The following is a 144179-nucleotide window of genomic DNA, read 5'->3' as shown; positions in this document are numbered from 1 at the left end:
CTTTCCTTGCTTGTTGGTCCATGACCTGGGGCAATGTTTTTAGGCTCTCTTGCCTTCTCATCTATAAAATGAAAATAATATCAGTGCTATGTCAGGGGATTGTTGTGAAGGTTGCAAAATAAATAAGATATCGTTGGTAAAGTTTCTAGTTCATTGTATCCTCAAAATAAGCCATTTGTAATGTTTATGTCAGATAAAGGGAAACAGACACAGGGCATGAATAACACAAAAAGAGACCAAAATGGGTAAATTAAAATACAGTTCACAAAGTAATCGAAGGATGGGAAGTAAAGCAACAATGAGAAACATTTTCTCCTCTTCAGCTCCCCACCTGTTAATTGTCTAATCCAAACACCTGGACATTAAAATTGATGACTGCCTCAAATATGGGACAAATTGGGCATTAAAAATAAATGACAATAAAGGATTATGACCTAGTAAATACAATAAGAATTTGTAAGTCTACATAAATAAGATAATGTTCAAGTAATTTAGAAAGAAGGAGTGTATTTTTTTTCTTTACAGAGGAAGTCAACTAGTAGTAAATGTAGAAGGAATGGAAGAATTAGAAAACCACCATTTTGTAGCTATATTACTAGTAATTCTTTTAGGCAAAAATCATTACCTCTATTAGGAGAATATTTGAGGAGTAACAGGATGTTATGTAGTTGCAAAGTTTCTCTCCATTAGATACTTAGCTAATTACAAAAGGTGAAATAGTAACTGTAGTATTTACTGGAGAAACCTGGTAGCTATAACCTCAACCTAGTGATCACAGGTAGTATCTCCCATAGTGGGGTTCTCACAGCACGCAGCTCCTGACCTGGTACACAGAGGGCTCAGCATCCCTTCCAGAGGATCCTGCCCAGAGTCTGTCCTCTGGACCTGATCCTCAAGAATCATAACAGCTCTTCTACAAAACAACTGACCTGTACTTTTTAAAACCATGAAGGCCACGAAATGCAAAAACTCCAACTGTCAGAGCTTCAAGGGAAATAGAGAATGAAATATAATGCATGATCTTGAATTTTTTTTTTTTTTTTTTGCTATAGGGGACATTATTGGAACATTTGGGGAAATATGAATAGGTCTCCTGTAGGTTATATAATAGCATTATCATTGTGATGGAGCTGAGGTCTTCCAGAAAACTGAGGCAGTGTGAAGACCCCCCTCTTCAAATCCCGATTCTTATGATCAAGCTAGAAAGATTTCAGACATGTTGCTCAGTGTAACAGGAATAAGTTTATTGAAGGGATAGGAAAAGGGGAAAGGGACACTCTCAAGGGGAGAATGGGTCCTCTCAAAAGAGGAACTATGTGCCTCTCCTGCACTCCAGTTTTATTGGGGATCCCAGGGAGGTTTCCAGAGAGTCCTGCCCAGGTCCACACCTTGACTTTTGACTATCTTCACTTTTGACTGTCAGCAGGGTAACATCAGACTTTCAAGTCCCCACTGTCATGGCAACTCTAGGTCACCTTGGCCCATGATGACAGATTCTAAATGGATTCTTAACCATAAATTCTTTGAGATCTTATCCTTATCTCCCAGAGTTTCAAGATCTGATCACAAAAGTCTCCTGCTTTAGCATAACCTGGCTTCCTCTTATCAACATTATTTGGGGGCCTGCATTTCCCCTGCAGTGAACAGCTAGTTAACTGAGGACTAGAACATATCCTGTCCACTTAGGCTGGGTATGGCGGCAGGTACATTACTTCTCGGAAAAGAAAGCATGTGGGGGTCAGCACTGTTGGCCTATTTTATAGAATTATTGTCTTTACCTCATGTTCCCACCATTCACATCTCTCTGTCCCCTAACATCATAATGTTGATTTCTGATGTAAATAATGGTACCGGGTTTTAAAAGAGAATTTCGTTTGGGGGAAAAAAAGACACACTGAAGAATTTAGGCATAACAAGGCAACTGTAATGGAAAGAGGATAGGAATGAAAGGAGAGAGGAGAAAGAGCAGGAAAGGAGCTGGGCATGGTGGTGCACACCTGCAGTCTCAGAGATTTGATAGGCTGAGGCAGGAGGAGGGCAACTTTGAGCCCAGCTTCGGCAACTTAGGAAGATCCTGTCTCAAAAAAAAAATTAAAATTAAAATTAAAAGGACTGATGATGTAGCTCAGTGGTTAAGCATCCCTGGGTTCAATCTGCAGTCCCACCCCTACACCCTCCAGAAAAAAAAAAAAGAAAGAAAGCAGGAATGGAGAGAGGAAAAAAGCAGAGGACAAGACCAGGGAAGAGAGAGAGAGAATATTAGCATTTGAAATCCTGGTAAAGAGTGTACAAAAATTCATTGTATTATTCTTGCAATTTTTCTATCGGCTAAATATCTTGACAGTACGGCCACTTCTCTTTTTTGTCTCCATTGCCACTATCCTAATACAAACCACCCCTCTTGCCTGGACCACAACCACAAATAACCACAACAAAGCAAATGGCCAGATCTTAGAAAATCTACTTTTCCAGTATTGTTTTAAATCAACACAGTATTTAAGGCCTAGTCTATCATTAAGAAAAAGAAAAGTAAAATGTTAAAAGAAATGCAATGGGAATGGCAACACAAATGAAATAGTGACTTTTCACAGATCTGTCTACCTCTACATAGATGACCCTGAAGAACATACAGACTATCACAACTAACTATACCACACAAGACCAACATGCAAAAATCAATCCCTCTACGACAGCCAACTAGGATATGTATTTTTAAAGATAACATGATAGCGATAAAATTACAGGGTTCTGCTGGGCATGGTAGCACATGATTGTAAGCCTAGTGACTTGAGAGACTGAGGCAGGAAGATGATAAGTTCAAGGTTAGCCTCAGCAACGTAGGGACACCTTGTCTCAAAATTTAAAAATTAAAAATGACTGAGGATATAGCCTAGTGGTAAGGTCTCCCTGGGTTCAATCCCCAGTATCAAAAAATAAAGTAAAATAAAAAGTACAGCTTTCCTAGAAGCAAATCTATCTTTTAAAAACATAAAACATGTACAGATTAAAATAATAAAAACTTATAAAAATATAAAACATATCTAAATAAATTGAAAAGATATATAATATCAATGGGTGGTGTAGAGAATCTACAAATTACCTACATGAAATTTATTTATCATGTGCTCTTTTTTTTGCTAAAATTTCAAAATTTGGGAAGAGAAGAGAATGAATATGTTTTGTATATGAATGAATATGTTTTTCTTGCAGATATTCATAAATTTTGACAAAGTTTTGACTACTAAGAGGCAAAGAGATGTCTGAGATAGTTTCTATTTTGTTGTTATTTTATTTCTTTGTTTTGCTTTCTGAATGAGGCATCACATTCCATCTTCCTTTCTCTTGGTAGAAATCAGCTGCAGCTATCTTATGACAAAGATGCAATAAGATAAGGATGGAAATAAACATGTACCAAGAGAAGTCCAGGACACTGATGAGCAACAGCATAAAGTCACAGCAGCAGCCCTGGACTTTCTACCTCCAGAATCTTGTTATGGGTAATTTAAACCCTTATTGTTTGCACTATTATAAGTCAGGTTTCTCTTGGTTTAATCTAAAATATTGCTAAATGTTATAAATAAGAACACTCGATATTTCAAAGAGGGCAATTCTCCCCCAAAGTAATTCATTAATTCAAGTAGACAGGGGTGGTGATCTTGATCTGGCCAAAAATATTGCTGCTCTTTGTGGGGTTGTATGAAATGACAAACAGGAAGCCACCACATCCTGTTCTGGGCTCTCTTAGGCTTTGGGGGTCCAACCCAGACACCTAGAGGTTGCATGCTTTATTCACTATATACCCCCTCCTTCCACCCCAGTCCCTCCCAAGGCTCCCTTTGCATGTGTGTAGACTGCAGGGACAGCCCATCCTCACACTCAGGCACTTCTTCCACCTACCCACTTGTTTGAGGTGGAGCAGGATGCTGGGGACTCACTAGAGCTGGCTCTGCTTCAGAGTTGGGTATCCAATATCAGTGTGCTTAGGGTGGGGAGCAAGGGAAAGAGGTGTAGAAGAAAAGACTCTTATCTACTTCCAGGTGATAAAAAAGGCTGACCTTTCTAAGAAAGGGCTCCCAATTTGGGTCACTTGTGAGGGGCTTCTGATAAGTGACTCAGCAGGTCCCTTTTCCCCACCCCCTGCTGTGATCACACACCACACAAGTATGAGCAAGTCCTGCCAGGGCCTGGGCCCTGCCTTCTGTCTCCCTTCCTAATGCAGAAGTTCCATGTTCCGGGCACCACACTGTTGTCCTCAGCCTGCTTCTTCTGCCACATAATTCCTGGAAGCCCCAGGAGATTCCCCATAAGTGCTCCCAAGTAAGTCTACAGCGCACCTTGCAGACTTATGTCCTCAAGAGAGAGGACATTTATGACCAATGTGTAGGCATTTAAGAGGCTTATAGCTGCAAAGCCAAAGTCTGAGTATATGGTCCCTGGGGGAACTGAATGTCGGACTCCTCAAAGCCTCAAGGATAGATTGACTATTTTGGTGACTTTAGCATGGTCCTGAGTCTTCCTTGCTTAGAAACCTGAGACAAGGGAACATAAAAATTTCTAGTTTCCAGTCATAGTTGCCATGGTATAATGCTCTTAGACATGCAGAACGAGCTAGACGTGCCTGAGAAGCTGCATTGAAGCCCCTCAGCACTGTCTGTGGTGACACCACGGAGCCGTCACCTCCTCTCATGTCCTGGGTTGGTCACAGGCCACAGAGACCCCAGAGGATGCTGTTTTCTTTGAAGTTCTCACAGCACCCACCTCACTGTGTTCACAAGCCTGGTTAGTGTGACACCTCCCCTTTTCCTGGGAGTAAACCTGATATTCCAGCAGCCAAGCCATTCTATTTGTGCTTTGGTATCTCTTAGAAATTCTCAGTGAAAAGAAAGCATTCTTTCTTTTTTCTCTCTGCCCATGTCCTCTCTTCCATGTGGGGCAGAAAGTGTATGGTCCTTGTCCCTCTCTCCCTTTTTTGACCTGAGACTGTTTATCCACTTTGAAGCTTCTTTCAGCAAAAGGGGTGTCTCCAGTCCTCTCCTGGTTTCTAGAGAAGGAAGACACCCTGCTGGCTGGGCCCAGGTGTGTCACCTCTTTGGGCCTCTAGCTTTAACAGCATGGAGGTGGACTCCGGCTGCTTCTCCTTCCCTTTCCCCCTGGGAAACCCCAGTTCCTCTAAACCTTTCCTTCAGGGCTCTCTGCAGCCTCCACGCTTCCCCCTCCCTTCAGCCATCTCAGGAGTTTGGTAAAGCACCATTGTACTCAGTGGGGACACATCAGAGTACAATCAAGAAGCAGAAATGGGGGCAGGTTTCAGAAGGTTTAAAGCAGATGTATTAATGAAATCATGAAAATGCAAATAAGTCTAAATGATGCCAAATAAGTGATACATAATGACACATCCACACAATGAAAAATTAGGCAATTGTTATAATTGTGGATGTAGGAAGGCTGGCCTGCATCAGAGTCACTCAGAGGCTTGTTAAAAACACCCATTTCTGGGCATGGATCCCAATTCCTGGAGTCCAAGCTCCAGGAGTAAGGCTGGCATCTTTATTTGAACAGGTTCCTCCAGTGAACTTAACACACATTAAAGTTTAAGAACGTACAGCTATGGAAGTGTAGTTCATTTTGAAGAAAAATGATCTTGATACTTTGTTAGGTGAAAATAGTTAAGTTATAAAAAAGGATTTATAACACAATTCTATTTTTAAATAGTTTGCCTAAATAGATGATAGATCAATAAATACTGAAGAGATACATGCCAAAATATTAACAATGGTTACTCTTGAGTTTACAGAAGAGTTTTACTTTATTCATTTTTCTTGTTTGCTTATTGTAATTTCTAAAATCCCAATGTAAGTATACATTTCAAAATAAGCATATATTTCATGTGTGCTTAGGAAAACAACAAACTGGGTTTTTTTTACAAAAAGAAGTTTATGAGATAAATGATACAGAGTTTTTTATTTACTCATACTCTCAATTTAAAAAAAATAAACTTAAGGCAGCTTATAAAAATTTCATACTACATAGCATAAAATTTTAAAATGAAGAATTAGAAATAAAAAGGAAATACAGGTAAGAATATAATATGAAGCTGGCAGTAATGTTAGTATGCAAGAGTATATTACTCTAAACTTTAGTATTGTTTCTAAAGCGATCTATAAATTGGGCTCTTCCTGATGTCATATTATAGCTAGGCAGACTGGAAGATGGGGAGAGGAAGGAGTGACTCAGACCACGGTGGAGTGTAATGCCCTTAACCAAGACAAAAGATTCCCTCAAGCCTTGGTTAATTTTCTTTATAATTGCCCACTCAAAAGGAGAGTACAAGAAAACAACTACAGAGGAGAAAGTTCCTGGTTTTGCAACTGCTTGGCCCTCAGTTAAATGACTGTCCCATGTGGTAGGCTCATAGTCTGAAAGTCAACCCATGTTTTCACACCAAGTCAGGGACTTGATGGTAAAATGAGGAAAGCAGTTGAATGAACTCTTCTTCTGAGAAGATTTGCAAATGGCCAACAAGCATCTGAAAAAAACATTCAACGTCGTTAGTCAGTAAGGAAACTCAAATCAAAACCACAATGAAATGCCATTTCACAACCACTGTACCTAAATTTTTTAAAAAAGGAAATATCATGTGTTGGCAAGAGTGGAAGAAATTAGAACCCAGGCACGTTGCTATGGAAGGTCAAATGCACAGTGTCTTGTGTAAAATGATGTAACTGCCTCAGAAGACAGTTTCACAGTTGTTCAACAAGTTAAACAGAATTTCCATAGGACCCAGCAATTCTACTCCTAGTGCATTATCCAATGAATGTAAAACAGGCATTCAAACATATTTGTATATAAAATGTTCATAGCAGCCCCATACATAATAGCCCCAAAAAGATTTTAAAAAATAGTATGTCCACGCAATGGAATGTTATACAGCCATAAAAAGAGAGGAAGAACTGATTTATGCTTCAATGTGGATGAACCTTTAATACATTTTCCTGGGTTAAAGAAGCCAGACTCAAAGATTACATATTGCATGATTCCATTTATTTTAAACATCCATAAATGAGCGTGGTGACATGTACCTGTAATCCCAGCCACTAAGGATAAAAATAGAGACAGAAAGCCACTTGTGTTTTTCAGGAGAGCTGGTGTCAGTAGGACAGTGGGGTGGGGAGGATTTGAAATAGAGTGAGATTGCTTCCCAGGTAAAGAGTGTTCCTTTCAGTATGATGACAATGTCTTGCAATTAGAAAGACGAGAAGGTTCCAAAATGTCATGAACGTACTAAATGCCACTCAATTGTGCACTTTCGATGATTAACGGCTAATTTTCTGACACATGAATTTTACTTCAATTAAAAAAAAAAAAGTCAGAGACTTCCAGGCACTTATGCCTTTTTTCTATGCTTTGCTTTTTTTTTTCTTTTTCTCTTTTTTCCCTTTCTCTCTCTTGTTTTTGTTTGTTTGCTTGTTTGTTTTGTTTTGTTTGTTTGTTTGTACTTGAACCAGGGATGCTCTACCACTGAGCTATATCCCCACATCCCTAGCCAGTTTTATTTTTTTATTTTGGCACAGTGTTTTGCTAAGTTGTTGAGGGTTGACCTTGAATTTCTGATCCTCCTCAGCCTCCTCAGCCTCCTTAGTGGCTGGGATTACAGGTACATGTCACCACCCTCATTTATGCATAGTTTGTAAAAGTGAAATCTGAGAATACAGAGGTTTTCCAGAAGAGTCTTCTTTTCCAGAAGATTATGTTTGGAAAAGGAATGAAAATAATTTATCTTTGTGTCCTTGAATTTTATATGACCATGGAGTATCCAAAGAGTATCAGGCTGGTGGTAGAAGTTTAATGTACCTTTGTAGATTTGGGTTCTTCTCAAAGCTCCTTAGCATAAATAGAGTGGAATATAGGTCCTGGTAGAGAAACCCTATCACTGAACCTGGCAGTCTTCTCAACAGAGTGAGCTTTACTTTCATTTTTTTTTCCCTCTCTTTTCCTTGGTACCAGGAATTGAACCCAGGGACACTCAATCACTGAGCCACATCCCCAGCCCTTTTTGTATTTTATTTTGAGACAGGGTCTCACTGAGTTGCTTAGGGCCTCACTAAGTTGATGAGGCTAGCCTCAAATTTGTGTTCCTCCTACCTCAGCCTCTCGAGTCCAGCACTGCACCCAGCACATCCATCCCGGCACGTTCATCATTTCTAACGAAAGTGGAGTTTGTAATGGAAATATCTCACCTATGGTTTGCACATTACCAAAAACCACTCACAGACACGTCCCCATCAGCTTTCATCTCTCTGTGCCTGATGAAGTGTGAAGAAGGGGCCTCCCTTACCTTTCCCAGAATTTCATTCATGAGGTTTGTGTGGGCTTACGGGAGAGAAAATGTGACGGGACGTGTCACAAGAAGAGAAGTGATGCTGTGGCTGAAATAAACCCAGGTCATGCCCTTCTCTAACTTTTTTCTAATGTTTGACTTAAAATGTTGAGGCACAATTAATATTTAAAGTGTCTTTTAAAAATTTTTATTGTTAGTGTGTTATAATTATACATTATAGTGGGGTTCATTTGGACATATTCACAAATGCATATAATAGTTTTCTCCATTTCGGTCCCCGGTACTACTTCTTTCCCTCTCCTTCTTCCCCAATCTCCTTCCCCTCTACTGGTCTGCTTTCTATTTCTTTGTTTAATTGATGCATTATAGTTATACATAAAATTGAAAGCTTTGTGGTATATTCATACATGCACCTGGTATAATTTGGCCAACTTCATTCCCCAGTTCTTCCCCTGTCCTCCTCCTCCCTCTCTTGGTCCCCCACTTCTACGCTACTATAATCTCCCTACTATTTTCACATGATCGCCTTTCTTTCTTTCTTTTTCCTCTTTAGCTTCTGCATATCGTAGAAAGCATTCAACCCTTGACTTTCTGAGTCTGCCTTATTTCACTTAGCATGATATTCTCCAGTCCCCTCTACTTAGCAGCAAACAACATAATTCCATTCTTCTTTATGACTGAGTGGAATTCCATAGTATGTATGAACCACATTTTCTTTATCCATTTTTCTATTGATGGGCACCTGGGCTGGTTCCATAACTTGGCTATTGTGAATGGTGCTGCTATAAACATTAATATGCACATTTCACTACAGTATGCTAATTTTAGTTCTTTTGGGTAAATACAGATGAGTGATATAGCTTGGTCATAGGTGGTTCCATTTCTAGTCTTTTGAGGAATCTCCATACTGCTTTCCAAAGTGGTTGTACCAATTTGCAGTCCCGCCAGCAATGTATAAGTGTACCTTTTTGCCTCACAACCTCTTCAGCAATTATCATTATTTGTATTCTTGATGATTGCCAGCTACAGTGAGATTAAAAAAAAACTCACTATAGTTTTGATTTGCAATTTGCCTCGTTGCTAAGGATATTGAACATTTTTTCCCATTTTTCTTGGCCATTTGAATTTGTACTTTTGAGAAATGTTTCTCATCTTTTACCTAATTATTGGTTTATTATTGGTATTTTTGGTGTTAAGTTTTTTAAATTCTTTATATATTCTGGAGAATCCCCTATCAGAGCAGTTGCTGACAAAGAATTTCTCCCATTCTGTAGGCTCTCTTTATGCTCTTAATTGTTTTCTTTGCTGTGTAGAAGCTTTTTAATTTAATGCTATCTTATCTATTGATTCTTGGTTTTATTTATTGAGCTTTAGAAGTCCTATTAAGGAAGTTGGTGCCTGCACCAATGTGTTAGAGTGTTACCCTATGTTTTCTTCAAGCAGTTTCACAGTTTCTGGTCTAATTCCTAGGTGTTTGATCTGCATTGAGTGGTCTTTGTGCAGGGTGAGAAGTAGGGGTCTAATTTCATTCCAGTACATGTGGATTTTCAGTTTTCCCAACACCATTTTTTAAAAAAGCATATCTCTTCTCCAATGTATGCTTTTGGCAGCTTTGTTGAGGATCAGATGATTGTATTTATGTGGGTTTGTCTCTTTGTCTTCTAATCTATTCCATTGGTATCCATTTCTATTTTTACGCCAATATCATGCTGTTTTTGTTACTCAAGCTCTGTAATGTATTTGAAGTCAGGTATTGTGATGCCTCCAAACTCACTATTGTTGCTCAGGATTGCTTTGGTTATTCTGGGTCTTTTATTCTTCCAGATAAATCTTAAGACTATTTTTTTTTTTAGTTCTGTGAAGAATGTCATTGGTGTTTCAATGGGGATTGAATTGAATCTGTAGATTTGGTAATACGGCCATTTTGACAACATTTATTCTATCTATTCATGAGCAGGGTAGCTCTTTCCATCTTCTAATGTCTTCTTCAATTTCTTTCCTTAGTATTTTATAGTTTTCATTGTAGAGATCTTTCACTTCCTTAATTAGATTTATTTATAAATATCTCTGAGGTTATTGTGAATGGGGTAGTTTTCTTGATTTCTATCTCAGTAGATTCATTATTGAGTTATAAGATAGGGATTGATTTTTGTATGTTGCTACTTTGCATTATTTAATTATTAAAATGGCATTTAAAAAAGAAAATATGGCAAAATTTTATAAAAGTTTAGTCTGAATGAGGGGTGTATGGGTATTTTCTGTACTATTTTCTCGGTGATTTATATGTTGAAATAGTTATTAAAATTTTAATAGAATCTTAAACACTATGGCAATTTAGATTCCACATAAGTTTTGTTCCAAGAACTAAGCTAGGAAGTTTCACAGACAACCTAGTGTCTATACGTTGGAAAAGTTTGGAGGCTGCTTCTTATTCCAAATAGTAGCCTAAGCCTTACATTACAATAAATAATGCTATAGAGGAGGAAGATGGTTACCAATTATTCCATGGGTAAAAAAGAAGTCAAGATAAAATTTGACATAGATAATAATATTGTAAATAATCTCATAAGAGAAATAGAAAATTGGAGACAGATAGTGCTCTCCTTCAAAAAATAAAAGGATTAAGGGCAACACAAGAGTTGTCCAAACATTTCTGAATAGCTGGCATTTGGAAGGGAAATTATAGGATACAAATCTGCAAAATAGGTCAACTATACTTGTTTGGCTCACAATGAAGATAGAAAGCTCAACAGCACCTGCCCAGGTGAGACTGCATCACAGGTAGCCTACAGTCACTTCTGCAAAGTCATCTAGGAGAGGTATCCACTGTGTGCCAGGAGCTGGGATAAAGTCTCTCATCTAATCATTTTTACAGTCCTGCTACCAACATTGTTAATATTCAGAAAGAGCTCATGGAGTTTAAATAACCTGCCTTAAGTCACAAGTTAAAAAATAGTCACACTAGTACTTGATTTGATACGTAAACTTATTGCTTGCTTGGCAATAGAACATGTTGTTTCAGGGCATAGATTACTCTAAAATTCATATCTTTTAATTTTGTTTATGGTTTCTTTTAGTGTGCATATTTTTCTCACTAGGAAAATGTAGTAATATTTTCTTTTATGGTCTGTGCTTTTTTTAACTTGTTAAGGAAACACCACTCACTCTAAAGTCATAAAGATATTCTATACTTTCTTTTAAACTTGTAAAGAATCATTTTTTTACATTCAGGTTCCTAACTTTTTAATTTATATTTGGTGATGGTATGAAACAAGGATATAATTTAATTTTCCCCACATGAATAACAAATTATCCTGCACCATCAATCAGAATCCACCTTTTTTCCACTTGTTTCCTCATGCTTTATCATCTATGAAGTCTGTAGATGAGGAATTGATTTCTGAATTTTCTGTATTCTCTTTCACCAGTTTTTTAAAAAATCCTATATAAATATTACATTGTTTTAATAACTAAATATTGATATTTGCCAAAATATACCTTATCTAAATTCTTCTCCAGTTTCTTCTTGGTTATTCTAGATATTTTGGTTTTCAACTTAAATTTTAAAAAACCTGAAGTTCCTTGAAAAACTCTATTGGGCTTTTGATGAGAATGATATAACATTGTATTTATATAAAACATAGCTACACACTCAAAATTATTGACATACACACATAAAGTTTTAAACTCAGAATTTGAAATATAGTGCATCTCTTATTTTCTATAAATTGGTGAAATTTTGACTCCAGCATGCCATGCATTTGAACTGGTGTATGATTAGCCTTTTGTGTGTGGAGGGGGGAAGAAGGGGTGCTAGGGATTGAACCCAGCAGTGCTTTAAAACTGAGCTACTTCTCTAGTCTTTTTTTTTTTTTTTTTTGGTGAGACGGGGTCTTACTAAGTTGTCCAGGCTGGCCTCAAACTTGCAATCCTCATATTACAAGTATGCACACCCACAACCAACTTGGTTAGCTATTCTTGAGATCTGTTTTACTCTAGGGTCAAGTCATAGTTTCAAAGTCTAAACAACAAGGCAGAGGAGCTAGCATGAGCTGTCCCTGGTCACATGCCATCGGACCAGGAGGCTTATTGCTAATACACCTGCTCTCTCTGCGCAGGGTCTCCTCCCATCCTCTGGCTCTCTGCCACCTTCATGCTCACTAGGACAACAGGAATCTCAATGAAGACTAAGAGCCCCAATCCCAGTGCCCCATTTTTCTTCCATTCCCATGAAAGCTAGTTATCTTATCTGTCTCTCCCTCCAAGGAATATGACAGTCTCAGAGGTCTCAGGATGCATAGCCTTCCCCCTATCTCCAAGCAAAGGAAATCTTCTTCTAGGCTGAGGAAAGTCCATTCCCACCTCTTGATTCTTTAGGTCACATTCCTCCCCACTCCTCAAACTCTAACTTCCGTTTCCCATTCCCCATAGACATTCTCAAGTTGTCAGGCCCAGAACCCAGGCTTAATTTTTCAACCCCTAATAAAGAATGGTGGAGGAGAAACAATTCCTTTTTATCTTTCTAGGTCAGGAGAAAGGAGGAAGAAAAATAAACTATTTTAAGTTTTCATATTTAACAAGTCTTGGTGGTAAGGGTCCCAGAAGGTTGTACTCTGATTGTCATTATTTCACAGTGGAGGAATAAGGCACAGCCAGGTTAAGTAGATTTGCCAGGGTGGATCCGGGATTCACACCTGGCAGTCTGGCTGCCATGTGCGCACTTCACCACCACAGAGCATCCTTATCCAAGTTGAATTGTCTACAATTGTGTCACATGCAAAGGAGTCTGGGAGGGTGTGAATATTTATCTGGGCATATTTCTACTCTAAGAAGAATTAGGGTTCTTTAATAAGGAAAAGGAGAAAATGGATACTGGGCATTAATGTCAGCCAGAAATAACACCCCCATTTAAAAAAAATCAGAATACTAAACCTTATAGCCTTCTCCATAAACAGGAAATCTTTACAGATGTTTGGAAGGACATTCATAAACTTATCTTGTAAGGTAGTCACACATGAACACTGTAATGAAAACGTGTGCTTCAGATTTGCAACTAAATATAAAGAGACTTAGTGGAACTTGGGGCTGTAAAAGACATTTTGATGTGGTTGCTCAGTTACCAGGAAGGAGACTCCTGCAGCCAGACCTGTGGTAGTGCACAGGAAGAAATCTGCCCACCCCACCCCACCAAGTCCTCAGGTGGTAGCAGCTGAAGAGTTAGTGGAGAAAACCACAAGTCTGTCATTTTTCTTCTTAACTGGGGTTTTCTAAATATCTATGGTCTTCCGATGTCTCCCAGCCAGTGATGGGAAACCTGTTCTGGGACCATGAGGAGGTTTGAGGAGGTGGGGCTGAGATTTCTGTGCAGTACTTGCCTGGGCAAAGCTGACTGTGAGCTCACTGACCGAGGAGGGAACACACTTCTCTAGAAACTCAGGCAGCAGGGCCAAGCAGGCCCAGGCCTTCGTGACCCTCAGACCCTAACACCTCAGACTCTCTCCTTCATTTCCTGACCTGATGCTTCTCTTTACTGATGCAGCCTGGTCACTACCAGGATCAGAGTGAGCTATAAAACCTTTTTTATCTGAGACTTTCCCCTCTCAATTGAACTCCAAAAGAGGCTCAAGGGTACTCCCAATGGAAGAAAATCACTTAAGATGACTCTTGCCCTCACCTCCCCCAAGAAGTGTAGGAGATCTTACTTTGTCCTGGCTGTCAGGGGAGCTTTAAAAACACCAGGGAGATACTCACCAGGTGCATAGTGCAGAGAATGCTCAGGAGGGTTGGAATTCAGCAAGATACACGGGTTATATTAAGTTTTCACTAAAGGAACTTTGTCTTGGATAAGGATGCATTACAGTCGGACTGCCCAAGTGTGAATCCTGGCAAAGCTATTTCCCCTGGCTATGCCTTGTTCCTCCACTGTAAAATGGTGACAATAAGAGTATACCTCTTGGGACCCTTACAGGATTAAATGAATTAATATAAAGTACTTAATATCATAGATGATACAGAACAGGGACTAGGTAAATATTGCGTGTTCCTTATCATCCCATTCCTACTGCAGGGAGCTCACAGTAGCTCACTGGTTTGCTGGACCCGTCCTGGCTTCTCTGGGAAGGGAAAGCTGGGCTGGACCTTAAAGAGGAGGGAGATCCTGTTTGCTTCAGAAGGTGTCGCTCCCAATCAAACAACCACAGCTCTCCTTTACACACTCCCACACACAAGATTTCAATTTAGGTGCAAGAGGAAATTCAGGATGAGAGGAAAGGAGAGAATGAAAAAGAGAAAATCCCAGTGAAGCAGAGTAAGGAACACAAGAGAAAAACTGAAAAGAGAGGAATTTTTTAATTCTTCAAGATCATATTCCAGGCAAGGTGGTTGTGGTTTTGTTTTGTTTTTTATTCTCCTTTTTCTCTATCTTACTATACCTGAAAGATATCAAGTTTCTTTCGGGTAGATTATTTCCAATTAATGCTGTATTCATGTTTTATTACTGCATAACAAATTACCAGAAACTTAGCTGCTTAAAATAGCAAAAATGTTTCATAGTTCTGTAGGTTAGAGGCCTGGGAGAGCTCAGCCAGGCTCAAGGGCCAAATCAAGGTGTCGCCAGGCTCTCCTCAGGAGCTCTGGGGAAGCATCACTTTCCAAGCTCAATCAAGTCATACAGGATTCAATTCCTTGAGTTGTAGGACTAGGGCCTGTTTTCTAGCTGCCACTAGTAGGGGGCAGTGCTCAGCTTTTGGAGGCTGCCCTCTGTCCTTGTCACCTGGAACCCTGGTCTTTACCTCGCAGTGTTACCTCAAGTTCTTCTCAACCCTGGAACCTCTATGACTTTTTTTTTCCTGCAATTAGATGGAGAAAGATGTCTCTTGCTCTCCAAGGGTTCCTAGGGCTTCACCCACTGGGACGACTTCCCTTTTGCTGTAGAATGTGACATAATCATGGAAGTACATCTCATCATGTTCACAGGTTTCATCCATGCTCAAAGAGAAGGGGATTATAGGGTTAATGGGATTCAGCCTATCACAAATGCTATAAACCACAAATGCCACAAACTCCAGGAGTGACAATGACAAAGCTGATGAAACAAGGGAGAGAAATGGGGAGACGGGTTCTTTGGGGTCATGTAAGGTGTGGAGTTTGGAATACCTGCCTCTCCAGACATTAGACCTTCTCTGGTCAGTTTCAAAAGCATCTCAAGACTCAGACACTCAGGAAACATGGACACTAATCCAGTCAGAAGGCAGAGAGGCCTTGGCAGAACCAGAGCAGGATCTGAACAGGAGGTCCTGTGAGCAGGCCATGCTCAAGCCATGACCTGGGAGTCTGGGAGACCAGATCTTGGGGATCATGAGACATCAGGGACAGGTCAGGACACTTGATGATCCCTGTAAGAAAGGAAATATTTTCGTCTCCATGAGCTCCTCCAAGAAATTTGAAAACTGGTTCAGCCTAGATTAGTGGGAGGCAGAGAAGAAGGACTTAATGAGGGAAGAGGCTGAGCTAGTGATCTGGGACCCTGTTAAGTGAGCATAAAGCTAAGACCTGGTCCCGAGCTGGAGGGATCCATGAAGTCCGCTCTCCTTCAGTAGAGAGCCAAACTAAGAGACACCAGGACCTAGACACCTGAGTGAGTGCTCATTCACATTGTACACTTGAGTTTTTTTGTTTTTATTAGACCAAAATTGACAACATATTTCGGCAAAGTACCTTGTTCTAACTCAGTCAGTATATTGTGATTGTTTTCTGATAAAAGAACGTAAAGGATCTTGAGAAACAAATGACTTTTCTACTGTGTGTCATGGTCTAACATGTTGGCCATGTTAAATAGTTATTATTTATTCTTTTGCTTTTTATTCTTCTAGGCATAAACACTTTTCTGGATTCTGATTAATTTGAAGAACTAATAAAAATGTCAAAATCTGAAATACAGTTTATGTACTTTTTTTTCTTCACTAGTTCGTACCTCCACCATGGGTTTCTGATCTCTCTGCAAACAGACAGATCTGCCCATCCCTCAGTTCAGAGATTAAGTTGCTTAGGTTTCCCCTGCCACTGTCTGTGCCCTGACTGACCTGGTGTAGTAGTCTTTGCAAGACTAGGGGACTAGGGTTGTGCCCTTTAGTGCTGCACCTGAGTACCCTGCTGAGTACCCTGTTTTTAGTGAAATGGTCCTAAGACTTTCTATTTCCTGGAAGCTCATAAATTCTCAGCCTTGGAGGCAAAGACCCCCAAAACAGACTAAACTTCTACTATCTGGAGCATAGGCTTGGGGTTCAGGAACAAAAGGTTAAACTACACAACTCCTGCCTTAAAGTGTTTGTAATCTGAAGGAGATGTACCGTCTGCTACCAAATTTTGACAATGCTGCCTGATAAATTGTGTAATAAAAGGTAATAATGACACAAGACTATAGAGAAAACTGTCTCTAAACTTTCAGGGGGAGAGAAGGGGGGAGGTTCTAGAGGTGGTAGCTTTTGAGTAGAGACCTGACCAAAGAAAGAAAAACAGGCTCAAGGCATCCTGAGTGCATCAAACAGCACATGGAATTGCAGCTTGAGGAATCTAAACAGCATTTTCCAGTAACTTCAAGTGGCCTTACATTGTTCTAATATCAAGTGGAAAAGTTAGTGATAGGATCAGACTTCGCACATAGAAGTCATCTCACCCCCACCCACCCACATTTTGCATTATAAGCAGCTTCATTTTTGTCTGAAGGGAATTTTGAAGTTATTAAATAGCCTTTTTTTAAAAAAAAAGATACATGTACTCAGACTTTAAAATGAAAATCTCAGGCTGTGAAGGATAGCTAGATGGTTGAGAATACCAGAGGCAAGGAAGCCCACAAGGAGAGTCCAGTTATGACTTGCTGAGTGTCCGCTCCAACACTGCAGCTGTCAAAAGAGGCAGGCTGGGACATTCTGAGCCATCCTTGGGAGAAAAGATGAGCCAGGTTTAGTAATGGATTTGATGTGGGTAGTGAGGAAGGGTGGCAGGATGGATGGTAGTGCTACTCTCCAAGTGAAGGAAAAAGGAGAGATGATCAGATTCATGGACAAAAAACGATAAGCTCTGTTTCTACACTTCGAATTTTAAATGCCTCTGAGATATCTTCATTTAAAAGCTCAGTGACCAGTATGATATCTGGGCCCCAGTAGAGAATTTTTTAGGAGCTGTAAATTTGGAAACCATCTAACTCCCTAGACTTCCCGGAAAGTGATGGGGCCCTTCCAGGCAAAATGTCTGAGAAGAAACCTAAGGAAAGAAGACAGTAAATAAATGATGACATTGTCCCTAATAGAAATGCCACAAAGTCCCCAAATGCCCACAAACTCCTGTACACTTGGGGACCCTGTGAAACAGAATCCTGGAAGGAGGAAGAATAGCTACCAAGACCAGCCAGAGGAGCTGACCTCTCCAGGAGGGCTGTGTAGGGCAGGGGCAGCTCTGCAGGGCAGGTGTCTGCCATGCAAGGTGGAAGGAGAGGGAACTCTTGCTTCTCTCTCCCTGTTCCTATAGGTTCTGACATCTTGCTGCTCCTTGGTACATTTTCTTCCCCTGCTGTCCTTATTGTCAGAAGCCAATGGTGGAAGAAAATCAAGAGCTTTGGTTCCCAGCTAGTGCAGTGGCTTAGGTTCAGAAACCAAGTGGGAAGATTGGACTCCCAATTAAACTATGAGTTCAACCAGTAGAATGCTGTTGAGACAAGAAAGGGTGCAGAAGTGACCCAGATTTTCTTTCTTTGTTCTTCAAGTTTTTAAAAGTGGTTTATCCTATATTAGCCCTTGGAAACCTTATTTTCACCCAATGTTTTTAATTAATTGCACTTTTAAAAGAAATATGTTCACATTGTGAAAGTTTCCAAAGCATTGAAACATAAAAATCCTTCCCGCACCTCTGATTTGTAGTCATCCTGTTTCCAACCCTGGGAGAAACAAATCCATAATGTATTTTTATTCCTGTCCACACAAGTAAGTATAGTTCATTCATTTTAACTGATGCACAATGTCTCCATGCATGAAAATAACTTAGTACCCATTCTTAGGACATTTATTTTGTTTCCATTTTGCTAATAAAAATATTACAAAGAGCATTCTCTCTCTGTCACATGTGCAAGCATTTCTCCAGCATGTATCTTTATTTTTTTAAGTTTTTAAAAAGTAGCTTTATTGAAATATAACTCACATGCTATATAATTCATTTAAAGTATATAATACAGTGGTTTTTAGTTATCAATTTGAGAATTTTTTTAACTTTTTTATTTTTAAAAAAATAAGTGACAGCAGAATGCATTACAATTCTTACTGCACATATTCAGCATAATTCTTCATATCTCTGGTTGTATATAAAGTATGTTGATACCAATACATGTAATTTGGATAATGATATCTATCATATTCCACCATCCTTGTTAATCCCCTGCCCCCTCCCTTTCCCTCCTACCCCTCTGCTCTATCTAGAGTTCATCTATTCCTCTCATGTTCCTCCTCCCTACCCCGCTATAAGTCAGCCTCCTTATATCAGAGAAAACATTTGGGCATTTGGTTTGGGGAGATTGGCTAACTTCGCTTAGCATTATCTTCTCTAACTATATCCATTTACCTGCAAATGTCATGATTTTATTCTCTTTTATTGCTGAGTAATATTCCATTGTGCATATATGCTACATTTGTTTTTTATCCATTCATCTACTGAAGCGCATACAGGTTGGCTCCACAGTTTAGCTACTGTAAATTGTGCTGCTATAAACATTGATGTGGCTGTGTCCTGTAGTATGCTGTTTTTAAGTCTTTGGGGTATAGACCAAGGAGAGGGATAGCTGGATCAAATGGTGGTTCCATTCCCAGATTTCCAAGGAATCTCCATACTGCTTTCCATATTGGCTGCACCAATTTCCAGCATGTGTTTTTTTTTATTTAGATACAACCATTTTATTGTTCTCTGACTGCTGCCTTCATCTTTTTTCTTAATTTTTTATTTGTTTTAATTAGTTATACATGACAGTAGAATGCACTTATATACTTTGATATATCATACATAGATGGGATATATATATTGTAGAATCACATTGGTCATACAGTCACATACATACATAAAGTAATAATGTCTGTTTCATTCTATTATCTTTCTTATCCCCACATCCCCTGCCTTTCCCTCCTTTCACTTCCCTCTACGTAATCTAAGGTAACATTATTTTTTTTGCATTATAATTCTTAATACACATATATACCACAATTTTTTTATCTCTATTTGTATATAACGTATGTTGATGCCCAATTCAAGTCTTCATACATGTACTTTGTATATGATGTCCATCACACTCCACCATCTTTGCTAATCCCCTGCCCTTTCCCTTTCCAGCATGTAATTTTAAAGTGGAATCCCTGGCTTACAGAGGACATACTCACTTGTCTCCAATACTATTTGATTGCTTTACAAAATTATTATTTTAATGCCTCAGCAACCAGTTTAGTATTATAAAACGTAATAATTTTTGTTGCTATAAGAGGTATGTAATGGTAAGGTACAGCAGTTATTACTACCACTTCCCTGTTGGGTATAGACCATCATTTTTTCAAATATTTATTATCCATTTGCATTTGTTCTTCCAGGAAATGTTTGTCATAGACCTTGCTCATTTACATTTGAGTTGATTGTTTCCCTTAATGATTTATTTAATTTTGCTTTATATATTCCAATAGATACATCATATTCCATGAGGTAGGTCATTAAATACCTTGTCTCCCAATGCAAAATTTCTTTTGCTCTTAATGATGTCATTGGTTGAACAGAAAATTTAAATTTTCAAAGACTCCAGTTTATCCATTTCTGCCTATTGCCTTTGATTCACATATTTGATGAAAATAGGAGTTAATTTTGGCATAATTCCTCATTATTTTTTAAAATACTTGGGCACTACAGAACATCTGATGTGTGAGCCTCAAGATAATTACTTGAACAGATCAGAGAACACTTCATTTTCAACTGTCTGTTTGTATGACTGGCAAATATTAATTGCTTGGGAAGGTCTTTTCTGACCCCTATTAAAAGGTCAGATTAAGCTGCTATATTCTCTTGTAATTTTTTTCCCTTGGACTTGCCACCATTTATAATCATATACAAATGCCCTGTTCCTCAAGATAAGAAACAAAAATTTGTTAGTGCTCACCACTTGATTCCCAGTGCCTTTTAAAGTACCACTAAGAAATTAATATATTCTTTTTGAATGAAAGAATTGCCCAGAGTTGTACATTCCATCTCCATCTGTGTTATACAAAAGTGTTTCCCTGGGGACTGATTCTCCAATGTTGCTGCAATTTGGCTTCCCCCAGATCAGCTCATACAATGGAAAGTTTTAAAATTCACAAGAAATAGTATCTCTATCTGTGATCTAAGACCCACAGTGATCTTCTATTTCTGAGGTTCCAGCTGTGGCTACAATGACTGTAAATAGCCAACGGTTCTTTCAACAGAGTGAACCCTAGAAGGGTGATTTATAGTTAGAGCAGTTAATTGCAAGTTTGTGGTTATTGACTAATCACCATGAATTCTCAGCCTCAACTCATCCCCCAGTATTTCGCATTTTTTCTATGACACATTTTCAAGGAATTACTTTATGTCTTATTAAACTTAGAAACCAAGAGGGGTGTCAATGCTTATTATTATGACAAATTCAGACCATGTTGGAATGTTTACTATCCACCTGGAAGTCACAGCCTAGGTGATCTTCCTGCACAGACCCCACCCACTATGCTCCCATCATCTGCCTGTTACAGGTTTCCGAGTGAACATCATCTGTGCCCTCCTCCCTTCAGTCTGGCCAGAGTCCATTTTGGAAGCAAGATGACATTGAAATGAAATATCAGGCCTGTGGTATTCAGTCGTTTTATATAATGAAGGAAAAGTCAGGTGAATATCACATAGAAAAGAAGTATTTGGTGGAATTCCTAAAAATAAAAATTAACTTTCATATGAAAAGGTAACATTGAGAATACATAATTTTAGAATGCCATGTTCCTTAATAGGAAACCTACTGGTAAAAGGTCGAGACATGCCCAAATGGGGTCGAACATCACACAGGTTAAAAGTAACTTAAAAAGACAAAGGGGGAGAAATCAAATAATCTACAGAGAGACAGAATACGTGAAAGATGATGTTTTTGTTGCATGACTGAGAAAAAATGCTAAAATACACTTTGTAGACAATGAATTATTTCTGAAAGATCATTCCAAGCCTGATTCCCTGGGGATCCTGAGAAGGTTCTAGAAAATTTCTCTTTTCTATTACTCATTCTTCAACCATCTTTAGATTATCTAAGTAACTTACAAACTATCATTTCACTTCTCACACCTCTCCTCAATATCACAGCTTTTCTATTCTGCCTCATTTCCCATCATCCCATTGTTCCAACAGAGAAGCTCAACATGTACATCACTTCAAGGCTGTCACTGAGCACACTATAGTGCCCATTCAGTTATTCTTTGACTATGGAGGACTGAGTGCCAACTCTTCCTTTGTTATTGAAGCATTTTCCAGATCAGGCATCTAATTTTCTTGGGGAGCTGTTTTGCCTGCAGAAGACACAGAACATACTTCCTTCTCTCAGTGGGGCTGACAATCTCCAAATCGTCTAAGGTTGCAATGCTGGCTTCACTCGGCCAATAGAAAGTACATAGGGGAAATTCCTGCTCAGTCCCCCAGAAAATCATTATAAGAGATAACAAGAAAATGTCCTCCATTATAATCTTGGTTCAACAGGAATGAGCCATATCCAAAGACTACTAGAAAAAGATACTATAAGGAGAAATGTTTTAATGGAAGGACATCCAGGGGCTTTATCTTGTTTGTAATTTTGAGCTTTAACTTTACTTGAGATAAAGGATGAAATGCCCCAAATTGCACTTTCCCACTCTGTCCTAACTAAGCTCCTATAGAAAGCAGAGCCTGAAGCAGATGAGGTGATAACAGTTCACTCAGGAGATGAAAACCTGGAGCAGTGTCAGTGAGGAAAAAAGAGTTGAGCCAAGACAAGACACATTAGGACGTGATATGTCCTGTTACCCCAGCTGGCCACCACTTCTAAGAAAAGCTGAGAGACATGGTGTTTCTCAGCGAGCTTGGTTGCTCAGCACCAGGACTTCAGAAAAATCGCAAGAAGTGTCACAGGAAGAGACTAGCATTCAATGTCTGAAACAAAAAATCAAACTGATTGCTTACTATGCAAAGGAGAGCTGTGCTTGTAAAGAACAATGCCTCTGAATCAAGCAAGAGCTCATCTTTTCTAGGATTTGGGAAACATGAAATCCAGAGATTAGCAGGCTTCAGAAGTGAGGCTGCTTGGGGATTGGCTGAGTTTTAGCCATGGAAGCACCAGCAAGGGGGTGAGACTGCAGCTGGTTGGCTTAACAAAGACTTTGCCATTCAGGAAGCCAAGTTTCAGGCCTTATAGTGCACAGCTTTACTCAAACCTCAACCTGGAGAGGCAACAGAGTATAGATGGGGCATCATCTGAGGAAGAAAGGAAGGAGAAAGAGAGAGGGTGAGGAGGAGGAGAATGAGAGGAGAAAGAAAAGGAATGTGGGAGAGGGAAGAAGAAAAAAATAAGCCAAGGGATAAGAGAGCACACAGATAGTTTAGTCGTGGGAAGAAGGCCTTATCATTAAGGTAGTGGGGGACTTAGAGAGCCGGGCCCTGGGTGATGAGGACTAAGACACAGCCCTTCCTGGAGAGAGGATCAGGAAGGGGTGAGCCACAGGGGATAATATCCTGCAAACACCAGGAATCTCTGTTCTTCCTTCTGTTTTTCTTCAAAAATGAACAGCACACTTGAGCCCACACTTGCCCCCATAAACTTCTGATTCTGATTGCCCATAACACAGAGAAGATGCCAAAGGCTTTTCACTGCCCAGCTCAGTGAGAGACCATCACAAGGACTCCTCTCACATGGAACTGACCTCACTGGTCTCACTATATAGCAGAAATTTGCAGGAGTGCCTTATGGAGGAAAGAGTGAGTGAGCATGGCCTCGGTAACCTGATAATCTCCCATCGACAAGATAGCCCCGGGAACTCATCAGAGCTGACCATTGGGTCCAGGAAACTGGGATTAGGGAACTGGGGAAAAGAGACCCTGCAAACTCTCCCCATCTGTGCCCCAGAGCTGCTCTTGGATCTGCTCTTTGCATTTCCCTCTCTGGTATCCACAGTCTTCACTGAAAGGATCTCACTCAAGGAAGAGAGCTGGCAGGAGAGTCCCAGCATCTCTGACTGAAAAGCAGCCTGGACAGAAGGGCTGTCTTATGCCCTAGTGGGAGAGATGGGAACTTTGGACTAGATGAGGGATTGATTAGGCTTCTGTAGGTTTTACAGGTAGTATTAATTAGCATAATGAAATTTTCATTTTGGTCTGCTAAGTTACTTTTGTTATCATGAGTGGATATTGACATTTATCAAATGTTTTTATGTTTATTGAAATGATTTTATGATTTTCTCTTAAGTCAGTGTGTATAACAACCCACATTAATTGATCTAAGGTTAAATGAGTTCTGCAGTCCTGGAGTAACCTAACTGGCCCATGATTCATTAACCTTTTTATATATTGTTGGACTAATTTTGAAAGCTGATGCTTTGTGTGGGAGTTTTATGTCTATGAGTCATCAGTGAGGCTGACCTGTAAATCTCCTTTCCTGTTCTGTTTTTTTTTTTTTGTACCCTGTTTATGCCAGCTTTATAACATAGGATGGATTAGTGCACTTTCTCTTTCATTTTTCTAGAAGAGTTTGTAGAATGTTCTAAGTTTTTCTTCTTTGAACTTCAGCAGAAATTAAGAGTAAAGTCATCCAGGTTGGTTCTTCATGTGGAAAATGTTTTGACTGTTGATGCAATTTCTTTGATTTTCTAGTATTACTCAAGTTGGCAGATTCTCTTTGAATCAGTGATAGGCAGTGATATTTCTGTATTGTCTAAAACTTTAAATTTTAAATAATATTTTTACTTCTTTTTTAAAACTCTGTAATATTTATAAAAATATTCCCTTTTTAATTTCTGATATTAAATATCTGTGCCTTCTCTTTTTTTCCCTAGATTAATTTCTCTAGAGGTTTGTCAACTTTATTAGTTTTTCAAATAGTTAATCTTTGCTTTATTAAATCTCTCTGTTGTATGTTTTCTTGTTATTTCATCAAACTCTGCTGCCTCTTATTCCTTCTTCCTACTTCATCTCACTAATGAATTTCTATTTTCTTAACAAATAATTGGCACAATAATTTCAGTTTTTGTGGTATATGATTTTTAAGAATAAAATTTTCTAGACCTATTTTAGTTATATTCCACAATTTTTACTAAGTATTGTTCTTATTATTATTCCATGAAAAACATTAAATATTTTTATAAATTTTATTTTGATTTACAGGTATTTCTTCTTTTCTAATATAATAAAGATTTTTCTAGTATTCAATTTATTGATTTATAGCTTACTTATATTGTGTCCAGGAAACATTTTAAAGATTTCATATTTGGAATTTCTCAAGATCTACTTTGTGGCCCAGCATATGATCAATTCTGGCAAATATTTTTGTGTGCACATTCACAAAATACACATCCTGTAGTGGGTAGGTGCAGAGGTCTAGAGCTGCTAGGTCTAGTGTGTTAAATGTTCTATTCACATCATCTTTACTATGTGAATTCCTGAGATGATTGGGGATTTATGTATCTCCTTGCAGTTCTTTCAATTTTTGTTTTATGTTTTCTGGCCATGTGATTAGATGCATTAAAATTTTAAATTGTTATGTCTTCCTGATAAATTGCACTGTTCATCCTTGGAGAATGACCCTACCCATCTTTATAAATGTCTTTGTCTTGCTGTCCACTCAGGCTCTAGCTTCCTGTTGAGGAAGAAAGGAATCATCTCCAGCAGGACTGAAAAGCACTACTTTTGTGATTAATCAGCAAACAAATAGATATTGAATGTCCACTGAATGCTGGAGTTTCAAAAGGGAGGACAGTAGGTGCTTTCTATGCCTTCATGAAACGTGAAGTCATAGGGCTTTTATCAGAAAGTCTTGTTCCTTGTCAGACTGGTCTGAGTCTATATGGAAAATCCACACAAGTGGCTGCCTTCTTGTTTAAGAATAACATAAATCTGTTTTAAGATTTGCAGTTTTTACACGTGTAATAACATGAGCCTAGAATCATAGAGTGTGGGATTGGAAATTATATTGGAGGCTCCAGTTTGGTACTCAGTGGAGCCCTTCCCCCAGTGTGGGAGTAATGCTGGGAGGAAAACATACCAGGAGTGCCATCTCTTTATTGTTTACATCTAGAGTACCCTGTGGGGTATAGAGTTCAGTACAAACTCTGACATGGATGAGATACCCAATATCCTTCTTTAAATGATACCAGATTCAAGGAGGCTCCATGAGGAAACAGAAAAACTGATGGACATCATGGCCTACTGTTACAGCCCTACTTTCCAAGCCCAAAGTGACTCTTTAAAGTCAGCCACCTCTTAACTTGGAAGCCACACTTGTAGTATGAGACTCTATTGACACTGGGTCCCCCAGTTCCTAGACCAGTCTAGTCAGGCATGACCAGCAGTCATTTCCTACCAGTCTTGATGCCAATCTAGATTGCTGCTTTGAAGTTAAGTCTAGTTACAGTTGTGGACAAATATCCCCTGACCAAAACACACACATCACCAGTATCAAACTCATTTTTACATGAGGGGGGTATATCTTCTTCTAGGTTCCTATAACTCATCACATCTTGTGGCCCACAAAGACCTCTGTAGCAGAATATCTTAATGATCTTGGCCACCCTCATAATGAGGCGAGAGAAGTTGACTTCAGACACTCTAATTGAGAGCTGAAATTATTTCTGAGATGAAAACGTACCAAGATTATGCTTAGAAAGGGAAGATGAAGAAATACAAACAAATAAAATCATACATGGACTATGCACACAGACACACACACAAATATATATGTATGTATGTAATAATATATAAAGCTATGTGTATTTTAAAATGTGTGGAAATACATACATAAAGCTATAAATACAGAATGAAGTAAAAGAGAGTTAAAGAAGCACAAAGAGGTATAGATATAAATATAGAAGGAATTATTTCAAAGAGCTACCTTGACACACACATAATCCACATGAGGAAAGGAATCTATAGTTAAAAACATTTAACTATATAACATTTAAAAACTTATATTGTAGCCTGTAATGCCTTTTGATAGATGAGGATCATGAATCCCAGAAAGGCAACTGAGCCACATAGCTGAAGAGGAGCCAGGGTTCCTAACCCAGGTCAGGTCTTTTCCAGGTGAGAGACAGACTCAAAGGTAAAAGAGGTCCAACAAGTGATCTTATCCCCCCATTAGTGACAACTTCCCAGTCCAATAAGGTGCTCTTCAGCCTCTGTCTTCCCTGGAGGGAAAGCACTTAGGCTCACCAGAGCAGCCACTCCCCAGGGAAGACTCATTATAAGATCACTTTCCTTTGCTGAGCTGAAATCTGCCCGCTGTGGCTTCCACTATTTCTCAGAGTGGTAGAGAGAGAAGTTTTCGATGTGGCAAGCTGTGCATGTACACTTTCTGAAACAGTGTGACCTTTCTGAGTCTGTTTCATCTTTAAATGTGATAAAAGATAACTCCCATGCATAATGTGAAGAATTCAGTAAGGTAACATATAAATCTCTTTAGGCATGCTTCAAGACATGGTAAGGTATGAACTAATATTAATGTGCTCTGCCTTCTCTCTTCCTCAATTTCCTTTTCATTATATTCTTGTTTAAAACAACAAATTCTGCTATTAAATGACATCCTTAACTATTTCAGGATAGCTATGGTGTACCCGTTACCTCAGTTCATCTTTTCCCTACATGAGTCAGCGAGGAGTTAATTTCACAGTAAAGACCCTTTCTTCTGGGACACTTAGCAGAGCCCTGTCTGGAAATCCTCTTGGGATAAGACTTTCCTTCCTTTTATAATCTGTTACAACCACTATGGAGACAAGAGGGAAAAACATGATTTCTCTGTTGCTATAAGGACTGGGGCAAAGGTGAGATTTTTGGAGAGAAAGAAGCTAATCCAAAGGACATGGACTGATACTTATCCTGGTGATTCTGTCCCCATTTTGTTCTCAAGAGTTAGTGAGTGCCATTTATGACCAGTGTGTAGGCATTTAAGATGTTCATAGCTGCAAAGCCAAAGTCTTAGCATATAGCTCCAGGGGGAATTGGATATCTGACTCCTCTAAGCCTCAAGGATAGATTCAATACTTTGGTGATTTTAGCATGGTCCTGAGTCTCCCATGCTTAGAAACCTGAGACAAGAGAACATAAAAATGTCTAGTTTCCAGTCATAGTTGGAAGTTCTCATAAATGAGCATAAGGAATGCAGTTGGAATGTTGGAGTTGGTTCCTCAGTAAGTCACCCTGCCACTGTACCATGGTATAATGCTCTCGGAGGTGCAGAGGTTTCTGCAATACCTGATTTCTCATAAGGAAGACCTTGAAGGATCACCTGCAATGGTCCAGATATTCTACTCTGTTCATGTGTTTCTTGTATTGTTCCAGAGATATTGGTCTTAGGCAGAAAAAACTAAATACAACCAAGATGAGATTAGTTGATAGAAAGGGGATGTGACATGGGATTATTGGGCATGAATTAGATAAAGAGAAAGAATAATCAGTTTTGCAATCACATATGGGAGGTTCTGGTAAATGATTCAGCAGCATTCCTCTGACTTACCCCAAACCAGACTATTTGCCACATCCTATGCAGACATGGTAAGAACATACACAGCATGAGAGCCTGAGAAAGATGATAACAGAAAGAATCCAACACTCTAGAAAGTTAAAATATTACCTTTAGGTCCCGTGGAAACAGGAAGCTTTGGGGGAAGGAAGTGGCCTTAGTGGCACAGTTGCTAAAGTAACCACATTACAATATCCACAACGTCCAGTTATCAACAAAAAAATTACCAAAAAACCCCAAATAAATAGTAAAGTATAATCCAATTACAAAAAGAGAAAACTACATAAAACAGATGAGTGATCCTCAATAAGGTTAATAGTTGATTTTTTCATCAGAAACCATGGAAACCAAAAAGAAGTGAGAGGATATATTCAAAGTGCAGAAAGAAAAAAAAAAACCTTTGAGGTCAGATTTCTATATCTGGAAAAACTGCCATTCAAAATTGAGGGATAAATGAAGATATCCACAGATTAGAGGGGAAAAAGGTAGGGTACCAGCCTCCAAGAAATGCTGAAGGGAGTCCTTTAGGCTGAACAAAAGGACACTAGGTATTAACTTGAAGTCAAATGTCAAGTGAAAAAAATAAGGATCTCCGGTAAAGTCAACTACATAGGTAAATATGAAAATATTGTATTTTTGAATGTAGATCCTCTTTTGGATCCTACATGATTTTTAAAAAATGCATAAAACAGTGTTAATTTGCACACAATATATTAGGATGTAATATATGATAATAACGAAGAGGGAGATGGATCTGGATAGGAGCAGAGTTAATGTTTGCTGTTGAAGACAAAGTTTATTAATTCAAACAAAATCAATATAAATTTAGGATATTAACTGTACTCCCTATAGTAACCATTAAGAAAGTAACTTAAAAATATACTCAGAAAAGAAAATAAATGGTTCAAAATAGTACATTAGAAAAAGAAAAACACAAAAGTCAGAAATATTGGATAGATTGAAGAGCAAAAAATATATGACAAAAAAACACATAGCAAAACAGCAGAAAAAGTTTCTAATTATCAATAATCACTTCAGTGTGATTGACTAAACTCACCAATTCAAAGGCAGGGATTAGAAAAATGGATTAAAACTATGACCTAACTATATGCTGCTTTTGAGACTTACCTTAGATCCTACTATATAAAAAGGGTGAGAATGAAAGAACATGAAAAGATATTCCATGCAAATAGTAATCTAAAGAGAGCTAAAGTGGCTATTTAACATCAGACAAAATAGACTGTAAAATAAATCATATTAAAAGACACAAAGAACATTGCATATTGAATAAAAGCCAATACCTCAAGAAGACAATATATATGTAACCTTCACAGACTTATATGCTCCAAACATCAGTTCTCCAGAAAGATGAAGCAAACATTGGCAGAGTTGAAGGGAGAAATTGACAGTTATATAAAAATTTTTGGGAACTTCCATACCTCTCTGACAGCAACAGAATGCACATTTCTCTCAAGTGCATATGAATCATTCTCCAGAATACACAATATGCTGTGCCACAAACCAATTTTTAGTGTGTTCAAAAAAGATTGAAATAATTCAAATTCTTTTCTCTAGTCACAATAAAAGAAAGCTAGAAATCAATAACAGAAGGGAAATAAAAGTTCACAAACTTAAGAAATTGAAATACCCACATAAGTAATCAATGGGTCAAAGAAGAAATCACAAGACAAACTAGACAATTTATTGAGATAAAAGGAAATATAACAGAATGGATGGGATACAGAAAAATCAGTGCTCCGAGGGAAATATATAACTGGAAACATGTACATAAAAAAGGAAAGATCTCAAGTCAACACCACAACTTTGTACTCTTGAAAGAATTAACAAAAGATCAAATAACTCAACCCAGCCACAGGAAGAAAATTATGAACATTAGAAAGAAATCAGCAAAATGGAAAGAAATAAAACCACAGGTGGTTTCTTTCAAAAGATAACAAAATTGACAAACTTTTAGCTATATCAACTCAGAACAAAATGATTCATATTACTAAAGGCAGAAATGAAAGTAGAGACATTCTACCCATGAAGAAAAGGTTACAAAAGAACATTTGTACCCAGCAAAATTGGATAATCTATATGAAATGGACAAACACCTAGAAATCCAGAAATTGTCACAACTGACTCAAGAAAAATGAGAAAACTGACCTATAACCAGTAAAGAGTTTGAGTCAGTAATCAAAAAATCTCCTAATAAAGAAAACCTCAGGACCAGAGAGCTTTACTGGCAAATAATAACAAACATTTACATAAGATTAACACAAAATTCTTCTCTCAAAAAAAACGGAAGAGGAGGTAAACTTCCTGACATTCAGAGGCAAACACCAGGATACTAAAGTGAAAATGTCCAAAGAAAAGAAAATTATACACCAATATTCTTTATGAATATACATACAAAAATCCTAACAAAATTATAGTAAATCAAAGCTGACTGCACAATAAGAGGATTTTACCTCAATGACTAAGTGAGATTTATTCCAGGAATGCAATGGGTAGTTCAACATAAGGAAACAATCAAGGTGATATACTATATTGATAGTATAGAGAGGCAAGGCCATACAGTCAACTCAATAGATACAGAAAAAAAACATTAGAAAAAATTCAAAACTCCTTCATGATTTACAAAATTCAGCAAGCTAGGGAAAGGAGAAATTCCTTAACATCATAAAGGATGTTTATCAAAAACCAAAAGCTACCATCATACACAGTGTTGGAAGACTAAAAACTTCCCTCTAGCTTTAGGAACAAGATAACAATGTCCACTTTCACTGCATATCCACTGTTATTCAACATTGTACAAGATTTCCTATACAAGCAAGTAGGCAAGACAATGATTTTAAAAAGACATTTACCTTGGAAGAAAAAAGTAAAACTATTTTTATTTGCAGATGGTTACTGTATTATAAAGAATATATAGAATATCCAAACAAAAAACAGACATAGTTTAGTAAATGAATTCAGCAATTTGCAAGATACAAGATTAGTTGTGTTTCTGTATACCAGCAATGTGTATGACAGAAAAGAAAATTAAGAAAAAATTCCATTTAAGAGAATATCCAAAAGAATAAAATATCTAAAACTAAATTTCACAAAGGAAATGGAAAAATTGTGCACTGAAAACTACAATGCATAGATGAAATAAAGTACAGAAGGCCTAATTAAATGGAAAGACATTCCATGTTAATAGATTAGAATTAATAGATTATTGGTAATAGATTATTGGTAAATGGCAGTGCTCCTCAGATTCAATATACCATCTATCAAAATTCCAGTGGCTTTTGCTTCTGAAATCAAAAAGATAATGCAATGGAATTGCAAGAATCCCCAAAAAGCAAAAACAGTATTGAAAAAGAAAAAAGTTAAAGGACTTCCAATTCTCAAAACTTACTATAAGTTATAATAATCAAAATATGGTGGTACTGGTATAAAGAGACACATGGGCCAATGAAATGGAATTGAGGTTCAGAAATAATCCAACATTTATAGCCAATTGATCTTTAATAAAAGTGGTCAAAGAAGTTTTCACCATTCAGTGAAGAAAGAATAATATCTTCAATAAATGGAACTGGGACAATGGGACAACCACAGGCAAAAAAATATGATGAACCTCCATCTCACTCCATGCTTCATAATTAACTCAGAATAGATCAACAGACTATGTAATAGTTAAAAACATAAAACTCTTAGAAGAAATCCTCAGGGAAATCTTCATGCCCTTCTGATTTGACAATGGATTCTTGGGTCTGACACCAACAGAACAAACAAACCATGAAATAAATATGTTGGACTTCACAAAAATCTTGTGTATTAAATGACAGCGTTGAGAAAATGAAAAGTCAACCAGCAGAAAGGGAAAAAATGCTTTAAAATCACAGAAAAATCAGGATGGTTGCATATTCCATCTATACAAGAAGAAACACTAGTGTGTTATTCCTACCCTGGGAAATAGCCTTGAATAATTAGGAAAAATAACACCTGGAAGTAATAAAATCATTTACAGCACTTTCAAGAATAAAGACTTTTAAAAGAGTTTGGTATCCATGACATATGAAGAACTCAGATAACTCAACAATGAAACACCAAACAATGTAATTTTTTAAATGGGCATAGGGCTTGAGTTAACATCTTTCCAAAGAAGATATGCAAATGAACACTCAAAAAGGGGCACAACATTATTAGTCATGAAGGAAATGCAAATCAAAACCAAAGTGTCACCCCACTTCACACCACTACAAAAAGTATAATAACAATAACAAAAAAAGTAAGTGATGGCAACCAAGTGGAGAAATAGGTACCCTCATACATTGTGGGTTGGAATGTAAAATGGTGCAGCTACTGTGGATAATGCTTTGGATCCTCAAGAATTTCAACACTGGATTACCATATGACCCAGAAATTCCATTCCTAGTTATGTATCCAAGAGAAAGAAAGAATATCATATTGGGCAACAGAAATTTGTAAACAAATGTTTATTGCTGAATTAACCATAACAGCCAAAATGTAGAAATAATACGAATGCTCCTCAAGAGATGAGTGAATAGATTGTGGTGTAACACAGTTGTCATAGGACAGAATGAATACCAATACATGCTATGGCTTGGATGGATCTCAGAATACTTATCTAAGTGAAAGAAGCCAGGCCCAACAGATACATACATGATTTCAATTCTATGAAATATCCAGAATATGCAAATCTTTAGAGACTGAAAAAGTAGTGGTTGCCAGGGGCGGTATGTGTAATGGTAGTGTAAAGGGGAAAATGGAGTTACTGACAGGCTACATAGTGTCCTGGGGTGATGAAAAACTTGGAATTAAAGAGAGGTTGTACTTGCACATTTTGAATTCATGAAATGCCACTGAAATTGTACACTTTGAAGTAATTAATTGTGTATTTTGTGAATTCCACCTCAATATTTATTTATTTTTCTGCAGTATGGCAAATCAAAGCCAGGGCTTCACACGTACTGAACTACACCTCTAGTCCAACTTCCATGTCTTTATAAATAGGCCATATCCATGCTTATCATGATCTCTTTTTAATTTAAAAAATGCAGATATTATATGACAAAAAGTGTTAGATCATGTAAGACATTAAAAGTAATTACCATGCATGGCGAAAAATCAGGTAATTTTAATTCTTTTTGCTCAAACTGTTTTTTAAATTGTACAACTTTAAGAATTAAATGCATATTAATTTTTAATAACTAGGAAAAAGATACTATGGAAATATTAACTGATTTTTTTTGTCAGTATTAGGTATTAAACTCAGGGCCCTGCATTTGCATAGATTCTACCCTTGAGCTACATCTCTAACTCTGTTTATTTTGAGACAGAGTCTCACTAAGTTGCACAGGCTGTCCTCCATACTTGTAACCTTCCTGCCTCAACCTCCTGTGTAGAAGGGACTAATAGATTTTTTTTAAGCAAAAAGACAGTGTTTACACTGTAGGGTTGAGAATAAAAGGAAATTGCATTACATGTACAGAATTGCCCCAAGTATTTAGAACACACTGCTTTAGTTTAAACATCTGTCTGTGGGAGACAGAAAAAATATGTGTTACTTTTCCTTTCTACTTTCTTTTTTTAAATATTTACTTTTTAGTTATAGGTGGACACAATATATTTATTTTATTTTTATGTGGTGCTAAGGATCGAAACCAGTATCTCACACATGGTAAGCTAGTGTTCAAACTCTGAGCCACAACCCAGGCCCTTCCTTTCTACTTCCTAAATTTTCTTGATGACCCATAATAACCTACAATCAGAAAGGTAATTTATTTTTAAAATTTTACTGTTGGACCCATTAATGTTTTTTATAATTTTTTAGTTGTTCATGGAACTTCATTTATTTTACTTATTTATTTGCGGTGCTGAGAATCCAACACAGTGCCTCCACATGTTACCACTGAGTCACAACCCCAACCCCATTAAGTTTTTTTTTTAAGTAGAGCTTTAATAAATGTAGATAGTTGGCTATTGACAAGGAGGATGTAGAATAATTTATGTTGAAACATATGTTCCTCCTAGAAAGATTGTAAAATACAGAAAAAACAAAGATGGAAATCCAACTATTTCTGGATGTAGTTGACATTAGAACAACATGGATTTCAATTGGAGAAGTCTGCATATATGTGGACTATGGTAGGAAGGTGGATTTGTGAAAATCTGGAAAACAAAAAAAGGAAACTCATAGCCTAGAATATTGAAAAAAATTAAGAAAGGGTATGTGATAAATGCATAAAAATGTACATAATAGTCTCTTTTAGCATTTGCTACCATTCAATATGCATGAATCTATTATAAATAAAGGTTAAAATTTATCAAAACTCACACACACAAACTCGGATCATACACGATGCCACTCAGTGGAGGGAAAGGTAAAAAGAGAAAGTGAAGAGGCTGCATTAAATCTTACTGCATGAATGAACTGCAACACATCCTCATCCACTGCAGTAATTTCATAGCCACCTCCTGTTGCTGTTGCAGTGAGCTCCCATGTTGTAATTCTTTAAAAGCCCCTGTGATGCTGATCATCTCCAGGTGAGCTCCACACTTTCAAAGGTGGACCATATTTAGTTGTTCTTGTAAAAGACCTGAGCATGGGCTCAGCTAGAAGCAATCCTTGACTTCCAGTGGAGTATGAACGTCAGCATTACCAGTGTCTATTGTGAGCCTTCTGTCAAGAGCGTGCCTCTCTGACCAAACATAGGGAAAATTAAAAGGACGATCATTGTCCTTTGGCTGCCCGGTTTGCTTTCTCATTTCACATGGTATTAGTGACCTGACTAGCCTTTAGGACATCAGCCGTCTCCCATCCTTAGTTCAAGTGGTTTGGGTGGGACCTACCTTAGTCGACACTAAGAAGTAGGAGTGACTTGGCTCAAGTCAATCAAAGGATTCAACTCCTGGAGCCTCAGCAACTTGTTAATTTAGGCCAGTGAATGTTCAATGTGAAGATTTTGCTTAAAACATTAAGACGAGAGGTGGGCTCTATCACACTGAGTTTTGGTAATTAAATGAGTGATGTATAAATCGCCCTGGGAAGAAGGCATGATGATGAACGGTTTGCCAGGTAGGATTAGAGGATGGGAGACTTGCCTTGTTACTGTATATATATCACTCTACCTTAGCCCTCCCCAAACCATGCCCTGCTCATCTTCTGGATCATCTTCCAGAAGGTCAGGGAAAGGAGACACATCTCCAGCATGCTTGGTCCTAGCATAGAGATGGAGGCACATCTGCTAAATTCATGTCTGCTACAGAAATTACCCTAATGAGCTTAGCAGCAGGGAATGGAGACCATGGATGGTTGTATCACTGGGAACCTAGCTTCCACTACCACATCCTACAGTCTCCACCTTATGCTCTTGGGTTTCAGTTCTGAGCTGGAACAGGTGGTGCACTCTGAGTCATCAGCACCAGGTACTGATGTGGTCACAGCCTGATTCTCACACAACCACTCAGAAGATGTCATCAGGCCAGGCAGTGGGGGTAGGGAGCTCTCATAGAAAGCCTTCTATAATGAAGCACCTTAAAAACAGAAACACAAGATCTCAGAGCCCACTCCACCTTCTTCTGCCCCTGGGGACTAAAAGACAACAAGGAGGTAGCTCCACAAGCCCTTCTAGGAAGATGCATTTGTGCCTGCTCCTGTTGGCCTTCTTTCTGCCTCCCAAGGCACAGGCAGGTGAGTGACTATCCCCTCTCTCAGAGGTCCAACCCTGACCCACAGCTGGCAGAGAATTCCTGTCTCTTCTGCACACCCCCGATCCATCCTTCTACCCAGAGCCTTCTAAATCCCAGTATCAGCCCCACTGCAGAACCCCAAGGGAGACACTGGGTAAGCTAGCAATAGGAACAAAGTGGGCAGAAATCTGTTTGGAAGAAGAGCCAGTGGATGTAGACCTCTGCCTAGACCCCATTCTGGTCATCTGGAATGTGGGGCTTCGCTACAGGTGCACCCCAGAGGGTGGAAGGAAGGAAATGTTCAATTCACCTGGAAAGAGGCAAAGTGGGTCTGGCACCTGTGTCTGGGGTGACACAAATGCACCTCTTGCTAACTGCTTCAGAGAACTCTAGAGCCTAGGTGACCCCAGAAATGGTGGAAGCACTCTCCCCGGAATATTTCCTTTACTTAGTTCCAAGCCACTCCATCACTTTCGCCACCTCTGTTTCTCTTCCCAGACCTCTGGTGACTCTCCTGTTTTCTAGTAGGAGCCACTGTGGCAGACACTAACTTCTCTGCTTTCCAGAACCCCAGCAGCACTGCCCTACCAACCCTCACCCAGAGACAAACTGGAGCCATTCCTTGTGTATCCCATGGACTACACGTCAGGCCTAGGAAATAGGACAGAACAACATCTAGAGTGAACTGAAGTCCTGGCCAGTTGCAAGCAGCCACTGTCCTAGGCATCACAGCACTCAGGAGGGCCTCAGAAATTTCTGGAAGCAGAAAGTTCCTCTGGGATTTGATTGTCTCTGGAAATGTATGCTCAACTCCACCTATGAAAGGAAGAAAAACTCATAGACCAACACCTGCTTTCCTTCCCTTTTTCAGAAGAGGAAATTGAGGCCCCCTTCTTCAGCCCCTGCCCAGACTCAGATCATCCAAGGTTCCCAAATGCCACACAGTTCTGGAGGCATGGAACAGATGCCCACCAGCTGGGTTCAGTGGGTGCAAACAAATAGGGTGACTTTTCCTTCAGGGGAGATCATCGGGGGACATGAATCCAAGCCCCACTCCCGCCCCTATATGGCCTATCTTCAGTATGTTGTTGAACATAAACTGTATAATTGTGGTGGCTTCCTGATACGAGAAGACTTTGTGCTGACGGCCGCTCACTGCTTAGGAAGGTGAGAACCAGATAATAGCCCAGATCCTCCTGCAAACATTACATAGAGACCTCTGCCTCCTTCTCAGTAGACAAATGGACACCTGGGAGAATACGTGCAAGAGATGCCTTTAGGGGTGAAAAAGAAAGAGGATGGGCCAAGTCCTATGGAGAGCAAGGCAGGTGACTCTGGAGGCACTACTGAGTAAGAAAAACCAGAGTGTCCAAGCCTGCCATATCAAGAGCTAGGAGCCTGCTTTGCATGACAATGCAAACTAAAATAATTTGCATGTGTTTTCCTGGGCATGATTTACTCCTGAGAACATATGGTACAGATACCTATGGCTTGAGAAATCTCCTCAACTGCTAAGAAGCAGAGGGCACTGTCACTCGGCCCAAGGCCTCTTGTCCTCTCTGTTCCCCCCTCAGCTACGGCTCTACCCTGGTCTGCTGTAGCCTGCTCTTCACAGCTCCTAGATGTATTCTTTATGACTCCACATCACCCATGACCACTGCACTCTCTATGCAGGCCAATGAACGTCACCCTGGGGGCACACAACATTAAGAAGCAGGAGAAGACCCAGCAGGTCATCCCAGTGAAAAGAACCATCCCCCACCCAGACTATGATGATCAATACTACTACAATGACATCATGTTATTGCAGGTATGTCCCCCTCCCAGCTGCCTCTGTCCTCCCTAGTACAGGTGCTACCCTCCCACCATGACCCTGCCCTTTTACTGACTTGCACCCTGGCCATCATGGTGTCCAGGCCCAGAGGCCCTTATCTGAACTGAACTCTTTCTTCTCCCCAATAGCTAGAGAAAAAAGCCAAGTTAAACGCAGCTGTGCAGCCTATCAAGCTGCCCAGGGGCAAGGACAAGGTGAAGCCTGGGAAGGTGTGTCTTGTGGCTGGCTGGGGGAGAGTGGCCCCAAATGGCAAATGCTCCAACACACTGCAGGAGGTAAAGCTGAAAGTACAGAAGCACCAGGTGTGCGAGCGCGATGAATTCTTAAAAGAGTCCTACAAGAGTAGCATCCAGATATGTGCGGGAGATCCAAAGGAAAACAAAGATTCCTTAAAGGTAAGACTGAGTGTCTCTCTTGGCTCTGAGGAGAGGGGTGTTTGGGAGAAGATCTGGGGCATGGAGACCAGGCAGCATGAGCCTCCTTCACCCAGTTGGCTGTGATTTCTCCCTGGAAAGAGAAGAAGGGTGCAGCTGGGAGTACCTAGGGCCTGCACTGAATGATGCCTGCCTGGAAAGCTGAGCTTGCAATGCTCCACACTGCCTCAGCTCACAGGCATTAGAGACCTGTGCACCTATGTGTGCAGTTGCTCTCACTAAGTGGCTTATCAGTGCTGGCACCCACCCTGGTCTCTCGGCTCATCCTCCATGCTGGTGTCTGTGCCACTCACCTGCTTCCAAAACCTTGAACAATGCAACAGTGGACCCTCACACTTTCATAGGGAGACGGTCCCAGAACCTGGGGAGCAGGACAGAGGCTGACCCCAGGAAGGAGGTGAAGTAATAACAATGTCCACAGTCAGAACATATCAGCTGAGAGCCCTCAGAGTCCTGCAAAGTCCTCTGAACGCAGACCCTACATTTCGCCCTTGTCTGAGAGGTAGTCTGAGATGGCAGGGAGGATCCAACCAGGAGGATATAGGCTCAGTCCTCCCTCTTCTCTCTTCACAGGGGGACTCTGGAGGCCCTCTTGTGTGTAACCATGTGGCCCAAGGAATTGTCTCTTATGGAAATGAAAATGGGACACCTCCAGGCGTCTACACCAAAGTCTCCAGATTTCTAGCGTGGATAAAGGAAACCATGAAAAGACACCAACTGCAGGAGACAAACTAAGGCACCTATGGGACTAATCTTCTCTCCAGAAACTGAGTCTAGAATCACCCTGGAGGAGGTGCCCAGAACTGAATAAATGTCTCTTAGCCATGTGGGAAGGCTGGTTTCTTCTTTATTCACTGGCCTTCATTCACAGGGTCTGTGTGCCAGGCAGCCAATGACACAGTTCTCCTATTTGCTGCTTTTCCCTCATCTTTCTCCCTCAACACCTGCCTAAACCCCACACAAAGCTGGGACCCAGCTCCTTCCCACCTACTCCAGTATTTCCGGGGCTTGCCTTTCTTCCAGTGTTGGAGCTGGGCACCACCAGGAGAAATTTTGGATGGCTCTTGTCCTGGGTCTCATGGTGAGTTTTCTACCTCCTTCCTTGTATGAGGGGACAGAAAGGAAGGGGAGAGCACCATGGGTCCTGGAGGCCAGGTAGGCACAACTGAGGTCACTGCTCAAGGACATGGTCCTACCCCCTGGGCACAGGAAGGGCCCTTCTAAACAGGATATTTCTCTTCCCCAGGTTTATCCTTAAGAGGGACAGTCCTTAAATAGCCCCTCATTCTCACATGGAATTACATCCCTTCCCTGCCCTCCTCTGAGTTCAGGGTCCACCTTGACCTCCAACTTCATGGCTGCACATTCTTCTCCATCCCTGCTCATATTCTATCAACTCCTCTCCAGACCACACTGATCTGGGCTGCTTCCTTACTCAAATCCCTCCACCTAGGACTCCCAGATCCCCGTGGGGTTCCATCAGGCCTTTCCCATGGGGTGCCAGCCCAGCTCATGCCCTGGCAGAGAGGGGACATCATAAGAACCAGGGCAGTGCTGGCATCGTGCAGGGTCCATGGAGGACTGGCTGGCAGGATCTCTCTACAGAACACTTGGTCCTTCTTTCACTTGGGCACAGCTAAAGCAACCCCTCACTTTCAGATTGGTGTTCTCCCATGTGCTCAGGGTCCACTGGCCACCTGATCACTCACCAGCCTAAGCCTCTTTCAGCCTGTCCTCTTGGTCACTGCCAGCTGTAGCCTGAGACTCCCTGCTAGTCTTCTAGGCTATATCAGTTGTATAAGTTCCATAAAAGAGTGCCTTTCTGCAGAAGGACTGTGAAACACAGCTTTTTCCAGCAATCACACTCATTGAGCACTTCATAATGGCCAGAACTTGGGAACATACCGTTAACACAGAAACAGACCTAAGTGGAATGGACAGTGTTGGAGACTTTCCAAATTGTCCTGCTCCATCTGTAATGACAGATTCCAGGGACCCCAACAGACCTCCAGGAGCTGAATCTGATGCAATCACACAAGAGTCTTTATTGCAAGCTCGAGCCTGGACTCACAACCGTTTCCAATGAAGCGGTCCCAGGGAATGAGTCCCAGTCTTTGTTCAGTGAGATTTTATAGGTTTTTGGGGATACTCTATGTGTCACAACGTCACACAGAAAATCACTGCATACTGTGGGAAAATCAAACAACAACTCTTAACATTGATTAGCACATTCACTGACGGGAACAAGTTGGGTAGGGGTGATTGGTTAAGTACAAGAGGGGGATTCCTTTGAACTGATTGGTTTAAGCCACAAGGGGTGTATTTGCTAAACTACATGGTTTCCTAACATGTTATCAGCCACCATAAACTACTAGGGGGTCATCTTGTATCCAGGTATTTTCCCTGTCCCATGCTGATTGGAGATTGCTAGGGGGTTGCTATGGATCCTCACCTAGCCTAACTGAGTCAGGGACACCTGGACCTGCAGATCTCTCCTATTATTTACAGACAAACAACTCAGAAGGGTGGGTATATGCTTAGGAGTGCTCTGTGGGTTTTTCCAAGGACAAGGGTCACATCCCCTTCCTTGGACAGGCTTTGAGATAGAAGCTGTTTTTAAAAATGGAGTCACATCAGTTTCTCACATCCTCCCTATCAGTCCATAAGGTATAGACCTATGGGAGAAATACATTAGAATTCAGAATTTATATCTTAGTTTTATTTCTAGTTACAGGCAATATGAATACAATATTGCGTGATGCTCTAGGACAAAGACTATGAAATTTGGAAGTGGCTTTCATCATTTAGTTTGTGGATGTGAAGCTGCTGAACTATTCACCAGAGCATCCTTCTTAGGAGAGAGGGCAACAAATAGGGAAGAAGATTACCAGGGCAACCTTACTTTATTTGTTTTCAAAGTAGCAGATATAAACGCCAGTGTACAGATTCACACTGAAGGAGACACACACATGCAGTTGGACTGCTCAGAAACATAATCCCCATCATTACTGTACCCCTGCCATACAGAACAACATGAATCAGGGAGGATCCTGGGGCCTGGGAAAATGGAAATATGGCTCTAATATTCAGGCCATCATGGTTACTGCTCCCATCCATGTCCCCAGTGCCACCTGGGAGTCTCTTTGGTGGGAAGTTCCTATCTTGGAGATCACAGATAGTGTGTAACTTTTGTTAAATAAAGGTATGCCTATGTGGGGCTAACCCCGCACTCTGGATCAGGGTCTGTCCATTCATAATGGGCACTGGAAGTTTAGCACAAGTTCTAGCTCTAGATGAATGCCCCCTTGTACCAAATACATATACCACTTTATACTCCTTTGTGACATGAAGTAAAATCTACCCCTTCAATTATGTAACTCTCAAAGGTATGCCCTTTTCCATTCCTTTGTGTACAAATCATGCTGCCACACAATCATAATGATCTTCTATAAGGAAAAAGCAATGGATGTCACACAGCTTCACATTTGGGGCTGAAAGAAATTCCTGCATCTAAGACATGCTAGGAACAGGCTTCTGCATTAGGAAAAAAAGAAGAAGAAGAATATACAGAAAGAAAGTCAAACAAAAAAATAGTATTTAAAAAAGTGACTTGGTCATTTGCCTACATATTCAATTTAGGAGTTACATCTCCTTTGAGGAAAAGGTTCTGTAGTTTAAAGTAACTTTAAAAACCATTGTTGTAGGCCTTTATCCTCCTCAGGAAGAGGAAGAAGAAAGAAATGTCCAGGAAAGGATAATCACTGACCAAAGGTGTTCACACCAAGCCCAGGTCCCCCCATCACCATGCTAGTAAGGGGCCTTAAGTGTCTCTAACACTCAGCCTAGGGTGGCTTCCCAGCATCTCTAAGCATGAGATGAGCTGCTTTCTGCTCAGAAACCTCCCTAGAGAGAAAGTCTCTGTGCCCTCATGCAGTTGCTCAGTGACAGGATTTCACAGCACCTTCCTCTAGTAGTAGAAACCACCCAGAGGCACAAGTGGGTGGATTCAAATGTCAATTGAAAATCTATCTGGTAAAGTTAACTACATAGATAAATACTAAAGCTAGTATGGTTGTATATTTGGTCTCTAGATCCTCTTTTTCTCCTATATGATTTAAAGAAAAATGCATAAAATAATGTTAATTGGCACACAGTATATTAGGACATAATTTGTGATGTTAACAAAGAGTGGTATGGATCTGGATAGGAGCAGAGTTAAGGTGTGTTGTTGAAGGTACATTGGTATTAATTCAAACAACATTAGTATACCTGTAGGATATTCACTACTATAAAATGTAGGCGATTACATTTTATAGTTATCATTAAGAAAGTAACTTAAAAATATACTCAGAAAAGTAAACAAATCATTCAAATTCTACATTAGAAAAAAATCCACCATAAAAGACAGCAATATTGGATGAATTGAGGAGCAAAAAATATATGACATAAAAAACACACAGCAAACTGGCAGAAAAAAACAGTTTCTCATTATCAATAATCACTTCAGTGTAAATGGACTAAACTCACCAATTCAAAATCAGGGATTGGAAAAAGGGATTAAAACCATGATCTAACTATATGCTGCTTTTGAGACTTACCTTAAATGCTACTATATAACAAGGGTGAAAACGAAAGAACAGGAAAAGATATTCCATGCAAAAGTAATCTAAAAAGAGCTGGGTGGCTATGTTAACATCAGATAAAATAGACTGTAAAATAAATCATATTAAAAGACACAAAGAACATTGCATATTGAATGAAAGTCAATACCTCAAGAAGATAATATATATGTAACCTTCACAGACATATATGCAACAAAAATCAGCTATCCAGAAAGACGAAGCAAACATTGGCAGAGTTGAAGGAAGAAATTGACAGTTCCATAAAAATCCTTGGGAGCTTCAATACTTTGCTGTAATAGTGGATAGAATATCTAGACAGAAGATGAACAAAATACAGAATTCTAGAACAACACTGTAAACCATCTAGACTCTCTGAAAGCAACAAAATGCACATTTCTCTCAAGTACAAATAAAACATTCTTCAGAATACACAACATGTTATGCCATAAACTAATTATCAGTATGTTCAAAAAAGATTGAAATAATTCAAATTCTTTTCTCTAGTCACAATAGAAGAAAGCTAGAAATCAATAACAAAAGGAAAATAAAAGTTCACAAACTTGGAAATTAAAATACTCACTTAAATAATCAATGGGTCAAAGAAGAAATCACAAAAGAAATTAGAAAATTCTTTGAGATGAAAGGAAATGAAACTTAACAAAATAGATGGGATATAGACAAATCAGTGCCCAGAGGGATATATATCTGGGAACATGTACATAAAAAAGGAAAGATCTCAAGTCAATATCATAAGTTTACACATGAAAGAACTAATAAAAGATGAAATAACTCAGCCCACCCAAAGGAAGAAAATTTATGAAGATTATAAAGAAATCCATAAAATGGAAAAAAATCAAACCACAGGTGGTTTCTTTCAAAAGATAACAAAATTGACAAACTTTTAGCTAGATCAACTCAGGACAAGATGATTCATATTACTAAAGGCAGAAATGAAAGTAGAGACATTCTACTCATGAAACAGATTATAAAAGAACAATTGAACCAAGTAAAATTTGATAATATACATGGAATGGACAAACTCCTAGAAATCCAGCAATTATCACAATTGACTCAAGAAAAATAAGAAAACTGACCAGACCTGTAACCAGTAAAGACTTTGAGTCAGTAATTTAAAAATCTCCTAATAAATAAAACCTCAGTAACAGAGAGCTTCACTGGCAATTACTACCAAACATTTACCTAAGAATATCACCAAATTCTTCTTTTAAAAAAAAATCAAAGAGGAGCTGGGGTTGTGTCTCAGCAGTAGAGCGCTCGCCTCGAAAGTGTGAGGCGCTGTGATCCAGCCTCAGCACCACTAAAAATAAATAAATAAAATATAGGTATTGTGTCCAACTGCACTTAAAAAATAAACATTGAAAAAAATTGATGAGCAGGTAGCACTTCCTGACATTCAAAGAGACCAAAACACAGATACAAAAGTCAAGTAATTATGTCCAAAGAAAAGAAAATTACACACCAATATTCCTTATAAATATACATGCAGAAATTCTAACAAAATTATAGTAGATCAAAGCTGACTGCACAACAAAAGGATCACACATGCATGACTAAGTGAGATTTATTCCAGGAAAGCTGGATGTGGTTCAATATAAGGAAATAATCAAGGTGATACACTATATTGAGACAATGGAGAAGCAAGACCATAGGATCATCACAACAGATGAAGAAAAAAAATTAGAAAAATTCAAAACTCCTTCATGATTTACAAAATTCAGCAAACTAGGGAAAAGAGAAATTCCTTAACATTATAAAGGATGTTTATCAAAAACCCAAAGCTATCATCATCCAGAGTGTTGGAAGACTGAAAGCTTCCCCCTAGCTTTACCACAAGATGCATATATAAAACACTAGAAAAACCAGGCACAGCAGGAACTTACCTCAACATTGTAAAAGCTATCTATGCTAAACCCAGACCAACATCATTCTAAATGGAATAAATACATAACATGTTGTGTATTCTGAAAAATTGGAAGCATTCCCTCTAAAAATTGGAACAAGACAGGGATGCCCTCTTTCACCACTTCTATTACATAATCCTCTTTGACCACTTCTACATAATCCTCAAACCTCTAGTCAGAGCAATTAGATAGATGAAAGAAATGAAAGGGAAACAGATAGGAAAAAGAAGAACTCAAATTAGCACTATTTACCAATGATATGATTCTATAACTAGAAGACCCAAAAAATTCCATCAGAAAATTTCTAAAACTAGTAAATGAATTCAGCAAAATAGAAAGATATAAAATCAATACCCATAAATCAAATGCATTTCCATCAATATCAATGATGAAAAATTAGGAAAATTACCCCATTCACAACACTCAAAAAAATAAAATACTTGGGAATCAACAAAAGAGGTGAAAAGACATCTACAATGAAAACTACAGAACACTAAAGAAAGAAATTGAAGAAGACCTTAGAAGATGGAAAGATCTCCCATGTTCTTGAATAGGCAGAATTAATATTGTCAAAATGGCCATACTACCAAAAGCACTATAAATATTCAATGCAATTCCAATTAAAATACCAGTGACATTCCTTATAGAAATAGAAAAAGCAGTCATAAAATTCATCTGGAAAATAAGAGACCCAGAATAGCTAAAGCAATCCTTAGCAAGAAGAGTGAAGTAGGTGGCATCAATATACCAGGACTTAAATTTTACTACAGATCAATAATAACAAAACAGCATGGTATTGTTACCAAAATAGACTGTAGATCAATGGTGCAAAATAGAAGACACAAAGACAAACCCATATAAATACAGTTATGCCATACTAGACAAAGGTGCCAAAAACGTACATTGGAAAAAAGATAGCCTCTTTAACAAATGGTGCTGGAACTAAGAACAGAGCAGAGAGGAAGAGCATGAGAAAAAGATTAACATTAAACCGGGACGAGAGGTGGGAGGGAAAGGGAGAGAGAAGGGAAATTGCATGGAAATGGAAGGAGACCCTCATTGTTATACAAAATTTCATATAAGAGGATGTGAGGGGAAAGGGAAAAAAAAACAAAACAAGGGAGAGAAATGAATTACAGTAGATGGGGTAGAGAGAGAAGATGGGAGGGGAGGGGAGGGGGGATAGTAAAGGATAGGAAAGGTAGCAGAATACAACAGTCACTAGTATGGCAATATGTAAAAACGTGGATGTGTAACCAATGTGATACTGCAATCTGTATACGGGGTAAAAATGGGAGTTCATAACCCACTTGAATCTAATGTATGAAATATGATATGTCAAGAGCTTTTTAATGTTTTGAACAACCAATAAAAAAGAAAAAAAATGGTGCTGGGAAAATGGAGATCCATATGCACCAAAATAAAAATGTTATCTCTCACCGTGCGTAAGACTCAACTGTATGTGGATCAAGGACCTAGGAATTAGACCAGAGACCCTGCGTCTAAGAGAAGAAAAAGCAGGCCCAAATCTTCATCATGTCAGATTAGGCACTGACTTCCTTAACAAGACTCTTAAAGTGCAAAAAATAGAATAAAGAATCAATAAATAGGATAGATTCAAACTAAAAAGCTTCTTCTCAGCAAAAGAAACAAACAATGAGGTTAAAAGACAGCCTAGAGAGTGGAAGAATATCTTAACCACATGCAAATCAGATAGAGCACTAATCTCCAGGATATATAAAGAACTCAAAAAGCTTAACATACAACCACCCCCCACCACTCACACACACACAAAAAAACAATAACCCAATCAATAAATGGGCTAAGAGACTGAACAGACACTGCACAGAACATGCACAAGTGACCAACAAATACATGAAAAAATGTTCCACATCTCTAGTAATTAGAGAAATGTAAATAAAAACTACTCTACGATTTCATCTCACTCCAGACAAATGGTAGTTATCAAGAATAAAAACAACAATAAATGTTGGAGAGAATGTGGGGAATAAGATACACTCATATATTGCTCATGGGACTGCAAATTGGTGTAGCCAATATGGAAAGCAGTATGGAGATTCCTTGGAAATCTGGAAATGGAACCACCATTTGACCCAGCTATCCCTCTCCTCCGACTCTACCCAAAGGACTTAAAAACAGCATACTACAAGGACACAGCCACATCAATGTTTATAGCAGCACAATTCACAATAGCTAAACTGTGGAGCCAACCTAGATGCGCTTCAGTGGATGAATCGATAAAAAAAAAATGTGGCATATATACACAATGGAATTTTACTCAGCAATAAAAGAGAATAAAATCATGGCATTTTCAGGTAAATGGATGGTGTTGGAGAAGATAATGCTAAGTGAAGTTAGCTAATTCCAAAAAAACAAATGCCCAATGTTTTCTCTGATATAAGGAGGCTGACTCATAGTGGGGTAGGGAGGGGGAACATGAGACGAGAGGGAAATGGCCATACTACCAAAAGCACTATAAAGATTCAATGTAATTCCAATTAAAATACCAATGACATTCTAGATAGGGAAGAGGGGAAGGAGGGAAAGGGAAGATGCAGGGGATGAGCAAAGATGGTGGAATGTGATGGACATCATTATCCAAAGTACATGTATGAAGACACAAATTAGGTGTCAACCTACTTTATATACAAACAGAGATATGAAAAATTGTGGTATATATGTGTAATAAGAATTGTAATGCAAAAAAAACCAAGTTCATGTATAAAGACATGAATTGGCGTGAACATATTTCATACAAAGATATGAAAAATTGTGCTCTCTAGGTGTAATAAAAATTGTAATGCATTCCGCTGTCATATATTTAAAAAATAAAATAAATTAAAAATATAAAAAATACAAGCTATGATGACTGTTGATAAGGATGTGGGGGAAAAGGTACACTCATACATTTCTGGTGGGACTGCAACTTGGTGTAACCATCCAGAAAGCAGTATAGAGATTCATTAGAAAACTTGGAATGGAACCACCATTTGACCCAGCCATCCCCCTTCTTGGTCTATATCCAAAGGACTTAAAATCACATACTATAGTGACACAGCCACATCAAAGTTTATAGCAGGTGAATTCACAACAGCTAAACTGTGGAACCAACCTAGATGCCCACCAATAGAAGAATGAATGGATAAATAAACTGTAGTATATATACACAATGAATTATTACTCAGCATTAAAGGGGAATAAAGTTATGGCATTTGCAGGTAAATGGATGGAGATGGAGAATATAATGGTAAGACAAATAAGCCAATCTCAAAAAAACCAAAGGCCAAATGTTTTCTCTGGTAAGTGGATGCTGATCCATAATGGGGGAATGAGAAGAATGGAGAAACTTTGGACTGGGCAAAGGAGAGGATTGGGAAGGGAGGGAGTATGGTGCAGGAAAGATGGTGGAATGAGACGGACATTATCACCCTAGGTATACATACAATTGCACAAATGGTGCAATTCTACATCGTGTACAATCAGAGAAATGAAAAGCTGTGCTCTATTTGTGTACAATGAATTGAAATGCATTCAGCTATCATGTATAACTAATTAGAACAAAATTTAAAAGTTTAAAAAAGACTGTATATAAAGAAAATATCACAGATCCAAACCAAAACCAGACATAGTTTAATAAATGAATTCAGCAATTTGAAAGATGCAAGATTGGTTGTTTTTCCATATACTAGCAATGTGTATGACAGAAAAAGGAAATTAGGAAAACAATTTTTGATTAGAACATACAAAAGAAAAAAATACCTAAAACTAAATTTCACCAAGGAAATGAATAATTGTGCACTGAAAACTACAATGCACCACTGAAATAAAGTAAAGAAGACATAATTAAAAGGACAGACACATCTATGTTCACAGACTGGAAGATGATATTGGTATACGGCAATACTTTCCAGATTCAATACACTATGAAGATTCCAGTAGCTTTTTGTTTTCTCAAATGGAAAAGACAATGCAATGGAATTGCAAGAATCCCCAAGAAGTACTAAGGCTGTAGCTGAGTGGCAGAGCACTTACCTAGCATATGTGAGGCACTGGGTTCGATCCTCAGGACCACATAAAAATAAACAAATAAAATAAAGGCATTCTGTCCATCTACAAACTACAACTACAAAAAATAAAATAAAAATAAATCCGAAGAAGCAAAAAACATATTGAAAATGAAAAATGTTAAAAGACTTCAATTTCTCAATTTCAAAACTTACTACAAGTTAGAGTAATCAAAACATGGTGGTACTGGCATAAAGAGATACACATGAACCAATGGAATGGAATTGAGGGTTCAGAAATAACCCAATGTTTATAGCCAATTCATTTTTAATAAAACTGGTCAATGAAGTCTTCACCATTCAGTGAAGAAAGAATAATATCTTCAACAAATGGAACCTGGACACGTGGTCAACCACAGGCAAAAGAATATGGTGGACCTCTATCTCACTCCATGCTTCATAATCAACTCAGAATACATCAAGAGCCTATGTAATAGTTAAAAACATAAAACTCTTAGAAGAAATCCTCAGGGAAATCTTCATGCCCTTCTGATTTGACAATGGATTCTTGGGTCTGACACCAAAAGAACAAACAAACCATGAAATAAATAAGTTGGACTTCCCAAAAGTCTTGTGTATTAAATGTCAGTGTTGAGAAAATGAAAAGACAACCAGCAGAAAGGGAGAAAATGCTTAAAAATCACATATCTTAAAATAGTTTGGTATCCATGACATATGAAGAACTCCAATAACTCAACAATGGAAAATCAAACAATATAATTTTTGAAATGGGGATAGGGCTTGAGTTAACATCTTTCCAAAGAAGATATGCAAATGAATACTCAAAAAGGGGCACAACATTATTAGTCAAGAAGGAAATGCAAATCAAAACCAAAGTGACACCCCACTTCACACCACTACAACAAGTATAATAACAATAACAAAAAAGTAAGTGTTGGAAAGCATGTGGAGAAATAGGAACCCTCATACATTTTGGGTTGGAATGTAAAATGGTGCAGCTACTGTGGATAATGCATTGGTTCCTAAAGAGTTTCAACATTGGATTACCATATGACCCAGAAATTCCATTCCTAGAAATGTATCCAAGAGATAGAAAGAAAAACATATTAGGCAACAGAAATTTGTAAACAAATGTTTATCTCTGAATTAACCAAAACAGCCAAAATGTAGAAACAATATGAATCTCATCAAGAAATGAGTGAATAGATTGTGTGTAACACAATTGTCATAGGACAGAATAAATACCAATACATGCTATAGCTTGGATGGATCTCAGCACACTATTCTAAGTGCAAGAAGCCAGGTCCAATAGATACATACATGATTTCAATTCTATGAAATATCCAGAATATGCGAATTCATAGAGACTGAAAGAGTAGTGGTTGCCAGGGGCAATGTGGGGGATGGTAGTGTAAAGGGGAAAATGGAGTGACTGACAGGCTAAGAGTGTTCTGGACTGATGAAAAACATGGAATTACAGAGAGGTTGTGTTTGCACATTTTGAAACCATGAAATGTCACTGAAATTATACACATTTTTTTCTTTGTTTGTTCTAATTAGTTAATATGACAAAGAATGCACTTTAACACATGATACATAAATGTAGTATAACTTCTCATTCTTCTGATTGTACATAATGTAAAATCTCACTGGTCATGTAGACCTATATGTACCTAGGGTAATAATGTCTGGTTCATTCTACTATCCTTCCTAGTGCCATACCTACCCACTCCCTTTAGTCCACTCTGCCTTATAGGAAATAACTCTGTTCTTCCCTAGGTTCCCCTAACACACACTTATTGTGAATTATCATCTACATATCAGAGAAAACACTCTGGTTTTGATCTTTTAGGTTTGGCTTATTTCACTTAGCACAATATTCTCCAGCTCTATCCATTTACCAGCAAATGCCATCATTTCATTCTTCTTGAAGGTCGAGTAAAATTCTACTGGATATATACACCACATTTTCTTTATCCATTCACCTGTTGAAAGACATCTAGGTTGGTTTCATAGTTTAGCTATTGTGAGTTGAGTTGCTTTAAATACTGATGTGGCTGCATTGCTGTAGTATTCTGATTTTAAGCCCTTTGTATAAACCAAGGATGGCTGAGTCAAAGGTGATTCCATTTCCAGTTTTCTGAGAAATATTCACACCACTTTCCATAATGGTTGCACCAGTTTGCAGTCCCACCAGTAATGTATGAGTGTACCTTTTCCCCCACATCTTTGCCAACATTCATTGTTTCTTGTAATGTTCAGGTTGAAATTGTACACTTTTAAGTGATTAATTTGTATATTATATTAATTTCACCTCAATATTTATTTATTTTTTCTGCAGTGCTGGGAATCAAAGTCAGGGCTTCATACATGCTAGGCAAGCACTGACCACTAAGATACACTTCCAGATCCAAACCTAAATGGTTTTTAAATAGGCCATACCCAATGCTTAGCATAATACCTTTTTGAATTAAAAAATGAAGATATTACATGAGAAAAAATGTGTTAGATCATAGAAGACATTAAAGGTAATTATCAATGTATGGTAAGAAATCAGGTAATTTTAATTCATTTGCTTACGTTATTTTATAAATCTTACAACATTAAGAATTAAATGCATATTAATTTTTTATCTTTTTTGAGAAAGAATTTTTTTAATATTTATTTATGTTTTGAGTTTTCGGTGGACACAACATCTTTATTTTATTTTTATGTGGTGCTGAGGATTGAACCTAGCGCTCCACGCATGTCAGGTGAGCACGCTATTGCTTGAGCCACATCCCCAGCCCAAATGCATATTAATTTTAACAACTAGGAAAAAGACACTATGGAAATATTAACTGTTTTTTTTTTTCAGTACTAGGGATTGAACTCAGGGCCCTGCATTTGCACAGACTCTACCATTGAGCTACCTCTCTAGCCCTGTTTATTTTGAGACAAGGTCTCACTAAGTTGCCCAGGTTGTCCTCAATACTTGTAATCCTCCTGCCTCAGCCTCCCATGTACCTGAGAATAATAGATTTTTTTAAAGTTTTAAGAGAATGTTTAAGCTGTAGGGTTAAGAATAAAAGGAAATTGCATTACATGTACAGTATTGTCCCAAGTACAATACACTGCTTAAGTTTAAACATCTGTCTGTGGGAGTCAGGAAAATATGTGTTACTTTTCCTTTCTACTTTCTAAATTTTCTTAATGACACAGAATAACCACAATCAGACAAGTAATTTATTTTTTAAATGCTTGCTGTCGGGCATATTAAGTTTCTTTTAAAAGTAAGGCTTTAATAAATATAGATGCTATATTTATATTTGCTATTGACAAGGAGGATGCCTACACTGGAATTATTCATTTTGAAACTTAATGTTCTGCCTAGAAAGATAGTAATATATAGAGAACACAAAGATAGAAACTTAAATCACCAAAATCTAACAATTTCGAGACATAGTTGACCTTTGAAAAACATGGGTTTGAACTGGATAGGTCCGCTTATATGCGGATTTTGGTGGTGAGGTGGATTTGTAAAAATTTTGGAGAAAAAAAGGAACCTCATAGCCTATAATATTGAGAAAAATAAAGAAAATGGTATGTCATAAATACATAAAATATATATATGTAAGGGTCTATTTCACCACTTGCTACCATTCAGTATGCATTCATCTATTACAAAAGTTAAAACTTATCAAAACTCACACACACAAACTCAGATCATACACGATGCCACTCAGTGGAGAGAAAGGCAAAAAAAAAAAAGTGAAGAGGCTGCATTAAATCTTACTGCATGAATGAACTGCAGCACATCCTCATCCACTGCAGTAATTTCATAGCCATCTCCTGTTGCTGTTGCAGTGAGCTCCCGTGTTGTGACTCTTTAAAAGCCCCTGTGATGCTGATCATCCCCAGGTGAGCTCCACACTTTCAAAAGTCAGACCATAATTAGTTGTTCTTGTAAAAAAACCTGAGCATGGGCTCAGCTAGAAGCAATCCTTGACTTCCAGTGTAGTATGAACATCAGCATTACCAGTGTCTATTGTGAGCCTTCCTGTCAAGAGTGTGCCTCTCTGGCCAAAGATAGAGAGGACTAAAAGGACATTATTTTCCTTTGGCTGCCCGACATGCTTTCTCATTTCACATGGTATTAGTGACCTGACTAGCCTTTAGGACATCAGCCGTCTCCCATCCTTAGTTCAAGTGGTTTGGGTGGGTGGGAACTACCCTAGTCTACACTGAGAAGTAGGAGTGACCTGGCTCAGGTTACTCAGAGGATTCAACTCCAGGAGCCTCAGCAACTCATTAATTTAGTCCAGTGAATATTTGGTCTGAGAGTTTTTCTTAAAACATTGAGATGAGAGGTGGACTCTGTCACACTGAGTTTTGGTAATTTAATGAGAGATGTATAAAATACCCCTGTGAAGAAGGCATGGTGATGAACGGTTTGCCAGGTAGGATTCCAGGATAGTAGACGTACCTTGTTACTGTCTATACATCGCTCTACCTTATCCCTCCCTAAACCATGCCTGTTCATCTTCTACCAGAAGATCAGCTCTCTAAGGGAAGGAGACACATCTCCAATATGCTTGGTCCTAGCACAAGAGATGGAGGCACATCTGCTAAATGCACGTCTGCTACAGAAATTACCCTACTGAGCTCAGCAGCAAGGCATGGAGACTATGCATAGTTGTATCACTGGGAACCCAGAACACTTCACTGACCAATACCACATCCTACAGTCTCCACCTTATGCTCTGGGTTCCCGTTCTGAGGTGGAACAGGTGGTGCACTCTGAATCATCAGCACCCGGTACTGATGTGGTCACTGCCTAATTCTCTCACACAACCACTCAGAAGACGTCATCAGGCCAGGCAGTGGGGGTAGGGAGCTTTCATAGAAAGCCTTCTATGATGAAGCACCTTAAAAACAGACAGAAACACAAGATCTCAGAGCCCACTCCACCTTCTTCTGCCCCTGGGGACTAAAAGAAAACAAGAACGAAGCTCCACAAGCCCTCCTAGGAAGATGCATTTGCTCCTGCTCTTGTTGGCCTTCTTTCTGCCTCCCAAGGCACAGGCAGGTGAGTGACCATCCCCTCTCTCAGAGGTTCAACCCTGACCCACAGCTGGCACAGAACTCCTGTCCCTTCTGCACACCCCCGATCCATCCTTCTGCCCAGAGTCTTCTGAATCCCAGTTCCAGCCCCACTGCAGAACCCCAAGAGAGACACTGATTAAGCTAACAGGAACAGAGCAGGCAGAAGTCTGTTTGGAAGAAGAGCCAGTGGATGCAGACCCCTGCCTAGACCCCATTCTGGTCATCTGGAAACTGGGGCTTAGCTACAAGTGCACACCCCAGAGGGTGAAAGGGAGGAAATGTTCAATTCTCCTGGAAAGGAGCAGAGTGGGTCTGGCACCTATGTTTGGGGTGAGACAGGCACCCTTGCCAACTGCTTAAGAGAACTCTAGAGCCCAGGAGACCTCAGAAATGCTGGAATCACTGTCCCCAGAACACTTCCTTTGCTCTGTCCCAAGCCACTCTATCCCTTTTGCCAACTCTGTTTCTCTTCCCATACCTCTGGTGACTCCCCTGTTTTCCAGTGGAAGCCACTGTGGCAGACACTAACTTCTCTGCTTTCCAGAACCCCAGCAGCACTGCCCTACCAACCCTCACCCAGAGACAAACTGGAGCCATTCCTTGTGCATCCCATGGACTACACGTCAGGCCTAGGAAACAGGACAGAACAACATCTAGAGTAAACTGCAGTCCTGGCCAGTGGCAAGTAGCCAGTGTCCTTGGCATCACAGCACTCAGGAGGGCCTCAGAAATTTCTGGAATAACAAAGCTCCCCTGGGATTTCATTGTCCCTGAAAATGTATGCTCAACTCCACCTATGTAAGGAAGAAAAACTCATAGACCAACACCTGCTTTCCTTTCCTTATTCAGAAGAGGAAGTTGAGGCCCCATTTCTCAGCCCCTGCCCAGACTCAGGTCATCCAAGGTTCCCAAATGCCCCACAGTTCTGGAGGCATGAAACAGATGCCCACCTGCTGGATTCAGTGGGTGCACACAAGCAGGGTGATTTTTCCTTTAGGGGAGATCATCGGGGGACATGAATCCAAGCCCCACTCCCGGCCCTACATGGCCTATCTTCAGTTTGTTGCTCAGGGTGTACAGAAGAAGTGTGGTGGGTTCCTGATAAGAGAAGACTTTGTGCTGACGGCTGCTCACTGCTTAGGAAGGTGAGGAGCAGGAAACAACTCAGACCCATCTGCAAACATTACACAGAGACCTCTGCCCCTTCTCAGTAGACACACAGACACCTGGGAGAATATGTGCAGGAGAAGCCTTTACGGGTGGGAAAGAGGGTGAGACAAGTCTTATGGGGGGCAAGGCAGGTGACTCAAGAGGCACTACTGTGCAAGAAAGACCAAGGTGGCCAAGCCTGCCATATCAAGAGCTGGGAGCGTGCTTTGCTATGACAATGCAAACTTAAAATATTTGCATGTGTTTTCCTGGGCATGATTGAGTCCTGAGAACGTATGGTTCAGATATCAATGGCTTCAGAAATCTCCTCAGCTGGTAAGAAGCAGAGGGCACTGTCACTCAGCCCAAGGTTCCTCTCCTCTCTGTTCCCCCTCAGCTACAGCTCTACCCTGCTCTGCTGTAGCCTGCTCTTCACAGCTCCTAGATGTATTCTTTATGACTCCACATCACCCATGACCACTGCACTCTCTATGCAGGCCAATGAACGTCACTCTGGGGGCACACAACATTGAGAATCTGGAGAAGACCCAGCAGGTCATCCCAGTGAAAAGAACCATCCCCCACCCAGACTATGATGCTCATTATTTCTACAATGACATCATGTTATTGGAGGTATGTCCCTCGCCCAGCTACCTGTGACTCCCTAGTACAGGTGCTACCCTCCCACACTGACCCTGCCCCTTTACTCACTTCCATCATGGTCTTGATGGTCTCCAGGCCCAGAGGCCCTTGTCTGAACTGGACTCTTTTTCTTCTTCCCCATAGCTAGAGAAAAAAGCCAACCTTAATCCAGCTGTGCAGCCTATCAAGCTGCCCAGGGGCAAGGACAAGGTGAAGCCTGGGAAGGTGTGCCTTGTGGCTGGCTGGGGCAGAATGGCCCGAAATGGCAAATACCCCAACACACTGCAGGAGGTAAAGTTGAAAGTGCAGAAGCACCAGGTGTGCGAGCGCGAGGAATTATTAAAAGAGTACTACAAGAGTAGCATCCAGATATGTGTGGGGGATCCAAAGGAAAACAAAGCTTCCTTTCAGGTAAGACTAAGTATCTGTCTCTCTTGGCTCTGAGGAGAGGGGTGTTTGGGGGAAGATCTGGGGCCTGGAGACCAGGCAGCATGAGCCTCCTTCACCCAGTTGGCTGTGATTTCTCCCTGGAAAGAGAAGAAGGGAGCAGCTGGGAGTACCTAGGGCCTGCACTGAATGATGCCTGCGTGGAAAGCTGAGCTAGCAATGCTCCACACTGCCTCAGCTCACAGGCATTAGAGACTTGTGCACCTATGTGTGCAGTTGCTCTCACTAAGTGGCCAGTGCTGGCACCCACCCTGGTCTCTGGGCTCATCCTCCATGCTGGTGTCTGTGCCACTCACCTGCTTCCAAAACCTTGAACAATGCAACAGTGGACCCTCACACTTTCATAGGGAGACGATCCCAGAACCTGGGGAGCAGGACAGAGGCTGACCCCAGGAAGGAGGTTAAGTAATAACAATGTCCACAGTCAGAACATATCAGCTGAGAGCCCTCAGAGTCCTGCAGAGTCCTCTGAAAATAGACCCCACATTTCATCCTTGTCTGAGAGGTAGTCTGAGATGGCAGGGAGGATCCAACCAGGAGGATACAGGCTCAGTCCTCCCTCTTCTCTCTTCACAGGGGGACTCCGGAGGCCCTCTTGTGTGTAACCATGTGGCCCAAGGAATTGTCTCTTATGGAAATAAAAATGGGAAACCTCCCCGTGTCTACACCAAAGTCTCCAGATTCCTACAATGGATAAAGGAAACCATGAAAAGCCACCAACTGCAGGAGACAGACTAAAGCACCTATAAGACTAATCTTCTCTCCAGAAACTGAGTCTAGAATCACCCTGGAGGAGATGCTCACAACTGAATAAATGTCTCTTAGCCATGTGGGAAGACTGGTTTTTTCTTTATTCACTGGCCTTCATTCACAGGGTCTGTGTGCCAGGCAGCCATTGACACAGTTCTGCTATTTTCTGCTTTTCCCTCCTCTTTCTCCCCTCAACACCTGTTAAATCCCACACAAAGCTGTGACCCAGCTCCTTCCCACCCCTCCAGTATCTCTAGGGCTTGCCTTTCTGCCAGTGTTGGAGCTGGGCACCACCAGGAGAAATTTTGAATGGCTCTTGCCTGGGTCTCACGGTGAGTTTTCTACCCCCTTGCTTGTTGAGGTGGAAGATATATGTGGGGGATCCAAAGGAAACAAATAGTAGAGCACCATGGGTCCTGGAGGTCAGGTAGGCAGAGCTGAGGTCACTGCTCAAAGACATGGTCCTACCCCCTGGGCACAGGAAGGGCCCTCCTAAACAGGATATTTCTCTCCTTCAGGTTTATCCTTAAGAGGGATAGTCCTTGAATAGCCCCTCATTCTCACATGGAATTACATTCCTTCCCTGCCCTCCTCTGAGTTTAGGGTCCACCCTGACCTCCAACCTCATGGCTGCACATTCTTCTCTATCCCTGCTCATATTCTATCAACTCCTCTCCAGACCACACTGATCTGGGCTGCTCCCTTACTCAAATCCCTCCACCTAGGACTCCAAGATCCTAGGTTCCATCAGGCCTTTCCATTGAGGTGCCAGCCCAGCTCATGCCTGGCAGAGAGGGGACATCATAAGAACCAGGGCAGTGCTGGCATCGTGCAGGGCCCATGGAGGACCTGGCTGGCAGGATCTCTCTACAGAACACTTGGTCCTTCTTTCACTTGGGCACAGCTAAAGCAACCCCTCACTTTCAGATTGGTGTTCTCCCATGTTCTCAGGGTCCACTGGCCACCTGATCACTCAGCAGCCTAAGACTCTTTCAGCCTGTCCCTCTTAGTCACTGCTAGCCTATAGCCTGAGACTTCCTGCTAGCCTTCTAGGCCATATCAGTTGTATAAGTTCCATAAAAGAATGCCTTTCTGCAGAAGGACTGTGAAACACAGCTTTTTCCAGCAATCACACTCATTGAGCACTTCATAATGGCCAGAACTTGGGGACATGCAATTAACACAGAAACTGACCTAAGTGGAATGGACTGTGTTGGAGACTTTCCAAATTGTCCTGCTCCATCTGTAATGCCAGATTCCTGGGACCCAAATAGACCTCCAGGAGCTGAATCCAATATAATCACACAAGAGTCTTTATTGCAAGCTTGAGCCTGGACTCACAACCGTTTCCGAAGCAGCAGTCCTAGGGAGTGAGTCCCGGTCCTTTGTTCAGTGAGATTTTGTAGGTTTTAGGGGGTACTCTATGCATCACAACATCACACAGCAAATCATTCCATACTGCGGGAAAATCAAACAACAACTCTTAACATTGATTAGCACATTCACTGACGGGAACAAGTTGGGTAGGGGTGATTGGTTAAGTACAAGAGGGGGATTCCTTTGAACTGATTGGTTTAATCCACGAGGGGTGTACGTGCTAAACTACATGGTTTCCCAACACGTTATCAGCCACCATAAACTACTTGGGGGTCATCTGGCATCCCAGGCATTTTCCCTGTCTCATGATAATTGGAGGTTGCTAGGGGGTTGCTATGGATCCTCACCTAGGCTAACTGAGTCAGGGACACCTGAACCTGCAGATCTCTCATGTTATTTGTAGAAAAAACAACTCATCAGGGTGGGTATGTACTTAGGAGTGCTCTGTTGGTTTTTCCAAGGACAAGGGTCAGGCCCCCTTCATTGGACAGGCTTTGAGACAGGCTGTTTTCAAAAATGGAGTCATATCATTTTCTCACATCCTCCCTATCAGTCCATAAGGTATAGACCTATGGGAGAAATACATTAGAATTCAGAATTAATATCTTCATTTTATTTCTAGTTACAGGCAATATGAATACAATATTGCATGATGCTCTAGGACAAAGACTATGAAATTTGGAAGTGACGTTCATCATTTAGTTTGTGGATGTGAAGCTGCTGAACTATTCACCAGAGCATCCTTTTTAGGAGAGGGCAACAAATAGGGAAGGAGATTACCAGGGCAACCTTACTTTCATTTGTTTTCAAAGAAGCAGATATAAATGCCAGTGTACAGATTCACACTGAAGGAGACACACACATGCAGTTGGACTGCTCAGAAACATAATACCTGTCATTACTTTACCCCTGCCATACAGAACAACATGAATCAGGGAGGCTCCTGGGGCCTGGGAAAATGGAAACATGGCTCTAATATTCAGGCCATCATGGTTACTGCTCCCATCCATGTCCCCAGTGCCACCTGGGAGTCTCTTTGGTGGGAAGTTCCTGTCTTAGAGATCACAGATAGTGTGTAACTTTTTGTTAAATAAAAGTATGCCTATGTGGGGCTAACCCCGCAGCCCTGGATAAGGGTCTGTTCATTTATATGGGGCACTGGAAGTTTAGCACAAGTTCTAACTCTAGATTAATGCCCCCTTGTACCAAACACATACCACTTCATACTCCTTTGTGATATGAAGTCAAATCTACCCCTTCAATTATGTAACTCTCAAAGGTATGCCCTTTTCCATCCCTTTGTGTACAAATCATGCTGCCACACAATCATGATGATCTTCTATAAGGAAAAAGCAATGGATGTCACACAGCTTCACATTTGCAGCTGAAAGAAATTCCTGCATCTAAGATATGCTAGGAGCAGGCTTCTGCATTAGGGAAAAAAAAGAAGAAGAAGAAGAATATACAGAAAGAAAGTCAAACAAAAAAAATAGTATTTAAAAAAGTGACTTAATCATGTGCCTACATATTCAATTTAGGAGTTACATCTCCTTTGAGGAAAAGGTTTTGTGGTTTAAAATAACTTTAAAAACCATTGTTGTAGGCCTTTATCATCCTCAAGAAGAGGAAAAAGAAAGGAATCCAGGAAAGGTGTGTCCAAAGGTGTTCACACCAAGCCCAGGTCCCCCCACCACCATGCCAGAAAGGGACCTTAAGTGTCTCTAACACTCAGCCTGGGGTGGCTTCCCAGCATCTCCAGGCAGGAGATGAAACCTCCCTAGAGAGAAAGTCTCTGTGCCCTCCTGCAGTTGCTCAGTGACAGGATTTCATAGCACCTTCCTCTAGTAGTAGAAACCAACCAGAGGCACAAGTGGGTGGATTCAAATGTCAGTTGAAAATCTCTCGGGTAAAGTTAACTACATGGATAAATATGAAAGCTAGTATTGTTGTATTTTTTAGTCTCTAGATCCTCTCTTTCTCCTAAATGATTTAAAAGAAAAATGCATAAAATAATGTTAATTGGCACACAGTATACTAGGACATAATTTGTGATAACAAAGAGCAGTATGGATCTGGATAGGAGCAGAGTTAAGTTGTGTTGTTGAAGCTACATTGGTATTAATTCAAGCAACATCAGTATACTTGTAGGATATTCACTGTATATTATATAGTGATCATTAAGAAAATAACTTAAAAATATACTCAGAAAAGTAAACAAATCATTCAAAATTGAACTTTAGAAAAAAATCCACCATAAAAGACAGCAATATTGGATGAATTGAGGAGCAAAAAATATACGACATAAAAAACACACAGCAAAATGGCAGAAAAATGTTTCTTGTTATCAATAATCACTTCAGTGTAAATGGACTACACTTATACCAATTATGTCAGGAATTGAAAAAATGGATTAAAACTGTGATCTAACTATATGCTGCTTTTGAGACTTACCTTAGATGCTACTATATAACAAGGGTGAAAATGAAAGAACAGGGGAAGATATTCCATGCAAAAGTAATCTAAAGAGAGCTGGGGTGGCTATGTTAACATCAGACAAAATAGACTGTAAAATAAATCATATTAAAAGACACAAAGAACATTGCATATTGAATAAAAATCAATACCTCAAGAAGACAATATAGTGTAACCTTCACAGAAATATAGGCACCCAACATCAGCTCTCCAGAAAGATGAAGCAAACATTGGCAGAACTGAAGGGAGAAATTAACAGTTCCATAAAAATCCTTGGGAGCTTCAATACCTTGCTGTAATAGTGGATAGAACATCTAGACAGAAGTTCAACAGGATACAGAATTCTTGAACAACACATAAATCATCCAGACTCTCTGATAGCAAAATAATGCACATCTCTCTTAAGTGCATATATAACGTTCTTCAGAATAAACAATACATTATGCCATAAACCAATTTTCAGTATGTTCAAAAAATATTGAAATAATTCAAATTCTGTTCTCTAGTCACAATAAAAGAAAGCTAGAAATCAATAACAGAAGGAAAATAAAAGTTCTCAAACTTGGAAATTGAAATAGCCACTTAAATAATCAATGGTTCCAAGAAGAAATCACAAGAGAAATTAGAAAATTCTTTGAGATGAAAGGAAATAAAACATAACAAAATGGATGGGATACAGACAAATCAGTGCTCAGAGGGACATATATAACTGGAAACATGTACATAAAATGAAAGATCTCAACTCAACATCATAACTTTACAACTGGAAGAACTTCTTCCTTTTGATGTTTGCATTTATTGCTATGAGTTTTTTTATTAGTACTGTTTTTCATGTATGCAATAATTTTTGTTATGCTGCAGTTTGATTTTTGTCTAATGACACTATTTATTTTAAATTTCTCATTGATCCATTGGTTGGGATCATGTTGTTTAATATTCAATTACTTGTGGATTTTTCAAAATTTCTTCCATTATTAATTTTTAGTTTCATACTATTGTGTATAGAATAGATACTTGGTATGCTCTCATACTATCCAGGAGAATGTTCTAGGTACACTTGAGAATAATGTGTACTCATCTGCTGCATTTTGAAATGTTCCATAAGTTTGTTAGGTCTATGTGGTATATGAGGCAGGTGACTTTTTTTTTATTTTTCTGATACAGAATCTAAGCTACCTAGACTTGTCAAGCTCACCATCCTCCTCCCATTATCTTCCATGTAGCTGGCATTTTAAATGTATACTTCATGCCTGGACCCATTTCTTCAAAATTGTAGTTCAAGTCTAATGTTTCCTTATTAGTTTTCTATCTAGATAATCTGTCCATGGTCAACTTGTGGTATTGAAGTACTCTACTAGTACTGTATTGCAATCTTTCTCTACTTTTTACATGTATTTTACAGAGGGTCTAATGTTGGGTACCAATATAATTATAATTGTTATATAATTGTCACTTTGTCACTATCAAAAAAGAGAACTAATAAAAAATCAAATAAATAACTCAACCCAGCCAAAGAAAGAAAATTATAAAGATTATAAAGAAATCAGCAAAATGGAAAGAAACAAAATCACAAGTGGTTTCTTTCAAAAGATAACAAAATTGACAAGCTTTTAGCTAGATCAACTCAGAACAAAATATTTATATTACGAAAGGCAGAATTGAAAGTACAGACTTCTAACCATGAAATAGATTATAAAAGAACAATTGAATTGAACTCAGTAAAACTAGATAATTTACATGTAATGGACAAACTCCTAGAAATCCAGAATCATCACAACTGATTCAAGAAAAATAAGAAAACTGACTAGACCTATAACCACAAAAGAGTTTGAGTCAATAATTTAAAAATTTCCAATAAAGAAAACCTCAGGACCAGAGAGCATCACTGGCAATTTCTACCAAACATTTACCTAAGAATGTCACCAAATTCTTCTTTTAAAAAATCTAATAGGGGCTGGGGTAGTGGCTCAGCAGAAGAGCGCTTGCCTTGCACGTGCAAGGACCTGGGTTCAATCCTGAGCACCACATAAAAATAAATAAATAAAAGTATTGTGTCCAAATGCAAATTAAAAATAAATATTGAAAAAAAATTGAAGAGGAGGTAACATTTCCTGACATTCAAAGAGACCAAAACACAGATACAAAAGTCAAGTAATTATGTCCAAAGAAAAGAAAATCACACACCAATATTCTTTATGAATATACATGCACAAATCCTAACAAAATATAGTAAATCAAAACTTACTGCACAATAAAAGGATTACACATCCATGACTAAGTGAGATTTGTTCCAGGAAAGCAGGGTGTGATTCAACATAAGGAAATAATCAAGGTGATACACTATATTGAGACAATGGAGAAGAAAGGCCATACAATCATCAAAACAGATGCAGAAAAACACGTTAGAAAAAATTCAAAACTCCTTCATGATTTACAAAATTCAACAAACTAGGGAAAAGAGAAATTCCTTAACATAATGAAGGATGTTTATCAAAAGCTCAAAGCTATCATCATACACAGTGTTGGAAGACTGAAAGCTTCCCCCTAGCTTTACCACAAGATGTATATATAAAACACTAGAAAACCAGGCACAGTAGGAACTTACCTCAACATTGTAAAAGCTATCTATGCTAAACCCAAACCCAAAAACATTCTAAATGCAAAAAAAAGTAAGCATTCCCTCTAAAAACTGGAACAAGACAGGGATGCCCTCTTTCACCACTTCTATTACATAATCCTCTTTGACCACTTCTACATAATCCTCGAACCTCTAGCCAGAGCAATTAGACAAATGAAAGAAATTTAAGGGGAGCAGATAGGAAAAGGAGAACTCAAATTAGCACTATTTACTGATGATATGATTCTATAACTAGAAGACCCAAAAAATTCCATCAGAAAACTTCTAGAACTAGTAAATTAATTCAGCAAAGTAGAAATATATAAAATCAATACCCACAAATCAAATGCATTTCCATATATCAATGATGAAGTCTCTGAAAGAGAAATTAGGAAAACTACCCCATTCATAATAGTCTCAAAAACTGAAAAAAATAAAATACTTGGGAATCAACTTAACAAAAGAGGTGAAAGACATCTACAATGAAAACTAAGGAACACTAAAGAAAGAAATTGAAGAAGACCTTAGAAGATGGAAAGATCTCCCATGTTCTTGGATAGGCAGAATTCATATTGTCAAAATGGCCATACTACCAAAAGAACTACACAGATTCAATGCAATTCCAATTAAAATACCAATGACATGCCTTATAGAAATAGAAAGGCAATCATGAAATTCATCTGGAAAAATAAGAAACCTTAAATAGCTAAAGCAATTCTTAGCAAGAAGAGTGAAGCAGGAGGCATCACAATACCAGAACTTAACCTATACTACAAAGCTATAGTAACAAAAATGGATACTATTGGCACAAAATAGACATGTAGACCAATGGTACAGAATAGAAGACACAGAGACAAACCCATATAAATACAGTTATGCCATACTAGACAAAGGTGCCAAAAACGTACATTGGAAAAAACATATGGTGCTGTGAAAACTGGAGATCCATATGCACCAAAATAAAAATTCTTATCTCTCATCATGCATAAGACTCAACTGTATGTGGATCAAGGACCTAGGAATTAGACAGAGACCCTGAATCTAACAGAAGAAAAAGCAGGCCCCAATCTTCATCTTGTTAGATTAGGCAATGACTTCCTTAACAAGACTCCTAAAGTACAAAAAGATAAAATAAAGAATCAATAAATAGGATGGATTCAAACTAAAAAGCTTCTTCTCAGCAAAAGAAACAATGAGGTGAAAAGAGAGCCTACAGAGTGGAAGAATATCTTAACCACATGCAAATCAGATAGAGCACTAATCTCCAGGATATATAAAGAACTCAAAAAGCTTAACACACACACACACACACACACACACACACACACATAATAACCCAATCAATAAATGGGCTAAGAAATTGAACAGACACTTCACAGAACATGTACAAGGGACCAGCAAGTATATGAAAAAAAAATGTTCAACATCTCTAATAATTAGAGAAATACAAATCAAAATTATGATTTCATCTCACTCCAGACAGATGGTAGTTATCAAGAATACAAACAACAATAAGTATTGGCAAGGATGTGGGGGAAAAGGTACATTCATACATTGCTGGTGGGAATGCAAATTGGTGCAGCCAGTATCGAAAGCAGTATGGAGATTCCTTGGAAATCTGGAAATGGAACCACCATTTGACCCAGCTATCCCTCTCCTCCAACTCTACACAAAGGACTTAAAAACAGCATACTACAGGGACACAGTCACATCAATGTTTATAGCAGCACAATTCATAATAGCTAAACTGTGGAGCCAACCTATATGCCCTTCAGTGGATGAATGGATAAAAAAAATGTGGCATATATATATATATATATACACAATGGAACTTTACTCAGCAGTAAAAGAGAATAAAATCATGACATTTTCAGGTAAATGGATGGTGTTGGAGAAGATAATGCTAAGTGAAGTTAGCCAATTCCAAAAAAAACCAAATACTTAATGTTTTCTCTGATATAAGGAAGCTGACTCATAGTGGAGTAGGGATGGGGAACATGGGACAAATAGATGAATTCTAGATAGGGAAGAGGGGAGGAAGGGTAAAGGAAGAGGTAGGTGCTGAACAAGGATGGTTGAATGTGATGGACATCACTATCCAAAGTACATGTATGAAGACACATGGGTGTCAACCTACTTTATATACAAACAGAGATATGAAAAATTGTGGTATATATGTGTAATAAGAATTGTAATAAAAAAAAACAAGTGCATGTATAAAGACATGAATTGGCATGAACATACTTCATGCAAAGATATGAAAAAGTGTGATCTGCAGTGTAATAAAAATTGTAATACATCCCACTGTTGTGTATCTAAAAAAATAAAATAAATTTAAAAAAAGAAAAAATACAAGCAATGATAAGTGTTGATAAGGATGTGAGGGGAAAGGTACACTCATACATTTCTGGTGGGACTGCAACTTGGTGTAATCATCCAGAAAGCAGTATGGAGATTCATTAGAAAACTTGGAATGGAACCACCATTTGACCCAGCTTGGTCTATACCCTTGGTCTATACCCAAAGGATTTAAAATCAGCATACTATAGTGACACAGTCACATCAAAGTTTATAGCAGGTGAATTCCCAACAGCTAAACTGTGGAACCAACCTAGATGCCCACCAATAGAAGAATGGATAAAGATGATGTAGTATATATACATAATGAATTATTACTCAGCATTAAAAGGGAATAAAGTTATTTGCAGGTAAATGGATGAAGATGGAGAATATCATGCTAAGCAAAATAAGCCAATCTCAATAAAACCAAAGGCCAAATGTTTTCTCTGATAAGTGGATGCTGATCCATAATGAGGGGGAATGGGAAGAATGGAGAAACTTTGGACTGGGCAAAGGAGAGGATTGGGAGGAGAGAGGGTATAGTGCAGGAAAGATGGTAGAATGAGACCTATTACCCTAAGTACACATACAATTGCACAAATGGTGCAACTCTACATCGTGTACAATCTGAGAAATGAAAAACTATGCTCTATTTGTGTACAATGAATTGAAATGCATTCAGCTGTCATGTATAACTAATTAGAACAAATTTTAAAAAGTTTTTAAAAAGACTATATATAAAGAAAACATCAAAGGTCCAAACCAAAACCAGACATAGTTTAGTAAATGAATTCAGCAATTTGAAAGATTCAAGATTAGTTGTGTTTCTATATACCAGCAATGTGTATGATAGAAAAAGGAAATTAGGAAAACAATTCTATTGATGAGAACATACAAAAGAACAAAACACCTAAAACTAAATTTCACCAAATAAATGAAAAAATGTACACTGAAAACTACAGCTCATTGCTGAAATAAAGTAAAGAAGATCTAATTAAAAGGACAGACACATCTATGTTCACAGACTGAAAGACGGTATTGGTAAATGGCAATACACTATGAAAATTCCAGTGGCTTTTTGTTTTCTCAAATGGAAAAGACAATGCAATGGAATTGCAAGAATCCCCAAAAAGCACTAAGGCTGTAGCTGAGTGGCAGAGCACTTGCCTAGCATGTGTGAGGCACTGGGTTTGATCCTCAGGACCACATAAAAATAAACAAATAAAATAAAGTCATTTTGTCAATCTACAAACTACAACTACAAAAAATAAAATAAAAATTAATCCCAAGAGGCAAAAACCATATTGACAATGAAACAAGTTAAAGGACTTCCATTTCTCAATTTCAAAACTTACAAATTATAGTAATCAAAACATGGTGGTACTGGCATAAAGAGAGACACATGGACCAATGGAATGGAATTGAGAGTTCAGAAATAACCAGTTTATAGCCAATTGATTTTTTTTCCTCCAAGCAGATTTATTTAACCTAACAAAATTTTATATATAAAGTGATCTGGACATGCTGCTTCAAAACATGATCCTTATTAATATCCTGATACATTGGTTAAAAAGCAACTTAATCTAAAATAAATAGAAAAGTACCCAATGCATATTCAATGAATGGCTTAATCAGCGTAACTTAACTAGTTTTGTAAGATGATTAACATAGTAGGATTGAGTCCCTGTGACAGGCTGCTGGAAAACTGATGAGAGACATCAAGAGGCCATTCTGTGCACTGCCACAGTGATGCCATTATGTTTTTGGATCATAATGTTCCCATTATCTGATTCTAGGCAAACCACAGGAATATCAGTGAGGTCAGAGGTTAGCTTAGCTGCTTGTTGGGCAAGAACAGATATAACTCCAGCATGTTCATCTGACAGAGTCCCACTGACAGCCCAGATTAAGTCCTTGTGAATCTGTGCACAGGACTCCAACAATGGACGGATCCTCCAAGTGCTGCTCCAAAGTCGCCTCCATCCTGCTAGAAGCCCACCTCGGCGCAGGACACCGCAGTGCATCCGGTCTTCGGCCGCCAATTGATTTTTAACAAAAGTAGTCAGGAAGTCTTCACCATTCATGAAGAAAGAATAATATCTTCGACAAATGGAACTGAGACACATGGACAACCACAGGCAAAAGAATATGGTGGACCTCCATCTCATTCCGTGCTTCATAATCAAATCAAAATAGATCAACAGGATCCAACATGGCAGCGGGCGGAGAGGCAGCGTTTTCAATACCCCCCCAGTGATGGGGTCATAAAGTTGCATAGATAACACTTAGATTCTACCAACAGAGAATCTCCTAGCAAAATTCCACTGAAGAGAGACCGGCCGGGAGCTACTAGGATTTTTTGAAGCGACAGATTGCCCCAGACGAGCGAATCCCTGCCAGGAGACGCAGAGGTCCAGATCCGCCAACCACAGTCTGTGAGCCCCGGCGTGGCTGCCGGCCCGTCCGCCAGCAGCAAACGTGACTGGGTCCCGCTAGCCTCCGAGACGCAGCTTGGAAGGAAGCAGTCTTTAGTCAAGCCTTCATGAAATAGCGAGCTGGGAGCTGAAGCCAACCGGGGATGGACCAGTCCCACCCCTCCCTTCGGACACTCCGGCAAGGAGCCTGGGTCCCGCCATAGCAGAGAGGTGACGTCATCAGAGTTCGGCCGACGGAATTCCTTCCCAGAAGAATCCACTTTAGCAGGTGTGTGACTCCCTCCCCATCCAGATACAAGCAGCCAGGAAACTTCACGGACCTCTCAGGGGTCGTGTCTGTAGGGAAGCAGAGGGGATCCCCGACCCCCAACCCCCCATATCACCAGCGGTGACTCCCAAGGTCTTAGCCACCAGTTTACCACAGCACTGGGGCTTAAATGGGACATGCGGTGGGACTGCAAGTGTAACTAGATCTCTGGGGAACCGCTTCTGGTGAACAGGACCTGGTTGGCTGGCTGACAGGAGGAAGGGGGGTAAGGGCCGTAGAAGTGAAACGGCTCTGGACTGACAAGTCTGAGAGACTCCCAGGAGACGCCTTACAGGGATTGCTATGGGCAGGTAGAGAGCAGAAGCTCCACTCGGAGGGCACAGCTCCGCCTACTGGAAGAGAAGAAAATGGATCTCTAAGACTTCAATTTTTTTTTTCTTCTTCTCTCTCTGTTCCTTTCTCCCCTTTTCCTTCTCTCTTTCTTTCCCATTTCAAGTTTTATTGTTCTTTTCATTCTCCTCTAATCTACCTCTCTCTCTCTCCTTCTTTCTTTTTAAGAGCACCTTCATTCCCCTACCCCCCAACTTTCATCCCAAGCATTACGCCTTCCATTACATGTAATTGTCTAAATGCAAATAGGTGAATGTCTCGAGGCTGTCTATAGGGCTCCTAAATACCTAGCTACTACCAACACCCTGATCCAATTGCCTGTTAGTGTCCACCTTCAGTAGAGCAATCTTCTAAAGTAGCCAAGACATACTAACCCTTGTACCATCATAGCACCTAACCTAAACATATAGTTCTAAGAACAAACAACAAATCACTATATGCATACAGAACCTGGAAGCCTTTTATGAATTGAATGAATCAGCTTTAAAGTACAATAAAGCCCAACATTTCTAGACATAATCTCCCACCACAAAGGAGAGAAAACAGAGATATACAAAGCCAAAACAAATGTATAGGAGAAAGCAGTTACAAAGCCGTCAAACAGAGCTGGAAAGTAACGTGAACATCATGAAAATACAAGGTAAAAAAGGAGTACAAACAATGCAGGACAACTTAAATCTACAGGAGGACCTAGAAGCATCAGAAACATGGACAGGGAAAGAAATCAAGGCATACCTAACTCAGATGGAACGGAATATTAGAGAAGACATGAAGCAGCAAGTCCAAGCATTGAAAGTATATTTTGAAAATGAACTAAACAAACAAATTCAAAATGCAAAGAACGAGCTTTACCAGGAGATAGAGATTTAAAAATACAAACAAACAGTAATCCTAGAAATGCAAGAAACCATAAACCAGATTAAAAACTCTAACAAGAATATTACAAATAGACTAGATCAAGTAGAAGTCAGAACATCAGATAATGAAGACAAAGTTTATCACCTTGAAAAGAATATAGTCAACACAGAAAAGATGCTTAAATCTCACGAGCAATCTATCCAAGAGATATGGGATCTCATCAAAAAACCAAATTTGAGAGTCATTGGGATAGAAGCAGGCACAAAGATTCAAGCCAAAGGAATGGACAACCTATTGAATGAAATAATCCTAGAAAACTTCCCAGAGATGAAAGATGGAATGGATTGCCAAATCCTGGAAGCCTACAGGACCCCAAACATCCAAAACTGTAATAGGCCAACTCCAAGACATATAATTATGAAGATAGCCAACATACATAACAAGGAGAGAATATTAAAAGCTATGAGAGAAAGGAGGCAGATTACATTCAGGGTTAAACCAATTAGGTTAACGACTGATTTTTCATCACAGACTTTGAAAGCGAGAAGATCCTGGAACAACGTATTTCAAATGCTGAAAAATAATGGATTCCAACCAAGAATACTGTATCCAGCAAAATTAAGCTTCAGATTTGACAATGAAATTAAAATCTTTCACGATAAACAAAAGCTAAAAGAATTCACAGCCAGAAAACCAGCACTGCAAAGCATTTTGAGCAAAATACTACAAGAAGAGGAATTGAAAAATAGTGCCCAAAACTAACAGTGGGAGGTATCTCAGTAAAGGGGGAGAAAAATAACCAAAGAGGAAAAACTAGCCAAACTAAAATAAATAAATAAATAAACATGACTGGAAGTACAAACCATATTTCAATTGTAACCTTAAATGTTAATGGCTTAAATTCACCAATCAAGAGACACAGGCTAGTAACCTGGATTAAAAAAACAAATCCAACAATATGCTGCCTTCAGGAGACTCATATGAGAGGAAAAGACATACACAGGCTGAAGGTGAATGGTTGGGAAAAATCATACCACTCACATGGCCTTCGGAAGCGAGCAGGAGTGGCCATACTCATATCGAATAAAATCAACTTCAAACCTAAGTTAATCAAAAGGGATAAAGGAGGACACTATATACTGTTAAAAGGAACCATCCACCATCAAGACATAACAATTATCAATGTGTATGCACCAAACAATGGTGCTGCAACATTCATAAAACAAACTCTCCTCAAGTTTAAGAGTCAAATATACCACAACACAATAATTATGGGTGACTTCAACACACCGCTCTCGCCATTGGACAGATCCTCTAGACAAAAGCTGAACAAAGAAACTATAAAACTCAATAACGCAATCAATAACCTAGACTTAACCGACATACATAGAATATATCAACCATGATCAAGTGGATACATGTTCTTCTCAGCAGCACATGGATCCTACTCAAAGATAGACCATATATTATGCCATAGGGCGACTCTCAGTAAATATAAAAGTGTGGAGATAATACCATGCACCATATCTGATCATAATGGAATAAAACTGGAAATCAATGATAAAAGAAGGAAGGAAAAATCCTACATCACATGGAAAATGAACAATATGTTACTGAATGATCAATGGGTTACAGAAGACATAAAGGAGGAGATAAAAAAATTCTTAGAGACAAATGACAATACAGACACAACATACCAGAATCTATGGGACACAATAAAAGCAGTTTTAAGAGGGAAATTCATTTCTTGGAGTTCTTTCCTCAAAAAAACAAAACACCAACAAATAAATGAACTCACACTACACCTCAAAAACCTAGAAAAGGAAGAGCAAAACAACAGCAAATGTAGTAGAAGACAAGAAATAATTAAAATTAGAGCAGAAATCAACGAAATTGAAACAAAAAAAACCATTGAAAAAACTAAAAGTTGGTTCTTTGAAAAAATAAATAAGTTCGACAGGCCCTTAGCCATGCTAGTGAAGAGAAGAAGAGAGAGAACTCAAATTACTAACATACGGGATGAAAAAGGCAATATCACAACAGACACTACAGAAATACAGAAGATAATTAGAAAGTATTTTGAAACCCTATATTCCAATAAATAGAAGATAATGAAGATATCAATAAATTTCTTAAGTCATACGATCTACCCAGATTTAGTCGGGAAGACACACACAATTTAAACAGACCAATAACAAAAGAAGAAATAGAAGAAGCCATCAAAAGACTACCAACCAAATAAAGCCCTGGACCGGATGGGTATACAGCAGAGTTCTACAAAACCTTCAAAGAAGAATTAATACCAATACTTTTCAAGCTATTTCAAGAAATAGAAAAAGAAGGAGTTCTTCCAAATTCATTCTATGAGGCCAACATCACCCTGATCCCGAAACCAGACAAAGACACTTCAAAGAAAGAAAACTACAGACCAATATCTCTAAGAACCTAGATGCAAAAATCCTCAATAAAATCCTGGCGAATCGAATACAAAAGCATATCAAAAAAATTGTGCATCATGATCAAATAGGATTCATCCCTGGGATGCAAGGCTGGTTCAATATACGGAAATCAATAAATGTAATCCACCACATCAATAGACTTAAAGACAAGAACCATATGATCATCTCGATAGATGCAGAAAAAGCATTCAACAAAGTACAGCATCCCTTTATGTTCAAAACTCTAGAAAAACTAGGGATAACAGGAACTTACCTCAACATGGTAAAAGCTATATATGCTAAACCTCAGGCTAGCATCATCCTAAATGGAGAAAAACTGAAGGCATTCCCTCTAAAATCTGGAACAAGACAGGGATGCTCTCTATCACCACTTCTATTCAATTTAGTTCTTGAAATACTAGCCAGAGCAATTAGACAGACAAAAGAAATTAAAGGCATAAAAATAGGAAAAGAAGAACTTAAATTATCACTATTTGCGGATGACATGATAATATATTTAACAGACCCAAAAGGGTCTACAAAGAAACTGCTAGAGTTAATAAATGAATTCAGCAAAGTGGCAGGATATAAAATCAACATGCATAAATCAAAGGCATTCCTGTATATCAGCGACAAAACTTCTGAAATGGAAATGAGGAAAACCACTCCATTCACAATATCCTCAAAGAAAATAAGATACTTGGGAATCAACCTAACAAAAGAGGTGAAAGATTTATACAATGAAAACTAGAGAACCCTAAAGAGAGAGATAGAAGAAGATCTTAGAAGATGGAAAAATGTACCCTGTTCATGGATAGGCAGAACTAACATCATCAAAATGGTGATATTACCCAAAGTTCTCTACAGGTTTAATGCGATGCCAATCAAAATCCCAACGGCATTTCTTGTAGAAATAGAGAAAGCAATCATGAAATTCATATGGAAAAACAAAAGACCCAGAATAGCAAAAGCAATTCTAAGCAGGAAGTGTGAATCTGGAGGTATAGTGATACCAGAGTTCAAACTGTAATACAAAGCAATAGTAACAAAAACAGCGTGGTACTGGTACCAAAACAGACAGGTGGACCAATGGTACAGAATAGAGGACACAGAAACCAATCCACAAAAGTACAACTTTCCTATATTTGATAAAGGGGCTAAAAGCATGCAATGGAGGAAGGATAGCATCTTCAACAAATGGTGCTGGGAAAATTGGAAATCCATATGCAACAAAATGAAACTGAATCCCTTTCTCTCGCCATGCACAAAAGTTAAATCAAAATGGATCAAAGACCTAGATATCAAATCAGAGACACTGCATCTGATAGAAGGAAAAGTTGGCTCCGATCTACATACTGTGGGGTCGGGCTCCAAATTCCTTAATAGGACGCCCATAGCCCAAGAGTTAATAACAAGAATAAACAAATGGGACTTACTTAAACTAAAAAGTTTTTTCTCACCAAGAGAAACAATAAAAGAGGTAAATAGAGAACCTACATCCTGGGAACAAATTTTTACCCTTCACACTTCAGATAGAGCCCTAATATCCAGAATATACGAAGAACTCAAAAAATTAAACAATAAGATAACAAATAACCCAATCAACAAATGGGCCAAGGACCTGAACAGACACTTCACAGAGGAGGACATACTATCAATCAACAAGTACATGAAAAAATGCTCACCATCTCTAGCAGTCAGAGAAATGCAAATCAAAACCACCCTAAGATACCATCTCACTCCAGTAAGATTGGCAGCCACTATGAAGTCAAACAACAATAAGTGTTGGCGAGGATGTAGGGAAAAGGGTACACTTGTACATTGCTGGTGGGACTGCAAATTGGTGAGGCCAATTTGGAAAGCAGTATGGAGATTCCTGGGAAAGCTGGGAATGGATCCACCATTTGACCCAGCTATCGCCCTTCTCGGACTATTCCCTGAGGATCTTAAAAGAGCGTACTATAGGGATACTGCCACATCAATGATCATAGCGGCACAATTCACAATAGCTAGACTGTGGAACCAACCTAGATGCCCTTCAATAGATGAATGGATAAAAAAAATGTGGCATCTATACACAATGGAGTATTACGCAGCACTAAAAAATGACAAAATCATAGAATTTGCAGGGAAATGGATGGCATTAGAACAGATTATGCTAAGCGAAGCTAGCCAATCCTTAAAAAACAAATGCCAAATGTCTTCTTTGATATAAAGAGAGCAACTAAGAACAGAACAGGGAGGAAGAGCATGAGGAAAAGATAAACATTAAACAGAGATGAGTGGGGGGAGAGAAAGGGAGAGAGAAGGGGAAGCATATGGAAATGGTAGGAGACCCTCAGTGTTACACAAAATTACATATAAGAGGTTGTGAGGGGAAGGGGGGAAATAAGGGAGAGAATTAAACAACAGCAGATGAGGTAGAGAGGGAAGATAAGAGGGGAGGGGAGGGGGGATAGTAGGGGATAGGAAAGGCAGCAGAATACAACAGTCACTAATATGGCATTATGTAAAAATTGTGAATGTGGAACTAATGTGACTCTGCAATTTGTATTTGGGGTAAAAATGGGAGTTCATAACTCACTTGAATCAAATGTATGAAAGATGATATGTCATGAGCTTTGTAATGTTTTGAACAACCAATAAAAGAAAAATAGATCAACAGCCTATATAATAGTTAAAAACATAAAACTCTTAGAAGAAATCCTCAGGGAAATCTTCATGCCCTTCTGATTTGACAATGGATTCTTGGGTCTGACACCAAAAGAACAAACAAACCATGAAATAAATAAGTTGGACTTCACAAAAATCTTTTGTATTAAATGACAGTGTTGAGAAAAATGAAAAGACAACCAGCAGAAAGGGAGAAAATGCTTAAAAATCACATATCTTAAAATAGTTTGGTATCCATGACATATGAAGAACTCTGATAACTCAGCAATGAAACACCAAACAATGTAATTTTTTAAATGGGGATAGGGCTTGAGTTAACATCTTTCCAAAGAAGATATGCGAATGAACACTCAAAAAGGGGCACAACATTATTAGTCATGAAGGAAATGCAAATCAAAACCAAAGTGTCACACTTCACACCACTACAACAAGTATAATAACAATAGCAATTGGCAAGTACGTGGAGAAATAGGTACCCTCATATATTGTGGGTTGGAATGTAAAATGGTGCAGCTACTGTGGATAATGCTTTGATTCCTAAAGAGTTTCAACATTGGATTACCATATGACCCAGAAATTCCATTCCTAGATATGTATCCAAGAGAAAGAAAGAAAAACATATTGGGCAACAGAAATTTGTAAACAAATGTTTATCTCTGAATTAACCATAACAGTCAGAATGTAGAAACAATATAAATGCTCATCAAGAGATGAATGAATAAATTGTGGTGTAACACAATAGTCATAGGCAAGAATAAATACCAATACATGCTGTGGCTTAGATGGATCTCAGCACACTGTTCTAAGTGAAAGAAGCCAGGCCCAATAGATACATACATGATTCCAATTCTATGAAATATCCAGAATATGCAAATCCATAGAGACTGATAGAGTACTGGTTGCCAGGGGCGGTGTGGGGGATGGTAGAGTAAAGGGGAAAGTGGAGTGACTGACAGGCTACAGAGTGTCCTGGGCTGATGAGAAACTTGGAATTACAGAGAGGTTGTGGTTTGCACATTTTGAAGCCATGAAATGTCACCGAAATTATACATATTTTTCTTTGTTTGTTTGCTCTAATTAGTTATACATGACAAAGAATGCACTTTAACACATCATACATAAATGTAAGATAACTTCTCATTCTTTTGATTGTACATGATGTAAAATCTCACTGGTCAGGTAGACCTATATGTACATAGGGTAATAATGTCTGGTTCATTCTACTATCCTTCCTAGTGCCATACCTACCCCCTCCCTTTAGTCCACTCTGCCTTATAGGAAATAACTCTGTTCTTCCCTAGGTTCCCCTGACACACTTATTGTGAATTATCATCTACATATCAGAGAAAACACTCTGGTTTTGGTCTTTTAGGTTTGGCTTATTTCACTTAGCACAATATTCTCCAGCTCTATCCATTTACCAGCAAATGCCATCATTTCATTCTTCTTGAAGGTCGAGTAATATTCTACTGGATATATACACCACATTTTCTTTATCCATTCACCTGTTGAAGGACATCAAGTTGGTTTCATAGTTTATTTTTTTTTTAATTTTTTTTATTGGTTGTTCAAAACATTATAAAGCTCTTGACATATCATATTTCATACATTAGATTCAAGTTGGTTATGAACTCCCAATTTTACCCCAAATACAGATTGCAGAATCACATCGGTTACACATCCACATTTTTACATAATGCCCTATTAGTAACTGTTGTATTCTGCTACCTTTCCTATCCTCTACCATCCCCCCTCCCTCCCCTCCCATCTTCTCTCTCTACCCCATCCACTGTAATTCATATCTCTCCTTGTTTATTTTCCCATTCCCCTCACAACCTCTTATATGTAATTTTGTATAACAATGAGGGTCTCCCTCCATTACCATGCAATTTCCCTTTTCTCTCCCTTTCCATCCCACCTCATGTATCTGTTTAATGTTAATCTTTTCTTCCTGCTCTTCCTCCCTGCTCTGTTCTTAGTTGCTCTCATTATATCAAAGAAGACATTTGGTATTTGTTTTTTAGGGATTGGCTAGCTTCACTAAGCATAATCTGCTCTAGTGCCATCCATTTCCCTGCAAATTCTATGATTTTGTCATTTTTTAGTGCTGCGTAATACTCCATGGTGTATAAATGCCACATTTTTTTTATCCATTCATCTATTGAAGGGCATCTGGGTTGGTTCCACAGTCTAGCAATTGTGAATTGTGCTGCTATGAACATTGATGTAGCAGTATCCCTGTAGTACGCTCTTTTAAGGTCTTCAGGGAAAAGTCCAAGAAGGGCAATAGCTGGGTCAAATGGTGGTTCCATTCCCAGCTTTCCCAGGAGTCTCCATACTATTTTCCAGATTGGCCGCACCAGTTTGCAGTCCCACCAGCAATGTACAAGAGTACCCTTTTCCCCACATCCTCTCCAGCACTTGTTGTTGTTTGACTTCATAATGGCTGCCAATCTTACTGGAGTGAGATGGTATCTTAGGGTGGTTTTGATTTGCATTTCTCTGACTGCTAGAGATGGTGAGCATTTTTTCATGTACTTGTTGATTGATTGTATGTCCTCCTCTGAGAAGTGTCTGTTCAGGTCTTTGGCCCATTTGTTGATTGGGTTATTTGTTTTCTTATTGTTTAATTTTTTGAGTTCTTTGTATACTCTGGATATTAGGGCTCTATCTGAAGTGTGAGGAGTAAAAATTTGTTCCCATGATGTAGGCTCCCTATTTACCTCTTTTATTGTTTCTCTTGCTGAGAGAAAACTTTTCAGTTTAAGTAAGTCCCATTTGTTGATTTTTGTTATCAACTTTTGTGCTATGGGTGTCCTATTAAGGAATTTGGAGCCCGACCCTACAATATGTAGATCGGAGTCAACTTTTTCTTCTATCAGACGCAGAGTCTCTGATTTGATATCTAGCTCTTTGATCCACTTTGAGTTAACTTTTGTGCATGGCAAGAGGATGGGATTCAGTTTCATTTTGTTGCATATGGATTTCCAGTTTTCCCAGCACCATTTGATGAAGATGCTATCCTCCCTCCATTGCATGCTTTTAGCTCCTTTATCAAATATAAGATAGTTGTAGCTTTGTGGATTAGTCTCTGTGTCCTCTATTCTGTACCATTGGTCCACCCTCCTGTTTTGGTACCAGTACCATGCTGTTTTTGTTACTATTGCTCTGTAATATAGTTTTAAGTCTGGTATCGCTATACCGCCTGATTCACACTTCCTGCTTAGAATTGCTTTTGCTATTCTGGGTCTTTTATTTTTCCATATGAATTTCATGATTGCTTTATCCATTTCTACAAGAAATGCCGTTGGGATTTTGATTGGCATTGCATTAAACCTATAGAGAACTTTTGGTAATATTGCCATTTTGATGATGTTAGTTCTGCCTATCCATGAACAGGGTATATTTTTCCATCTTCTAAGATCTTCTTCTACTTCTCTTTTTAGGGTTTTGTAGTTTTCATTATATAAATCTTTCACCTCTTTTGTTAGGTTGATTCCCAAGTATTTTATTTTTTTTGAGGATATTGTGAATGGAGTGTTTTTCCTCATTTCCGTTTCAGAAGTTTTGTCGCTGATATACAGAAATGCCTTTGATTTATGCGTGTTGATTTTATATCCTGCCACTTTGCTGAATTCATTTATTAGTTCTAGTAGTTTTTTTGTAGACCCTTTTGGGTCTTCTAGGTATAGAATCATGTCATCTGCAAATAGTGATAATTTAAGTTCTTCCTTTCCTATTTTTATGCCTTTAATTTCTTTCGTCTGTCTAATTGCTCTGGCCAGTGTTTCGAGAACTATATTGAATAGAAGTGGTGATAGAGGGCATCCCTGTCTTGTTCCAGATTTTAGGGGGAATGCCTTCAATTTTTCTCCATTGAGAATGATGCTAGCCTGAGGGTTAGCATAGATAGCTTTTACAATGTCGAGGTAAGTTCCTGTTATCCCTAGTTTTTCTAATGTTTTGAACATAAAGGGATGCTGTACTTTGTCGAATGCTTTTTCTGCGTCTATTGAGATGATCATATGGTTCTTATTTTTAAGTCTATTGATGTGGTGAATAACATTTATTGATTTCCGTATATTGAACCATCCTTGCATCCCAGGGATGAATCCTACTTGATCATGGTGCACAATTTTTTTGATGTGCCTTGTATCCGATTCGCCAGAATTTTATTGAGGATTTTTGCATCTAGGTTCATTAGAGATATTGGTCTGTAGTTTTCTTTCTTTGAGGTGTCTTTGTCTGGTTTCGGAATCAGGGTGATGTTGGCCTCATAGAATGAATTTGGCAGAGCTCCTTCTTTTTCTATTTCCTGAAATAACTTGAAAAGTATTGGTATTAATTCTTCCTTAAAGGTTTTGTAAAACTCCGCTGTATACCCATCCGGTCCTGGGCTTTTCTTGGTTGGAAGTCTTTTGATTGCTTCTTCTATTTCATCTATTGTTATTGGTCTGTTTAAGTTGTGAGTATCCTCCTGACTCAGTCTGGGCAAATCATATGACTTAAGGAATTTATCAATGTCTTCACTATCTTCTATTTTATTGGAATATAGGTTTTCAAAATAATTTCTAATTGTCTTCTGTATTTCTGTAGTGTCTGTTGTGATATTGCCTTTTTCATCCCGTATGTTAGTGATTTGAGTTCTCTCTCTTCTTCTCTTCGTTAGCATGGCTAAGGGTCTGTCGATCTTATTTATTTTTTCAAAGAACCAACTTTTAGTTTTGTTAATTTTTTCAATAGTTTCTTTTGTTTCAATTTCATTGATTTCCGCTCTGATTTTAATTATTTCTTGCCTTCTGCTACATTTGCTGTTGTTTTGCTCTTCCTTTTCTAGGGCTTTGAGATGAAGTGTGAGCTCATTTAGTTGTTGGTTTTTCCTTTTTTTGAGGAATGACCTCCAAGCGATGAATTTCCCTCTTAGGACTGCTTTCATTGTGTCCCATAGATTCCGATATGTTGTGTCTGTATTTTCATTTATCTCTAAGAATTTTTTGATTTCTTCCTTTATGTCTTCTGTAACCCATTGATCATTCAGTAACATATTGTTCATTTTCCATGTGATGTAGGATTTTTCCTTCCGTCTTTTATCATTGATTTCCAGTTTCATTCCATTATGATCAGATAAAATGCATGGTATTATCTCCACCCCTGTATATTTACTGAGGGTTGCCCTATGGCATAATATATGGTCTATTTTTGAGGAGGATCCATGTGCTGCTGAGAAAAAAGTATATCCACTTGATGATGGTTGATATATTCTATATATGTCAGTTAAGTCTAGGTTGTTGATTGTGATATTGAGTTCTATAGTTTCTTTATTCAGCTTTTGTTTGGAGGATCTGTCCAATTGTGAGAGAGGTGTGTTGAAGTCACCCATAATTATTGTGTTGTGGTCTATTTGATTCTTGAACTTGAGGAGAATTTGTTTTATGAATGCCGCAGCACCATTATTTGGTGCATAAATATTGATAATTGTTATGTCTTGTTGGTGAATGGTTCCTTTTAACAGTATATAATGTCCTTCCTTATCCCTTTTGATTAATTTAGTCTTGAAGTCAATTTTATTCAATATGAGGATGGCCACCCCTGCTTGCTTACGAGGACCATGTGCATGGTATATTTTTTCGCAACCTTTCACCTTCAGCCTGTGTATGTCTTTTCCAATCAGATGTGTCTCCTGGAGGCAGCATATTGTTGGATTTGTTTTTTTAATCCATGTTACCAGCCTATGTCGCTTTATTGGAGAGTTTAAGCCATTAATGTTTAGAGTTACTATTGATATATGGTTTGTACTTCCAGCCATGTTTGATTATTTATCTTCTTTTTTTTTTTTAATTTAGTTTGTTTCTCCATGGTTAGCTTTCCCCCCGCCCTCTGTCTTTATAGAGGCACTTCCCACTGATGGTTTTGGTTATTGTTTTTCATTTCTTCCTCGTGTAGTGTTTTGCTCAAGATGCTTTGCAATGCTGGTTTTCTGGCTGCAAATTCTTTTAGCTTTTGTTTATCATGAAAGATTTTTATTTCGTTATCGTACCTGAAGCTTAATTTTGCTGGATACAGAATTCTTGGTTGGCATCCATTGTCTTTCAGTGTTTGAAATACGTTGTTCCAGGATCTTCTCGCTTTCAGCGTCTGTGATGAAAAATCCGTTGTTAACCTTATTGGTTTACCCCTGAATGTAATCTGCCTCCTTTCTCTTGTAGCTTTTAGTATTTTCTCTTTGTTCTGTATATTGGATATCTTCATAACAATGTGTCTTGGCGTTGGTCTACTGTGATTTTGTGTGCTCGGTGTCCTGTATGCATCTACAATTTGTATATCCGTTTCCTTTTTTATTTCTGGAAAGTTTTCTGTAATTATTTCTTTCAGCAGGTTACTCATTCCCTTGGTTTGAATCTCTGTACCTTCTTCTATCCCGATGACTCGTAGGTTTGGTTTCTTTATGTTATCCCATATCTCTTGGATGTTTTTCTCGTGGTTTTTAACCAGCCTTTCTGAGTTGGCTAGGCTCTTTTCAAGATGATATATTTTGTCTTCATTATCTGATGTTCTGGCTTCTACTTGCTCCACTCTGTTAGTGATACTCTCAATTGAGTTTTTAATTTGGTTTATCGTTTCCTTCATTTCTAGAATTATTGTTTGGTTTTTTTTTATAATCTCAATCTCCTGATAAAGATGCTTAACTTCTTCTTTTATCTGTCTATGTAATTCATTTTCAAAGTGTTCTTTCACTGTTTGGATTTGCTGTCTCGTATCTTCTTTAAGGTTCCATTCCATCTGTCTAAGGTATTCCTTGAGTTCTTTATATGACCATTTTTCTGCTGACTCTAGGTCCTCCTGAATATTTAGGCTGTCCTTCATTGTTTGTACTCCTTTTCTTCCTTGCTTTTTTATGCTGCTCATGTTACTTCTTGTTCTGTTTGACTGCTGAGTTACTGTTTACTCTTATAGATTTATTTGATGCTTGAGAGGAAAGATATTAGAAGGGAAGGGAAGAAGTCACTAAAGAGAATGAGAGTAGGCAGGTAGAATTCAAGGAAGGGGGAATAAGAAGATTGAAAAGAAATGAAAAGACAAAAGAAACAAGAATAACAAAGATTAGATAATAAAGAAAGAAAGAAAAGACGAAAAAAAAATTTTAACAAAAATAATAGTGATAATAAAAAATGAAAATTAAAATTAAAAAAAATAATAATAATAAAATAAAAAAAATTAAAAAAAATAGAAACATTGAAAAAAAATTTAAAGAACAACAACAAATAAAAATTGAAAATGAAAGAAAAAGAAGAAAAAAAAAAGAAAAAGAAAAGAAAAAAAATGATAATAATAATAATAATAAATGCAGTCCTAGAGTTCTATTAACTTCTCTTCCAGTAGGTGGAGCTGTGCCCACTGGGCCAAGCTTCTCCTCTCAATAGGTGGGAACCATTCACTGTGCAGCAGCTCTTTCTCCTAGACTGGGCGGGTCTCCAATCCTGAGTGTCTAGGGCCTTGTCTTGTGTTTCCTCAAGCCAGGCCGTGCTCACCTGTGGCGCTCACCACAATAATGGCTACACGCCAGGTCTGCTGCTCCTGGGAGCCCTGTTTTCATGAACACCTGGGCTCACTCTCCCTGTTTGCCTCCCTCAGACCCTAAGTTTGTAGAGCTTGGGGCTGAGATCCCCCAGCGAATTTGCTTGCCCTCCTGTAGCCACGCCCCCGGTAGCTGGTGCAAGAGACCTCAGTTGTCAGCACTGGTGGGAGCGGTAGCCGGGAGTTCCGCGCCGCGAGTCCCGCGCCACTCCTGATTCCCTCGGTCTGGTTATTGCGTTCACAGGAGAGCTGGGAGTGGCCCTTAAGGTTTCCCCGCTGTGTGGAGAGAGATGGCTAGGGGATTACACACCTGTCGCGCTGGTTTCAATGCAGTTATCTCCTCCGCCCGTGACGCCATTTCTCTGCCATGGTGATATCCCATGCAAATGGTGACCGTTTGTTCCCTTTGCCGGATGACCAATGCAATGGGTGGGTCCTGACTGTCTCTCCCAATCCCCGTTTCAGTCCTGTGGCCACTGCCTATGAAGGCTCGGTTGGCTTTTACCTCTGTAAGTTCCTAAGGGCCGGCCAATTATTTCAGCGGGATCGTTAGTGCTGAGTCACACAAAGCAGGCGAACCGGAGCTTAATTGCCTCGGATTCGGGCTCTGTGTGTGTGTTCTGAGGGGCCCAGCCTGTACACCCCAGATCCACGTCAGCTCAGCATTGCCTAGTGATCCTGAGCAAACAGCATTTAGACAGTTTACGGCTCCCTATGCCCGCGCAGTTGAAGATGTCAGAGACTTGATCTCTCTGCGCCTGCCACCATGTTACATCTCCTCAGTAATATTCATGTTGCCCTTACAGCTTCCTGGTATAAGCAAGTTCTTGGGATTATACAAACTGCTGTTTCTGTTTCCAGTCCAGATTTCTAGAAATGAAACTCTGGGCCGCGCTGACGAGCGTCCGCGCTTGTCTGCGACCGTAGCAGAGCCGCCCTGGCCTCCGCAGCTCTTCAGCCTGGTGCCAGGCCCCAGGGGCCCAAGCGGCTGCCGCCGTGGCTCTCCGTCCCCCTCCTCCGGAGCACGGGTCCCCTGGCAGGGGGGTGCAGAACGACCCCAGAGCAGGCTCTGCCCAAAGGTGCAGCGGCGAACAGGCCACAGAGACGCTCGAGGCTGCAGTCCAGCCTTCGGAGGACAGGGCTTGGCACGCAGCCCAGCTCCAACCTCTAGGTGCGGCTGCCGGACAGTGTATACAGAGCCATCAAGACAGCAAGCAGAAAGCAAATGGCGGCTCCCGCGGAGTGGATTTTCGGCACAGAAACCACAGCCCCGCCAGCAATCCCAATCCACAAACTCTCCCTGTATAAAAAATATTCAGAAAAAAAAAAAAAGGCGGGGCGCACTGAGCTTTCTTTGCCTCGGGTACTTACAATCCACTGCTGATTACACATTCAGCTTCTCCGCCCGGAGAGAAGCGAAAGAGGAAGCAGATGGGAGCAAAGCGCCCGCGGCTCTGAGCAGCCAAGCGTCTGTTTTTCGATTTCTTTGTTCTTCCTGCTCCTTGGCAAAGTGGTCCACTACAGATTAACAGTGAAAGGAGCTTTAACAGACTGTGCGAAATCTCTATTAAAGCCGCTGCTTTGAGCACCACGCTCAGCACTTCAGCAACCCCCGTATGCAGCGGCCATCTTCTCACCAGATGGTTTCATAGTTTAGCTATTGTGAGTTGAGCTGCTATAAATACTGATGTGGCTGCAGTATTCGGATTTTAAGCCCTTTGTATAAACCAAGGATAGCCGAGTCAAAGGTGATTTCATTTCCAGTTTTCTGAGAAATATTCACACCACTTTCCATAATGGTTGCACCAGTTTGCAGTCCCACCAGTAATGTATGAGTGTACCTTTTCCCCCACATCCTTGCCAACATTCATTGTTGCTTGTAATGTGCAGGTTGAAATTGTACACTTTTAAGTGATTAATTTGTATATTATATTAATTTCACCTCAATATTTATTCATTTTTCTGCAGTGCTGGGAATCAAAGTCAGGGCTTCATACATGCTAGGCAAGCACTGTACCACTAAGGTACACCTCCAGATCCAAACCTAAATGGGTTTTAAATAGGCCATACCCAATGCTTAGTATAATACCTTTTTGAATTAAAAAATGAAGATATTACATTAGAAAAAAATGTGTTCGATCATAGAAGACATTAAAGGTAATTATCAATGTATGGTAAGAAATCAGGTAATTTTGATTCATTTGCTTAAGTTATTTTATAAATCTTACAACATTAAGAATTAAATGCATATAAATTTTTAACAACTAGGAAAAAGATACTATGGAAATATTAACTGTTTTTTTTTTTTTCACTACTAGGGATTGAACTCAGGGCCCTGCATGTGCACAGACTCTACCGATGAGCTACATCTCTAGCACTGTTTATTTTTTTTACTTGTACTAATTAGTTATACATGGCAGTAGAATGCACTTATATACTTTGATGTTTCATACATAGATGGGATATAATTTCATTTATCTGAATTTATGTATTGTAGAATCACATTGGTCATACAGTCACAATAATGGATATTTCATTCTACTATTTTTCTTATCCCCACATCCCCTGCCTTCCCCTCCTTTCACTTCCCTCTACCTAATCTAAGGTAATGCTATTTTTTTTACATTACAATTCTTATTACACATATATACCACACTTTTTGTATTTCTCTTTGTATATAAAGTATGTTGACATCTAATTCAAATCTTCATACATGTAGTTTGTATGATGATGACCATCATATTCCACCATCCTTGTTACTCCCCTATCCCCTCCTTTTCCCTCCCACCCCTCTTCCCTATCTTGAATTCATCTATTCCTCCTATGCTCTCCCTCCCAATCCCACTATGAGTCAACCTCCCTATATCAGAGAAAACATTCAGTATTTGTTTTCTTGGGATCGGATGACTTCACTTAGCATTATCTTCTCCTACACCATCCATTTACCTGCAAATGCCATGGTTTTGTTCTTTTTTAATGCTGAATAAAATTCCATTGTGTATATATACCACATTTTTTAATCCATTCATCCACTGAAGGGCATCTAGTTGGCTCCACAGTTTAGCTCTTGTTAATTGGGCTGCTATAAACATTGATGTAGCTGTGACCCTGTAGTATGCTGTTTTTAAGTCCTTTGTGTAGAGTCCGAGGAGAGGGATAGCTGGGTCAAAAAGTGGTTCCATTCCCAGAGTTCTAAGGAATCTCCATACTGCTTTCGATACTGGCTACACCAATTTGCATTCCCACCAGCAATGTATGAGGGTATCTTTTCCCCCACATCCTCTCCTATGCTTATTGTTGTTTGTCTTCATAATAGCTGCCATTCTGACTGGAGTGAGATGATATCTTAGAGTGGTATTGATTTGCATTTTTCTGATTGCTAGAATTTATGAGAATTTTTTCATATGTTTATTAATTGATTGTATATCCTCTTCTGAGAAGTGTCTGTTCAGGTCCTTAGCCCATTTGTTAATTGGGTTATTTGTCTTTTTTGGTGTTTAGCTTTTTGAGTTCTTCATATACCCTAGAGATTAGGGCTCTAATTGATGTGTGAGGTAAAAATTTGCTCCCAGGATGTAGAGGTAGGCTCTCTGTTTGCCTCACAGACTGTTTCTTTTTCTGAAAAGAAACTTTTTAGTTTGATTCCATCTCATTTATTGATTCTTGGTTTTAATGTTTGCACTATAGGAGTCTTATTGAGGAAATTGGGGCCTAATCCCACATGATGACGATTAGGACCTAATTTTTCTTCTATTAGATGAGGAGTCTCTGGTTTTAATTCCTAGGTCCTTCATCCATTTTGAGTTAAGTTTTGTGCATGGTGAGAGATAGGGGTTTAATTTCATTTTGTTGCATATTGATTTCCAGTTTTCCTAGCATCATTTGTTGAAGATGCTATCTTTTCTCCAGAGCATGTTTTTGGCACCTTTGTCTAATATAAGATAATTGTAATTTTGTGGATTAGTCTCTGTGTCCTCTATGCTGTATCATTGGTCTACCAGTCTGTTTTGGTGCCAATACTATTATGTTTTTGTTACTATTGCTCTGAAGTATAGTTTAAGGTCTGGTATAGTGATACCACCTGCTTCACTCTTCCTGCTTAGGATTGCTTTAACTATTTTGGGTCTCTTATTTTTACAGTTGAATTTCTTGATTGCTTTTTCTATTTATATGAGAAATGACATTGAGATTTTGATTGGAATTGCATTAAATCTATATAGTGCTTTTGGTAGTATGGTCATTTTGATAATATTAATTCTGCCTATCCAAGAGCAAAGTAGATCCTTCCATTTTCTAAGGTATTCTTTTATTTCTTTCTTTAGGTTTCTGCAGTTTTCATCATATAGTTCTTTCACCTCTTTTGTTAAGTTGATTCCCAAGTATCTTATTTTTTTTTTTGAGGACATTGTGAATGGGGTGGTTTTCTCATTTCCTTCTCAGAGGATTTGTCACTGATATACAGAAATGCCTTTGATTTATGGGTGTTGATTTTATATCCTGATACTTTGCTGAATTCATTTACTAGTTCTAGAAGTTTCTGGTGGAATTTTTGGGGTCTTCTAGGTATAGAATCATATTGTCAACAAATAGAGATAATTTCTTTTTTTTCCCTATACATATCCCTTTAATTTCTTTCGTCTAATTGCTCTGGCCAGTGTTTCAAGAACTATGTTAAATAGAAGTGGTGAAAGAGGGCATCCCTGTCTTGTTCCAGATTTTAGAGGGAATGCCTTCAATTTTTCTCTGTTTAGAATGATGTTGGCCTGAGGCTTAGTGTAGGTAGCCTTTATGATATTGAGATATGTTCCTGTTATCCCTAGTTTTTCTAGTGTCTTGAGCATAAAGGGGTGCTGTATTTTGTCAAATGATTTTTCTGCATCTATAGAGATGATCATATGATTCTTATCTTTAAGTCTATTGATGTGATGAATTACATTTATTGATTTCCGTATATTGAACCATCCTTGCATCCCTGGGATGAATCCCATTTGAGCATGCTGCACAATCTTTTTGATGTGTTTTTGTATTCGATTTGCCAGAATTTTATTGAGAATTTTTGCATCTACGTTCATTAGAGATATTGGTCTGAAGTTTTCTTTCTTTAAAGTGTCTTTTTCTGGTTTTGGAATCAGGGTGATGTTGGCCTCAGAGAATCAGTTTGGAAGTGCTCCTTCTTTTTCTATTTCCTGAAATAAATTGAAGAGTATTGGTATTAGTTCTTTTTTAAAGGTCTCGAAGAACTCAGCTGTGTATCCATCCGGTCCTGGGCTTTTCTTCATTGGTAAACTTTTGATGGCTTCTTCTATTTCCTTGCTCAATATTGGTCTGTTTAAGTTGTGTATATCTTCCTGACTCAATCTAGGCAGATCATATGACTTAAGAAATTTGTTGATGCCTTCAATGTCTTCTATTTTCTTGGAGTATAAGGTTTCAAAATAATTTTTAATTATCTTCTATATTTCTGTAGTGTCTGTTGTGATATTTCCTTTTTTGCCACATATGCTGGTAATTGGAGTTGTCTCTCTCCTTCTCTTCATTAGCGTGGCTAAGGGTCTGTCAATTTTATTTATTTTTTCAAAGAACCAACTTTTAGTTTTGTCATTTTTTTCAATTGTTTCTTTTGTTTCAAGTTAATTGATTTCTCCTCTAATTTTAGTTATTTCTTGCCTTCTACTGCTTTTGCTGCTGATTTGTTCTTCTTTTTCTAGGGCTTTGAGATGTAGTGTGAGGTCATTTATTTGTTAACTTTTTCTCCTTTTAAGGAATGAGTTCCATGCACTGAATTTTCCTCTTAGTACTGCTTTCATAGTATCCCAGAGATTTCAATATGTTGTGTCTGTGTTCTCATCTACCTCTCAGAATTTTTTAATCTCCTCCTTTATATCTTCTGTAACCCATTGTTCATTCAGTAGCATATTGTTAAGTCTCTATATGATGCATAAATTTTTCTTTTTTATTTTGTTGTTGATTTCCAATTTCATTCCATTATGATCTGATAAAATACATGGTACTATCTCTACTTTTTTGTATTTGCTAAGAGTTGCTTTGTGACATAGTATATGGTCTATTTTAGAGAAGGATCCATGTACTGCTGAGAAGAAAGTGTATCTGCTTGATGCTGACTCAAATATTTTATATATGTCAGTTAAATCTAAGTTATTAATTGTGTTATTGAGCTCTATAGTTTCTTTATTCAACTTTTTTTGGATGATCTATCCAGTGGTGAGAGAGGTGTGTTAAAGTCACCCATGATTATTGTGTTGTGCTCAAAAATGACTCTAGAATTTGAGAAAAGTTATTTGATGAACATAGCTGCACCTTTGTTTGTTTTTATTTTTATTATATTTTTATTTTTATTGTTGGTTGTTCAAAACATTACATAGTTCTTGATATATCACATTTCACACTTTGATTCAAGTGGGTTATGAACTCCCATTTTTACCCCGTATACAGATTGCAGAATCACATTGGTTACACATCCATTGATTTACATATTGCCATACTAGTGTCTGTTGTATTCTTCTGCCTTTCCTATCCTCTACTATCCCCCCTCCCCTCCCCTCTCCTCCCCTCTTCTCTCTCTACCCCATCTACTATAATTCATTTCTCCCCCTTGTATTTTTTCCCTTTCCCCTCACTTCCTCTTGTATGTAATTTTGTATAACCCTGAGGGTCTCCTTCCATTTCCATGCAATTTCCCTTCTCTCTCCCTTTCCCTCCCACCTCTCATCCCTGTTTAATGTTTATCTTTTTCTCATGCTCTTCATCCCTACTCTGTTCTTAGTTACTCTCCTTATATCAAAGAAGACATTTGGCATTTGTTTTTTAGGGATTGGCTAGCTTCACTTAGCATAATCTGCTCTATATTTACGATTGTTATGTCTTGTTGGTGTTTGGTTCCCTTGAGCAGTATGTAATGTCCATCTTTATCCCTTTTGATTAACTTTGGCTTGAAGTCTACTTTATTTGATATGAGGATGGAAACCCTTGCTTGCTTCCATAGTCCATTGAGTGGTAGATTTTTCCCAACCTTTCACCTTCAGTCTGTGTATGTCTTTTCCTAGCAGATGAGTATCCTGGAGGCAGCATATTGTTGGATCCTTTTTTTTAATCCAATCTGCTAGCCTATGTCTTTTGATTGGTGAGTTTAAGCTATTAACATTTAGGGTTACTATTAGACATGGTTTTTGTTTCCAGCCATATTTGTTTATTTCTCTTTTTTAATTTGACTTGGTTTTCCTCTTAGATTAGCTTTTCCTTTAGTGTGCTACTTCCCTCTGCTGGTTTTCATTGTTGTTTTCCATTTCCTTTTCATGAAATATTTAGTCAAGGATGTTTTGTAGTGCCGGTTTTCTAGCTATAATTTTTTTTAACTTTTGTTTATCATGGAAGGTTTTTATTTCATCTTCAAATTTGAAGCTTAATGTTGTTGGATACAAGATTCTTGGTTGGTACCCATTATCTTTCAGAGCTTGAAAAATGTTGTTCCAGTATCTTCTAGCTTTCAGGGTCTGTGTTGAAAAATCTGCTGTTATCCTAATTGGTTTACCCCTATATGTAATCTGATTCCTTTCTCTTGTGGCTTTTAAAATTCTCTCCTTATTCTGTATGTTGGTCATTTTTATTATAATGTGTCTTGGTGTGGATCTATTGTGATTTTGTACATTCGGTGTCCTGTAGGTTTCTTGGATATAGATTTCTGTTTCATTCTTCATGTCTGGAAAGTTTTCTGACATTACTTTTTTGGGGGGGTACCAAATTTCTTTATTTGAAGGAATGGTACAAATTAAAGAACATAAGTGGATGTTTTGGTACAACTTATAGAAAAGGTAAAGGTAACCCCAACATGCATGCACTGCCTTGGTGACCAGGGAAGTCACTTCCACTGCTATGGGAAAATCAGCCTAAGGTTTAGCTCTCATTATCACTTTCTCCCAGGGTATGCTTGTCAAAGAGATACTCTGCCATACCAGATTCTGGGGCTCCCATCTTGCACAAGTTGGTTACATGGTCACTCAATTCTTTGATGGATGTCACCTACTCATTCAGGTAATGAGTCTCAATGAAGTTACACAAGTGGGGGTCATTTTTGTCAGTGGCCAGTTTGTGCAGTTCCAGAAGTGACTGTTCACACTTTTCTCTGAGTGCAAAGCACACTCCATTGCATTGAGCCCACTCTCCCAGTCATCACGATCTGGTTTCTTGATATCCTGAAGGAAAATTCAGCCACCTCCTTGGTTCTGCAGCTTCATCAGTTTCTCGGCATGTTCCCTCTCCTCATAAGATTGATGAAGAAAATATTTGGCAAAGCTCTTCAAAGCCACATCATCACGGTCAAAGTAGTAAGACATGGACAGACATAGGAGGCACAGAGATCCAGGTTGACCTGGTGGTAGTTCTGGTACACCTGCGAGGGGGACATGGTAGTCATGGTGGGGGCTGAGGAGAGGTGCGGCACTGGAGTGGCAGCCAAGGCCTTGGGTGGTCCGAGGGCACTGTGAAGAGGGGGCAAAGGACTGCGGCCCGAGCAGCCAGCCGGGGTGGGGGTCAAGCGCCGGATTCTATCCAAGCACTGTTGAAGCAGGAAATAATATATCTCTTCTGATATTATTTCATTGAACAGATTGCTCATTCCTTTGATTTGGACCTCTATGCCTTCCTCTTCCCCATAATTTAAAAATTTGGTCTTTTTATGCTATCCCATATTTCTTGGATGTTCTGCTTGTGGTTTCTTATCACTTTCATTGTGCTGTCTACGTTCTTTTCAGTATGATATAATTTATCTTCAATATTGATGTCCTTCATTATTAATGGTCTACTCTATTGGTGATGCTCTCATTTGAGTTTTTAATTTGGTTTAATATTTTCTTCATTTCAAGGATTTCTGATTGTTTTTTTGTATAACCTCTATCTCCCTGTTGAGTTGATCTTTGGCTTCTTGGATTTGTTTATGTAGCTCATTGTCAAAGTGATCTTTTTCTGCCTGTATTTGTTGTCTAATGTCTTCTTTGAGACCCCAAAACAATTTATTCATGTATATCCTGAAGCCTTTCTCTGTAATTCTTTCTGCTGTAGCTGTCAATTGTTCTAATGATGTGTTGTCCTGAATTATTTGTGGTACTTTCTTCCCTTGTCTTTTCATGTTGCTCGTGTTTCTTTTTTTCCCCCTGCTCTATGTGACTGGTGTGTTGTTGTTTTTACTCTATAGATTTGTAGTGCTCTTGTATTGTGCCAAGATCCCTCCTTTGTGGGGAAGGACAATGTTAACAGATCCTAATATCATCAGTACATCACCTATGAACAAATTATTGTTATTAAGACATTTCTATTTATTCTCGATGTCCAAAAATGTTGGATTCAATTATTATTTAAGATATAATCAGTAGTTTCATAAAATTTTCTGGTGGCAGACAGTGAACTGGGTGATGGGTATAGGACAATATGCTAAGTGAGAAAGATATGAGGGTTAATTTACCTTAGGAAATTTGAAGGAGAACTCTAATGAAGAGGGTTAAAGGCTGGGGAATAGATAGGAGGTAATTTATGGTAGACAAGTACATGGGAGGACAGTAGAGTACATAAAAACAGACACACATATGTATTTAGAAAATTACAGATTGTTAAAATAGTAAAGTTTGGAGGGTATAAGAAGAAGAAAGAAGAGAAAAGGGGAAAGAAAGAAAGAGAAAAGAGAGAGAGAAGAAAAAGAAAAGAGAATAATAATAAAATTTTTTAAATAAGTAAATAAAAACCAACAACAGCAAACAAAACTCTTAGAATTCCATTTCCTTTCTGCTTCTCTTCTCTTCCAGTAGGTGGAGTTGTCTTAACCAGGGTGAGAGGATTTGAGCCCCCACCCCCACCCCTCCCTCTATTTTCTCCCTCTTCTGCCTGGAGCTTCCCAATCCTGGTTTCTCTGATTTGCTTCAGGTTTTCCACTCTTAAGTCACTAGATCCCTTCCCTCCTTTGCTTATCAGGTCTCAACTGCGGTACTTCTCACTCTGGGCTCACACCAGATGGGCGGTACCCTAGTTGCACTGTGCTCCAGCTCCCATTCAGCTGAGAGAGGTTTTTGAGCTGGGTAGTCACTGTGCTGAGTAATGGCCTCTGGGGAGGGAGGAAGTGGGAAACCAGGTGCCGGTTCAAATAGAGGTCTGTGCTGATAGCCAGTGCTCCCATTCCCATTTAGCAGCTACTGGTTTTTGCACTGGATATTCACTGTGCTGAGTAATCACAACTGGGGAGGGGGGAGGGGGAGGAAGTTGGGAACCAGGTACCTGTTAAAACAGAAATCCCCACTGATAGCCACGCCCACCAAAAAATGGCGAGAGGGGTTTTCCGAGATGGAGTCGGTCTGTCTCTAGCCCTGGGATGTCTGGTAAGGTGGGGAGAGCTGGGATAGTTTTGTGCTATGGCTAGATTGCAGCCTTGTGGCCTGTGTGGGAGCAATGCGCAGCTGATTAAGTGTTTCTTTTACTCTACTTGAGTGCCATGTGTGCGCTAGAACTGCTGTCTTTGGGTCTGGAGTCTTACTGGAACATAGAGGCTCTGATTTACATGCAGTTGGTCACAGATCTGATGTATTCTATGAAAAATCCGCTGTGTAGGGGTCCTGGTACATGCTCTGAGGTGTTGTATTCCATCTAGGTGAGGCCTTGTGGAGATGCCGCCTGACTATTTTCTTGGTTTAATTCCACAGAGCAGCCAGAAACAGTACCCCCTCTATTCCGCCATCTTGGATCCCCCTTCTAATCCTGTTTATTTTGAGACAGAGTCTCACTAAAATGCCCAGGCTGTCCTCAAAACTTGTAATCCTCCTGCCTCAGCCTCCCATGTACCTGAGAATAACAGATTTTTTTAAGCATTAAGACAATGTTTAAGCTGTAGGTTTGAGGATAAAAGGAAATTGCATTACATGTACAGTATTGTCCCAAGTAGAATACACTGCTTAACTTTGAACATATGTCTGTGGGAGACAGGAAAATATGTGTTACTTTTCCTTTCTACTTTCTAAATTTACTTAATGACACATAATAACCACAATCAGACAGGTAATTTATTTTTTAAATGCTTGCTGTTGGGCACATAAAGTTTCGTTTAAAAGCAAAGCTTTTAATAAATGTAGATGGTTTTCCACTGACAAGAAGGATGCCTACACTGGAATCACTCATTTTGAAACTTAACGTTCTGCCTAGAAAGATTGTAAAATGCAGAGAACACAAAGATGGAAACTTAATTCACCAGAATCTAACAATTTCAAGACATAGTTAACTCTTTAACAACATCGGTTTGAACTGGATAGGTCCACTTGGATGTGGACTTTGGCGGGATGGATTTGTGAAAATTTTTAAAAAGAAAAAGGAACTTTATAGCCTAGACTATTGAGAAAAATTAAGAAAAGGGTATGTCATAAATGCATTTTATGATTTGCTATAATTAAATATGCATAAATCTATTATAAAAGTTAAAATTTATCAAAACTCACACACATAATCACAGATCATACACAATGCCACTCAGTGGAGAGAAAGGCAAAAAAAAAAAAAAGTGAAGAGGCTGCATTAAATCTTACTGCATGAATGAACTGCAGCACATCCTCATCCACTGCAGTAATTTCATAGCCATCTCCAGTTACTGTTGCTGTGAGCTCCCATGTTGTAATTCTTTAAAAGCCCCTGTGATGCTGATCATCTCCAGGTGAGCTCCACACTTTCAAAGGTGGACAGTAATTAGTTGTTCTTGTAACAGACCTGAGAATGGGCTCAGCTAGAAGCAATCCTTCACTTCCAGTGGAGTATGAACATTGGCATTACCAGTGTCTACTGTGAGACTTCTGTCAAGAGCTTCCCTCTCTGGTCAAACATACGGAGGACTAAAAGGACAATTATTGTCATTTGGCTGCCCAGCTTGCTTTCTCATGTCACATTGTATTAGTGACCTGACTATCTTTTAGGATATCAGCCCTCTTTTATCCTTAGTTCAATTGGTTTGGGTGGAACCTACCCCAGTCTACTGAGAAGTAGGAGTAACCTGGCTGAGGTCAATCAGAGGATTCAACTCTTTGAGCCTTAGCAACTTGTTAATTTAGGCCAGTGAATGTTCAGTGTGAGAATTTTGCTTGAAACATTGAGATGAGAGGTGGACTGTATCACACTGAGTTTTGATAATTAAATGAAAGATGTATAAAACTGCCCTGGAAAGAAGCCATGATGATGAACGATTTGCAAGGTAGGATTAGACGGTGGTAGATGTGCCTTGTTACTGACTATTCCTCACTCTACTATGGCACTCCAAAAACTGTTCCCTGATCATCTTCTACCAGGTCAGGGAAAGGAGACACATCTCCAACATGCTTGGTCGTACTATAAGAAATGGAGGCACATCTGCTAAATGCATGTCTGCTGCAAAAATTACACTACTGAGCTTAGCAGCATGGCATGGAGACCATGGATGGTTGTATCACTGGGAACCCAGAATGTTTCACTGACCAATACCACATCCTACAGTCTCCACCTTATGCTCTTGGGTTCCCATTCTGAGCTGGAATAGGTGGGGCACTCTGAGTCATCAGCACTGGGTACTGATGTGGTCACTGCCTGATTCTCACACAACCACTCAAAAGACGTCATCAGGCCAGGCAGTGAGGGTAGGGAGCTTTCATAGAAAGCCTTCTATTATAAAGCACCTTAAGAATAGAAACACAAGATCAAGGAACCCACTCCATCTTTTTCTGCCCCTGAGGACTAAAAGAGAACAAAAGGAAGCTCCACATGCCCTCCTAGGAAGATGCATTTGCGCCTGCTGCTGTGGGCCTTCTTTCTGCCTCCCAAGGCAAGGACAGGTGAGTGACCATCCCCTCTCTCAGAGGTCCAACCCTGAACCACAGCTGGCACAGAATTCCTGTCCCTTCTGCACACCCCCGATCCATCCTTCTACCCAGAGCCTTCTGAATCCCAGTTCCAGCCCCACTGCAGAACCCCAAGAGAGACACTGGGTTGGTAGCAACAGGAACATAGGGGGCAGGAGTCTGATTTGGAGAAGAGCCAGTGGATTCAGTCCCCTGTCTAGACACCATCCTGGTCATCTGGAAAGTGGGGTTTGGCTACAAGTGCACCCAGAGGGTGGAAGGGAGAAAATGTTCAATACTCCTAGAAAGGGGCAGAGTGAGTCTGACACCTGTGTCTGGGGTGAGACAGGTGCACCCCTTGCCAACTGCTTAGAAGAGAACTCTGGAGCCCAGGTGACCCCAGAAATCATGGAATCACTGTCTTCAGAATACTTCCTTTGCTCAGGTCCCAAGGCACTCCATCCCTTTCAGAAACTCTGTTTCTCTTCCCAGAACTCTGGTGACTCCCCTGTTTTCTAGTAGGAGCCACTGTAGCAGACACTAATTTCTCTGTTTTCCAGAACCCCAGCAGCACTGCCCTACCAACCCTCACCCAGAGATAAACTGGAGCCATTCTTTTGTGCATCCCATGGGCTACACGTCAGGCCTAGGAAATAGGACTGAACAACATCTGGAGTAAACTGAAGTCCTGTCCATTAGCAAGCAGCCACTGTCCTAGGCATCACAGCACTCAGGAGGGCTTCAGAAATTGCTGGAAGCAGAAAGCTCCCCTGGGATTTGATTGTCCCTAGAAATGTATGCTGAACTCCACCTATGAAAGGAAGAAGAATTCATAGACCAACACCTGCTTTCCTTCCCGTTCTCAGAAGAGGAAGTTGAGGCCCACTTCCTCAGCCCCTGCCCAGACTCAGATCATCCCAGGTTCCCAAATGTCCCCCCTGGATCTAGAGGCATGAAACAGATGCCCACCTGATGGATTCAGTGGGTGCACACAAGCAGGGTGACTTTTCCTTCAGGGGAGATCATCGGGGGACATGAATCGAAACCCCACTCCCGCCCCTACATGGCCTATCTTGAGTTTGTTGCTCAGGGTGTATGGAAGAAGTGTGGTGGGTTCCTGATAAGAGAAGACTTTGTGCTGACGGCCGCTCACTGCTTAGGAAGGTGAGGACCAGAAAATAGCCCAGACCCTCCTGCAAATATTACACAGAGACCTCTGCCTCTTTCTCAGTAGAAAAATGGACACCTGGGAGAATATGTGCAGGAGATGCCTTTAGGGGTGAAAAAGAAAGAGGATGGGCCAAGTCCTATGAAGAGCAAGGCAGGTGACTCTGGAGGCACTACTGAGTAAGAAAGACCAGAGTGGCCAAGCCTGCCATATCAAGAGCTGGGAACATGCTTTTAAATGACAATGAAAACTAAAAAAAAAAAAAATCGTATGTGTTTTCCTGGGCATGATTGAGTCCTGAGAACCTATGGCTTCAGAAATCTCCTCAACTGATAAGAAACAGAGGGCACTGTCACTCAACCCAAGGTCTCCTCTCCTATCTGCTCCCCCTCAGCTACAGCTCTACCCTGGCCCTGCTGTAGCCTGCTCTTCACAGCTCCTAGATGTATTCTTTATGACTCCACATCACCCATGACCACTGCACTCTCTATGCAGGCCAATGAATGTCACCCTGGGGGCACACAACATTAAGAAGCAGGAGAAGACCCAGCAGGTCATCCCAGTGAAAAGAACCATCCCCCACCCAGACTATGAAGATCATTACTTCTACAATGACATCATGTTATTGCAGGTATGTCCCTCTCCCAGCTACCTCTGACTCCCTAGTACAGGTGCTACCCTCCCACCATGACCCTGCCCTTTTACTGACTTGCACCCTGGCCATCATGGTGTCCAGGCCCAGAGGCCCTTATCTGAACTGAACTCTTTCTTCTCCCCCATAGCTAGAGAAAAAAGCCAAGTTGAATGCAGCTGTGCAGCCTATCAAGCTGCCCAGGGGCAAGGACAAGGTGAAGCCTGGGAAGGTGTGTCTTGTGACTGGCTGGGGGAGAGTGTCCCTAAATGGCAAATGCTCCAACACACTGCAGGAGGTAAATCTGAAAGTACAGAAGCACCAGGTGTGCGAGCGTGAGGAATTCTTAAAAGAGTACTACAAGAGTAGCATCCAGATATGTGCGGGAGATCCAAAGGAAAACAAGGCTTCCTTTAAGGTGAGATTGAGTGTCTGTCTCTCTTGGCTCTGAGGAAAGGGGTGTTTGGGGGAAGATCTGGGGCCTGGAGACCAGGCAGCATGAGCCTCGCTCACCCAGTTGGCTGTGATTTCTCCCTGGAAAGAGAAGAAGGGAGCAGCTGGGAGTACCTAGGGCCTGCACTGAATGATGCCTGCCTGGAAAGCTGAGCTTGCAGTGCTCCACACTGCCTCAGCTCACAGGCATTAGAGACCTGTGCACCTATGTGTGCAGTTGCTCTCACTAAGTGGCTCCTCGGTGCTGGCACCCACCCTGGTCCCTGGGCTCATCCTCCATTCGGGTGTCTGTGCCACTCACCTGCTTCCACAACCTTGAACAATGCAACACTGGACCCTCACACTTTCATAGGGAGATGACCCAGAACCTGGGGAGCAGGACAGAGGCTGACCCTGGGAGGGAGGTGAAGTAATAACAATGTCCACAGTCAGAACATATCAGCTGAGAGCCCCCAGAGTCCTACCTAGTCCTCTGAGTGCAGACCCTACAGGTCGTCCTTGTCTACGAGGGGGCTTGAGATGGCAGGAAGGATCCAACTAGGAGAATACAGGCTCAGCCCTCCCTCTTCTCTCTTCACAGGGGGACTCTGGAGGCCCTCTTGTGTGTAACCATGTGGCCCAAGGAATTGTCTCTTATGGAAATGAAAATGGGACACCTCCAGGCGTCTACACCAAAGTCTCCAGATTTCTACAATGGATAAAGGAAACCATGAAAAGCCACCAACTGCAGGAGACAAACTAAGGCACCTATGGGACTAATCTTCTCTCCAGAAACTGAGTCTAGAATCACCCTGGAGGAGGTGCCCAGAACTGAATAAATGTCTCTTAGCCATGTGGGAAGGCTGGTTTCTTCTTTATTCACTGGCCTTCATTCACAGGGTCTGTGTGCCAGGCAGCCAATGACACAGTTCTCCTATTTGCTGCTTTTCCCTCATCTTTCTCCCTCAACACCTGCCTAAACCCCACACAAAGCTGGGACCCAGCTCCTTCCCACCTACTCCAGTATTTCCGGGGCTTGCCTTTCTTCCAGTGTTGGAGCTGGGCACCACCAGGAGAAATTTTGGATGGCTCTTGTCCTGGGTCTCATGGTGAGTTTTCTACCTCCTTCCATGTATGAGGGGACAGAAAAGAAGGGGAGAGCACCATGGTTCCTGGAGGCCAGATAGGCACAACTGAGGTCACCGTTCAAGGACATGGTCCTACCTCCTGGGCACAGGAAGGGCCCTTCTAAACAGGATATTTCTCTTCCCCAGGTTTATCCTTAAGAGGGACAGTCCTTGAATAGCTCCTCATTCTCACATGGAATTACATTCCTTCCCTGCCCTCCTCTGAGTTCAGGGTCCACCTTCACCTCCAACTTCATGGCTGCCCATTCTTCTCCATCCCTGCTCATATTCTATCAACTCCTCTCCAGGCCATATTGATCTGGGCTGCTCCCTTACTCAAATCCCTCCACCTAGGACTCCCAGATCCTCATGGGGTTCCATCAGGCCTTTCCATTGGGGTGCCAGCCCAGCTCATGCCCTGGCAGAGAGGGGACATCATAAGAACCAGGGCAGTGCTGGCACCAGGCAAGGCCCATGGAGGACCTGGCTGGCAGGATCTCTCTACAGAACACTTGGTCCTTCTTTCACTTGGGCACAACTAAAGCAACCCCTCACTTTCAGATTGGTGTTCTCCCATGTGCTCAGGGTCCACTGGCCACCTGATCACTCAGCAGCCTAAGCCACTTTCAGCCTTTCCCTCTCGGTCACTGCCAGCCTATATCCTGAGACTCCCTGCTAGTCTTCTAGGCTATATCAGTTGTATAAGTTCCATAAAAGAGTGCCTTTCTGCAGAAGGACTGTGAAACACAGCTTTTCCCAGCAATCACACTCATTGAGCACTTCATAATGGCCAGAACTTGGGGATATACCATTAAAACAGTAATAGACCCAAGTGGAAAGAACAGTGTTGAAGACTTTCCAAATTGTCCTGCTCCATCTGTAATGCCAGATTTGTGGGGCCCCAATAGACCTCCAGGAGCCGAATCCGATGCAATCACACAAGAGTCTTTATTGCAAGCTCGAGCCTGGACTCACAACCATTTCCAATGCAGTGGTCCCAGGGAATGAATCCCTGTCCTTTGTTCAGTGATATTTTGTAGGTTTGGAGGGGTACTCTATGCATCACAACATCACACAGCAAATCATTCCATACTGCGGGAAAATCAAACAACAACTCTTAACATTGATTAGCACATTCACTGATGGGAACAAGTTGGGTAGGGGTGATTGGTTAGTACAAGAGGGGGATTCCTTTGAACTGATTGGTTTAAGCCACAAGGGGTGTATGTGCTAAACTACATGGTTTCCCAACATGTTATCAGCCTCCATAAACTACTGGGGGGTCATCTGGAATCCCAGGCATTTTCCCTGTCTCATGCTGATTGGAGATTGCTAGGGGGTTGCTATGGGTCCTCACCTAGCCTAATTGAGTCAGGGACACTTGGCGCTGCATATCTCTTGTTATTTATAGACAAACAACTCAGAATGGTGGGTATGTGCTTAGGAGTGCTCTGTTGGTTTTTCCAGGGACAAGGGTCATGCCCCCTTCCTTGGACAGGCTTTGAGATAGAAACTGTTTTCAAAAATGGAGTCACATCAGTTTCTCACATCCTCACTATCTGTCTATAAGGTATAGACCTATGTGAGAAATACATTAGAATTCAGAATTCATATCTTAGTTTTATTTCTAGTTACAGGCAATATGAATACAATATTGCATGATGCTCTAGGACAAATACTATGAAATTTGGAAGTGACGTTCATCATTTAGTTTGTGAATGTGAAGCTGCTGAACTATTCACCAGAGCATCCTTTTTAGGAGAGGGCAACAAATAGGGAAGGAGATTACCAGGGCAACCTTACTTTCATTTGTTTTCAAAGAAGCAGATATAAACGCCAGTGTACAGATTCACATTGAAGGAGACACACACATGCAGTTGGACTGCTCAGAAACATAATACCTGTCATTACTGCACCCCTGCCATACAGAACAACATGAATCAGGGAGGCTCCTGGGGCCTAGGAAAATGGAAACATGGCTCTAATATTCAGGCCATCATGGTTACTGCTCCCATCCATGTCCCCAGTGCCACCTGGAAGTCTCTTTGATGGGAAGTTCCTGTCTTGGAGATCACAGATACAGTGTGTAACTTTTTGTTAAATAAAGGTATTCCTATGTGGGGCTAACCCCGCAGCCCTGGATTAGGGTCTGTTCATTGATTTGAGGCACAGGAAGTTTAGCACAAGTTCTAGCTCTAGATTAATGTCCCCTTGTCCCAAGCACATACCACTTTACACTCCTTTGTCACATGAAGTAAAATCTACCCCTTCAATTTTGTAACTCTCAAAGGTATGCCCTTTTCCATCCCTTTGTGTACAAATCATGCTGCCATACAATCATAATGATCTATAAGGAAAAAGCAATGGATGTCACACAGCTTCACATTTGGGGCTGAAAGAAATTCCTGCATCTAAGACATGCTAGGAACAGACTTCTGCATTAGGAAAAGAAGGAGGAGAAGAAGAAGGAGGAGGAGGAGAAGGAGGAGGAGGAGAGGAAGAAGAAGAAGGAGGAGGAGGAGGAGGAGGAGGAGACACAGAAAGTCAAACAAAAAATAGTATTTAAAAAAGTGACTTGGTCATGTGCCTACATATTCAATTTAGGAGTTACAGCTCCTTTGAGGAAAAGATTCCGTGGTTTAAAATAACTTTTAAAACCATTCTTGTAGGCCTTTATCCTCCTCAGGAAGAGGAAAAAGAAAGGAATGTCCAGGAAAGGGTAATGACTGAGCAAAGGTGTTCACACCAAGCCCAGGTGCCCTCACCACCATGCCAGAAAGGGACCTTAAGAGTCTCTAACACTCAGACTAGGGTGGCTTCCCAGCATCTCCAGGCATGAGATGAGCTGCTTTCTGCTCAGAAACCTCCCTAGAGAGAAAGTCTCTGCGCCCTCCTGCAGTTGCTCAGTGACAGGATTTCATAGCACCTTCCTCTAGTAGTAGAAACCACCCAGAGGCACAAGTGGGTGGATTCAAATGTCAAATGAAAATCTCTCTGGTAAAGTTAACTACATGGATAAATATGAAAGCTAATATGGTTGTATTTTTGGTCTCTAGATTGTCTTTTTCTCCTAAAATATTTAAAAGGAAAATGCATAAAATAATGTTAATTGGCACACAATATACTAGGACATAATTTGTGATGATAATAAAGAGTGGTATGGATCTGGATAGGAGCAGAGTTAAGGTGTGTTGTTGAAGCTACATTGGTATTAATTCAAACAACATCAGTATACCTATAGGATATTCACTGTACATTCTATAGTAATCATTAAGAAAATAACTTAAAAATATACTCAGAAAAGTAAACAAATCATTCAAAATTGAACATTAGAAAAAATCCACCACAAAAGACAGCAATATTGGATGAATTGAGGAGCAAAAAATATATGACATAAAAAAACACACAGCAAACTGGCAGAAAAAAAGTTTCTTATTATCAATAATCACTTCAGTGTAAGTGGACTAAACTCACCAATTCAAAAATAGGGATTGGAAAAGGGGATTAAAACTATGATCTGACTATATGCTGCTTTTGAGACTTACCTTAGATGCTACTATATACTATATAAAATGAAAGGACAGGGGAAGATATTCCATGCAAAAGTAATCTAAAGCGAGCTTGGGTGGCTATGTTAATATCAGACAAAGTAGACTGTAAAATAAATCAAATTAAAAGACACAAAGAACATTGCATATTGAATAAAAGTCAATACCTCAAGAAGACAATACATATGTAAACTTCAAAGACATATAGGCACCCAACATCAGCTCTCCAGAAAGATGAAGCAAATATTGGCAGAGCTGAAGGGAGAAATTAACAGTTCCATAAAAATCCTTGGGAGCTTCAATACCTTGCTGTAATAGTGGATAGAACATCTAGACGGAAGTTCTACAGGATACAAAATTGTTGAACAACACTGAAACCATCTAGACTGTCTGACAGCAACAGAATGCACATCTCTCTCAAGTGCATATATAACATTCTTCAGAATAAAAAATACATTATGCTATAAACCAATTTTCAGTGTGTTCAAAAAATATTGAAATAATTCAAATTCTGTTCTCTAGTCACAATAGAAGAAAGCTAGAAATCAATAACAGAAGGAAAATAAAAGTTCTCAAACTTGGAAAGTGAAATAGCCACTTAAATAATCAATGTTTCCAAGAAGAAATCACAAGAGAAATTAGAAAATTCTTTGAGATGAAAGGAAATAAAACATAACAAAATGGATGGGATACAGACAAATCAGTGCTAAAAGAGAAACATATAACTGGGAACATGCACATAAAAGAGGAAAGGTCTCAAGTCAACATCATAACTATACAACTGAAAGAACTAATAAAATATCAAATAACTCAGTCCAGCCAAAGGAAGAAAATTATAAAGATTAGAAAGAAATCAGTAAAATGGAAAAAAAATCAAACCACAGGTAGTTTCTTTCAAAAGATAACAAAATTGATAAACTTTTAGCTAGATCAACTCAGAACAAGATGATTCATATTACTAAAGGCAGAAATGAAAGTAGAGACATTCCACCCATGAAACAGATTATAAAAGAACAGTTGAACCCAGTAAAACTGGATAATCTACATGGAATGAACAAACTCCTAGAAATCCTGAAATTATCACAATTGACTCAAGAAAAATAAGAAAACTGACCAGACCTATAACCCGTAAAAACTTTGAGTCAGTAATTTAAAAATCTCCCAATAAATAAAACCTCAGAAACAGAGAGCTTCACTGGCAATTTCTATCAAACATTTACCTAAGAATATCACTAAATTCTTCTTTTAAAAAATCAAAGAAGGGCTGGGGTTGTGGCTCAGCAGTAGAGTGCTCGCCTTGCACATGCGAGGCCCTGGGTTCGATCCTCAGCACCACATACAAATAAATAAATAAAATAAAGGCATTGTGTCCAACTGCAAATTTAAAAATATACATAAAAAAATTGAAGAAGAGGTAGCACTTCCTGACATTCAAAGAGACCAAAACACAGATACAAAAGTCAAGTAATTATGTCCAAAGAAAAGAAAATCACACACCAATATTCTTTATGAATATACATGCACAAATCCTAACAAAATATAGTAAATCAAAACTTACTGCACAATAAAAGGATCACACATCCATGACTAAGTGAGATTTGTTCCAGGAAAGCAGGGTGTGGTTCAACGTAAGGAAATAATCAAGGTGATACACTATATTGAGAAATGGAGAAGAAAGGCCATATAATCATCAAAACGGACACAGAAAAACACATTAGAAAAAATTCAAAACTCCTTCATGATTTACAAAATTCAGCAAACTAGGGAAAAGAGAAATTCCTTTACATTATAAAGGATGTTTATCCAAAACCCAAAGCTATCATCATGCACATCTTCAACACAAGATGTATATATAAAACACTAGAAAAACCAGGCACAGCAGGAACTTACCTCAACATTGTAAAAGCTATCTATGCTAAACTCAAAACAAACATCATTCTAAATGGAGAAAAATTGGAAGCATTCCCTCTAAAAACTGGAACAAGACAGGGATGCCCTCTTTCACCACATCTATTACATAATCCTCTTTGACCACTTCTACATAATCCTCGAACCTCTAGCCAGAGCAATTAGACAAATGAAAGAAATTTAAGGGGAGCAGATAGGAAAAGGAGAACTCAAATTAGCACTATTTACTGATGATATGATTCTATAACTAGAAGACCCAAAAAATTCCATCAGAAAACTTCTAGAACTAGTAAATTAATTCAGCAAAGTAGAAATATATAAAATCAATACCCACAAATCAAATGCATTTCCATATATCAATGATGAAGTCTCTGAAAGATAAATTAGGAAAACTATCCCATTCATAATAGCCTCAAAAAAAATAAAATACTTGGGAATCAACTTAACAAAAGAGGTGAAAGACATCTACAATGAATACTACAGAACACTAAAGAAAGAAATTGAAGAAGACCTTAGAAGATGGAAATATCTCCCATGTTCTTGGATAGGCAGAATTCACATTGGCAAAATAGCCATACTACCAAAAGCACTAAACAGATTCAATGCAATTCCAATTAAAATACCAATGACATGCCTTATGGAAATAGAAAGGCAATCATGAAATTCATCTGGAAAAATAAGAGACCCTAAATAGACAAAGCAATTCTTAGCACGAAGAGTGAAGCAGGAGGCATCACAATACCAGACCTTAACCTATACTATAAAGCTATAGTAACAAAAATGGATGGTATTGGCACTAAAATAGACATGTAGACCAATGGTACAGAATAGAAGACACAGAGACAAACCCACATAAATACACTTATGCCATACTAGACAAAGGTGGCAAAAAACATACATTGGAAAAAAGATAGCCTCTTTAACAAATAGTGCTGGGAAAACTGGAGATCCATATGCACCAAAATAAAAATTCTTGTCTCTCACCATGCATAAGACTCAACTGTATGTGGATCAAGGGCCTAGGAATTAGACAGAGACCCTGAATCTAACAGAAGAAAAAGCAGGCCCCAATCTTCATCTTGTTAGATTAGGCACTGACTTACTTAACAAGGCTCCTAAAGTGCAAAAATAAAATAAAGAATCAATAAACAGGATGGATTCAAACTAAACAGTTTCTTCTCAGCAAAAGAAACAAACAATGAGGTGAAAAGAGAGCCTAGAGAGTGGAAGAATATCTTAACCACAAGCAAATCAGATACAGCACTAATTTCCAGGATATATAAAGAACTCAAAAAGCTTAACACATGCACACACACACACACACACAAAGAACAATAACCCAATCAATAAATGAGCTAAGGAACTTAACAGACTACATACATGTACAAGTACAGAACATATACATGTGACCAACAAATATATGAAACAATGTTCAACATCTCTAGTAATTAGAGAAATGCAAATCAAAACTACTCTAGAATTTCATCTCACTCCAGACAGAATGGCAGTTATCAAGAATACAAGCAATGATAAGTGTTGGTGAGGATGTGGGGGAAAAGGTACACTCATACATTTCTGGTGGGACTGCAACTTGGTGCAACCATTCCAGAAAGCAGTATGGAGATTCATTAGAAAACTTGGAATGGAACCACCATTTGACACAGCTATACCACTCCTTGGTCTATACCCAAAGGACTTAATATTGCATACTATAGTGACACAGCCACATCAAAGTTTATAGCATGTGAATTCACAATAGCTAAACTGTGGAACCAACCTAGATGCCCACCAATAGAAGAATGGATAAAGAAACTGTAGTATATACAAACTATGAATTATTACTCAGCATTAAAAGGGAATAAAGTTATGGCATTTGCAGGTAAATGGATGAAGATGGAGAATATCATGCTAAGCAAAATAAGCCAATCTCAAAAAAAATAAAGGCCAAATGTTTTCTCTGATAAGTGGATGCTGATCCATAATGGGGGGGGGGGGGGCAATGGGAAGAATGGAGAAACTTTGGACTGGGCAAAGAAGAGGATTGGGAGGAAAGGGATATGGTGCAAGAAAGACGGTGGAATGAGACGGACAGAATTACCCTAGGTACACATACAATTGCACAAACGGTGCAACTCTACATTGTGTACAATCAGAGAAATGAAAGACTGTGTTCCATTTGTGTACAATGAATTGAAATGCATTTGGCTGTCATGTACAACTAATCAGAATAAATTTTTTAAAGTTTTAAAAAAGACTGTATATAAAGAAAATATCAAAGATCCAAACCAAAACCAGATAAAGTTTAGTAAATGAATTCAGCAATTTGAAAGATGCAAGATTAGTTGTTTTTCTATATACCACAATGAGTATGATAGAAAAAAGGAAATTAAGAAAACAATTATATTGATGAGAACATACAAAAGAACAAAATACCTAAAACTAAATTTCACCAAGGAAATGAAAAATTATGCACTGAAAACTACAATGCATTGCTGAAATAAAGTACAGAAGACATAATTAAAAGGAAAGACATATCTATGTTCACAGACTGGAAGATTATACTGATAAATGGATATACTTCCCAGATTCAATATACTATGAAAATTCCAGTGGTTTTTGTTTTCTCAAATGGAAAAGACAATGCAATGAAATTGCAAGAATCCCAAAAAGAGCTGCAGCTGTAGCTCAGTGGCAGAGCACTTGCCTAGCATATGTGAGACACTGGGGTTTGATCCTCAGGACCACATAAAAATAAACAAAGAAAATAAAGGCATTCTGTCCATCTACGAGTACAAAAAAATTTTTTTTAAATTGCCAAAAAGCAAAAACCATATTGAAAATGAAAGAAATTAAAGGACTTCCATTTCTCAAATTTCAAAATTTACTACAAGTTATAGTAATCAAAACATGGTGGTACTGGCATAAACAGAGACACATGGATCAATGGAATGGAATTGAGGGTTCAGAATTAACCTAACATTTATAACCAATTGATTTTTAATAAAATTGGTCAAGGAAGTTTTCACCATTCAATGAAATAAGAATAATACCTTCAACAAATGGAACTGGGACACATGGACAACCACAGGCAAAAGAATATGGTGGACCTCCATCTCATTCCATGCTTCATAATCAACTCAAAATAGATCAACAGCCTATGTAATAGTTTAAAACATAAAACTCTTAGAAGAAATCCTCAGGGAAATCTTCATGCCCTTCTGATTTGACAATGGATACTTGGGTCTGACACCAAAAGAACAAACAAACCATGAAATAAATAAGTTGGACTTCACAAAAATCTTGTGTATTAAATGTCAGTGTTGAGAAAATGAAAAGACAACGAGTAGAAAGGGAGAAAATGCTTAAAATCACATATCTTAAAATAGTTTGGTATCCATGACATATGAAGAACTCTGATAACTCAACAATGAAACACGAAACAACGTAATTCTTTAAATGGGCCTAGGGCTTGAGTTAACATCTTTCCAAAGAAGTTATGCAAATGAATACTCAAAAAAATGCAAAACATTATTAGTCATGAACGAAATGCAAATCAAAACCGAAGTATCACCCCACTTCACACCACTACAAGTACAATAACAAATCACAAAAAAGTAAGTATTGGCAAGCACGTGGAGAAATAGGAACCCTCATACATTGTGGGTTGGAATGTAAAATGGTGAAGCTACTGTGGATAATGCTTTGGTTCCTCAAAATGTTCAACATTGGATTACCATATGACCCAGAAAATTCCATTCCTAGATATGTATCCAAGAGAAAGAAAGAAAAACATATTGGGCAACAGAAATTTGTAAACAAATGTTTATCTCTGAATTAACATAACATAACAGTCAGAATGTAGAAACAATATGAATGCTCATCAAGGGATGAATGAATAAATTGTGGTGTAACACAATAGTCATAGGACAGAATAAATACCAATACATGCTGTGGCTTAGATGGATCTCAGCACACTATTCTAAGTGAAAGAAGCCAGGCCCAATAGATACATACATGATTCCAATTCTATGAAATATCCAGAATATGTGAATCCATAAAGACTGAAAGAATAGTGGTTGCCAGGGGCAGTGTGGGGGATGGTAGTATAAAGGGGAAAGTAGAGTGACTGACAGGCTACAGAGTGTCCTGGGATGATGAAAAACTTGGAATTACAGAGAGGTTGTGTTTGCACATTTTGAATGCATGAAATGTCACTGAAATTGTACACATTTTTTCTTTTTTGTTCTAATTAGTTATACATGACAACAGAATGCACATAATACATAAATGGAGTATAACTTCTCAATCTTCTGATTTACATGATGTAAAATCTCACTGGTCATGTAGACCTATATGCACATAGGGTAATAATGTCTAGTTCATTCTACTATCCTTCCTAGCCCCATACCTACCCCCTCCCTGCACTCCACTCTGCCTTATACAAAATAACTCTGTTTTTCCCTAACTCCCCCTGATACACACTTATTGTGAAATATCATCTACATATCAGAGAAAACATTCTGGTTTTGGTCTTTTAGAATTGGTTTATTTCACTTAGCTTGATTTTCTCCAGCTCCACCCATTTACCAGCAAATGCCATCATTTCATTCTTCTTGAAGGCTGAGTAATATTCTACTGGATATGTATACCACGTTTTCTTTATCCATTCATCTGTTGAAGGACATTTAGGTTGGTTACATACTTTAGCTATTGTTAGTTGAGCTGCTATAAACACTGATGTGGCTGCATCACTGTAGTATTCTGATTTTAAGCCCTTTGGGTATAAACCAAGGAGGGGGATAGCCAGGTCAAATGGTGATTCCATTTTAAGTTTTCTGAGGAATCTCCATACCACTTTCTATAATGGTTGTACCTTTTGCAGTCCTACCAGTAATGTATGAGTGTACCTTTTTCCCCACATCCTCGCCAACATTCATTGTTGCTTGTAATGTGCAGATTGAAATTGTACATGTTGAAGCAATTAATTGTATATTATATGAATTTTACCTCAATATTTATTTATTTTTCTGCAGTGCTGGGAATCAAAGTCAGGGCTTCACACATGGTAGGCAAGCACTTTACCACTCAGCTATACCTCCAGGACCAATCCCAAATAGTTTTTAAATAGGCCATACACAATGCTTAGTATAATTTCTTTTTAATTTAAAAAATGAAGGTATTACATGAGTAAAAATGTGATAGATCACAGAAGACATTAAAGGTAATTATCAATGCATGGTAAGAAATCAGCTAATTTTAATTCATTTGCTTAAGTTATTGTATAAATCTTACAACATTAAGAATTAAATGCATATTAATTTTTAACAACTAAGAAAAAGAAACTATGGAAATATTAACTGGTTTGTTTTCTTTCAGTACTAGGGATTGAACTCAGGGCCCTGCATTTGCACAGATTTTACCATTGAGCTACATCTCTAGCCCTGTTTCTTTTGAGACAGAGTCTCACTAAGTTGCCCAGGTTGTCCTCAATACTTGTAATTCTCCTGCCTCAGCCTCCCATGTACCTGAGAATAATAGATTTTTTTAAAGCATTAAGAGGATGTTTAAGCTGTAGGGTTGAGGATAAAAGGAAATTGCATTGCATGTACAGTATTGTCCCAAGTACAATACACTGCTTAACTTTAAACATCTGTGTGGGAGACAGGCAAACGTGTTACTTTTGCTTTCTATTTTCTATATTTTCTTAATGACACATAATAACCACAATTAGACAAGTAATTTATTTTTTAAATGCTTGCTGTTGGGTACATTAAGTTTCTTTTAAAAACAAAACTTTAATAAATGTAGATGATTTGCTATTAATAAGGAGGACGCCTACACTGGAATTACTCATTTTGAAACTTAATATTCGCCTAGAAAGATTGTAAAATACAGAGAACACAAAGATGAAAACTTAAATCACCAGAATCTAACAATTTCGAGACATAGTTGACTTTTGAACAACATAGGTTTGAACTGGATAGGTCAGCTTGTATGTGGATTTGGCAGTCAGGTGGATTTGTGAAAACTTTGAAAAAGTTTTCATAGCCTAGAATATTGAGAAAAATTTTTAAAAGGGTATGTCATAAATGCATAAAATATATGTATGTAAGTCTCTATTTTACCATTTGCTACCATTCAGTGTGCATGCATCTATTATAACAGTTAAGACTTATGAAAACTCACACACACAAACTTAGATTATACACGATGCCACTCAGTGGAGAGAAAGGAAAAAAAAAAGTGAAGAGGCTGCATTAAATCTTGACTGCATGAATGAACTGCAGCACATCCTCATCCACTGCAGTAATTTCATAGCCACCTCCTGTTGCTATTGCAGTGAGCTCCCGTGTTGTGACTCTTTAAAAGCCCTTGTGATGCTGATCATCACCAGGTGAGCTCCATACTTTCAAAAGTGGACCATATTTAGTTGTTCTTATAAAAGACCTGAGCATGGGCTCAGCTAGAAGCAATCCTTCACTTCCAGTGTAGTATGAACATCAGCATACCAGTGTCTACTGTGAGCCTTCTGTCAAGAGCGTGCCTCTCTGACCAAACATAGGAAAGATTAAAAGGACGATTATTGTCCTTTGGCTGCCCAGCTTGCTTTCTCATGTCACATGGTATTAGTGAGCTGACTATCCTTTAGAATATCAACCCTCTCCCATCCTTAGTTCAAGTGGTTTGGGTGGGACCTACCCCAGTCTGCACTGAGAAGTAGAAGTGACCTGGCTCAGCTCAATCAGAGGATTCAACTCCTGGAGCCTCAGCAACTTGTTAATTTAGGCCAGTGAATGTTCAGTGTGAGAATTTTGCTTGAAACATTGAGATGAGAGGTGGACTCTATCACACTGAGTTTTGGTAATTAAGTGAGAGATGTATAAAATCTCCCTGGGAAGAAGCCATGATGATGAACGGTTTGCCAGGTAGGATTAGAGGGTGGTAGATGTGCCTTGTTACTGCCTGTCCATCACTCTGGTCATGACCTTCCCCTCCCCAAACTGTGCCCTGCTCATTTTCTACCAGAGGGTCAACTCTCCAAGGGAAGGAGACAAATCTCCAACATGCTGGTCCTAGCACAAGAGATGGGGGCACATCTGCTAAACGCATGTCTGCTACAGAAATTACCCTAATTAGCTTAGCAGCGGGCCATGGATGGTTGTATCACTGGGAACCCAGAATGCTTCACTGGCTAACACCACATCCTACAGTCTCCACCTTATGCTCTTGGGTTCTCATTCTGAGCTGGAACAGGTGGTGCACTCTGAATCATCAGCACCCGGTACTGATGTGGTCACTGCCTGATTCTCACACAACCACTCAGAAGACGTCATCAGACCAGGCATTGGGGCTAGGGAGCTCTCATATAAAGCCCTCTATGATGAATTGCCTTAAAAACAGACAGAAACACAAGATCAAGGAGCCCCTCCACCTTCTTCTGCCCCTGGGGACTAAAAGAAATCAAGAACGAAGCTCCACAAGCCCTTCTAAGAAGATGCATTTGCGCCTGCTGCTATTGGCCTTCTTTCTGCCTCCCAAAGCAAGGGCAGGTGAGTGACCATTCCCTCCCTCAGAGGTCCAACCCTAACCCACAGGGGGCACAGAACTCCTATATCCCTTCTGCACACCCCCTGATACAGCCTTCTACCCAGAGCCTTCTGAATCCCAGTTCCAGCCCCACTGCAGAACCCTAAGAGAGACACTGGGTAAGCTAGCAACAGGAACATAAGGGGCAGAAGTCTGTTTGGGAGAAGAGCCAGTGGATTCAGTCCCCTGCCTAGACCTCATCCTGGTCATCTGGAAAGTGGGGCTTGGCTACAAGTGCACCCCAGAGGGTGGAAGGGAGGAAATGTTCAATTCTCCTGGAAAGGGGCAAAGTGGGTCTGGCACCTGTGTCTGGGGTGAGACAGGTGCACCCCTTCCAACTGCTTAGCAGAGAATTCTAGAGCCCAGGTGACCCCAGAAATGCTGGAATCACAGTCCCCAGAAAAGTTCCTTTTCTCAGTCCCAAGCCACTCCATCCCTTTCGCCAACTGTTTCTCTTCCCAGACCTCTGGTGACTCCTTGTTTTCTAGTGGGAGCCACTGTGGCAGACACTAACTTCTCTGCTTTCCAGAACCCCAGCAGCACTGCCCTACCAACCCTCATCCAGAGACAAACTGGAGCCATTCTTTTGTGCATCCCATGGACTACACGTCAGGCCTAGAAAATAGGACAGAACAACATCTAGAGTGAACTGAAATCCTGGCCATTAGCAAGCAGCCAGTGTCCTAGGCAGCACAGCACTCAGGAGGGCCTCAGAAATTTCTGGAAACAGAAGGCTCCTCTGGGATTTCATTGCCCCTAAAAATGTATGCTCAACTCCACCTATGTAAGGAAGAAAAATTTGTAGACCAACACCTGCTTTCTTTACCTTTTTCAGAAAAGGAAGGTGAGGCCCTATCCCTCAGCCCCTGCCCAGACTCAGGTCATCCAAGGTTCCCAAATGCCCCACAGTTCTGGAGGCATGGAACGGATGCCCATCTGCTGGATTCACGGGGTGCACACAAGTGAGGTGACTTTTTCTTCAGGGGAGAACATCGGGGGACATGAGGCCAAGCCCCACTCCCGCCCCTACATGGCTTATCTTCAGTTCTTGAGTCAGAATTCATTGCGCACTTGTGGTGGCTTCCTGATACGAGAAGACTTTGTGCTGACAGCTGCTCACTGCTTAGGGAGGTGAGGAACAGGAAACAACCCAGACCCTCCTGGAGACATTCCAGAGATATCCCTGACTCCTTCTCAATGTTAGCACAAAAGGACTGGGCTAGACACAAACTTCACAGATCAGCAAAAGCCTATATTCAGGAACAGAGTCACACCTCTGATGGACACACTTTCCTGGTAGAAAATGAGCTACTGGCCAAAGTGAGAGCTTATGCTTATATAGGTTACCCTGAGAGGTGATTTTAATTAATAAGCGTATCAGTTTGGGCACTCAGGAATTTGAGATCTGTTATTACCTGGGCCAAGGGGAGGGTTCTGGGTCAGTGGTCAGTATTTAGGATTTATCTTTATTGGTCCAGATGGAGGGACTGGGCTAGGATTTGTTTTGAGAAGGATCAATGTTTTCCCTCTTTCCAGAGCCTGCCATTCCATGCTTGATAAATATCTCCTCCCTGAGAAAGAATGTACTGGGAAGGGATCAATATATTGCCTCCATCCTCATTCTCATTTCCCAGGCCATACAATTTTGCAGTTTGTTGTTTTCCATATTCAGTAGGCAGTAGACACACAGATCCCTGAGAGAATATGTACACAAGATAACTTCAGGGATGGAAAAGAGGGTGGGAAAAGTCTTATGAGGAGTAGGCAGGCCGACTCCAGAGGCACTACTGAATAAGAAAGACCGGGGTGGCCAACCCTGCCATATAAAGAGCTAGGAGCATGCTTTGCCATGAAATGGAAACTAAAAAAATTGCATGTGTTTTCCTGGGCATGATTGAATCCTGAGAACCTATGGTTCAGATATCAATGGCCTCAGAAAACTACCTCAATGCTAAGAAGCAGAGGGCACCGTCACTCAGCCCAAGGTCTCCTCTCCACTCTGCCCCTCCTCAGCTACAGCTCTACCCTGGCCCTGCTATAGCCTGCTCTTCACAGCTCCTAGATGTGTTCTTTATGACTCCACATCACCCATGACCACTCCACCCTCTATGCAGGCCAATGAACGTCACCCTGGGGGCACACAACATTAAGAAGCAGGAGAAGACCCAGCAGGTCATCCCAGTGAAAAGAACCATCCCCCATCCAGACTATGACGATCATTACTTCTACAATGACATCATGTTATTGCAGGTATGTCCCCCTCCCAGCTGCCTCTGCCCTCCCTAGTACAGGTGCTACCCTCCCACCATGACCCTGCCCCTTTACTCACTTCCATCCTGGCCATCATGGTGTCCAGGCCCAGAGGCCCTTGTCTGAACTGGACTCGTTTTCTTCTCCCCCATAGCTAAAGAAAAAAGCCAAGTTGAATCCAGCTGTGAAGCTTATCAAGCTGCCCAGGGGCAAGGACAAGGTGAAGCCTGGGAAGGTGTGCCTTGTGGCTGGCTGGGGGAGAGTGGCACAAAATGGCAGATACTCCAACACACTGCAGGAAGTGGAACTGACATTGCAGGAGGACCAGGTTTGCAAGAACCACTTCAGCAATTATAATAGTAACATAGAGACATGTGTGGGGGATCCAAAGAAGAAAAATGCTTCTTTTCAGGTAAGATTGAGTGTCTGTCTCTCTTGGCTCTGAGGAGAGAGATATTTGGGGGAAGATCTGGGCCTGGAGACCAGGCAGCATGAGACTCCCTCACCCAGTTGGCTGTGATTTCTCCCTGGAAAGAGAAGAAGGGAGCAGCTGGGAGTACCTAGGGCCTGCATTGAATGATGCCTGCGTGGAAAGCTGAGCTAGCAATGCTCCACACTGCCTCAGCTCACAGGCATTAGAGACCTGTGCACCTATGTGTGCAGTTGCTCTCACCAAGTGTCTCCTCAGTGCTGTCACCCACCCTGGTCCCTGGGCTCATCCTCCATGCAGTTGTCTGTGCCACTAAAGTGCTTCCACAACCTTGAACAATGCAACAGTGGTCCCACACATTTTCATAGGGAGATGATCCCAGATCCTGGGGATCAGGACAGAGGCTGACCCTGGGAGGGAGGTGAAGTAATAACAAGGTCCACAGTCAGAACATATCAGCTGAGGGCCCCCAGGGTCCTGCATAGTCCTCTGAAAGCAGACCCTACATTTCGTCCTTGTCTGAGAGGTAGTCTGAGATGGCAGGGAGGATCCAACCAGGAGGATACAGGCTCAGTCCTCCCTCTTCTCTCTTCACAGGGGGACTCTGGAGGCCCTCTTGTGTGTAACCATGTGGCCCAAGGAATTGTCTCTTATGGAAATGAAAATGGGAAACCTCCAGGCGTCTACACCAAAGTTTCCAGATTTCTACAATGGATTAAGGAAACCATGAAAAGCCACCAACTGCAAGAGACAGACTAAACCACCTCTGTAACTAACCTGTTTTCCCAGAATGAGTCTAGAATCACCCTGGAGGAGGTGCCAACAACTGAATAAATGTCTCTTAGCCATGTAGGAAGGCTGGTTTCTTCTTTGTTCACTGGCCTTCATTCACAGGGTCTGTGTGCCAGGCAGCCAATGACGAAATTCTGCTGTTTTCTGCTTCTCTCTTCTCTTTCTCCCCTCAACACCTGCCTAAATCCCACACAAAGCTGTGACCCAGCTCCTTTCCCACTCCACCTCCTCTGGGGATTGCCTTTCTGCCAATGTTGGAGCTGGGCACCACCAGGAGAAATTTTGGATGGCTCTTGTCCTGGGTCTCATGGTGAGTTTTCTACCTCCTTCCATGTATGAGGGGACAGAGAGGAAGGGGAGAGCACCATGGTTCCTGGAGGTCAGGTAGGCACAGCTAAGGTCACTGCTCAAAGACATGGTCCTACCCCCTGGGCACAGGAAGGGCCCTTCTAAACAGGATATTTCTCTTCCCCAGATTTATCCTTAAGAGGGACAGTCTTTGAATAGCCCCTCATTCTCACATGGAATTACATTCCTTCCCTGCCCTCCTCTGAGTTCAGGGTCCACCTTGACCTCCAACTTCATGGCTGCACATTCTTCTCCATCCCTGCTCATATTCTATCAACTCCTCTCCAGGCCACACTGATCTGGGCTGCTCCCTTACTCAAATCCCTCCACCTAGGACTCCGAGATCCCTGTGGGGTTCCATCAGGCCTCACCATTGGGGTGCCAGCCCAACTCATGCCCTGGCAGAGAGGGGACATCATAAGAACCAGGGCAGTGCAGGCATCATGCAGGGTTCATGGAGGACCTGGCTGGCAGGATCTCTCTCCAGAACACTTGGTCCTTCTTTCACTTGGGCACAGCTAAAGCAACCCCTCACTTTCAGCTTGATGTCCTCCCTTGTGCTCAGGGTCCACTGGCCACCTGATCACTCAGCAGCCTAAGCCTCTTTCAGCTTGTTCCTCTTGGTCACAGCTGGCTTGCAGCCTGAGACTCCCTGCTAGTCAACTAGGCTTTATCAGTTGTGAAAGTTCCAGAAAAGAGTGTCTTTCTGCAGAAGGACTGTGAAACACTGCTTTTTCCATCAATCACACTCATTGAGCACTTCATAATGCCCAGAACTTGGGGATATACGTTAACACAATAACAGACCCAAGTGGAATGGACAGTGTTGGAGACTCTCCAAATTTTCCTGCTCCACACTCCCTATCAGTCCATAAGGCATAGACCTATGTGAGAAATCCATTAGAATTCAGAATTCATATCTTAGTTTTATTTCCAGTTAAAGGCAATATGAATATGATATTGCATGATGCTCTAGGACAAAGACTATGAAATTTGGAAGTGACTTTCATCATTTGGTTTGTGGATGTGAAGCTGCTGAACCATTCACCAGAGCTTCCTTTTTATGAGAGAGGGCAACAAATAGGAAAGAAGATTACCAGGGCAACCTTACTTTCATTTGTTTTCAAAGTAGCAGATATAAACGCAAGTGTACAGATTCACACTGAAGGAGACACACACACACACATCCAGTTGGACTGCTCAGAAACATAATCCCCGTCATTACTGAACCCCTACCATACAGAACAACATGAATCAGGGAGGCTCCTGGGGCCTGGGAAAATGGAAATATGGCTCTAATATTCAGGCCATTATGGTTACTATTCCCATCCATGTCCCCAGTGCCACCTGGGAATGTCTTTGGTGGGAAGTTCCTTCTTGGATATGGTGTGTAACTTTTTGTTAAATAAAGGTATGCCTATGTGTGGCTAACCCCGCAGCCCTGGATCAGGGTCTGCTCATTAATATGGGGCACTGGAAGTTTAGCACAAGTTCTAGCTCTAGATTAATGCCCCCTTGTCCCAAACACACACCGCACTACATTCTTTTTAGACATGGAGAAAAATCTCTCTCTTCAGTTATGCAACTCGCAAAAGTTTGCCCTTTTCCATCTCTTTGTGTACAAATCATGCTGCCACACAATCTCATAATGATCTTCTATAAGGAAAGAGCAATGGATGTCACACAGCTTTGCACTTGGGGCTGAAAGAAATTCCTGCATCTAAGACATGCTAGGACCAGGCTCCTGCACTGGAAAAAAAAAGGAAAACACAGAAGGAAAAGTAAACAAAAAATAGTATTTAGAAAAGCGACTTGGTCATATGCCTACATATCCAATTAAGGAGTTATATCTACATGGAGGAAATGGTTCTGTGGTTTCAATAACTTTGAAAACCATTGTTGTAAGCCTTCATCCTCCTCAGGAAGAGGAAGAAGAAAGGAATGTCCAAGGGTAATGACTGACCAAAGTTGTCACAAAAGGTGGGATAGACCTGGACCAAGCCCAGGTGCCCTCACCACCATGGCAGAAAGGGACCTTAAGTGTCTTCTAACGCCCAGCCTGGGGTGGCTTCCCAGCATCTCTAGGCATGAGATGAGTTGCTTTCTGCTCAGAAACCTCCCTAGAGAGAAAGTCTCTGCGCCCTCCTGCAGCTGCTCAGTAACAGGATTTCACAGCACCTTCCTCTAGTAGTAGAAACCACCCAGAGGCATAAGTGAGAGGAATCCGAGGCAGATTAGAACCTTAAACTGGCTGATTCCTTCCCCTCTCCTTAGTCTGAGAAAGAATCCCAATCCTCTCCATTTGAGGAGAACACCTTCCATTGTCTCACCCATTATATCCAAAATATGGAACAGCTATTGAAAACAATTGAGCAACAAATGTAGCAATTATGGTAACTTTGAAATGGATTTTATGTTTTTACAAGTCTATTCTTTCATGAAAAGTCACAAGTAAATGCTTAGGGCATTCTAATACACACATATAAATGCACATGCACACATAGAGAGCATATAGAAGCTCTAGATTATTATTTACAACCTATTTTAATATACCCATGATGCGTTCATTGAAATAGTCACAGAACTGAAAACTTGGGACTCAATGGGTTAAACTCTAAGATAGGAAATGTTTCCCCACTTCCCCATTCCTCCTTTCCTCCAGGCCCACTGGAAGTCAAATCCCAGCACAGCCAAGGAAAGATCTGCAACTTGGTCCCAGTAGCACACAGATCCAATGGAATACAAGGTCTGCTCATGTGTTTGGGGATTGTGTGTTGGTATAATTCTGTTTCCCAGCCCAACGCCATACTGCTGCCAGCACCAGTCTTGACTCAGCTACAGAACTTACAGGACTTCTTTGGTGTACTGTCTTTCATCCAACACTACTTTTTACCAACAAACATATTTCACCATAAGAGAAGTACAGAAGTAGGTTCATGTGCCATATCACTCAGAAGCAGCTAGACTGAGAAAATTGTGAAAGAGTCCATGGAAGATAACAAGGACAGATGACACCAGACCACCACCTGTGAGATTGGGATGCTGTACTCTGGGAGGTAGTGTATGCTTTAAGCCAGTAGTAAAGGTATGCTTGTGTTTCCCCACAGCTAGAATACATGGTTCCAAAAACAAAGGGGTGCTGGTAAGAGTTGCCCCTTTGACTCTCACATGTAATGGCTCACACTCAAGCAATTTTGCATCTATCTCCACAATCTTGGTCTTTGTGGACCTAGAGGTCTTAATCTCTGAGAAATAAGTGGATTCCTATGGTACCTGGGTGATTGGGACTGACTTCCAGGAGAAAGGGATTCAAAATAAGTGAGGTCAGAAAAGACGAATAAAGCACAAGGGTGGAAAACTACTGAGACTCTTCAGCAATTAGGGTCAAAATCACTGCATCAGGTGAAGAATCCTACCAGGGAGGATATCTGAGGTAAGAGTCTTCTGAACAGCTTCTCAGAAATCACATAAGACCCCTTCTCATAATGGCTTTCCAGCCTTCATGGCCATGGACCCTAAAACTTCTTCTTAGAGAACTCCCAAGAGAGGAAAAATTCTTAAAATTACCAGGCTCCCTGCTGACACAGTCCAGCTGAGACCAACCTATTGCTGGCTTTCACCCTGTCATTGTGGTTTTGAACCACTGAGCCCTTGGGCAACTGAGGCACACCATCTTCAGCATTGCTCCCAACCCATTCAGCCCATCCCTCTAACCACAGCCTCTCCATCTTCTCTATTTAGTAACGTTTTTGTATCCTCTATGATAGCAAAAGAATCTCATCTCCATATATCCAACTTTTACACAGGAAAGGGTTTCAACAAATGATCATCCTGAAGGTCAATGAAAGCCAAGGAAATAAATACTTTCCTGGATCTATCACAATGACGTGCAGATTCCTGAGTCCCAGGACCCACTACTGGCCAATGTAACACTTCTAGCAACCCTAACTTCTGACCACAGGTTCCAGTTTTCTGTTTCTGTGGTCAGCACTGAATCAAGAGTGATGGGTGGTTAGGCTTGGCCAAATTATTACTCAACCATCAGATTTTGATCAGGCAGTGATGGAAGGGTGAGATCATCTCAGAGGAAAAAGCCCCCACCACACCAGAAGAGAACACTGGGAGTTTAAAGACCAGGAGGACGCACCAACCTCTTTGACCAGAGAGGCCTTCCTGGGAAGATGAAGCCACTTCTGCTCCTGTTGGTCTTTCTTCTGTGCCCAAGGGCAGAGGCAGGTGAGTGACTATCCCCAACAACTGAAGCCCAGCCCCAAGCTCAGCCCTGCTCAGCTGCTGCACCCCACCATCCCGGCTCAGGTACACCTCCAGCACTTTCTGCATAGTAAGGTAAACCTCACCCAAAGACTGGCAGGTCTCATGGGGATGGAAGCACAGGGGAGGAACAGGGCAGAAGGCTGGTCTCCATGAGAGCCACTGGGAACCTTCCCCTTCCCCAGCCCTACCTTTACCATCTGGAAAGCAGGTCCGTTCACGAACACATGAAAGTACAATTACCAACAGGAAAGAATAAATAACTAATTCCCCAAGAAAGGGAAATTTAGAGAAAGGGGTTTGCTTCTGTAATCATGGTAAAGCCCAATAATTTTTAACCAAATATTTTAATATCTACCCTCAATGTCCACCTGCTTATCCAAACTTTATCATTCTCACACTGCACAGGAATGCAGCCAAGGAACCATTTGATCTCAGAGTCATGGGCATTCTGGTTCCCTTAACACTTACATGTGCCTTGGTTCAGCCCCGTGTTCTCTCAGGTCATTTTCAGTTACAGATGGGTGCAATGGCTTTGTCAGACCTCATCATCCCTGGTGCTCACAATCTCACCAGCACTGCCCCTCCAAACCTCAGCCACAGGATTCTCAGGAGCCATTCTCTCACACAGCCAAGACCTTTACTGGGCACCTACTTGGTGTCTGGCTCCAGGAGACAAACATCAAACACAACTCAACATTCTGACTTTATGCGCATTACCCAGTAGGAGCTCAGTGGGACCTAAGGGGGAAACAAGAGGGGAAAGAAGACTGGGACAATTCAGAGAAAGGACTGACCAGGATCTGTAGGGACTTTGCTACTTGTTCCAAACTTAAAACCTGTCAGTCAACATTGATGGCTGAAGCAGGAATTACAGAGCTAGGACTGCCCTGCTCTTGGTCAGAGGGAGTATCTGAGTCTTGTGGGTCACTCTTCAAGCCAGAAATGCTGCCTGACAAACACTCAGGGCCCCATGTTTGCTGCTGCTGGCTACTTAGACCCTGCCCTTAGGGACATGTATAAGGGCTTGAGCAGCCAGGGCTACATGGCACATGAGGAGACCAGGGGCAGGGCCAGAACAAAGGAGCATGGAGAGGGTCTTCTGGTGAGGTCAACTTCCTGCTTGATGAAAGTTATTTTGGACAAATGGAGGGGACCTATCAGACAGACACTTCTGTGCTTATGCTCCGAAGTGGGGGATCCAATAGAAAAACTAAAAGAGATGTGTGTACCAATGGGACACCAATCAATAATAGTGAGGAGAAGGTAAACTTCAGAGACCATAAAAGAACAAGAGAAACTCTACCACCAGATTCCCAGCTCTGGGGACATTCTCTTCAGAGAAATCTGCCTGTTGCTCTTGCAATAAACCTGCTGCTTGCTTGCTCTCTCTGCATCCTGTTTGTCAATTCTTTGCTGATCAAGGCCAATGAAACCCGCACCCCTAGATGGTAATACCACCACACTCAATCCTTCCCTCCCTGGAGTTGATCCAGTCTCCTTTCTTCAGCCTTTGACTCCATGAGCACCAAGGGCAGGACAGAACTTTTCCTTCAGGCAAAATCATCGGGGGCCGGGAAGCCGTGCCTCATTCTCATCCCTACATAGCATATCTTTGGATCAATACCACAGAGAAAACAAAAAAAATGTGGGGGTTTCCTTGTGTGTGTGAGGACTTTGTCCTGACAGCAGCCCACTGCTGGAGAAGGCAAGTTCACACATCTAGAGAAAACCCCACAGGGAATCCTCTCCTTTGGGGCTGAATACATGAAGACCATGGTGGCAGGAAAGCTCTGGGGAGAGAGGAGCAGGTCAGTGCAGGTGGCTTGTTATACAAAAGGAGAACATGGATCAAGGCTAGATGGGAAGGAGGCAGGTTTTGCCCCAGATCCCAGAGTGCAATTGTGTGAAATTCAGAGTCTCACCTGGAGAGAGTCTCTGTACATGATTGTGCATGTTCTGTACATGACTGAGCATACTACAACGCTCCAGGACCTGCACCAACCCTGGCTGCCAGGAATCAAAATGAAGATATACTCAGCCCAGAGTCGTCTTCCCATGTAGCTTCTCCCAACTCCAACCTGCCCTGCCCTGGGCAAACCATTTTCCTTCAGGGATCCTGACGTGTATCCCCTATGACTCTACTTCACTGTCTGCTCTAGGAATAGATCCATCACTGTCATCCTGGGAGCCCACGATATTGATGAGCAAGAGATGACCCAGCAGGTCATCCCTATAAGAAGAGCCATCCCCCATCCATATTTTAAAAGAAATTCATTCAATGACATCATGTTACTTCAGGTAAGGCATGCCATTCCACTGAGTCTTATACAGGTTAATCCTAGAGGGTTAAATCCTCATGGCCTTGTTTCCATTATTCATTTCCAAATTCACCCCTTCACTTGTCCCCATGACTGTGTGGATTTTCTGGAGCTGTTGGTTGATCAAAATTCCCTTTATCTGCCTTTAGTTGGAAAAGAAGGCCAAGCTGACTGCTGAGGTGAGCCTCCTCAAGTTACCCTCAGTACATTCCCAGGTTACACCAGGGATGGTGTGCTCCTTAGCCGGCTGGGGACCTATTGACCAAAACATATCCACAACAGAACTGCATGAGGTACAGCTTGAAATCCAAAAAGACGAGGAACGTCTCTCTCATTTCAAAAGACCATATGACTCCACCACCCAGATTTGTGAGGAGAACCCAAAATAGAAGAAGAATGGTCTTCAGGTAAATTCACCTGCATTGGTTATTCCCTGCCTTGAGCACAGCAGAGTTTGAGGAGAATCAGGGCAAAGGGAACTACTTATGCCCCTATGTACTCAGCCTTTCACCAATTCAGTCTCTGGTCCTTGGGAATCAGTGGAGACTGACTGCCATTGGTCATTTCATGGAAAGAGACTTACTGAAGGAGGAGAGGCATCAGTAAAATTGGGAAGAATAGTCAGCATCAGGCTGGAGCCCCCCAAACTGAATGAGGACTGCCCTGGTCCTGATTTCATACACACAGCCCTCTAACAGTGCCCACACACACCTGGGGAGTGGGTGGTGTGGGATTTGGAAAAAACTAGCTAAGGGCAGCCCTTCTCTGTCCACAGGGAGATTCAGGAAGTCCTCTTGTGTGTAAAAACGTGGCGCAAGGCATTGTGTCCTATGGGAAAATGGAGGAGACACCTCCAAATATCTACACCAGGACCTCAAGCTTTCTGCATTAAGGTCCTGGATTAAAACAACAATGAAATCATTCAAACTCCAAGGACAAGACTGAGAGGCCTTCAGAATTGATATTCATTTTCTTTTGAACAAAGGCCCAAAATGCACTGGGTGGATGAGTCGAGGGGAGACTGCCAGGTACTTAAAAAACTTTCATCTCTGCAACAGAAGTGATGGATTCCTCCTTTATTCGCCAGCATAACATTCTGTAAGGTTCTGATTGCATGTCCAGCAGGAACTGTTTACATTTATGATTCCTTACACGCTTCCTCTCAGGCAAACTCCACCTTCCACCTCTAGAATATAAAACCATGCTGTGTTGATACTAGCTCCAAATGACCTGTCCCAATGCCAGCTCCCTGCCACAGGTCGAGTTTAAGCTACCCTCTCTAGACAAAACTCATTCCTTCAGTGCCATCTTACCTCATTCTGTACCTACATTCCTACCCCACCGTACATCAGGGCCAGTAACACAATACAAAATAACCCATATTTGGAAAGGAAATTACATAATTCCCACCCTAGTGGTAATCGGTAGGAGCCTATTGGAAAGCTGTGGTTCATGCAGGGCTCCCTCTTCAAGTCAGCACAACTGGCAGCTTGGAAGCATGAAGACATTCAGGAAGAATTTTCAGTGTCCCCAGATGCAACTTGAGTTCTGTCATAGACCTGTTGTAGGTCCAGAGTCCAGTGCAGTGTCTGGTCTCCTGAGAACCCATCCTCCCATAATCCCCAAAAAATTTCATCTTAGTCTGAGCCAGCTTCTCTCCACCTCCCATGTCCAGGTTCCCTGGAATCCTGTGAGGATCCAAGCACCCTTTCTATCTTTGTTCATCAAGATTCTCATCCTTGATGCATCTTGAGCACTAGCTCAACTTCTGCCCCATTCATGAAGGACCAGGAAGCAGAGAAAGTCCTCAGAACTCTAGTCCAGAGCTTTCACCTGGGTCAAGGCCATATCAGTCCTCCTCATGCAGAGGAGTCTTGCTCCTGAGCTCAGAGCCCAACAAAGACAGGTCACACTCAGCAGCCTGATCCCTTGCAGGCACTTCCTTTTGGCCACAACTGATAGTCTGGCCTCTGGGACAGAACTCACTGATTGGGATCCTGGACTATAATGTCCATCTATGTGAGACAGCCTGCCTCTGTAACAGGACAGAAGCAACATTCTGCAAAGCAGTAGTCATCATGGAATCCATGTGGTGTTTCTGTGGCTTTCCAGGCCTGCATCTCAGTTTGAAATTTACAAGAATCACAGGCATCTTCTTTTCAAGATAATAAAACTTATTTGAATTGTACTGATGCTACATGGTACAGTTTTTGAGCATATTATCACAGCAGATCCAAGAAGTGCTGATTATGGGGTCTAGAGGAAATAGAGACTTTATAGTCTGTCAGTGCTTAAGAGCATTCCCTCCCAGGAGGCAGGAGGAAGATGGGAAGAAGGACCACAGTGTGAGCAAGTCTGTCCTGATTTAACTTTGTGGCATGTACACAAACTCAGACACGAATCATAGTTCACATTTTTCTGAAATCTGGGGTCTGACTTTAAGCATGGGCCAATGTGAAAAGTAACCCTAGTTATTACTGAGGCCTAGCCACACCCACAATTGAACCAAGATAGGCAGGCTTAGGTATGCTTGGAAAATGGAAGTCTTCTCTAATCGTTTTTAATTTTTTATTGCAAGTTTACAGTGATACATTGTAACTGGGTTCATCCTGACAAACTTACAAATACATGAAAATCTATTCGGCTCATAATGCCAATCTTTTCACTCCCCTCTTTTACCTCCCATCTAAACTCTTCTCTCCCATTCTCCTTCATCTACTCTACTTGACTCCCTTTTGCTCATCTATTAATTAATTATATTTAATTAGTAAAGTTGCCAAATTATTAATTGGCATAATTAATTATATTTGCTTGTTCTTTGTAATATTTATTCCTCCCTCCACATTCCTTAATGTTACTCTAGTTTCAGCATAAAACGGTAAACATTCAACATTTGGATTTCAGAGTTGGCTTATTTCACTTAGCATGATATTCTTCATTTCCATTCATTACTGGCTATAACTTTATTCTTTTTATGGCTGAGTCAACTCCACTGAATATATGTACCACAGTTTCTTGTTCCATTCATCTACTGACAGGTATCTAGATTGATCCCATAATTTGGCTACTGTTCATTGTCCTGCAATAACCATTGAGGTGATTGTAGTATGTTGATTCTTATATTTGGGGGAATACCCACGAGTAGGATAGCTGGATGACATGGTAGTTCTATCCCTAGTTCCTTGAGGAGTCACCATACTGCTTTCCAGAGTGCTTGTACTGGTCTGTAGTGCAACCAACAATGTACAAGTGTTCCTTTCTGCCCACAACCATGCCAGCATTTATTGTTGTTCATATTCTTGATCATTGCCAACCTGACTAGAGTCAGTTGAAATCATAGGACAGTTTTGATTTGATTTCCCTAATTCTACAAATGGTAAACATTTTTCATACATGTGTTGCCCATTGTGTTTCTTCTTTTGAGAATCTTCTGTTTTGTTCTTTTGTCCATTTATTGATTGGATGCTTTGTGGGAGTGGGGGTTTTTGTGTTAAGGCTTTAAGTTCTTTTTATATTCTGGATATTAATCACCTATTGTAAGATTAGCAGGCCAGGACTTTCTCCTGTTTTGTAGCCTCTCTCTTCACACTCTTAAACATTTCCTTGGCTGTGCAGAAGCTTTTCAGTTGGATGGAATCCCACTTCTTGAAACTTGGTTTTCTGTTTTTTTCTTATTCACTGGGGGTCTCATTAAGGAAGTTGGTGTCAGCAACTACCTGCTGGAGTATTAAACCTATGTTTTCTTCCAGCAGTTGTACAGTTTCTAGTCTAATTCCTAGTCTTTGATCCCTTTCAATGTGGGTTTTGTGCATGGTGTGAGAGAAAAGTCTAATTTCATTTTTCTACAGATACCTATCCAGTTGCCCCAGCACCATTTGTTTTAACATGCTGTCTTTTTTCAAGAGGCATTTTTGGTGCCCTTGTCAAATATCAGACAGCTATGAATATGTGAATATCTCTCTGGGTCTTCTACTCTGTTCCATTGGTCTTCATGTCTATTTTGATGTCAATACCATGCTGTTTTTGTTACTACAGTTTTGGATGTAATTACACTTCAGGTATTGTGATGTCTCATGCTTCACATTTCTTGCCTAGTATTGCTTTGGCTATTCTGGGTCTCTGATTTTTCCAATTGAATTGAAGAATTATTTTCCTAATTCTGTGAAGAATGTCATTGATATTTTGAGGAGGATTGAAATGCATCTGTATATTGCTCTTGGTATTTTGGCCATTTTGATAATATTGATTATCATATTGATTGATTCTGCTATTGAAGATGGCATTGTAAAGGTCAGGCGAGCGTCGGAGGAAGAGGCCACCAAGAGACTGTCTCATGCAACAGCAAGGGGTTTATTGGGGGTCCAGCATGCTGGGGCTCAGAGCTCACTTGAATAGAGCAAAGAGCCCCGAGAACAGTTTAAGCAGAGCTTATATACTTTCCTTGGAGAGGGCAGGGAGGGAAGTTCATTGATGGGTCAGAGCGAGTGGGCAGTTTGCGTGCAACCGGGTAAGGGAATACATTCTGCAGTTTGGCAGTTGGGGACAGCACATTCTGGGAACAAGATTATCAAACAGTTCTCAAGATTATTAACCTTTCATTCCCCACTTCTTTTTCTGGTTACTTTTAATCATAAAAGTGATCATTGGGGGGTGTCACATTTTATGTCTGCTAGTGGGGTATATTGTTGTCTGATTACCATAACGGTTGAGCAAACAGGGTCCTACAGTTAGCAATAATATGAGGATTATTAATGGACCGGCCAGGGCTGATAAAAGCGTAGTTAACCAGGGGGACTGTGTGAACCAAGACTCAAACCACCCTTTTTGGGTTTCTCTCTCTCGTTGATGCTCTTAAAGGCGTCTTTTTAATTTATTCATAGATTTTTTTACAACTCCAGTATGGTCGGCATAAAAACAACATTTTTTCTCAATGCAGCATAAAGGCCCTCTTCTCTCATGAAGAGGAGGTCCAACCTTCGCCTGTTCTGTAAAACAACTTCAGAGAGAGAGGTTAAAGATTCCTGCAAAGCTGTGACGGAGGTTTCTAATATCTTTAAGTTTTGGTCTATTGCTGTTTTTTTAATTGGGTCCTTTGTTGTGTCCCATGGACTAGGGCAGTGGTTCCTGTGCCCACCCCTGCAGCAACTCCTATTCCCAATAGGATGGCTAAAGTGAGGGATACAGGTTCCCGGCGGAACCGGGTTGTATGCCCCCCTATTTGATCTTCAAATGAACCTGCGTCATGATAGAGCACTCTGGGAAACATCTGCCCCATTACATAATTAATTATATCTATTGACCATTTTATGAAAACATAAACAATGTTTAAGTATATAGAATTATACTGTTGTAGGGACGGACAAGGCAAGGTACCTAAGATAGCACCGAAGACAGGGAAACAGTCCTATTTGGTTGCAATCAGATTCAGAGGGCATTGCTTCTGTTGTAATCAATTAATCCCCTGAACCCCAAGTTTAGGTTGTTTCAGAATTTTGTACCCAACATGTAAGGGAAGGGACTCAGAAGTTCACAGTCTGCAGAAGTTTATAAAAAGCAGTTTTTGTTTCTGTTTTTTCCTCTGTTCTGGGCAAGTTAACTTTTTAAGGACATCTGGGAGGGGGAGGGCTTTTTCTTTTCTCCCTGCCAGCTGTTACCATGGAGCCCAGTTGGTAACTTCTTTATCTTAGAAATGTAGCCATCTCTGTGAAGCCCCAGCTCAAGGCCAGAGGCCTTGTTCACATATTTTGTGAAAAACTAGTAAGGGGGTGTCTAGCTTAAGAGTGATTTTTTTAGCCAGTGGCCAAGTAGAACAGGGCAACATGAAAAGAGGAAGTTTATCTACATTGAACTCTTTTATAGGGACTCTTTTGCTGAAAGTCTTAAAGTTAGCCATGGTGAAGACTTCTGGATAAGGTCAGTTAAGACTTTTCTGTGGGCCTGGTACAGAGGGGGAAGACGGGAAAGGCGGGGCTGAGAGCAGCTCCGTGGATCTGAGAATGAGGAAGGAGAGATGTAAAAGAATAATGGGAAAGGGGTTTGGGATTTTCCTAGCAACAAAAACTTGAGTAGTAGAACAGGTAGAGCAGAGGGGAAGACGGGAGTGAGTATCCCAAAAAGCCTGTGAGGGACTTTAAATTTTTAGTAACCTGTTTTCAGTGATGACAAAGTAATTTTAAAGGCCATTTTCATTACATCTTGGATAGGGGTCTGAGGGCTCTCCTCAGCTGGTTTGAGCTTTGGGTTAGCTGGTAAGAGGACCTGGTGGGACCCAGTATGGGCACTGACAGAAGAAGAGAGGAGTGAATGGGTGGAGGGGTACCTCAGTACTTGCTACCTCAGCAAGGGGGCAATGGTCTGAGAACCGGCGGAGGTTTGGGTTCCATTAGGTAGCCCCTGTATGTTCACATCCTTATGACTTACAGAAGAAGTCGGCTTTTCCCCCACACAGCTGTGACTGTTTGTGGCTTTGATAGTCCGCCGGGCAAACATAGTAATCTAGGCTAGCCAACCTGCATCTGGCTCGCGTGTCCCTACATCCATAATGTTTGTTTCCATTATCTATGGTATGGAAGGGATTTAATGGAATTTTAGTGGGATCCTCTTCATCAGGGATATCCCAATAGGAAAGACCTATAGCCAGCTGACAAATGTCTGGGTGGAGAGATTGCCATCAGGTCCCTAAGGGGGCTGTATGTGAGATAGACCATACTTCTTGTCCAGTAGGATTTGTGATCAGCCATCGCTGCTGAACAGGCTGATGAGGGTTAGGACTACTGGTGGTCAAGGGGAGAGTCTATAGCCCTATCCACATGGTGAATACGCAATTTGAAAGGGTTACCAGTTTTTTTTAGTTTCCAGCCAGAGTCTGGACAGGGCGCAAGCTTGAGATGAGAGGCATGGATCCAGGAAGTGATTCCATCTACCTTTACCACTGTAGGTGTTATAAGTAGCACCTGGTATGGTCCTTTCTAGCGGGGTTCCAGGGATGACACCTGATGTCGTCTTATGTAGATGAAGTTTCCCACTTGATATTGGTGTGGAGTCCTTTCGTCCCCAGGTTGGTAGGCAGTGACCAGCTGTTTCCATAGGTTCTTTCAAGAGCTTTAAGTCTGTCAAGCAAGGGGGTGTGGAAGGGATCGTTAGGTCTTAGAGTTGGGGTTAGGTCCCTTACTGGAGGAGGGGCACCATAGAGAATTTCATAGGGGGTAAGGTTACACAAAGAAACAGAGGGAGTATTTCTTGCATGAAACAGTGCATAAGTCAGGAGCATAGTCCAATCTTTTATGCCGGTCTCTAAGCTTAATTTCGTTAAGGTCTCTTTAATGGTTCTATTCATTCTTTCTACCTGTCCTGAGCTCTGGGGTCTATAAGCATAATGTAACTTCTAATTAATCTCCAGGGTCCTGGTTAACCCCTGACTTACCTGGGCCACGAATGCCGGTCCATTATCAGACCCTATTACCTTAGGCAGGCCGTGTCTTGGAAAAATATGTTTCAGGATCTTCTTGACCACCATTTGCGCAGTTTCTTTTTTTGTGGGGAAGGCTTTAATCCATCCTGAAAATGTATCTACAAAGACTAGGAGATATTTAAGTCCATACCTTGCTGGCTTAATTTCAGTAAAGTCCATTTCCCAGAATTGTCCTGGTCTGGTTCCTCGTAGGTGCTTTCTGAAATTGCAGGCTGGGCTCAGTGAAGTTGAGGAGTTTAGTGTTAGTGTCCTTAGATGTTAAGTTGTCGGGGTGCTCCGACGTAGTTAAATCTCCTGACTTATGTTCCCCCGGTGTGGAAAGTGTTAACATGGTTACTCCGTTTAGGGCTGCCAATTTAGCCTCTTCATCCGCCCTCCTGTTAGATGGGGGTGGTATCTGCACAACGGTTTGTTTTCTGGGCTCAGTAAGCCATCGTTTACCGTTCTTAAGGGAATACCCCAGGAAGATTACTTTTTGTTGGCAAATTTGGGCCTTTTTGGCAGAAGCTTTATATCCGAGTTTATATCCAAGCTCTCGGATAATAGTGCTTGGGTCCCAGACTCACAGTTTTCCTTGGTGTCGGCTGCCAGTAGCAGGTCATCCACATATTGAAGCAGGGTGACTTCGGGGTGCATAGTTCTGAAGTTATTGAGATCTCTGTGGAGGGCTTCATCAAAGAGAGTGGGGGAGTTTTTGAACCCCTGTGGGAGTCTGGTCCAAGTTAGTTGATCAGATGTTCCGGTTTCTGGGTTTACCCACTCGAAAGCAAACAGCAACTGACCATCTTTATGTAGAGGCAAGCAAAAGAAAGCATCTTTTAAGTCCAGAACAGTATACCATTTTTGCTCAGGGTTTAGAGTGTTAAGCAGATTGTACGGATTAGGTACAGTGGGGTGAATGTCCTGCACTCTGTTGTTGATCTCTCTTAGGTCTTGAATGGGGCAATAGTCCCCGGTTCCTGGCTTTTCTACTGGTAGCAGGGGAGTGTTTCAGGCCGATTGACAGGGCCTTAGGACCCTTAAGGACAGATATTTCTGAATATGGGGCCTTATCCCATCTTTAGTTTTTTTTGTTCAGAGGATATTGTTTGACATTGATTGGGGAGGCTGAGGTTTTTAACTCCACTGTTATTGGAGGTTGTTTTACGGCTAGGCTTAACCCAGCAGTTTTTGCCCAGGCATCTGGGTAATCTGTTATCCATTTCTGGGGTAGCTTGCCTGTTTGATCAGTCTTGGGGGGTGTGAAGAGTTGATGTTCATCTTCTACTGACATAGTTAAAGCCATGACTATAGGAGTTTTTACTGAAGGATTTAGAAATTTCATTTGGGGGCCTTTAGGGTTAAAAGTTATTTTGGCTCAGAGCTTGGTGAGCAGATTTCTGCCTATCAATGGGGCCAGGCATTCTGGGATCACTAGGAAGGAGTGATGGACTTTTCTTTTCCCCAGGTCCATGGTCCTCTTAGTTTTCCAAGCCCGATATTTACTGCTGTTAGCCCCTTGAACTAGAGACCTTTTATTTGATAGAGGGCCCAATAGGGCCTTAAGGGCTGAGTATATTGCCCCTGTATCCACTTCAAAGTTTACTGGGGTTCCCTCCACTTCAAAAGTTACCCTGAGCTCAGGGAGGGGATCTGAGCCTCGATTTTCTTAGTCATCCTCCAGAGTCAGAATGGCTGGCTGGCGTGGCTGTCTCTTTGGCTGCACTCTATGGCTCAGTGTCCTTTTTCTTACAGTAGGCACATTTATCTGAGGCCAGGGGTGGCCTTTGGCGTGGGCCCAGGTATTTCTTCTTGTCTCCCTGTTTCTTAATTTCTGGCCTATTTGTTGTTGTGACCAGGACCTTAGTCAATGTTTTAGTCTGTCTTTTGCTTCTCTCATCCTCCCTTTGCTCCCTTTCTTTCTCCCTCCTTTGTTCCTTCTTTTCCTCAGTTTCTCTCTTATAGTATACCTTCTCGGCTTCTCTGACTAAACCTCTCAAAGTCACATCTTGTAATCCATCTAAGTGTTGTAACTTTCTTTTAATATCCAGGGCAGCTTGCCCAATAAAGGCCATCGTGACAGATGCCTTTTGATCCTCTGCCTGAGGATCAAAAGGAGTATATCTCCTATATGCCTCCATAATTCTCTCTAGAAACATAGAGGGAGATTCATCAGGCCCTTGAATAATCTCTCTTACCTTGGCCAAATTAGTTGGTCACCTAGCGGCCATTCGGAGACCCGCTATTAGAGCCCAGCGATAAGTGGACAGATGCTCCTTACCTTCAAAGGTGTTGGGGTCCCAGTTGGGTCGGTTCAAGGGGAAGCCGGCTTTAATTATGTTGGGAAGTTGTGTCGGTTGCCCATCTGGTCCGAGGATATTTTTTTCCTAGCTTCCAGGAGGATTCTCTTTTGTTCCTCTGTCATGAAGAGAGTCCCTAGGAGTTGTTGGCAGTCATCCCAAGTAGGCTGGTGTGAAAATGCCAGCGAGTTCTTTGAGTTCTTTTAGCCCGGCCAGTTTCCTCCAGGGGAGGAGGGGCTGTGTGTGCCGTGGGGGAGTCATCTGGAGGGCGCTGGGCCGGCTTAGCTTCCTCCAATGGTGGAGAGGCTGAGTCAGCAGCAGAGGAATCATTTAGAGGGTGTTGGGGGTTGGGGGATGAGGGCAGGGGCTAAGGAGGGGGAGGAGAGTCCAGTAGAGTCAAATTTTGAGACTCAGGGAGAACAGATGGTGGAGGAGGAGGAGGAGCAGAGGGTTTGAGAGATAGAATCGTGGGGGAAGGAGTAGGAGCGGGGGCAGGGACAAGGAAAGGCTTCACCATGGAGGAGGAGATTCACAGAGGTCCTGCCAAGTTAAGATATACGGCTGTTGATCTGGATGGCTATGTAGCCCCGGCTGAAAGACAAAGACAATATTTCTGACTTTTAGAATTAGTGGGGAGTAGAAAGATCCTTTTGGGGGCCATCCGACTCCAAAGGTGGGCCATTCTGAGGCACAGAGAGTCTGCCAGGTCTGGCGTATTACTGAAAAAGAAAGATTTTGAGCCCTTAAGTGGACTTTGGTCCAGTGATCAAGAGTCAGGGACAGAGGCGTTAAAGTGCTCTGTCCCATAATGAAAGATACACAAACAGTGAAAGCAAAGACACACGACACAGACAAGACAAAAAAATAAAGACAGGCAATGGACGTCCAACACTGAGACCAGGACTGAGTAGCCAGCAAAACCCGATGGGCTGGCAATACCGAATCCGAAATAAAATATCACCGAGTTGAGGAGACTATTGCTCCTCGATTTCACGAGTCCTCTGGGGCGTCCCCCAGGGACGTGGCCTGTTGCTCTGTGACACGTCTGTCAGCCACCGTAGGAGAGAGCTCACGCTCTTCACCAACAGCCATTTTGCCAAGCCCTAAACTGAAACCTGAAACCTGAAACCAGAAACCAGAAACCAGAAAGAGGCGACTTACTTACCCCGAGAGGAGCCCTTTGGGGGTCTTTCATCCGCCGCTGCTGGATCTTGGTGGAACCTCCATATGTAAATGTCGGGCGAGCGTCTGAGGAAGAGACCACCAAGAGACTGTCTCATGCAACAGCAAGGGGTTTATTGGGGATCCAGCATGCTGGGGCTTAGAGCTCACTTGAATAGAGCAAAGAGCCCCAAGAACAGTTTAAGCAGAGTTTATATACTTTCCTTGGAGAGGGCAGGGAGGGAAGTTCATTGATGGGTCAGAGCGAGTGGGCAGTTTGCGTGCAACCGGGTAAGGGAATACATTCAACAGTTTGGCAGTTGGGGACAGCACATTCTGGGAACAAGATTAGCAAACAGTTCTCAAGATTATTAACCTTTCAGCATGTTTTTTCATCTTTTAAGGTCATCTTCAATTCTTTGCTTTGGTGTTCTATAATTTGTATTGCCAACCTCTTTTCCCTCCTTAGTTAGATTAACTTTTTGAAGTTACTATGAAGGGGATTGTTTTCATGATTTCTTCCTCAACTGAATCACTATTGGAATACAGTAAAACTAATGATTTATGGGTATTGATCTTGTATCTTGCTATATTGTTAAACTGATTTCTATGCTCTAGAAGTCTTTTATGGTATTTTTTGAGTCTTCATATAGGATCATATTATAGGCAAACAGAGATACTTCAACATCTTCCTTTCCTAAATTTATTCCTTTGATTTCCGTTTCATGTCTGATCACCATGGTTAATGTTTCAAGTGTTATACTGAATAGAAGTGGTAGAGTGGATAAATTTGCCTTGTTCCTAATTTCAGAGGAAATGCTTTTAGTTTTTCTCCATTGAATATCAGGATGGTGTTGGCTTTGGGCTTGTTTCCAAATCCAAAATGCAGATAAAATTTTAGCATAGTTTTCATTTGATTTCCCTGATTGTTACAGATGTTGAACAGTTTTCATATATTTTTATTTGGCCTATATGATGTTGAAGTAATGTCCTTCTATGCCTAATTTTTTCATCATTTTTAACATGAATGGGTGTTGGATTTTATCAAAGGTCTTTTTGGCATCTATTCAGATGATCATGTCACTCTTATCTTTAATTCTGATTAAGTGGTGAATTACATTTATTGATTTTCATATGTTCAACCAAACTTTCACCCTGAAAAGAAACCCATTTCATCATGGTGTAATTTTTATGTGTTTTTGAATGTGGTTTGCTAATATTTTATTAGGGATTTTTGCATCTACATTCATCACGGATATTGCTTTGTAGTTTTCTTTCTTTTATGCACATTTATCAGTCAGTATCTGGATGATATTGGCTGCGTAAAATATATTTGGGAGTGTCCTCCTCTTTCAATTTCATGGAATAATTTTTTTTAAAAAAATGATATTAATTCTCCTGTACAGATTTGGAAAAACTCAGGTGAGAATCCATCAGGTCCTGGAATTATCTTTTTCTTAAAGCTTTTATTTGCTGTTTTCATTGGGTCCTGGGATTTTTAGTTTTCAGAAAGCTTTCAATTACAAGTTCATTACTGAATATTGGTATGTTTAGGTTTTCTATACATTCTTGTTTCAATTTGGGCAGATCATAGGTGTCTAGAAATTTGTCAATGTCTTCCATATTTTCCAGGTCATTGAAGGATAAATTTTCTAACTACATTTTGTTAATGCTTAGGATTTCAGAAGGATCCAGAGTAATATCTCCTTTTTCATCTCTGATCTTGTTGATTTGCTTCTTCTCCATCTTTCCTTTGGTTAGTTTGGCTAAGGATTTGTCAGTCTTATTTAGCTCTGCAAGAACCAACTTGTCATTGCATTCATCCTATGTATTATTTTCTTATTCTCAATTTCATTGATTTAAGTTCTAATCTTAATTATTTCTTCTCTTCTACTGTTTTGGAATTTGTTTGCTCCTTTATTTTTAAGGCCCTGAGGTGGAACATAAACATATTTACTAGGGATTTTTCTAATATTTTAACATAGGCCTCTATACTATCAATTATCCTCTTAGAACGGCTTTCATACTATCTCAGAGATTTTGATATGTTGTGTCGTTATTCTCGTTCATCTCTTAAGAATTTTTTGAGATTTATTCTCATTTCTGCTTTGCTTCATTCACCAAATAAGAGAGTATTGTTCAATCTCCATGTGTTTATGGGGTTTCCATGTTTTTCTTGCTGTTGATTTCTAGGCTCATTCCATTAGGATTTTATGATCTGATAGGATACATGCAATTCTATCAACTTTTTCATACTTACCTAGATTTTTAGCTTTGTGTATCAGAAAATGGTCTATTTTGGAATAGGTTTAATGCACAACTGAGAAAAAGGTAAACTCATTTGTTTTTGATGGAATATTCTGTAGATGTACATTAGGTCCATTTGATTTATAGTGTTGTTCAGCTCACAGATATCTTTCTTGACTTTGTGCTTTGATGACCTGTCTATTGGTGATAAGAGTGCATTAAAATCATCCAGTATTATTGTGTTGGGGTCTATGTGGGACTTACTCTCGTAGAATGGTTTTTCCATGTAATTGTGTGTATTGACATTTGGGGCTTTAATGTTAATTATTGTTATATTTTCCTGTTGGATTGTTATCTTTACTAGAATATAGTGACCCTTTTTTGTCTCTTCTGATTACTTTTTGCTGAAATCAGCTTGGTCAGATATGAGAATAGCTACACAAGCCTGCTTTTTTGGATCATGTGAATGAAGTTTATTTTGCCATGCTTTTACTTTCTTCCTCTGGATGTCTTACCTCTAAGATGAGTCTCTTTTAAACAGACTATTGTTTGATCATGTTGTTTATCCATTCTGCTAATCTGTGTCTTTTAAAGGGGAGTTGAGACACTTAACATTCAGCATTCATATGGATTTGTGTTTATGATTTCCTGCATTTTGCTTTTTTTATTGCTATATTTTTCTTGTATTGATTCTCATTTAGTGGATTATTCTTCAACTGAACTTCCTCTAATTTGGAGCTCTGGGGATTGTTTTGTAGTTCCTCTATGCACAATTTGTCTTTGAATATTCTTTTAGTGCTAGCTTCGTGCTCATGAATTCTTTTAGCTTATTCCTGTCATGGACAGTTTTTATTTCCCTCTCAAATTTGGAATGAAGCTTTCCTGGTATACTAACCATGGCTGGCTATTGTTTTCTTTTATGGCTTGGAATATCTAACTCCTCCTGATTTTAGAGTCTGAATTGAGAAATCAGAAGTGAGTATTATTGGTTTGCTTCTAAATGTGATGTGGTGTTTCTCTCTTGTGGGTTGCAATACTCTTCCCTTATTCTATCATAGACATTATGATTATGATATGTCTTGGCAAGTTCCTCATATGCCTAGGTCTCTTTGGGGTCCTTCAAGTGTACTATATGTGAATGTCCTTCTTGTTTCTGATATGGGAAAATTTTTCTGGAACTATCTCCTGGAAATGCTCTTTATGCTTTTAGCTTGCAACTACATATTTCGTCTATCCCAATGATTCTCAAGTTTGGTCTTTTAAAGTTTTCTCAGAATTCTTGTATATCTGGACATTTTCTATACTTTTTCCTTTATTGACTTCTGTGTGCTCAATATCATATAGGTTTGCCTCCAATTCCTGAAGTTCTGTCTTCAAGGATTGAGGTTCAGTTCTCTATGCAATCCCATCTGTTAGTGATGCTTTTAACTGTGCTTTTAATTTGATGAATTGTGTCCTTCATGTCTAAGCATTCTTCTTGGATTATTTTTACTATTTCTATTTCTTTTTAAGCTCTCTTTTATCTCCTGAAATTGCTCCCTGATTCCTTCCTTGGATCTTCTTTTAGTTCAATGGACATTTTAATAATCTATTTCTTATCATCTTTTGGGGGGTTTTCATCCACCATGCTATCAGTGGCTCCTTTTGTTGAGGTATTGTGAATTTTGGTGTGATGCCAAGGGGTGAGACTTCGGTACCCTCTCAGATAGCCCCTCCTAGGTTCCTTGTTTTTGGTTTGGGGCTTTTGTTTCTTCACTTCTTTGAATTGAAGTAATGTCAGGGCTTAGGTGGAGAAGACTGTGTGTGAAGATAGATTCATTGTTGCTGGTTGAGACCTGAGTATTTCTCAGCTGCCAGATATCTACTCTGTGATATTGAAGTGCCCCAATCTCTTTTCAGCTCCTTTAGAGGGACAAGAATCTAGGAATGACACAAATTTCAAGAGAAAATGTACAACTTTATGATAAATATCTGGTGTTTTGTTCAATGTCTGTAATACTATTTGCCACCTAATTAGTAATGGTACTTTTTGCATTTAACAATAATACCAACAATAAATATATAAATATTCATTATCTAATATATATATATATATATATATATATATATACATACATATGTTTAATAAACTCTAGATCTAGTTCATTTATATTTACTAAATATATATATTTACTTAATAAATATATATTTTATGTATTTATTGAATAAATATATATAGAATATATTTTAAAATATAAGTATTAAGTATATGTTTAAATACATATGTTTATGTGTTTAGTAAATACGTATATAAGATTATAATTTTAAAATACATACAATAAGCATACATTTAAGATATATATATATATATATATATATATATATATATATATATGAACTAAATCAGGAATTTAACTGAAAATATCTACCATTTTATCTGGTATTTTGATGATCACCCCAATTCAAGTGGTGGAAATCACATAGTCTAATTATTAGTGTTGGTTTTTGTCTTCTCTATTCTTTGTATTAAAGGATAGCTGAAGATTAAGTGGCATTATTCCACTTGTGGAGTAAAGTTTATTGTCTTTGGTAGAGTTTAGTTCAGCAACAAAGCCTCTAACTTGTGAACTTTATGTATACCTATAGGTTCCCAAAACCTCACAGAATGGGCAAAGTAAGCAATAGTAATGATAATTGTAAAGGATACACAGCATTAAAGTAAATACCCAATTCCTACTGTGATGTCTCCAACGTTAATCTAAGAAATGGAGGGTTCAGCAGTTGTTAACTGTTAAAACAATAATCACAAACTATATTTTGCTTCAAAGAAAACAACAGGTGTCATCTATATCATCCACAGCAGTAATGATTATATCAGCACTAATGGAGAGGGCCAGAGTTATATAAGTCAATTAGTTTTGAAAGATGGTAAAAATACACTTTGGGGGAAAGAAAACACATGGGTAAATTAGAAAGGACTGCCCAGTTCAAAGAGTGAACAGAGAGAATGCAGAAGAGATGTAGCATGTGATGTTTATGTAAGACAAGGGGAAAATTGAAGAAGCGAAGTATTGGGAGAGAGGGAGAGAGAAAAATAGAATTTGGCCATTAGTAGGACAAGGTAAGAGAGAAAAAGAAATAAACATGAAAATAATACAAACCAAACCAAAATATATAATAAAGAGCCTAAACCCTCAAAAGATAATATTACAGAAAATTATAACTGAAAATACTCAAAATGAAAGAAAAAAATACTTATGTTCCTAACCATCAGCACAGCCAGAATTCACACGTACCTATGCGCGTGCACACACACACACACATAAACACATGAGAAGTATTAGAAATAAACAAATAATGATCTCAAAGGAATGAAGGAAATATCTCCACTGAGATGGTCAAAATAGTTGACCATATTGGGTGGTCACTGTCCATTTCCAACAATCTTTGTTTCTGTTTCTTCTTGAGCTATGTGCTGATATGGTAAGGGTTGGAGACTTTTGTATTGCTCTATGGTTGCCAATTGGAGCAGATTAAGATTGAAGCTGTTTGATATAAGATTCAGCTTTCCTTCTCACCAGTGTGAGTTGAGATGGGTTAGGATGTTCTGTCAGTTAACATTTCCTCCATTTGAACTTGTTCAGTCCCCTCCCAGGATACAATTTCTGCCACATTTTATGAGGGGAGTTCCAGCAGGTGGCATTGGGGTCTAATCAGGCATCAGGGCCTATGTTGGGTGAGGCTTGCTTTCAAGAGATTATTCCACTTCTCCCTAGAGCTTGACAGTAGCCCATCTCTGTATGAGTTTGGTTCTCAGGAACCTCCAAAGGAAAAAAACTGTGGGGTTAAGGGGCTGGTCCTCCACACACTGCAGACAAAGGGCACAGTCTTCCCAGGCTTATTTTATAAGTGTACTTATTCCCTGCCACTCAGATTCCCATCCCACACCAACTGGGCACATGAGCTGCCAGACACAAAGGAGAAGTGAACTGGGCTCCCCTTCACCCTGCCAATTTGAATCCTCTTGGGTATATTCTACTCCAAGCCTGTTTCACTTATATATTTCATCCACTAAAAACTAAATATACTTTCTTCTCAGCAGCACATGGATCTCCCTCTAAAACAGACCATTTATTATGCCACAAAGTAATTCTCAGCAAATACAAAAAATACCAATGTTAACCAGAATTCTATCTAATCAAAATGGAACGAAACTAGAAATCAATGATAAATTAAAAAATAAAAGCTCATCCAATACCTGGTGAATACATAATAACTTATTGAATGAACAATGGATAGCAGAAGACATCAGAGAGGAGATGTTAAAAAATTATTAGACCACCGGTACAGAATAGAGGACACAGAGACAAACCCACATAAATATAATTATGTCATACTAGAAAAAGGTGACAAAAATATTCACTGGAGAAAACATAGCCTCTTCAACACATGGTGCTGGCAAAACCAGAAATCCATATGTAGCAAAGTGAAATTAAACCTCTCTCTCAGCCTGCACAAAAATCAACTGAAAGTTGATCAAAGACTTAGGCACTAGAACAGAGACTCTGCCCCCAATAGAAGAAAAAATAGGCCCAAATCTTTATTATGTCAACCTAGAATCTGACTTCCTTAACAATCCTCCTAAAGGGAATGAATTAAAATCAAGAATCAATAAATGGGATGGATTCAAATTAAAAAGCTTCTTCTCAGCAAAAGAACAATCAGTAAAGTGAGAAGAGAGGCTACAGACTGGGAGAAAATCTTTACCACATGCACCTCAGATAAAGTATTAATCCTCGAATATATAAAGAACTCAAAAAACTTAACACCAAAACAACAAATAATCCAATTACAAAATGGGCTAAGGAATTAAACAGCCTCTTCACAGGAGAACAAATACAATCCACCAACAAATACATGAAAACGTGCCCACATAGGTGGCCTGTGTCAACCCCTCCACCAGCAGGCACCAACCCGAGCCCAGACTCTGGCACAGGACCGACTCTTCCAACCAGCAGACTACCACAGGGGTCCAGGCCCAGCCCAGATCCATCCACACTGGCTTGTGAAGAATCCAAGTCCAGGGTAGGTCCAAGTTCGCCCTCCCCACACACACCTAGGAGCCTAAGCCTAACCCACTTCCACCTTGGGACACTGCAGTTATCACCATAGCCTTTCCTATAGAATAGCCCCTAACTTTTTGACAACACACACAGCCTAGAAGCAGCTGCATCTCAGAGCAGGCATCCCAAAGTAAGTGTGAGGTCCACTTTTTCAGCCCCACCTCTGTAAGACATTGCTTCCATCTTGGGGCACCTTAACTATTATCTCAAGTTACCTCTGCTATTGCCACCACCAACTTTACATGCAGTAGCATACATTGAGGGACACCAGCAGGGTATGGAAGCCCAACATCAAGGGAGATACAGAAAATCTGCATGGGTACTACAAGAATATAGGGTAGAAACTGTAACATCTCAGATCCACACTGCAAGAAAGGAAGACACATAGACAACATAAAAAACAAGGTCGGAAAGTGCCCCCAAACAAACCAGGATACTATAATAACATATCCCAAGGACAGCGAAGTTGATAAAATGTCAGAGAAGAGGTTCAGAAGGTTCACACTTAAAATGACCTGTGAATTAAAGAATGACCTTAAGGAACAATTACAGGCAAAAATTGATCACCAAAACAAAGAGATAAGAGAGCAAATACAGGTAGCAAAAGATTACTTCAAGAGAGAGATAGAGACTCTGAAAAAAAAACAATCAGAAATCATTGAAATGAAGGATACAATAAATCAAATAAAAAACTCAATAGAAAGCATAACCAACAGATTACATCACTTGGAAAAAAGAACATCAGATAATGAAGACAAAGTATATAATCTGGAAAATAAAGTTGATCATATAGTGAAGATAGTAAGAAACCATGAACAGAACATCCAAGAATTATGGGACAGCATCAAAAGATCAAATCTAAGAGTTATGGGGATAGAGGAAGGCACAGAGTTTCAAACCGAAGGAATGCATAACCTCTTCAAAGAGATAATATCAGAAAATTTCCTAAGCATGAAGAATGAATGGAAAACCAAATATAAGAGGCTTTCAGGATACTAAATGTACAAAATTACAACATATCTACACCAAGGCACATTATAATGAAAATGCCTAGCATACAGAATAAGGATAGAATCTTAAAAGCCACAAGAGAAAGGAATCAGATCACATATAGGGGGAGACCAATTCGTATATCAGCAGATTTTTCAACACACACCCTCAAAGCCAGGAGATCATGGAAAAACATATATCAAGCTCTGAAAGAAAATGGATGCCAAACAAGAATCTTATATCCAGCAAAACTAAGCTTTAGATTTGATAATGAAATAAAAACCTTCCATGATAAAAAAAAAGTTAAAAGATTTTACAACTAGAAAGCCTGCACTACAGAACATCCTCAGCAACATATTCCAAAAAGAGGAAATGAAAAACAATGATGAAAATCAGAAGAGGGAGGGATTACACAAAAGGAAAATCTAATCAGAGGAGAAAGCAAGTCATGTTAAATACCAAAAATAAACAAAAATGGCTGAGAATACAAATCATGTCTCAATAATAATCCTCAATGTTAATGGCCTAAACCCATCAATCAAAAGAAATAGACTTGCAGATTGGATTTTAAAAAAAGACCCAACAATATGCTGCCTCCAAGAGACTCATCTCATAGGAAAAGACATTCACAGACTGAAGATGAAAGGTTGGGAAAAATCATACCACTCACATGGACTGTGGAAGCAAGCAGGGGTTTCCATCCTCATAACAAATAAAGTAGACTTCCAACTAAAGTCAATCAAAAAGGATAAAGAAAAACACTACATACTGCTCAAGGGAACTATACACCAACAAGACTTAACAATTATGAATATATATGCCCCAAACAATGGACCATCTGCATTGATCAAACTCTTCTCAAGTTCAAGAGTTAAATAGACCACAACACAATAATTCTGGGTGACTTTAACACACCTCTTTCATAGTTAGATAGATTTTCCCAACAAAAGCTGAACAAAGAAACTATTGAACTCAATTATACAATAAATAATTTAGACTTAACTGACATATAAAGAATATTTCATCCTTCAACGAGAGAATATAATTTCTTATCAGCAGCATATGGATTCTTCTCTAAAATAGACCAAATAAAAATCAATAACATTGATAAACCTTAGCCAAGCTAACAAAGAGAAAGAAAGAGAAAACTCAAATTACTAAAATTCACCATGAAAATGGAAATATCACAATACACACTACTGAAATACAGATGAAAATCACAAGCAATCTTAAAAATTTATACTCTAATAAAATAGAAAATCTTGAAGACATGGAAAAATCTATAGCAACATATTATCTACCCAGATTGAATCAGGAGGACATAGGAACTTTAAATAGATCCATTTCAAGCAAGAATATTGAATGTTCCACCAAAAGCCTACCAAGAAAGACAAGCCCAGGACCAGACAGATTCTCAGCTGAGGTCTACAAGACCCTCAAAGAAGAATTAAAACCAATCCTCCTCAAATTATTCCATGAGAGAGAAAAGGAGGGAACACTTCCAAACTGATTCTGTGAAACTAGTAATACCCTGATGCCAAAATCAGACAAAGACATATCAAGGAAAGAAAATTCAAATAGATATCCCCCTGATGAACATAGATGCAAAAATTCTTAATTAAGTACTGGCAAATCACATATAAGAACATATTAAAAAGCTAGTTCACAACTATCAAGTGGGGTTCCTCCCAGGGATGCAAGGTTGGTTCAACATATGGAAATCAATACAAAGATCATTAATCACATCAATAGACTTAAAGACAAGAATAACATGATTATCTCAATTGATGCTGAAAAAGCATTTGACAAAATACAGCATCCATTCATGCTCCAAACACTAGAAAAACTAGAAATAGTAGGACACACCTCAACATTATGAAAGCTATCTGCACTAAACCCAAGGCCAACATCATTCTAAATTAAAAAAAAATTGACACTTTCCCTCCAAAAACTGGAACAAAGCACAGATGCCCTCTTTCACTATTTCTATTCAACACAGTCCTGGAAACTCTAGCCAGAGGAATAAAAGAGAAAAAAGAAAATAAAGGGATAAAAATAGGAAAAGAAGCACTCAAACTATCCCCATTTTCTGACAACATGATTCTATATTTAGAAAACCAAAAAACTTCTAAAACTCACAAAAAAAATCAGCAAAGTAGCAACACATCAAATTAACACCCCATAAATCAAACGTGTTACAAAACATCAGTGATAAGTCAATTGAGAAAACTGTCACATTCACAACTGCCACAAAAAAAACTAAAATAAAGTATCTGGGAATCAATCTAACAAAACAGATGAAAGATTTCCACAATGAAAACTAAAGAACACTAAAGAAAGAAATTAATGTTTCAAAATGGCCCTATTACCAAAAGCACTATACAGATTTAATGCAATTCCAATTAAGGTTTCAATGATGTTCTTCATAGAATACAAAAAGCAGACATAAAATTCATTGAAAAAATAAGAGGACAAAAATAGCCAAAGCAATCTTCCACAGAAAAGTGAAGCTGGAGGTTTCACAATAACAGCTTAAACTATATACTACAGAGTTGTAGTAACAAAAATATCATGGTAAAGAGAATAAAATCATGGCATTCGCAGGTAAATGGATGGAGTTGGACAATATAATGCGAAGTGAAGTTAGCCAATCCCCAAAAAAAAAAATGCCAAATATTTTCTCTGATATAAGGAGGCTGATTAATAGTGGGGTTGGGAGAGAGCACCGGAGGATTAGACAAACTCAAGAAAGGGCAAAGGAGTGAGAGGCAAATGGACGGGGCATGGAGGTAGAAAAGATGGTGGAATGAGATGGATATCATTACTCTAAGTACATGTATGAAGACACAAATGATGTGAATATATTTTGTATACAACCAGAGATATGAAAAATTTGCTCTGTATGTGTCACATAAATTATAATGCATTCTGCTGTTGTATATACCAAATTAGAATTAAAAAATGAATTTAAAAACATACCATGGTATTGGCACCAAAACAGACATGAAGACCAATAGCAAGGACAGAAGAAAAAGAGATAAATCCACCTAAACCCAGTTATCTCAACTTACTAGACAAAGGCACCA

General features: G+C 39.9%; 4 protein-coding genes and 3 pseudogenes across 5 annotated transcripts; 5 read left to right on the top strand and 2 right to left on the bottom strand.

The window, feature by feature from the left end:
- The first annotated feature begins 35679 nt into the window (after positions 1 to 35679).
- On the top strand, positions 35680 to 38908 carry LOC124107358 (granzyme B). Its single transcript, XM_046465301.2, has 5 exons — positions 35680 to 35808; positions 36827 to 36974; positions 37482 to 37617; positions 37770 to 38036; positions 38649 to 38908. The coding sequence occupies exons 1-5, from the start codon at positions 35754 to 35756 to the stop codon at positions 38808 to 38810; spliced, it is 768 nt and encodes a 255-aa protein (XP_046321257.1). The 5' UTR covers positions 35680 to 35753; the 3' UTR covers positions 38811 to 38908.
- Positions 38909 to 53564: 14656 nt separating this feature from the next.
- On the top strand, positions 53565 to 56810 carry LOC124107354 (granzyme B). Its single transcript, XM_046465299.2, has 5 exons — positions 53565 to 53733; positions 54748 to 54895; positions 55397 to 55532; positions 55686 to 55952; positions 56565 to 56810. The coding sequence occupies exons 1-5, from the start codon at positions 53679 to 53681 to the stop codon at positions 56724 to 56726; spliced, it is 768 nt and encodes a 255-aa protein (XP_046321255.1). The 5' UTR covers positions 53565 to 53678; the 3' UTR covers positions 56727 to 56810.
- Positions 56811 to 67008: 10198 nt separating this feature from the next.
- Positions 67009 to 67527, bottom strand: LOC124107357 (ragulator complex protein LAMTOR5-like; annotated as a pseudogene).
- A 22565-nt stretch (positions 67528 to 90092) lies between these two features.
- Positions 90093 to 90612, bottom strand: LOC124107356 (ferritin heavy chain-like; annotated as a pseudogene).
- A 4214-nt stretch (positions 90613 to 94826) lies between these two features.
- LOC124107353 (granzyme B-like) lies at positions 94827 to 98121 on the top strand. 2 transcript variants are annotated; one of them, XM_046465298.2, is made up of 5 exons: positions 94827 to 95023; positions 96046 to 96193; positions 96693 to 96828; positions 96980 to 97246; positions 97862 to 98121. In XM_046465298.2, exons 1-5 carry the CDS (start codon positions 94969 to 94971, stop codon positions 98021 to 98023), a joined length of 768 nt encoding a protein of 255 aa, XP_046321254.1. In that variant the 5' UTR covers positions 94827 to 94968; the 3' UTR covers positions 98024 to 98121. The 2 variants fall into 2 exon arrangements, with proteins under 2 accessions (XP_046321254.1, XP_058441814.1); XM_058585831.1 differs by having other exon boundaries at positions 94828 to 95023; positions 95590 to 96193.
- Positions 98122 to 111241: 13120 nt separating this feature from the next.
- On the top strand, positions 111242 to 114960 carry LOC124107355 (granzyme B). Its single transcript, XM_046465300.2, has 5 exons — positions 111242 to 111393; positions 112414 to 112561; positions 113545 to 113680; positions 113835 to 114092; positions 114708 to 114960. The coding sequence occupies exons 1-5, from the start codon at positions 111339 to 111341 to the stop codon at positions 114867 to 114869; spliced, it is 759 nt and encodes a 252-aa protein (XP_046321256.1). The 5' UTR covers positions 111242 to 111338; the 3' UTR covers positions 114870 to 114960.
- A 4334-nt stretch (positions 114961 to 119294) lies between these two features.
- LOC124107295 (granzyme B-like) lies at positions 119295 to 122735 on the top strand (annotated as a pseudogene).
- The last annotated feature ends 21444 nt before the right edge of the window (positions 122736 to 144179 follow it).

The sequence above is a fragment of the Marmota monax genome, unplaced genomic scaffold, assembly GCF_021218885.2.
Source record: "Marmota monax isolate L192 unplaced genomic scaffold, Marmota_monax_Labrador192_F-V1.1 WCK01_AAM20220418_F8-fsc00079, whole genome shotgun sequence".
Lineage (NCBI taxonomy): Eukaryota > Metazoa > Chordata > Mammalia > Rodentia > Sciuridae > Marmota > Marmota monax.
The sequence above is the reverse complement of the archived record's forward strand: the minus strand, read 5'-3'. Positions and strand labels throughout refer to the sequence as shown.

Coding starts and splice junctions, on each gene's coding strand:
- LOC124107358 (XM_046465301.2), top strand. CDS start 35,754: ATGCATTTGTGCCTGCTCCTGTTGGCCTTCTTTCTGCCTCCCAAGGCA. Junction 35,809..36,826: donor GCCTCCCAAGGCACAGGCAG/GTGAGTGACTAT, acceptor CTTTTCCTTCAG/GGGAGATCATCGGGGGACAT. Junction 38,037..38,648: donor AAAACAAAGATTCCTTAAAG/GTAAGACTGAGT, acceptor CTCTCTTCACAG/GGGGACTCTGGAGGCCCTCT.
- LOC124107353 (XM_046465298.2), top strand. CDS start 94,969: ATGCATTTGCGCCTGCTGCTGTGGGCCTTCTTTCTGCCTCCCAAGGCA. Junction 96,194..96,692: donor GCCGCTCACTGCTTAGGAAG/GTGAGGACCAGA, acceptor CTCTCTATGCAG/GCCAATGAATGTCACCCTGG. Junction 97,247..97,861: donor AAAACAAGGCTTCCTTTAAG/GTGAGATTGAGT, acceptor CTCTCTTCACAG/GGGGACTCTGGAGGCCCTCT.
- LOC124107355 (XM_046465300.2), top strand. CDS start 111,339: ATGCATTTGCGCCTGCTGCTATTGGCCTTCTTTCTGCCTCCCAAAGCA. Junction 111,394..112,413: donor GCCTCCCAAAGCAAGGGCAG/GTGAGTGACCAT, acceptor CTTTTTCTTCAG/GGGAGAACATCGGGGGACAT. Junction 112,562..113,544: donor GCTGCTCACTGCTTAGGGAG/GTGAGGAACAGG, acceptor CCCTCTATGCAG/GCCAATGAACGTCACCCTGG.
- LOC124107354 (XM_046465299.2), top strand. CDS start 53,679: ATGCATTTGCTCCTGCTCTTGTTGGCCTTCTTTCTGCCTCCCAAGGCA. Junction 53,734..54,747: donor GCCTCCCAAGGCACAGGCAG/GTGAGTGACCAT, acceptor TTTTTCCTTTAG/GGGAGATCATCGGGGGACAT. Junction 54,896..55,396: donor GCTGCTCACTGCTTAGGAAG/GTGAGGAGCAGG, acceptor CTCTCTATGCAG/GCCAATGAACGTCACTCTGG.